This window comes from Malania oleifera, chromosome 5 (genome assembly GCF_029873635.1).
Source record: "Malania oleifera isolate guangnan ecotype guangnan chromosome 5, ASM2987363v1, whole genome shotgun sequence".
In the NCBI taxonomy this organism is placed as follows: domain Eukaryota; kingdom Viridiplantae; phylum Streptophyta; class Magnoliopsida; order Santalales; family Ximeniaceae; genus Malania; species Malania oleifera.
The window spans coordinates 61,550,832-61,695,010 of NC_080421.1; the positions used below are offsets into that span (position 1 = coordinate 61,550,832).

The 144,179-nt window shown below is 36.0% G+C and overlaps 1 protein-coding gene and 3 non-coding genes across 9 annotated transcripts; 3 read left to right on the plus strand and 1 right to left on the minus strand.

The window, feature by feature from the left end:
- Positions 1–25,750: 25,750 nt before the first annotated feature.
- Positions 25,751–83,322, plus strand: LOC131155805 (serine/threonine-protein kinase MHK). Of its 6 annotated transcripts, XM_058109228.1 has the most exons (19): positions 25,787–25,989; positions 26,603–26,995; positions 27,096–27,174; positions 32,196–32,264; positions 32,396–32,485; positions 51,865–52,003; positions 52,099–52,201; positions 52,350–52,402; positions 52,629–52,695; positions 56,546–56,654; positions 56,757–56,822; positions 56,956–57,024; positions 57,101–57,161; positions 57,277–57,381; positions 60,859–60,893; positions 61,021–61,066; positions 68,495–68,570; positions 79,238–79,313; positions 82,855–83,322. In XM_058109228.1, exons 2-18 carry the CDS (start codon positions 26,985–26,987, stop codon positions 79,296–79,298), a joined length of 1,239 nt encoding a protein of 412 aa, XP_057965211.1. In that variant the 5' UTR covers positions 25,787–25,989; positions 26,603–26,984; the 3' UTR covers positions 79,299–79,313; positions 82,855–83,322. The 6 variants fall into 6 exon arrangements, with proteins under 6 accessions (XP_057965209.1, XP_057965210.1, XP_057965211.1 ...); XM_058109226.1 differs by lacking the exon at positions 79,238–79,313 and having other exon boundaries at positions 25,751–25,989; XM_058109227.1 differs by lacking the exon at positions 68,495–68,570 and having other exon boundaries at positions 25,751–25,989.
- LOC131156871 (small nucleolar RNA R71) lies at positions 46,399–46,505 on the plus strand. The gene has a single exon (XR_009137136.1). It is a non-coding gene; the product is annotated as a small nucleolar RNA R71 (small nucleolar RNA).
- Positions 83,323–101,667: 18,345 nt separating the features above from the next.
- On the plus strand, positions 101,668–101,773 carry LOC131156848 (small nucleolar RNA R71). The gene has a single exon (XR_009137117.1). It is a non-coding gene; the product is annotated as a small nucleolar RNA R71 (small nucleolar RNA).
- Positions 101,774–107,511: 5,738 nt separating this feature from the next.
- Positions 107,512–107,617, minus strand: LOC131156831 (small nucleolar RNA R71). The gene has a single exon (XR_009137101.1). It is a non-coding gene; the product is annotated as a small nucleolar RNA R71 (small nucleolar RNA).
- Positions 107,618–144,179: the final 36,562 nt, after the last annotated feature.

Here is a 144,179-nt window from a genome sequence, read left to right on the forward strand (position 1 = left end):
AAAGTAAAAGAAAGTAAAATCATGCTAGAAATGTTAGAACATGTTGATAACCCAAAAGTCAAAAGTAAATACTTAACAAAATTAAAAGAGCAATTAATGCAAGAAGAAAAACCTCAATTTTCAAAAGAAATGATACAATAACAAGGAAAAAATAGAGAGATATAAAGGAAAGGAGATTTTATCCACAAAATATAATCAACCCACAGTTCAAGATTTACTACACAAAGTCAATAATACAAAAGAAGAAATAAATGACATCAAAAGACAAATGCATAGTTTGCAAATTAAGGTAGATTTATTGTATGACAAAGAAGAAATTCATTCTGAGAGTGAGAAGGAAGAAAACCAAGAAAATGACCAAGAAAGGGAAGCATTTTTTGGATTTTTATCAAAAGTAAATATTCATAAATGGTATACAAATGTAAAATTAGTCATTAATAAAAACTTTGTTCTTGAAACATGTGCTCTTCTGGACACAGGAGCTGATATGAATTGTGTCCAAGAATGTCTAATTCCAACTCAATACTATGAAAAAATAACCATACAATTATGTGGTGCAAACAGTGCAAAACTTCAAATATAATGCAAGATATCTAATGTACATATTTTTAATCAAGATATTTGTCTAAAAACTACCTTTATATTAGTCAAAAATATGCAACAAAAAATTATTTTAGGAACACCATTTTTTACTCTTATATACCCCTTCCAAGTTGATGAAAACGGAATTCACACTTAAATTGCATGACAAGAAATTTCATTTAAATTCATTGATAAAATTAAAGAAAGGGAGGTCAATACGTTAAAAGATTTAGCCAAAAAAAGAATAACTCTAATAAGACATAAGAGAAAACACATAAAACATCTATCAAAAGAAATTCATCATAAAAAATAAAATAAAAATGCAAGAAAGTATACAATCTCCAGAAATCAAAATAAAAATTGAACAATTCAGACAAAAATTAGAAAAGGAAGTTTGTTCAAATTTACATAACGCATTCTAGTCTCGAAAAAGCATTTAGTAAAATTACCTTACACAAAAGAATTTTCTGAAGATAAAATTCGTACAAAAGCAAGACCAATTCAAATGAATCAAGAATTATTAGAATATTGCAAAAGAAATTAAAAAATTATTAGACAAAAAATTAATAAGAAAAAGTAAATCTCCATGGAGTTGTTCTACTTTTTACATTAGAAATCGAGCCAAAATTTAAAGAGGAGCTCCAAGACTTGTTATTAATTTAAATAAAGCCCTTCAGTGGATTTCAAAAAAAAGTATGAGTCATGCTAATAAGTACATTTATTAATATTATTCTCATAAAATTTAAATTAAAAATTTATGTTAAATTTTAAAATATTTATAATTTTATTCATGGACAAGTTTCAAAATTTAATAAAATTATTAAATTATTAATTTATTAGTTAATAAAATTATTTTAAATAATTCTAAGTAAATAATCCAACATTTAGGAGTTGTTTGGTTTATGATATCAATAATATTACTATGCAATAACATTTATGAGAATCTCATTCTTGAGAATAGAATGTCTGATTCATGAGAATATTTTTGTTTGGTTTACTTTGTAATACTTCCAATAATGTATATAGGACTCAATGTTAATGTTTGATTTAACATAGGAATCATAATATTTTAATAAAATGATTACTAAACCTTTGACACGTGTGTAACTATATGAATAATAATTATATTATTCAACCAAAAATCCTACTAAAAATACATACTTAATTCAATATATACTCTAAAATATTTAACAATTGTGAATTTAAAACATTTAACACTTAATAATTGATTAATCAAAATAATTGAGGTTAATATCATATCAAAATATTAACTATTATATTAAATTTTATAAGACAATAATAATATTATTTTTATTTAATAAATTACTAATGTCAATTAAAATATTAACTATTATTAGTATTTAAACTTTTGATCAACATTTAAATAATTTATTTCTTAATTAAAATTTCTCATATATATTTTAAAATTAAAAATACTTAATATTTATACTAATTTGAAATATTTACTCTTATTTTATTAATAATTTATTATTTTATTAATGGAATGTGCTTATATTATATTGTAGGGACATTATTGTTCAAAAGCCAAAATAGTGATGATAATTTGGTGAAGAAAAAAAAAAAGTAAGATTCTCATGGGAAGAGATTCCCACTAAACTCACAAATAGTGGGAGATGAGAATAAGATGTTTATATTTTATGTGAATTCAATTTATTCCCACTAATGTGAATAGATCTATCGTATCAAATTCTTATGTTTGAACGAATGTGAGAATAAGTGCAAAGGTGTTGGTCCACAACCACATAGATCCCATATATACACACATACACACATTAGAATAAGAATGATTAGAAACCACCACTTCTGCACCTAATGTAGGGGTGGCAAAACGGGTCAAAACCTGATGGGTGATCTGTGACCCACCTGTTTAAAATGGGTTCGGGTTTTATACAAGTCACTCCATTTATAAATGGGTTAAATCGAAACCGACCCATTTATAAACGAGTCAACCCGGGTTCGGGTCAGGTCACTCGTCGGGTGACCCTTTTATCTATATATATATATAACTTAAAGCAAACCCTACAGCTACCCTTCTCCCTCTCCCTTTCCCTCTCCCTCGGTCAGCACCTGTAGCGTCCCAAACCCGAAACTTGGGTCCAGAGTGTTATTTGAAATATAACTCTAATATCACCTTGTGAGGCCCCTGAACCCGCCAAGTGGGGCCTGGGTACCATGTGTTCTATTACCTGTACCTGGCTCTTTATCAGTTACGCAGTGGAAATAATTACAATTCTTCCATAATATAACAGAGTTTCTACCTATATAATCCCAAAAGTATATACCAATATCCAATATTCACAAATATTCACAACTCTGAAAACATAAATATATTACAACCCCAAAAATTATAACCAAAGTTTATACCCTCTCTTTCTTTCAAAAATGTTATACCAGCCCCGAGCTCACTAAGCTCGATCACGCGAAGGTCTTGAAAAAGATAAAATTCTACTATCGGGTGAGACACGTCTTAGTAAGGATGGAATACAATAAATCAGTGTGTGACAATCATGAGGTTTAAGTACAACATATATATATATATATATATATATATTCATTATTTTCAAATGAAACCACAATTATGAAATCATTCTCTATTCCTACTCAAACACTTGTAAGGTATTTTAGCAATGAGAGTTCCCAAGGATAGGGGTGATTACCCGCCCATACAAGTAGCACCCCTCTGCTCTGATACCTTAAGCAACCTACGGTCACAACTGAAGCATATCAAGACACTTACCTTACTTTGTAAGCCCTCAGGTGGTTAGTTTATCTCGTACTCACACATTCACGCAAAGGTTTACTAGTAGAAGTTCCCGAGAATAGGGAGGATTGCCCGCTCATACAAGTAGTTTCCCTCTGCCCTAATACGTTATGCAGCCTAATATAGCTACATCTAATATCTATCAAGGCACTCGTCTTTTTCAGTAAGCCCTCAGGCAGAGTGTGTACTTCGCCTCAAATAGTATATATGATACATTTCTTTCTTTACTCTATATCTATTATCTCTGTAATATTCACTTCATATTTCACTTTTCACATCACATTCATATTCTACATTTCTCTTTCATATATTCATGTCTGTTTTCACATATTCTGTTTTCATATCATTCTCGTCTGCTATTTTTATATCCGTTCTTCTCACATCTGCTATTCCCATAACTGTTATTCTCATATTATTAATGGTTAAAATTACAATTATGTGTTTAGAACTCTCTATACCAGTGAAAAATCATAGTCATGCTTTCGCCCCATGACGGGTTGTGTGGCCTGAAGGTTGGACTTAACCCTGGTTGGCCCTCCAGAGTTAAATCAACTGCATTCTACAGTATTTAGGTCCTACTGATTGTTCCCATACAGGTCTAGACTCCAGGAGGACCCTACCCTTCCTAACACAATCGACCATCCCATCTCCACACTCTACCTAAGACGTGTGGGTGCACTAGCGCTACCATACATATCCCCAACAGTACTATGCCCTTTTCTAGTCCACTAAAGTTCTCAAACCATACATTGTAATTTAAAATTTTCAAACATATGCAAAATAAATCAAATCACATTTAAAATCTCAATGCCTTTCTAGTATTTCCTGCATCTCATACATATATCATAGTTTAACACAAAAACTTCATTTTACTCATGTCACACAATTTAACAACATATTTCATGCGTATACTGTAAAATAAGTCAACCCATATTCATCATTCATATATTGAAAATATACATTTAATTTCTTACACAATTATCTAGAAAAATTGTTGTTTTTAACTTTCCATTTTCATAAATAATATCTAGTAGCATAGTCCTAGGCTCAAAAATTTACAATTCAAATGGTCGGCTTTTCAGAACCCATAAGAAAATCATATACATGGATAGATAAAATTTTCATTTTTCACTAGTTATTTCCTCAAAAATCCTAGTTTAATATATATTCCCCTTACTTGATTTCTTAAACTACGCCGACAAAGACCCCAAAATGATGCCTGTGGCGCTCACCCGAACCCTGAATCAAAAACCCTAGTTTAATCAAATAAACCCCAAATAACCTACTATTTCAACATTTTCTCAACCTAAAAATTTCAAATAACCATTTAAACCCCCAAACTAAGAATCCTAACCCTTACTTCAACTTTGGAGCGATGTCTGGAAAGCCCAGTTTAGAAATCTACTCTGCTAGATGTGTAGAGAATCTCCCCTAAAACACTGTAACGGTTCTCGTTTGTTGATTCAAGCTGAATCCGGGCTGAAATCTTAGAGAGAAGGCTGAGAGAAACATTTTAGAAAGAGAAAAACAAATAGAAATGAATTTCTTCGTAGAGAAGCAACCTTAAATCTTCTTAAACATGATTTTGCCACGTGACTTCGTCGGCGAGAAGACAAGGTTCATTGACAAACCACAGAAGGGAATTCGTCGATGAGAAGATGCATTCGTTGAGGAAACCTAAAATCTGAAATTCACTCACTCGGGATCTCTTCATCAACGAGGGACTGAACTTCATCAACGATCTCTAGAAGGACACTCATCGACGAAGACAGAAGATTTGTCGATGAGGTCTGCTGTCTTTTTCTTGTAAATCTTCCCTTTTCCCTTATTATTTATTTATCTATTCTACTTATTATTTTTTCCTAATTATTTTAATAGTTATAATTTTTCGGGTCTCTACAGCACCGTCGCACGTTCCTCCCAGAGTCGCAAGTCATAGGCCCACAACACTCCCTTTCCCTTGCAGCCCGCAGCACTCGCTTTCGCTCAATCCCTCCAACCTCTACGACCAGCACCTCACCCTTACGAGTCACGACCTTACCACATGATCCTCTCTTTGCCCTCTCCCTCAAACCTCAGTCGGCACTCAGCAGGCGACAATCTTTGACCACGACTAGTGAACCTAGTTGTTAGCCTCCAGAGTCCAGAAGAGGGAAGCCCAGCGAATCTGCGAATGAGGAAGCTCCATCTATTGGGGTGCTGATTTTTTATTTTTATTTTTAAATTTTTTGAAACTAAAAAATAGGGGTTCAATGATTTGGGAGTTACACAGAGAGAGGGAGAGGGTGAAAGAGGCAGAGAGAGGAGAGACTCAATCGAGAGAGACAAAGAGAGATCAAAGATCTATTTTGTAATTTTTTGGGCTTTAAAATTTTAAAGTAAATAATTTTTTTAAATAGGTAACCTGTAACCCGCCAATGTAATAAATGGGTGGGTTAGGGTTTACATGATTGTGACCCGTTTAACTTTGACTTGTTTACGACCCACCTGGACCCAACCTATGAGCTTGTTTTTGCCACCCCTAAGTCCTAATGTAGTGATTCATGATCAACAAAAAGTTTCTTGCATAACAAAAAATTGTTGCTGCCAAAAATCGAATGACTTTTGTAAATCATCCTTTGACTGTGACCACTTGAAAGGAATCAAATAATAATCGTTTGGAGGACCCGGAGTGTACTTTGGGGGATCAGTCTAATGCCTAAGTTAGGAACTATGGGAGGCTCTAGGTTGCAATAGTAATAGAAAAGTGAGAAAGAATAATATGCTAATTACCTCCTCCTGGGATCTCCCTTTTATAGTGGTGAAGGTAGGCTCTCCTTTAGCTGGGATTTATGAACGTGCCATTATGTCTTGGGGGGTTATAGGTAACTCAAGGGTGATTATGCGAGACATTAATAATAACTCTTGTAATGCATCAGGGGTTATGGATAACCTAAAGATGGTTATGCGAGACACCAAATGCTATTAAATGTTGGTCTTACAACTGTTTGGCTCTATGAGCACACTTATCAACTTTGGGCGTACCAATTTTGGGTGTTTTAGTTGCCCCCCACAAATACTCTCTAATATTTGAAGTAAATTTCGTTTATTCTAGAGAAGTAATTTGAACCAGTCCTCAAGCATTCTAGCTCAATTTGAGCCAACCACGGGATTTCCTAGCCTTCCCCGATTACAAAACCTATTAGTTTGACCCGAGGCAATTATTGGGTATCTTGACTTAAGCCGATCTTAGAAAAGTTTAGCTAATTCGAGCCGAAAACCTGTCGATTTGGATTTACCTGAGTCGTTGGTTTAACTACTCAGCTCAATTCAAGCCAGATGCTATGCTATTTGGCTCAATCCAAGTCGATTTCTAGATCATTTAGTTCAATCCAAGTCGATGACTATCTCTAAGCCGGATGCTTCACAATCTAGCTCGATCTAGGTTGGTTAATACATTATTCGACTTGATTTGAGTCGATGCCTTCATTACTCGGCTCAATCCGAGCCGATGACTTCACCATTTGACCCAATCCAAGCCGATATCTTCCTTGCTTGGCCCAAATGAGCTGATGTCTTCTTTACTTAGCTCAATCTAAGCCAATGTATTTGGTGCCTCATGAGCGGTGCTCATCAGATGGACCATGTAACAACCCAAAAAAAAATGTGTAGAATAATAATAATGGTCACTTAATTAGTATCAAAATGAAAGTATTTCTATGTTAGGATCCTTGATTCCATGTTTGATGCCTAAGAAAGACCGTGTCTAAGCGAGTGCTCAGAAACCATTGCAGCTATGTCGCTCCCTAAAGGTCGGCCTGGTCAAAATGGAATTTCATAGGATAAACAGGGTAGACAGTGTTTGTATACGTAAATAACTACATAAAATAATGTTTTGACTGACATAATTTGTAGAAATATATGATAAAATAATAATAATATAGGTATCCTATGCGGAGCCCACAAGACCATATGGGGCCCACATGAGTTTTCGAAATTCGAATTAAAAATAATGACAATGATAATAATAATTATTTTTAAAAAAAATAAAAATTTAATTAAATTAATAATTAATTAATTGAGTAAATTAATTAAATGGGAGTGTCGGCAAACTCTCCCATTTCCTCCACATGATCCTCATTCCCATCTCATAATTAACCCATACCTAACCCATCCCATGCCTATTCTTTAATTTAAAAAAAATTATAATTTCACCCATCTCCCCACACTTTTACAAATTCCATTTTCTTCCCCAAAATTTTCCTATAAATAGGAAGCTCTCAACCTTCATTTTTCACAAAAAAATTTCAAAGGAAGAGAAGGATTAGTGAGTGAAAGAATTAGTGGTAGAGGGAGAATTTTTGTTATAATTAAATTCTCACTCACCCACTCTTTCTGATCTCATTTTTTAGAGATATTGGTTGTGTTCGTAGCACAAGGTAAAGAAAGAGATAAGTAAATTTGATTATGTTAGATTTTAATTTAAAATTTATACCCGAATTTATTTGTAAGTAAATTTTGATTATGTTAGTTAGTTTCATAAAATTTCTTTGAGTTTATTTTTACGCATATTTAATTATACTATTTTTATCTTTAATATACTTACATTTATTTTTGGGGTTAAAAAATGTTATAATCCACTCAGGTAATTTTTAGCATTTCTTTCTATTCAAAAAATATTAAAAAAAAAATTTTAACACAAAAATTGTGTGGCATGAGTTTATTTCTATGATACATGTTTTCATGAAAATATGAGTAAAGTTGAGATTTTCATAATATTATTTTAAATTGCATAAATTATGATAAGATGATTTTTAAACCCCTTATGGCAAAGGAAGTTCAAAGTTACAGATGTTCAGTACCGCAGCTTAAAGTTTAAGAGAATCAAAGTGCACCCACACTGTTTATAGAGTGGTTATATATGGTAGTGGATTTCTCCTGAGTGCACACTTGGTTCCGGATCAGGACTTAATAAGGAAAATCTCACTTAATGATTATGTACGTTGATTTAGTTGGTCGGCCAGCTAGCTAAGTCTAGTCTTCGGACTGCACAACCCAGTCATGAGGGTAAACATGACTTACAGCTAACATGCCTAAGGGTGATTTTTACAATATATGTTTATACATATTTAATTATGTGTATAGAGTTATTGATGATTTGAAGGAAAAGTATATGTTTATATGAAAATGACCATTCTTGTGCCTAAATGACGATCTAAATCACTACAAAAAGTAAGATTATTAGTGACGGTTTTCAATTACTCGCTATACCTGCCGTTACTAATACTTATTAGTGACGAATTTTTCAAACCGTCACTAATAATAGAGTATTAGTGATGGATTAAAACCGTCACTAAAAACCTAAGCCCGTCACTATAGATTCTACACCGGATCGACCAAAAATCGTCACTAAAGTCATAGTATTAGTGACGGTTTTAAAATCGTCACTATTGCTCTATTATTAGTGACGGTTTTAAAATCATCACTATTGCTCTATTATTAGTGACGGTTGTAAAACCGTCACTATTGCTCTATTATTAGTGACGGTTGTAAAACCGTCACTAATGCTCTATTATTAGTGACGGCTTTAAAATCGTCACTATTACTCTATTATTAGTGATGATTTTAGAATCGTCACTATTGCTCTGCAGAACCGTTATTAAAGCCATAGTATTAGTGACGATTTAAGAACCTTCACTAAAACTTTTTAAAAAGGCTATTAGTGACGATTTTGAAACCATTACTAAAACTTAAATTGGACAATTAGTAGTGAAATTAATTTTTTTTCCAATTATTAATTCCTGTAAAAATCTGTAATTAAATTACATGTTCTTATACATAACATTAAACCATAATTGTAATAAAATTCATAAATTATTCAAAATTATAATTCAAATTTAAATACAAATATATTATTCAAATTCAAATAAAAATAAAAATATATTATACAAATTCAAATTTAAATACAAATACATCATACAAATTCAAATTCAAATACATTTCATCTGTTCAGATAACAAAAAAAGTGAAAAGCTGCATCCGTAGTGCATGACGTCGTCCTAACGTTGTCACAGTTGCAAACCCTACAAATTAAGAAAGTTTAAAAAATTAGTATATGCTTTTTGAAAAATTTTGGCAGCATTTCTCCTATAAATATGACATTTTCCATAGAGATATGCTCCAAACCTAGGTGTTTACAATAAACAGTTTATAATAATCCAACTAGTAATGAATTTTGCGAGTGCACAAGAGCTTCATATAATAAGCATTAAATAATGTAACGTGTTCATGCATCCCATAAAACACATATATCAGAATATAGTGGATTATCTCCATAAACAACATATTTCATAGAGTAGACATAGTTGGTATGAGATTCACTATAAAATGAAAATCCCAAGAGAGAGAGCTCCTCTCCAAAGAAAAGAAAGATATGATACGTGCATTGTGAAGAGTGGAAATCTTAAGAAGATAAAGCATCATCTACTCCAACGACTATAACCAGGCCAAGCATCCTCCCAAAATCAAACCCTATTGCCATCATCTACTCCAACGACTGGATGCAATAACCGCAAGAAGGGCATCAAGATTTAAGAGAAATAAAATTAATATTTAAATCATGCCTTAACTATAAGAAACAACCACTCGGATGAAAGGCTAAAATTCATTTTGTCTACATAGACAGGCTTATCGCATTTCAAATCAATTTTTGAAAAGAAACTCCGGGTAAACTAGATAAACCCCTCCATTCATTGTATATACACTACAAATGATATGCCCACTATCAAAAATAGAAGTGATCAAAAGTAGACCTAAAATTATATAACAAACCCTTCTCAATGACGGCAAAATCTAAGGAAAAAAACTACATAATTATAAATGCAATGTAAAAAATAAATATACTTTTTAAACTATTTTTTAGTCATTCAAAATACTAACTTAAATTCATTAAGTAAATCAAGCCAAGAGAAAGTTATAAAATTGCAAAGTTCATATTACTTTCAAGATTTATGATACAACTCCCAATTATTCCTATATTGTTTCCAAATCTCATCCAACAATAAACCTCCACCTCAGTTAAAACTCAAATCATCACTTTCTGATCCAATATATCTCCCCATTTCTCAACCTCCTTTTTTTTCCTTTCCACATTGATGCACCCAACCTCCTTCTTAATAGGAGAATCTCATCCAACAACAACCTCCCACCACAGTCAAATCTGCCAAAATTTAGACACAAGAAATCATCAATCTCCCCCATAGTTGCTCCTGGGTTTTTGCATCTTACCTCCCCATTTTTCAAACACTTCTAGCTCCAAACTATTAATATTCTAGACATGTACCAGAGTTCAATCAGCATGATTTGAAGTTTGGAGTACTGGACTCTGAACGTGAAGTCTAATCTCTTCCTTAGTAATACTATTTCTTTTGCACAAAGTGTTTTTTGTGGGAGAGAGGCAAATTTATGTTATTTTTAATAGACATTGAAGTGGTAGGGTGTTCGTCATACAAAGAAAAAGGGCATTGTGTTCAAATTAGATTTTATGATTTTGAGAAGGTGTGTGATTGAGCTAGTTGGGAGTTCTTGGATAGAGTGCCTTTGAGGAAGGGGTCAGGTGTTACGTGGAGGAATTGGATAGGGGGCTGTTTATCTAATGCCTTTGTGAACCACCAATATGGATTGGAATCTCTAAAATCAAGTAAAACTAATATATAAAACAACCTACCCTAAACACATGTGAACCACCAATATGGATAATCTTTAAAATCAATAAAAACTAGTATAGAAAAAAACTCAACTATCCAATCCTTAAAAGAAGGTCCACTTGTGTCCCAAATCATAATTTGATTGTTTGACGCACTCGAAAAGGGTTCCTAGATTCCCATATGCTTCTAATAACAAACTAAATGTAATTAATAAAGCATATATCACCAAAAAAATCAAGGGGGGGGGGGGGGCTCATTATACACACACACACACACACACAAACACAAACACAAACATATGTATATCACTACCTAAAACAATAGCAATGTCAATCATTTTGCAATAATTTCACGTGCTTATATCATAAAATTTATATCCATTCAGTTAGTAACTTTGCTTTTTATATCATAATATTTTATTGAATGTATCAATAGTTTTACTTTGCATCCTAAAATTGCAACATTGACATATCAACACAAACCCATCAAGAAACAACAATATTATCTCATTGTATCCCAAAAACATGGCTCCACCTTTGGTCCTCTACGTCCGTGGATCAACCAAAATGATTTCAATATATGATAGTCCCTTGAGTAGTCATATAGGAACCAAAATGTCAAACTAAATAGAAATGCATGCCAGGGCCATATGCCAATTTGGTGCAGGGCTATGTTGCCTTAGTTATAGTACACCTAGTTAACTAGCTAGCTTAAAGTATATTATGATTTCACCACATGCATGAATAAATTCCTAGTCATCGAATACAAAGTTAAATGTAAGCAATAAATGAGCATGTATTTAAAGATGAGTCACATTGTAAATTGTAAAAAAAAAAACGTAATTCATTATTCACACTTTTGTAGGCAAGGTGTGCATAACGAGAGAAGCAAATAAACTAAACACGTTAACTGATTAACTGATTATCAAATTTCAATATATGATATTCCTTAAAAAACTAATTGACTTGTCATTACATCATAATCTTATAACTGATTAAGCAACAGAATATCTTACACCTGCATTAAATATTTTAATTTTACAGTTAATCAGTTATTGAACAAATTAACTAATTGACAAGAGAATAAGATTATGATATAATGACAAGTCAATTATGAGCATTCTATAAATTTTATATATATATATGGTTTTCTAACAAGTTAAAAGTCTGTTCTTTATAGATATTTTATTGATATAATGGCTGTAAAATGAAATATTAAAATAAATTGAAATTTTATAAAATACTAAAACAATTATTAGTGTAGAAAGTTAATTAACTATCTCTTTGGGGGGAAAAGACTCAACTTTTTTAAATTTAAATTTAGGAAAAATGCAATCAAATACTCTATCGTAGTTGTAAAATTTTAAAGACATAGTTTAGTGGTATTTAATTGTGAAAAATAAATTTTATTTTAAAAATTATTTTCTATTTTTTTAAAATTTATATGAAAATATTGAAAATTAAACAAAAGTGGCTTTTTCAATTTTTGATCCAAGTGTTATAAGAACTAGAAAACACTACAATTTTACTTGCTCGAACATGGCAAATGTTTTTACTCATCCTTTCAAAAATATTTTAACATTAAACGACTAAGCCTATCTTTTCTTTTTGTTTGGGAAAATTTTAACGCAATTTCGGTAGCATGTTGTCTGTAAATTGGACGTTTTCCCATAAAACCTGCACCTGATAGGTTCAAATAGAGCATTTATAAGAAGTTGAAGGCACACGAGAACCTATATCCACTACCAGCATGCAATACACATCAACTGTATCCTCCATGCAGGAGGCATTCTAGACTAGCATGCAATCATGTAGCATATTCACAACAGTAATACATGTAACCATATCTTAAATTCAGAATATAAATAGCAGAGAAGATGCTTAAGTTTCCATTTGTAGACGAGGAGAAGATAAGGCAGTGTAATCAATGGGGAAGGAGAGAATGAAGTGGAATTGGACTTGTGGGTTAATGGGTATGTTTGAAAATGTGACATGATTGAACTCAGCTCTTGTAAAAACGTCTGTTTTTGTCAACTCATGATATGCTATGCTCATTTGGCAGCCACTCAGGTGGGACAATTCATGAAGTTTGAAGAAGCATTCGAAACATCTTCTCACTCCCAGATTGAAGCCACTAGTGGAAGTGTCTTTTGGAAGGAACTTTGGTCTAGGTGCCTGCTTGCATGTTGTTTGATGGCCAAGTTGCATTGCAAATGCATTACTACTACTACTAGTAAAGTTGTACATTGTGGATATATATGAATATTTGTTATTCAAATAAATAAGAGTTCCGATGTAAGATATAAATAAATCACTAGTTGTTTAATAGAGGCAAAACAAAAAGTAAATTTGTTCTGTTAAATACAATCACACCTAAGTTGGAAATGCCGAGAAATTAAACACAAAATATAATAATCACATCAAACGCAAAAATGTGTCAATTTATACTATGAATTAGAAAATGTCAGCATCATGTTCATGAAACTAATACATAAGGTTATGAAAAATCTTGTACTTTGTAATTTGTTGTTAGCTCGAAAAGCTGTATATAACGGAGGGGCATATTAGGGGAATGCTTCTCCTATTCCAATCTGTGCAATATTGACACTTTGTATGGAACAATTTATTTACCATAAAACACATGAATTGGATTCACTTTGGTATGAGCTTCTTCTTAAGGAATGATTTGAGAAGAATATTCTTGACGGTGAAGAAGCAGAACCTCATGTAGTCTTGCTCCATTTATTGTTACAAGTGTCAACCCTGGGTGCTACACCCCCAACCCATTTCATATAAAGAATAAGAAATTGTGTTAAGACCGACCATATCATTGTCAGTGCCTTGCAACATGTCGTGAAATTACATTTAAAAATGTAAAGATCGGAGTACCAATGGAGTATCAAGTTGTAGTAAGACAAACCATAGCCTCAGTACGTGCCTTCCTAAACCATGATGAGATGCAATATAGATAATAGATGATAGTTTAATTATTTGCGAAACTGATTTTGAAAATTCCCATGCCCAAGAAGTTCTTGAGAACCTCAAGAGATTGATAGGGCTCCAAATTGACTTCTAAAAATCTGCCTGCCAATTTAGCCAAAATACCCCACATATATTAAAGAAGTTGATGGGAAGAAGGATTAACATCCATAAGATTTGTGATTTGAGAAAACGTGGGCACATTTATTAACTTTAGAAAAGGAAGTTGATATTTTCAAGAATCTGGATAAAGGCTAGAAAAACATTAAAGGATGGAGATTGAGAATGTTGTCTTAGGGGGACATTATGGGGTACCTCCTAATATATATAATATTTCTATATGTAATCTACATACAAATCTATATAATAATCTATCTCTATGAAAGTCCTCAAATCAATACCTCATGCATGCATGATTCATTCCAACATATCTTTGTTTATATGCATGCATACATACGTACATACAAATATAATTCCATTAACTAATTAATTTGGTTTTTCTATTTATAATCTATTTTTTCCATTGTCCTAGATAAAACATTATACTTTTGTATAATATTATTTTTCCATTTCTACATGTGCTTTATTTGATAAATTATCAAGAATGCATTAATAGGCAAACGACAATCCTTTCATCCCCAAATTGACTACTGCCTAAGTAGGTTTGAAGGGCTTATTTGGAGTTTCGATTCATATATATATATATACATACACACACACACACACACACACACACACACACACACACTTCAGTATAATTAGGGAAAAACTCTCAAACATGATTGTCTTTTAGTAATTAATTTGTTTATATTAATATGTGTGTAGCATTTACCAATTCTTATATGTTAGAAATTGAAGTAATATATGTGAGCATGTCATTGTGTTGGAATCAAACATTGAAATAATAACAAAATACATTCAAATTTTTTTAAAATATTCAGTATATTCTTACAATGTAAATATATGCTTGAAAGTAAAAAGATAAAGGGAAAGAAGAACCTGGGCTTCCGGCCGAGAGCAGGGGGAGATTGAGAGAGAGTATCGATCGCCGGAGCAGGATGAGGGGAAGAGGAGGAGCTGGAGCGGACTTATGGCCGATCGAGAGCAGGGGGAGACTAGGAGAGATGATCGCCGGAGCAGGAGGGTAAGAGGAGGAGCTGGCGCGGTGGCTGGCGGTGGAGAGCAGTGAGAGATCGACTGGGAGCTGCTCACCGGAGTAGGCGGCGGAGAAGGGAAAGAAGCTAGGAGATCGACTAGGAGCTGTTTGCGGGAGCAGGCGGCAGGGAAGGGGAAAAAGCTAGGAGAAGGAGGAAAAATATCCCGCGGACAGCAATAATAGGGTTTTTGGGCATTAGTAACGGTTTCAAAACCGTCACTACTACTCTCCGTTTATTTTTTTTATAAATAACAAAACATTAGTGATGGTCCAAATTCGTCACTAATATAGAAATTCATCACTAATAAGAAACCAATAATGACGAATTTATAAATTCATCACTAATATTCTCGACATTAGTAACGGTTTCAAAACCGTCATTACTACTCTCTGTTTATTTTTTTTATAAATAACACAACAGTAGTAACAGTCTAAATTCGTCACTAATATAGAAATTCGTCACTAGTAAGACACCAATGGTGACGAATTTATAAATTCGTCACTAATATTCAGAACTTAAATTTTCTTATATTTTTTTTAAATAAGGAAGTATTAGTGACGAATCTAAAAATTCATCACTATTAGTCTCTTATTCGTGATGAATCTCTTATTCGTGATGAATATACAACATCGTCACTAATAATGGGCCAATAGTGATAATTTTAAAAATTCGTCACTAATACTCTAAAGTAAAATTTTTTATTTTTTTTAAAAATGGAAGTATTAGTGACGGTTGTTAAATCCGTCACTAATAATGAGGCAATAGTGACGAATTTAAAAATTCGTCACTTATACTGTGAAGTACAATTTTTTTATTTGTTTTTAAATGGAAGTATTAGTGACAATTCTCAAATCTGTCACTAATAATAGGTCAATAGTGACGAATTTAGAAATTCGTCACTAATACCATGAAGTAAAATTTTATTTTATTTTATTTTAAATGAAAGTATTAGTGACGGTTCTTAAATCCGTCACTAATAATGCCACAATAGTGACGAATTTTTAAATTCATCACTAATACTGTAAAGTAAAATTTTTTTACTAGAAGTATTAGTGACAGTTCTCAAATCCGTCACTAATAATGGGTTAATAGTGACGAATTTAAAAATTCATCACTAATATTCTGAAGTAAAAAAAAAATTTTTAAATAATAATAGTGACGGTTATTTAATCGTCCCTAATGTCTACCTTTTAGTGACGGATTTAATTCGTCACTAATACCACAGAAATTGTTACTAATATTTTCCCGGGATAAATTCTGCACGAAAAATATTTTCATGTGATTTTTTCTAATTTTTAGTGACGAAACTATTAGTGACAGATTCAAATTCGTCACTAATAGTAAGGAATTAGCGACGGTTACTAATACGGCACTATTAGTGACGAAATTGAATCCGTCACTAATAGTTTCATCACTAAAAACCAGTTTTTTTGTAAAAAAATGTATAAGGAAAAGTATATATATGTATATAATTATATATTTTTACAGTTTTAAAGTTAAAACTTTAATTTAACAGTCACAATATATGGTTATTAAATTTTACTGTTATAGTTTATGGTAAAAATTTTATGCAGAAATTTTTGAATTTACATTTATTTTAGAAGCAGTTTTGAAGTTATAGTATTAAATATTGTTTTACGAAATTTTAAAAACTCATTTTGTCCACACACTAATAATAATCTTATTTACTTACTGAGTGTCGTCTCACTCCAATCATATTTTACATTTTAGATAACTCTGAAAGGCATATCGGAAATCAGCCATAACAAGCATGCAAGTGGGGATAGAAAAATAAATATTTATTAGAAATATTAGTATGATGCCAGATGATTATGCATTGTGTAATTTTTCTTCTTTTGAAAATAAATGATTGTAATACGATTAACAAACGCTCTAGTTTAATAATAGTTAAGTTTATTTACTTTCGCTATAAATTAATGGTAAAAAGTAAATATCCCAGATCCTTCGGGGTTGGGGTATTACATTTGGTATTAGAGTAATAGGTTATAAGTTCTGTAGACTTTAAAAAATAATTTTACCAGAGCATAAGCATAAACCATGATGTGGGTAAGATTGGGTAAACTAGGATGTTTTTCTTTTGCCTATAACTTTGATTAAACTTTAAAGATAAGGTTATGATTTTAAAATAACTCTAGTCCTTGCCCTTAGAATGGACCCGAAGAACAATAACGTGAGTGTTGAAGGAAATGAGAATAATATGGGAACTTGTAATGGAGAAGACATCAATGTTACTATGGTGTTGCGTGATATGGCACAAGTCATGGCGGAATTTTTGCGGAACTCCAAGGAACAGAATGGTCCACCAACCCATGAAGGTTGTACAGTAGAATAGTTCAATCGAATGCACCCTCCTAATTTTGAGGGAAAAGCTAATCCAATTGCTGCTAAAGATTAGATGTAAGCAATAGAAGAAATTCTACGAGTCCTTCATTGCACGGACGAACAAAGGGTGCTTTATTCAGCCTATAAAATGACTGGTGAGGCCAAATGCTGGTGAAACTCGAAAAAGCTACTCCTAGAGGAAGGACTAAATCCAACAATCCTTACATGGGAGCGTTTTAACGAAGTCTTCTTTGAACTATTTTTCCCCAAACCACCAGAAATGCTAAGGCCAGGGAGTTTTTGGAGTTAAAACAAGGAAATATGAACGTACAACAATATGCAGCAAAATTCATTGAATTGTCCCGGTTTGCATCATATTTGGTTCCTAATGAATCAAAGAAAGCACAAAAATTTGAAGAAGGCTTGAATTCAAGGATTTATGAAATGGTAACAGTATTCGAGCTCAAAGACTTCTCCAAATTGGTAAACAAAACAACGAAGGCAGAAGAAAGTCTACAAAGGAGTGCGGAAATATCCGACCAGAGAAAGAGGCCCATTCCACAAGGGTTTCACTCTGGTAGAAATCAAGGACCTTGGAAAAGGAGCAACAACAACAACAAGAAGAAGAATAATAATATGGGGCAAACGCAAGCAGCGAGAAATCCAAATAATGCACAAAGCACCCCTTGTCCAAAATGCAACAAAATACATGGGAGTGAGTATCGGGCTGAATTAGGGGTCTGTTATCGGTGCAATAAACCTGGTCACATGCAGCAAGAATGCCCAAAAAACAACTCCTACAACCCAAATCAACAAAGAGGAGGCAACCAGGCACCTCGAAACAATAATCAATAGAACATCACTTAGGCGCGTGTCTATGCCCTTACTCTAGGAGATGCAAAAAATACTAATGAAGTGGTGACAAGTATTATTCCCATATTCTCCAAGAAAGAGTAGTATTATTTGATTCTAGAGCCACACGCTCCTTTATATCCACAAATTATGTTAAAATATGTGGGGTAGAGAATCAGCAATTAGAAACTAAGTTATCTGTGGTTACACCAATGGGAACCTCGATAGTATGTAGAAAAATACTTAAAGGTTACCCAATTTGTGTTGAGGAAAGAATACTACCGACTAACTTGGTAGTATTTAGTATGCATGAGTTTGATGTAATTCTTGGGATGGACTGGCTAGCTTCTAACTATGCAAGTATAAATTGCTATGATAAGGAGGTGGTGTTTAGACCTCTTGGAGAGCAAGAATACAAGTTTAATGGAACTCGTGTATGCCCTTTGCGACAATTATTGTCGGCTATTCAAGCAAAGAGATTACTCTTTAATGGATGTCAAGGGTACCTAGCATGCGTGGTGGAGGCACCAAGGGAAGAATTAAAGCTTGAGGATATCCCAATAGTAAATGAATTCTCATATGTATTCCTTGAGGATTTACCTAGGCTACCTATTGACTGCAAAATTGAGTTTGTTATCGACTTACTACCAGGGACGACACCTATATCCAAAGCTCAATACAGAATGGCACCGGTAGAATTAAAAGAACTGAAGGAACAATTGCAAGAGTTGCTAGACAAAGGATTCATTAGACTAGCGTGTCACCATGGGGAGCACCGGTACTATTCGTTAGAAAGAAAGACGGATCGATGAGAATTTGTATTGATTATTGGGAAATAAATAAAGTAACAATTAAGAACAAGTACCCAATACCTCGCATAGATGACTTGTTTAATCAACTACAAGGAACACAAGTCTCCTCTAAAATTGACCTTCGATCAGGGTACCATCAAGTGAAAATCAAATCATAAGATGTTTCAAAGATTGCATTCCGAATGAGATATGGTCACTATGAATTCTTAGTCATGCCATTTGGACTAACCAATGCTCCTGCTGCTCTTATGGACCTTATGAACAGGGTCTTTCGTGAATATCTAGATCAATTTGTGGTGGTCTTCATTGATGATATTTTGATTTATTCAAAAAGCCCCTAGGAACATGAGAACCATTTGAGGCTAGTACTCAAAGTACTAAGAGAAAAGAAACTCAATGCCAAACTTAAGAAATGTGAGTTCTAACTAGAAAAAGTTGCATTCTCAGGGCATGTGATATCTAAGGATGGTATTTATATGGACCCAAGTAAAATAGAGGCAGTAGTGAATTGGGCGAGACTGGAGAATATTCATGAGATCAAGAGTTTCTAGGTCTGGCAGGATATTATCATCGATTTGTGGAGGGGTTTTCTAAAATACCTGGACCTTTGACGAGATTTACAAGAAAGAATGTGAAGTATGAGTGGACTAATGAATGTGAGCAAAGCTTTCAAGAATTAAAGCAACGACTCATCACTGCCCCAGTGTTGACAATTTCATCAGGAGAAGATGGTTTTGTGAATTACAGTGATGCATCTCGAAAAGGGCTCGGGTGTGTATTAATGCAACAGGGGAAGGTTATTGCATATGTTTCTTGACAACTCAAGGAGTACGAGAAGAATTATCCAACACACGATTTGGAACTGACAGCTGTGGTATTCGCACTAAAGATCTGGAGACACTATTTGTATAGTGAAAGGTGTGAGATTTTCACAGACCATAAAAGTCTCATATACTTGCATTTATTTTTGGGGTTAAGAAATGTTCTAATCCACTCGGGTAATTTTCAGCATTTCTTTCTATTAAAAAAAAATAAAAAAAAATTTAACACAAAAATTGTGTGGTGTGAGTTTATTTCTACGATACATGTTTCATGAAAATATTAGTAAAGATGAGATTTTCATGATATTATTTTAAATTGTATAAATTATGATAAGATGATTTTAAAACCCCTTATGGCAAATGAAGTTCAAAGTTACAGATACTCGGTACCGCAACTTAAAGTTTAAACGAATCAGAGTGCACCTACATTGTTTACAGAGTGGTTATATATGGTAGTGGATTTCTCCTCAGTACACACCTGGTTTCGGACCATAACTTAATAAGGAAAATCTTACTTAATGATTATGTACATTGATTTAGTTTGGTCGGTTAGCCAACTAAGTATAGTCTTCGGACCGCACAACCCAGTTATGGGGGTAAACATGACTTACAACTAACAGACCTAGGGGTGATTTTTACAATATATGTTTATACATATTTAATTACGTGTACAGAGTTATTGATGATTTGGAGGAAAAAGATATGTTTATATGAAAAGGGTCATTCTTGTGCCTAAATGACTATCTAAAGGAAACGTATAAGGGAAAAAAAATATATATATATATATATATATATGTATATAATTAAATATTTTTACGGTTTTAAAGTTAAAAATTTAATTCAACAGTCACGCTATATGGTTATTAAATTTTACTGTTATAGTTAATGGTAAAAGTTTTAAGTAAAAAATTTTAAATTTACATTTATTTTAGAAGCAGTTTTGAAGTTATAGTATTAAATATTGTTTTACGAAATTTTAAAAGCTCATTTTGGCCACACGCTAATAATAATCTTATTTACTTACTAAGTGTCGTCTCACCCCAATCATATTTTACATTTTATATAACTCTGAAGGGCATATCGGAAATCAGGTATAGCAAACATGTGGATGGGGATAGAAAAATAAATATTTAATAGAAATATTAGTATGATGTCAGATGATTATGCATTGTGTAATTTTTCTTCTTTTGAAAATAAATGATTGTAATAAGATTAATTAGTGCTCTGGTTTAATAATAGTTGAGTTTATTTAATTCCACTGTAAATCAATGGTAAAAAGTAAATATCCCAGATCCTTCGGGGTTGGGGTATTATAGACCATTACTGGTGAGCAGTGCTCACTCCTTTGTTGCCTCGTAAGCTATGCTTATTAGATGGGCAATTATGGGTGAGTCGTGCTCACTCCTTTGTGCCTTATGAGTCGTGCTTATCAAATGGGCATGTTTTTAGGGACTCATAAGTTGTGGTCATCAGATGGGCCATTACGGGTGAGCTATGCTCACTTATTTGTGCCTCACAAGATGTGCTCATCAAGTGTGTAATGACCCCGACCCGCCCACGTGGGCCCAAAGTGTTACTTTAGAGACGTCAGTGTACCTGATACCTTATTCATTAAATATAAAACACATATACGCAGCGGAAATAAAATATAAAATCCTCAAATTACATTACTAGAGTTCTAACTATCTTTATACACAAATATATCCATTTATACATAATTACAACCTATAAAATTACTCAAAAATAAACTCTCTGTCCATACACACTACCTACATAAATTTACCTTGCTAGCCCGGCTCCTCTAGCCTACTAGACCCAATCTCTGAGATTTCCTGAAAAGATAGTTTGTAAAGTATGGGTGAGGCACAACTCAGTAAGGGAAAGACTAAGTTAATGTTAGTGTGTGGCCAACATGCGTTTAGTGTACAGAAAAATACCAGTTCACTAAGTAAATAAACACATTTATGAAATCATTCTTATTTTACACTCACGCACACAATTAGCCAAGGATAAGGAAGATTACCCGCCCATACAAGTAGCTTCCCTCTGCTCTAATACCATTACTGCTATTAGGGCACTCACCTTTCTTAGCAAGCCCTCAGAATTATCTTGTTAATTATCCATTTTCACATAAATTAACAGATATGCATATAAGAAACTCCCTATGATAAACACACCATTTACTTCCCCATGACACGGGTTGTGTGACCCAAAGGCTGGACTAATGTCCTGGAGGATCCACCCAGACAATAGTCATCTGTACTCTTCGCTAACATACTTCGTAGGTCTATGTAGCTCCAACTGCTGGTCTGATTGCCCTCACCCAGGGGGGTGCATTCACCTCACATAGGCAAATCGGACAAGGCCACCCTACACCTCTCAGCACAAGTGTGGGCGCACACGACCGCATAACAAATCTCTAACAATGGTACCATGCTCACAATACACTGTCCCCAGGGTTCCTAAAGCATATCATGCAATTTAGATAATAGAAATCACCATTTAAAATATTAATTCACATATATTCCCTATTATTCCAAAACCTGGCCCCTGACCACAAAATACAACCCGACGTATAGCCGTCAATTAAAACTCAGCCCTCGACCGTCAAATAATAATCCTAGCCTTTGGCCAATCAAACAATACTCGGCCACTGGCCGTTATTTCAAACTTCTACATTTCATAAACAATTCCAGTATTTTCGCAAGCATTTCAGTATTTCACAAACAACTCAGTATTTCAAAAACAACTCAGTATTTCAAAATCCCAAATCCAAATATATAATAATCCATACCAATTAAATCATCTGCTACTCGATTTTCCACATTTTAATATATCCATATAAACAAACAAGTTTTCCACCGTTCATTTTATTCAAAAATACCATATCATATATCCTGAGTTTGTTAAATCCTTTTCGAACGGTTGGTTTTCAAACTAACCTTTAAATTCCCAAATAAATAAATAAATAAATTTATATAAATATAACAATTAAATTGATTCAAATTTCATAAAATTATTGACTTAACTTAATCCCCTTACCCAATTCCTGAAAAAACCCGCTAACACCCCGGCCTACGCCCCATGGCTTTTAAAATCCCTAAAACCCTGAAATTCAAATTTTACTACATTACTCATCACAATCCCTAGAGTAACTTTCCCTAAAATTCCCCTAGGCTCAGAATACCCTAAATAGCCTAATAAAGCCTAAATTATTAAATGTACCCCCGATTTAGAATTGGTACCTCGGAGCTCCAATTCGAAAACTCGCTCCAGTTAGATTGTAGAGAATCTCTTGACAATTTCTGTTCGTTAATTAGACTTATAATTTAAGAGAAATTGAGGTAAGTTTGAGAATTAACCTTACTCCAGGAGATATGCCTACGCCGCTCCCACGACAGATTCGCTCCAATAGAAATGTCAGTGGTGGTGAACAGAGCCCAATGGTATTTCCGAATTTCCGATCGGGCGAATATCAGAGACGAGATTAAGGAGAGTGGGAGAGACGAGACGGAGGAGAACGAACCTATGTCACTGCTCCTTTTTTTCTTCCTGAAGGATCTCAGGATCCTTCAGGCTTATATATATATATATATATATATATATATATATATATATATATAAAATATTATATCATTATAATATTATATTATTTAATTAATAATAATTAATTAATTATTATTTTTTTAAAAAAATTTAAAATTTAAATTTAATTAATATTTTATTTATTTATTTTTAGGATCACTACAAAGTGGGTAGGTCTTTAAGGCCTTATGAGCTACGCACATCATATGGGTCATTACAGGCAAACCGTGCTCACTCCTTTGTGCCTCATAAGCTATGCTTATCAAGGGGGTAGATCTTTACTGCCTCATGAGCGGTGTTCTTCGGATGACCCACTATTGGTGAGCCATGCTCACTCATTTGTTACCTTATGAGCTGTGCTCATCAAATGGGCAGGTGTTTAGGGCCTCATGAGGGGTGCTCATTAGATGGGTCATTGTTGGTCTAGGCATGTTGATCCACGCTATTGGGATTCGCACCATTGGGATTTGCGCCATTAAGGTTCACGCCATTGGGGTTCGCACACCATGAGTCTATATGTTGCTTCCTTCCCTTCCTTGGCTGCTTATCTAGGTCCCTCAAAATTTTCCTTTTTCAGATTGGTCCAACTCCTTCTTGTGGTCTTGGTTAAGGATAGAAAACCTCCTAATAGTTCCCATAGATGGCGCCAACTGCTGCTGCAAAAAATTGAACAACTTTTGTGGACCGTCCTTCAACCGTGACCATATGAAAGGAATCAAATAATAATGGCTTGGAGGACCTGGGGTGTATTCCAAGGGATTACTCCAATGCCCAAGTTAGGAACTGTGGAAGGCTTAGGTTGTAATTGTAATAGAAAAGTGAGAGAGAATAAGATGGTTACCTCCTCCTATGATCCCCTTTTTATAGTGGTGAAGGTAGGCTCTCCTTCAGCTTGGGATTTATGAGCGTGCCATTATGTCTTGGGGGGTTACAGGTAACTCAAGGGTGGTTATGCAGGACATCAGTAGCAACTATTGTAACCGCATTAAAGGTTATAGATAACCTAAAGATTAATAGCAACTCTTGTAACCGCATGGGGGGTTACGGATAACCTAAAGAAGGCTATGCAAGACACCAAATGCTATTAAATGCTGGCCTTACAAGTACTCGCCTCTATGAGCACACCTATCAACTTTGGGCGTACCAAATTTGGGTGTATAAAAAATAAACACCAAAGGAAAGCATATCACAAAATGTGTTATGTGTGCACGTGTCTATGATCCATTTTTTATGTGCAAATGATGTTAAATTTCAAGGTAAGTAATTACATTTTAATAAGTGTCAAATAAAAAACAAAAGTTATTTATTTATTTTGGATAACATAGGGACTCTAGCTCCCAATGAGCCATTTGGACCGCCTAGTGCTGCACCAAACCTACCGATCAACGTCCTTCACCCCCAAGTCTCGCTGATCCCAATTTTAGAGTAGAAGATACATACACACAGAGAGAAAAATTATGAGTGTAGACAACAATGAAAATTATTCTATTTCTTACTTTTATCTTAAATACCTTTTTATATAATTGTGATATTTTGACTTAAACACCCCTATTAATTTGGGGGTTGTGATATTTTATGTGGAGATTAGAATTTTTTTGTTACTAGTTTTAACTATTACATATTATATTCTTAGATAATCCAATGATTTTTTAATTGAACAACCTTTGACCTCTTTGTATGATGATAGGGTGTATTTTTGTTCCACCATGAGTTAATCTTTAATAAAAGTAATTTAAAAATATGGATGCATAAGTAATTTGACAAATTTGTTTCACTGAGAGTATAAATTTCAGGTCATCGATTTGAATTTGAATAAAATTTAATATATTTTTGCATGACATTTTATTCAAATACACAATAATTTAAATCAAAAACCTCTCCCAAACATAGGGTTATAGGGTTAGAGACATTCATTTTGTCGCGAATATTTGAGGTGTTGCCAAAAAAAATTTGATAAATTAATTTAATATTTGAAGTTGATAAATTAATTTAAATTCAAGTTGATAAATTAATAAATTAATTTAAATTTTGAAGTTGACAAATTAATTAAAATTTAAAATTTCGAACATATCCCTATTACTTAAACAAGAAAATTTTGAAAATCGTGGATCTCGCAATGCTTATATACTACACGCGCTCGGCGAGCGTGTGTCAATTGCCACACCATTAAAAAAAAAAAAATTCTTCTTTTCTCTTTGGTTTCCTCTCCGTTGCTTCTTCTGCGGTTTTCTACCAAATAATTTATTTCTCCTTCTCTCTAAAGCTCTCCAAGACTTCTCTCTTGATTTTTTTCTTGTTTTCAACGATATTGCTCTTGCATTGCTGATCCGAGCATCATTCTCCAGCCATTCTCTCTTCCTTATCTTACTGACTTTTTTTTTTTGTCTCAATGGTGAGTTGGTTCTCGCTTGACCCATCTAATTTTATTTATATATATTTGTTTTCGATTCAATTTCCTGAATCTTGATTTCTAGAGTTTGCTTGATTGTATTTTCGGCAGTAATTTATCCGCAAATTGAAATACATTTTGTGTTTTGAACCTTGTTCATTTGACTCTGCACTTTTTCGTGCACAAAAAATGTTTAACAATGTTTTTTAGATTGTGCGTGGAAAGTTGATTACAAGCTAGTATGTAACAGCCTCGTTTGGACGATTTGAATTTGAAATCTCCTTTAACTTATGTCTGGTTAGTGAGAATGTAGAGGAAACAAAAGGAAAGGGAAACATGGAATCTGATGTTTTCTGCAGTTTTTGGTTAAATATCAACTCAAATAAGACATATTTTTATGAAGGTTTTTCCTAGTGAAATTATCCGCTTTCCTGGATTTTGAATAAGATAAAAATCTAATACCAAATTGAAATCAAATCAGAGACACACACACACACACAAATTTATATATCCTATTTAAATTTATGAGCACTTAGCTTTTAAGTTTGCGTTTAACATTGAAGGTTTGGGTTTCTGTTTGTTAGGGTATAAGTAATCCCTTATTGCTTTCCTGCAGGGCAGCTTTCCTAGTTTTTGACAAATGGGCATTATATGAAGCAAATGGGAATGAGAAGTATCACCTTTCATTGGTTATTTACACTATGTACCTCTGTGTCTCTGATTCTGGGACACTTTTTGTGGATTCCACTGGTTATTTTTAGATGAGATTAGCTGCAGCAGCTTGTTTTTAAGCATGTTGTTAATTCTTTGGTTGATGTTTAATCACTCCGACAATGAAAAGTGGGTTTTTGACAATATCTTACATTTCATGCTACACTTTAGCACTAATTTGCATCGGCAGGCATGTGACAGACACTGTGTTACCAGTGTGAAAACCTCTGTTCAGGAGGTTGCTGCAAATCCATTGATAAAGTGATTGACCATTTGGTACAAATCTAATGATGGAAAGGTGAGTAATTTGATAGTATGTATAGTCATAAGTCATCAGGGATTATCAGATGTTTCTTTTTGTGAGCCTTATGCATTGTTTTCATACATGGCATTTTTAGGTATAAAATTTTGAAAGAGCTTGGGGATGGAACTTGTGGTCGCGTATATAAGGCAGTTAATATGGAGACGTATGAGATTGTAAGTGACTTTACTGTGCAGCTTATCATCTTCTATTGTCTTTCACAATTGGAATTAAAATGGCTGCCCAATTTTTTTTCCTTCTAATTTTATTAACTTTGGGTTATACTTTTTCTTTTTCTGAAGTTAATACATGTAACGAGAGTGAAATATTCCCGGTCCAGATTACCGAATTCTTTGTAACACTGCAATGCATGATTGTGTGAATGTGCAAAGTATAAAAGTGTTTTTTTTTTAATAACTCTTTGCAAGTGCAATAGATAAATTGTCTTTCTCCTTGAGACATGTTCATTAACGTGATCAAATAGTTAAACTTTGTAAGCTTATGGTCTTTTTTTGTGTACTTTTGTGAGCTGTGACTTCTTGGCTGTTCTTCAATCACAGCTTGTGTGCCTAAATTCCCATCTCAGTTTTATTACGTTTATGTATTTATGCACGTGTTTATTTGTAAAAAATGAAAATTTTGGATCACAATATAGATTTTAGTTTATGTTCTTATGTTAAACACATATTTTGAAAATAACTTTTATCATTATTTTTGTAAGAATGAAGGGAAAATATATCTTCTATTTTGAATTTTTGTCATTTCTCTGATAAAGGAGGGTGTTTGAATGTTATTTCTTTGTTATAGATGAACATTCACATGCATGGAACTTTTTCATCTAAATCATTTGTTTATTATTAGAATATGCGCATGGATTGGACGTGTCTATAGGTAATCCTATTCATGTAGGGCATATAGCAAATATGACTACATGAGTGCTTTGATATCTACTGTCTTGCATGGTAAAACTGTCTCTAAAGGCATCTTTTATGAACTTCACATGATGGAGAAAAACATAGATGTTTCACTAAATGGCTGAATGCTAAAATAAACAACAACAACAACAACAACAACAAAACCAAGCCTGAACTCCCAGTAGGTGGGATTAGCTACATGAATCTTTTTTCGCCAATTTATGCGATCATGAACAATTTCTTTCGGCAAATTTAGGGCTGTTAAATCCTTACTCACTATCTCATTTCAAGTTATTTTAGGTCTACCCTTCCCCTTCACTATGTGACCTGTGTTGCAAGTACCCAAACCACCCGTGTCATCCCTCCCTTATCTTATCTTCTACAAGAGCTATGGCTAACTGCAAATATGTTCATTTCTTAATTTATTTTTCAATGTTATACCACTCATCCATCTAAGCATTCTCATCTTGACAACTTTTACTTTTTGGACATGTTGTTTCTTAGTTGCCCAACATTATGATCCAATATAGCATAGCTGGTCTTATAGCCGTCATATAAAACTTCCCTTTTAATTTTAAGGGTATTCTACGATTGCAAAACACACTTGAAGCACTTATTTATTTTTACCCAACATGCTTTAACTCTATGCATTACATCCTCTTCAATTTTTTCTTCAACTTGCGTAATAGATCCAAGGTATCGAAATCTACTAGTGCTATTTATTTCTTCATCTTCATGTTTAACTTTGTGTCTAATATTCATTCTACTATTACTGAAATTACATTTCATATATTCTGTCTTATTTCTACTTATCCTAAAGTCTCTAGATTCTAAAGCTTCTCTCCATAATTCTAACTTAGCCTCTACTTTACCCTTAGTTTCATCAATCAATATAATATCATCTGCAAACAACAAACACCATGGAACCTCATTCTGGATCCTCCTAGTCAGTTGATCCATCACTAAAGTAAAAAGATAAGGGCTCAAAGCAGATCCTTGATATACACCTATTGTGATTGGAAATTTTCTAGTCTTTCAATCTATAGTCCTTACAATAGTCATTACTCCATTGTATATATCCTTAATGACATTAGTATGCCTATTACATACACCATTTTTTTCTTAAACCCACCATAGAATTTCCCTAGGTTTCCCTAAGTACCCTATCATACGCTTTCTTCAAGTCAATAAATAACCTTATGCAAATCCCTCTTCTTTTCCCTAAAATTTTCCTTTTATCTTCTTAAAAGATATATTGCTTCTATAGTAAATCTCCTACGCAACCAAATTTATTTCTGAGACCGTTGTTTCTAGCCTTTATCTTTGTTCGACTACTATTTTCCGCAGATTCATCGTATGATTCATAAGTTTAGTTCCATGATAGTTATTACAATTTTGAATATTTTCTTTATTTTTGTATATATGTATTAAAGTTCTTTTCTTCCATTCATCCGACATTTTCTTAATTTTTATAATTGTGTTAAATAAATTAGTTAAACCATATAATTTCATTATCACCCAAGCATTTCCAAACTTCAATTGGGATGATATCCGGTTATATAGTTTTTCTATTTTTCATCTTTTTTAGTGCAAACTTAATTTTATTAACTCTAATCTTGCGAATAAACCTTAATTCTTAGTCATTTTCTCATTTGTCAACTAAGTTTAAGCATTCTATTTGGTTTTCATTAAATAGCTTATTGAAACTTCGCCATCTCTTTTTTATGTCTCCTTCCTTAACCAAAACAATATCATCCTCACTTTTTATATATTTTATATTACCTAAGTCCTTACTTTTTCTTTCTCCAGCTCTAGCAAGTTTAAATATATCTCTTTCCCCTTCTTTTGTATCTAATTTATCATAAAAATTATTAAATGATCTATATTTAGCTTCACTAACGGCCTTTTTGCATCTTTTCTCGTCTCTTTATACTTTTCAAAGTTATCCATGTTTCTACATTTTTGCCATGTTTTATACCAATTTTTTTTTTGTCTTTACGGCTTTTTGGACATCTTGTTCCCACCACCAACTTTCTTGAGAATCTTCCTCTTAATTCACCTTAACTCTCTTTTGTTGTCTTTTTAATAGAACTTGTTATCTTACTCCAAAAAACGTTTGTGTCTACACCATCCTCTATAGTCCAATCACCATCTTTGATCATTTTATCTTTAAATTTTATTATATTTTCTTCCGTTAGGTTCCACCATCTAGTTTTTTGACATTGGTTTATTTTATCCTTTCTCTTCCATTTTTTAATACATATATCTAACACTAAAACTCTATGTTGTATGGTTAAGCTTTCACCTGGGATAACTTTACAATCCTTACATGATAAACGATCTACCCTCGTAGTTAAGAAAAAAATTATTTGACTTTTATTTTGTCGACTTTTGAAACAAGTATTCATTGTAATAAAATCATATGACATAGCAAAGTCTAAAATCATCTTCCCAGGCTAATTTTTGTATCCATATCCATATCCTCCATAGATCCTCTCATAACCTTTATTATCCTTTCCAACGTGTCCATTCAGATCTACTCCTATGAATATTTTCTTAGTCCTTGATATGCCTTATATCTATCCATATCTTCCCAAAATTGCCTCTTATGATTTTTTGCTAAGCCCACTTGAGGAGCATAAACACTGATGATATTTATTATTTCTTGGCCTATGACCATCTTGATTGTTATAATTCTATCCCCTACTCTATTTACATCTACAATGCTATTTTTTAAGTTTTTGTCTACAATAATACCTGCTCCATTCTTATATTTTTCTTTTGTAATGTACTAAAGTTTAAATCTTGATTTTTCAATTTCTTTAGATTTCTCTCCCACCTACTTAGTTTCTTGAAGGCAAATTATATTAATTTTTCTTCTAATCATTGTGTCCACAATTTCCATGCTTTTACTCGTAAGTGACCCTATATTCCATGTTGCTAATCTAATCCTTGTCTTTTGAACTAACTTCTTTACCCGCCTACGTTTAGAATGATGCGGGAACTCACGCATATTTGACATCGTACCTGGGTGCCGACACGGCGTGTCGCTTCGGGGTGACAACTTAGCCTACCCTCGCCCACTTTTCGCTGCACCCGGGTGGTATAAGTGCAACGTGTCGCTCGTAGGGGACGTCCCAACGAATATTTGGCAAGGATTCATATCATAGTGATCTGACAAATTTTACGCTAAATGTTAGCTATCTAATGCAACCCTCCTTTACCTGGGCTTCGGATTGACTGTTGTGAAAGATTAGGACATTAAGGCTTTATAATTCATCGAACAAGAAGAACAAAGCTGTTGATAATGGATAAGTTAGTGTGAGAACCGAAAACTAAAATAAGTCATATGAAGAAAGGAAATGGTATCTACAGAATTTACTGCTACTTTTGGCTGCATTGAATTCAACGGTTGAGCCATGCCCTGTTTTTTAAGTCATTGAGACCGAACTCTTGATTTGCCCTTTCCCTTATATACTTCATAAGAAAATCATGGTTCTTCTGGATTATGAGGTTGAATGTATTTTTCAACCTTAAGTAAAATGTTGTTCAAAGATTATGTTTGTGCAATGTTTGGGTGCAATGTTTGGACGGGCATGTGCTTGTGTGTGACTGAGTGCATTTATGCACTGCACGTAATGTAAGTTTAATGAAAAGAATAAAATCTATTAGTTACCCTAGCTAATTTAGTTGCGTGTATTATACTTTGCTTTTAGGTTGATTGTAGATTCATTTCTCACATCTCTCTTAAATAAATTCAAGTATGCATGACATTTGAAGGTTGAAGGGGAGCTTAAGCGCAACGATAAAGTTGTCGCTGTGTGACCTAGAGGTCACGGGTTCGAGGCATGGAAACAGCCTCTTGCAAAAATGCAAGGTAAGGCTGCGTACTATAGACCCATTGTGGTTTGTCCCTTCCCCGGACCCTGCATAATGCCATACGCGGGAGCTTTGTGCACCGGGCTGCCTTTTTTTTTTTTAATGACATTTGAAGGTTACTTTTTCATCCTTTTAATTCGAAATATATCAATTTTATTTTATTTTTCTTTTAACTGTTTGCAATTCATTATTTTTGAACTAATATTATTTTTGTTACATTGGTATATCATCGTCATTCGAATTCGTCCCTCCGCCTTGCCCCTCCACACACACCCTCCCACACCCCAACCCCAAAAGGGAAAAAAAATCTTGTTTTGGAACTTGTGTGCATTTAAGAATAAAATGTACTATTTCTTGTTATTTGTTTCAAGAAAGTATTTGAAGATTGATCTTATGTATTCTAGGTTGCCGTCAAGAAAATGAAAAGAAAGTTTTATTTTTGGGAAGATTGTATGAGTCTACGAGAACTTAAGGTATATGAACACGCTGTTCTCTAAATGGAGTGATATTGTATATTTCATAATTGTTTCAGTGATGAAGCAGGGGAAAACAGGCTTATCATGATTGATGCAATTTAATGTTTTTTTTTCCCTTTTGAATGCAGGCCCTCCGTAAGTTGAAACATCCAAATATCATAATGTTAAAGGAGGTTGTCAGGGAAAACAATGAGCTGTTCTTTATATTTGAATACATGGTGGGATTGAGTTTGTCACTTTTCAACCATTATGATGTGTGTTTTATGGTGTTTGTTTTGTGCAGAATGTGTTGGACTATTTGCTTTGCTTACTTGAGCAATGATGTGAGAGCATATAATTTATTTATCATAAGATTTTATTCATGTCTAGCACACAATAATTGATTTATTAATTCAGTCCCATCAACGATCAGATTCTTATAAGATCATAATCATTGATTTTAAGGTCAGTAATATTGCCGCTATTGTTGGTCAGATCGACTAGTAGACTAGTGCATTTTGGTTTGATCATGACAACAAGGTAAAAAGTTCCAAAATTCTTTAATAGGTAGCGTAGAATATTAGAATTGGTGAACTTGTTGACCGATATTTTGGTTAAAAATTCCAATTTCCAATGTAATCATTATATCTAATTTTGGTTTTAGGATTTCCTTTTTCTTCTTCTCTTGGAATTTTCTTTAACAAACTTTTATATTGTGAAAGAATGTGTTTAGGTGCCTTCCTGTGGTTGCTACGATTTTATCGCTCTATAGACTTGATGGAAATTTTTTATTGAGTTCATGAATAGTTATAACTTAATGGAGATTAGTTACAAATTTATAATGTTTATTATATTTTGTTAATATAATATTTATTATGAGTTATTATGGGAGGATATGTTTCTTCGTTAATATAAGAAGTTTAAAAATTTTAGTTTAAAAATTTTAAGAGTATGTGCTAAGCATCTCAATTGGCGAAGAGACAATATAGATTGGTATTGAAGAATCAAATCCCAAGTTCTATGTAAATTTGAGTTTTGAGACCTTGATATCTGTCAAGAAACACCACTAAAAACTTGGGATAGGTTCCAATTCCCTCTTTTATGGTTTCCTTTTTTTTTTTTTGATAACAAAAGAAGATATCATTAATAGAAAGAGAATTTACAAGAGTACAACAACAGCAACAAGCCTTTAGTCCCACTAGGTGAAGTCAGCTACATGAATCCTTTTTTGTCAATTCTTTTAATCAAGAGCGTTCTCCTCTATTAGATTAAGGGCTATTAAATCCTTCCTCACTAATTCTAAGTTATTTTAGGCCTGCCCCTATCCCTTTTATGCTAGGAACAATAACTAACTCATTGCTCCTCACAAGTGCTCTACTAGACCTGCGTTTCAAACGCCCAAACCATCTAAGCCTCCCCTCTCTTATCTTCTCTTTAATCGGTGCTATGCCTAAATTATTGTGTATATGACCATTTTTCACTTTATCTTTTAATGTTATACCACTCATCTATCTTAACATTCACATTTCAGCAACTTTTACTTTTTGTATATGTTGAGTAATTGGGTAAAATAGAAGACCTCAACTCAATGATAGGTCTCTCCCTCTATTTATAATATACGTAAGTACAACAGGAATGACAATAATACCCTTACTAACTCACACTTATTACTAACAATATATCATATGCTCCTAGCTTGTTACAAGTGAATTTCACATGAGCACCTCCCAAGGCTTTAGTGAACAAATCAGCAAGTTGAAACTCAGACTTCACATGAGTGATCTACTGCGCACCGATGAAGGTCAAACTCAAGTACTGCAACACTAAAACGGCCAAACCATGCTCTTGGAGATTGTTTTAACCCATACAATGACTTCTTGAGCCAACATACTATGCCCGACTCCCCTTGAGCAACAAACCCAGGGGGTTGCTCCATATATACCTTCTCATGAAGATCATCATGTAGGAAAGAATTCTTCACATCTAACTGATATAGAGGCCAATGACAAGTGGTGGCTAAAGAAATGAACAAACTTATTGAGGCAAGTTTAGCGACCAAGGAGAATGTGTCTGAATAATCCAAACCATACACCTGAGTATACCCATTAGCAGCAAGGGTGGCCTTCAAACGAGCCACATAACCATTAGGATTGACTTTCACATTGTACACCCAATAACAACCAACCATTGATTTATCAGAAGGAAGAGGTACCAAATTCCAAGTATCACTATCATGTAGTGCATGTGTCTCTTCAGCCATTGCTGTCCTCGACCCAAAATGGTATACGGTTTCATAATCAGTTCCTGGGATAGCAACATTAGACAGAGTACTAGCAAAACAATAATAAGAGGGTGACAAGAAATTATAACAAACAAAATTAGAGATTGGATGTTGGGTGCAAGGTGCGTTTACCTTTTCGAATAGTTATTGGAGGATCAACATCACGAGAAATAAGATCATTTGATGATGGAACTAGAGGCACAGTAGTAGATGCTGGAGAAGGCACTTTCTCCTTGAGTCACTGTGTGTATACCTGCAAATTGGGATGATTCAAGCCACGAGAAGGACTCAAACTGGATGAAGATGTAGGAGGAACGGGCACAGATACTATGTATCTAGAAGGCAAGGCAGAGGAAGGGACTCATCAAGGTAAAAAAAACTCAAGGAATCAGAGTAGTATGGTGTAGACTCAGAAAAGGTGACATCAGCAGAGACAAAGAATCGATGTAAAGTAGGACTATAACATTGATATCCCTTTGGAGTATAGGAATAGCCCAGAAAAATACATTTGATAGCACGAGGATTCAACTTATCCATTCCTGAATATAACTGATGGACAAAGGACGCACAACCAAATATACGAGGAGGAAGAGAGAACAAAGGAGCCTTAGGAAAGAAAAGTGAATATGGAATTTTACTACCAAGGACAGATAATGGCATTTTATTGATGAGGGAGCAAGCTGTGAGCACAACATCACTCCAAAATACTTTGGGGACATTCATTTGATACAATATGGTACGAGTGACTTCAAGAATATGTTTGTTTTTCCACTTAGCAACACCATTTTGTTATGGAGTGCGGGCACAAGAGGACTGATGGATCATACCAGAGTTGGTCATATAAGTATTGAATTGGTATTGAAGCACTCCTTAGCATTATCACTACGAAGTATTCTGATTGGCATGTCAAATCGAGTCTTTATTTGGGAAAAGAAAGCACAAAAGATATCAAACAAGCCGGAACGATCTTTCATGAAATATAACCAAGTCATCCTAGAGTAGTCATCAATAAATGTAACAAAGTACCGAAATCCTAACTTTGATATCACACGAATAGGACCCCAAATATTATAATGGACAAGCATGAAAGGACTAACCACCCGTTTGTTGATTAGGGGAGCAAAGGGAACACAATGATGCTTGCCTAATTGACAGGACTCACACTCAAGATTAGACACAGAACTCAATGTAGGAACTAGTTGTTTCAACTTGTCCAAGGATGGATGACCAAGACAACAATGGATTTGAAGTGGTGTAGCTGCGATAGTGCAGGCAATGGGTGGAGAAGGCGACTCAAAGTAGTAAAGTCCACGAGCCTCACATCTTGTGCCAATTTTCTTTCCCATATTTAGATCCTAAATAACCATAGAATCAGGAAAGAATGTGATAGAACAATTTAGTAACTTTGTAAGCTTACTAACTGACATAAGATTGAAAGGAGATTTAGGAATGTATAAAGCAAAATAAAGAGAGATAGGAGTAGGATTTATTGTTCCTATCCCCTTAACAGCAATAGTGGACTCATCAGTAAGGGTAACTTGAGGGAGATTTTTAGGATATTGGAGATTAGAAAAGGAGTTGGTTGCACCTGTTATATGGTCAGGGGCAGCAGAATCGATAATCCAAGGACTAGTAGGAAGGATACCAGATGACATGTGGACTGTAGGATTACCTTTATGGGAAAAAGAAGTAATGTGATAAGATGCTTGTTGAGACAATTGATACTATAGAAACTTGGAATACTCTTCCTCTGATATAGTCACAGTATGCGGTACTCAAACAAGTGACTAACGAAGGAATCATACTTTTGGGATTTGCAAACATCATCCCAACATTCACAAACTCAGATCAATGATCATAAGATTAATTGCTGGAACAATTGGAACAACCACGAACAAGGTGACCCACTGTGAACAAGCCACAGATAAATCAGTACAAGTCTGCCATAGCACCAAGAAACTCACATGCAGCCCCAAGAAAGCAACACTCAGCACTGGATAATCGGAGAGGTGAACCACCGAAACTACCATGAACAAATCACCAACCACCTCAGATGCAGCCCCAAGAAAGCAACACTGCCACAGCCTCACACAAATAAAAAAGAAGAAGATTATGAGCACTGCCACTGCCCCAAGAAGGTCATCAATGACCGTTACGAACACCGAACAACAACTAAAGAATTACCATGAGTGCTTTGTCACGACAAAGATTGGATCTTGGAGCGAAAACACATGCCCAACAGCTTGATATTATGGCTTATGGAAGGAATTAGAATAGTGAATAAAAAAACACAGAAAATCTCACTGTTTCAGTCCCAATAAACTCATTAACAATTGATAAACAGATTCATGAAGCATCAAACAACCATTCCTTGGGTGCCGCACTGCCACGGACGAGGTGAACAACTCACCGATGGATATAGCACTGCCACAGCCTCACAACTGAACATATGAATGCTGCCATGGCTCCAAAAAACTCACAAAGAAGCCTTCACAAGCCTTGAACAAACATTAACGGAATGCCACGAGTGCATAGTAAAAAAAGGTTGAATTTTTGAGCAAAAACCTGACCTATCAGCTTGATAATATAGTCTAGAGAAGGGATCAGAGCATGGCAGAGGAAAAAAAAAAGAAAAAGGCGGCTGGAAATTCACTCACATGCCGGAGCGTGGGGGCTACTCTGGCAATGGGGTTTTGTGGGGTGATTCATCGGGGGGGGGGGGGGGGGGGTTCTATTTATGGTTGGTTTTGTGAAAAAAATATGGGATGGAGGTGAATCTAGGAAGGTCAGCCGTGGGATTGGTGTTTTCTGGTAATGGTTGAGGAGAGTAGGGTTTAGTTTGGATCACACTCTGATATCATGTTGAGTAATTGGGTAAAATGGAAGACCTAAACTCAATGATAGGTCTCTCCCCCTATTTATAATATATGTAAGTACAATGGGAATGACCATAATACCCTAACTAATTCACACTTATTACTAACAAAACTCTTAACACATAATAATAATAATGCTAAAAGACTAAATAACCATTAAAAGTACATATTGTTTCTTAGTTGGCCAACATTCTAAACCATAAAGTGTAGTCGGCCTTGTAGTTGTCTTATAAAACTTTCTTTTGATTTTAAGGGTATTCTACGATCACACAACATACTTGACGCATTCCTCTATTTTACCGAACGTGTTTTAATTCTATGTATTACATCTTCTTCAATTTCCCCTTCCGCTCGCATAATAGATCCAAGATATCTAAATCTATTAATGTAGTTAATCTCTTGATTATCAAGTTTAATCTTCTCTCCGCTACTACTCCTTACGTTACTGAAATTACATTTCATATATTCCATCTTATTCCTACTTATCCTAAACCCTTTAGACTCTAATGTGGCTCTCCTAAGTTCTAGCTTATATTCCACTTCGCTTCTACTATCATCAATCAACATGATATCATCTGCAAACAACATACACCAAGGGATCTCATTTTGAATATTCCAAGTAAGTTCATCAATCACTGAAGTGAAAATATAAGGACTCAAAGTAGAACCTTGATGTACACATATTTTGATTGGAAAATATCTAGATTCCTTTCCTACAGTCTTAATGCCAGTCACTACTTTATTATTCATATCCTTAATGACCTCAATATATCTATTGCAATCCCCCTTCTTTTCTAAGATCCACCAAAGAACTTCCCTAGGTACTTTATAATAAGCTTTCTCTAGGTCAATAAAAACCATATGCAAGTCCCTTTTTTTTCTTGAAACTTTTCCATTAAGCTTCTTAAAAGATATATAGCTTCAGTTGTTGATTTCTGAGGCATAAAACTAAATTGATTTTCTAAAATTCTCATTTCTAGTCTTATTCTATACTCATTTACCCTTTCCCATATGACTCATAATTTTAATTCCACGATAGTTATTATGGTGTTGAATATTACCTTTGTTTTTGTATAAAGGTTCTAATATACTTTTCGTCCATTTTTCTAACATTTTCTTGGTTTTTTATAATAATGTTGAATAGATTAGTTAATCAAATATTTCCTTTATCCCCTAAACATTTCCAAACTTTAATTGGTATTTTATCTGGTCCTATAGATTTCCCGCTTTTCATATTTTTTAATGCCATACTAACTTCAAGAACTCTAATTTTGCTAATAAATCTCCTATTTTTAGTCTTCTTCTCATGTGTCACATCCAAGTTCAATCTTTCATTTTGGTTTTTATTAAACAACTTATTGAAGTATCTTCGCCACGATCCCACCATCAACTTTCTTTACTATCCAAGCATCTTCCTTTGGATTCATTTTAAACCTCTTTTGCTATCCTTATGATAGAATCAGCCATTTTATTCAGAATAGTATACCTTTTCCCCTGCAGTCCAATCACACTCTTTAATCATTTTCTTTGAATTTTACTAAATTATCTCCCTTCAAGCTACACCATCTAATCCTTTTGTGTTGATTTATGTTACTCTTTTTCTTCCATTTTTTAATATGTATATCTAATACTAGGAATCTATGTTGTGTAGCCAAACTTTCATGTGGGATAACTTTACAATCCTTACAGGAAATACGATCTCCATTCCTAGTTAAGAAGTAGATCTATTTGGCTTTTATTATGCCCACTCTTGAAAGTTATTAAGTGTTCTTCTCTTTTCATAAAGAAAGTATTCAATATAACCAAATCATAAGACATGGAAAAATCTATGCTTGTACCACCGGCCTCATTTTTATCTCTATATCTATGTTCTCCATGTATCTTCACATAGCCTATATTATTCTTTTTATACAGAGAATTTAAAAGAGTGAGAATGAGAGATCCTGAGACAAACTAAGACATTCCAAGACCTCTTTTATGTTATCCTAGAGGATGGTAGACATAAATTTTTTTGTGTAATAGGTCCTCTGGATCCTCATGCCCTTGGCTCCCACTATTATCTCTTATCTATTTTGTGAATTAATTATATTAATGTATAAATAGCTACATTTTGTGAATTTATGTTCATTTTTATTCATTATTTTTTTGAGATTTAATTACATGAATGTATAATTAGCCACATTTGAAAATATATCCATTTTTTATTCAGACATTAAGATATTGGTTCTCTTATATACTTTGTAGTTTTATCTTTTCTTATACGAGTTAATTTAATTTGTGATTGTTTATGTTTGGGTGATCTCATCACTCAGAGTTGGTGGTGATACCATGCTGGGTGATTTGTTTATTTATATGCTATTTCTAATTTTTTTTGGTGAAGTAGAAGAGCAATGTGCTTATGTTGTGACAAAGGCTATTAAACATAAATTAGGTTGTTATTGTCTTTAACAAAATGAACCATAAAAAGATATATGTAATTCAAACCTAATTCATAAGTGCTGAGTCTTCTTTAACCCCGGGGAGAATGAAGTTGGAATATCGAGCTAGGGAACTAGCTCATGGAAAATCCAGTGAAAGATCAAGCATGGCTATACTTAAAAAAAGTTTGTATGGGTGTTGTACATAGCTTTCGAATTCAACAGTGTGTCGAACTTTTGGTGCAAGTGTGGAATTACTGTTGTAAATTATGAGAAATTTCATTGATATCAGGTTTTATAGAAGCCAGAGCTGCACCTAGAAATTTGTAGTGAGAACTTCCACTAAAGTTGCTTAAAGCTTTATTTTTTTGATAGTAAAAAGAAAATTTTATTCATAGTAAGAGAATTTACACAAGGGAGAACGAGACATCTCCCCAAAAAAGGCCTAGAATTATCCAGTAAAACCAGCTAAAAATACAAAAAAAAAATAAAAAAAAATAAATCAGCATTCCAAAATGTTCCTCCAATCTCTATGTAACTCATGGAAACTTTTTCCTCTGAAAAAACCCAAATCAGTGCACCGCAATGAGGCTAAATATGAATTTTTTCCCAAACTCACACTATTTTATTTCTTCCCTTTGAATATCCTTGCATTATGCTCCAACCATAATCCCCATAAACTGCAAATATTCCACACTTCCATAGGACTGCCTTGTCTTTTCTCCTATCGAAGCCTTTGAATGAAATAGCTAACAAGTCACCAACTGAAGAAGGGCAAATTGAGCTCTCTCTTCAGATACTTCAAGAATATTCACAGTGCAATATTCACAGTGCTAAAGAAGATGAGAAGCTGCCTCTTGATTTTTGTAACAGAGCACACATGCATTGAGAGAGAGAGAGCCTTCAGAGGTCTCCTAATTTGCAGCAAGTTATTAGTATTGATTTTATTGAGCACAACCAACCAAGTGAAAGCCTTTATTTTTGGAGGAGCCTTAGCCTTCCAGATGAAACGAGAATGGGAAAGAAGAATTGGAGTGAGTCTAAGAATTCAAAAAAATATTTACACGAAAACACTCCTGATTGATCCAAAGACCAGGACTGAACATCCCTCCCCGATGAAAGATTACTCCCATTCAATAAAGAATAACAACGAAGACAGCGCTATCATCTCCCTAACATTAAGAAGTCTCCTAAACAATGGAGATTACAGGAAACCAATGAACTACTCAAATCCCCAACAAAGAAAGATATAGATCTATTTTTCTCGGAGCTTAATCAATGAAGACGAGGGAATGAATTGGATAAGGATGCATTACCCAGCCGAGGGTCTTTCCAAAAACAGATCCGAGAGCCCCTCCCAACCTCAAAGTTTAGTGTGAGGGATGAAAGAAAGATAAATTTGAGAAATGGACCTCCATGGACTACCCCAAGAGCATCTTAAACTGACATTGGTATCCCATCCATTCTAATCCAACCCAAACTTACTTTCTAGTTACCCTATCCAAAAGGGACGATTCTTCTAGAGGGAAATGTTGTGAAAATTCGCAAGTGCATGAAATCGTAACAAGTAATATAGTGATAAAGAAGGATGTCAAACCCACGAGGACTATTTACCTATTAACTATTGAAAATCAAGAAAAGTGGTGGATTTTGAATCTGAAAAATTAAAATAAAAATAAAAAAAATAAAATTAAATCAACTAAATACTTACCCAAGAAGAAAACACTAAGGCATCCGACTTACTAACCAATTCAATCCCAAATCCTAATCATGCAATCAATCAATTATGATCCTATGTGACGACAAAATATTCTAACTTATCTAAGATCCTCTCTTGAGTAGAATTAGAATTACCCAACATATGATAACTCGCGATATGTCTATGCGAATTTAAAAGCATTTGAGTATATTAAGATTAATAATATTTCACACAAAAGCCGCACAAATCACCTTGGCACATTCCTATCTTTCGTTCAATTCATGGCATACATCATACGAAGCTAAACTACACGCATCATCTCTTGAATTAACATGCACAACAAATCACTCAACTATTGGCTAGATAATTGAAAGCATTAAAATCAATGATGTATACTCAAAAGGAATGATAAAATTATGATCACATAGAAATAAGATTCGAAATTGTCATGAAGAGGTTACATTGTAGCCTTAGCAATGGCAATTAGCTCATAATAGAATTAAAAAAAACCATAATAATTCTAGAATTCATAATGAAAATTGTACAAAGAGAAGATGAAAGAAATAAGAAGGAAACTGTATGTAGATCAAGAATCTCAATTGTCAACAACTCCAATTCGGCCTCTCTCTTCTTTTTTCCAAGCTTCGAATTTTTCTCTAATGGTGAAGAAAATCCTCTTTTTTTTCAGCTTCGAATCCTCTTCTTTTATAAAGCTCTGGTCATCCTCCCTTCTTATCTCCCCAAAACAAGATTCTCCAAATCCCCTCCTTTTCTACCGCCGCCTTGATGTTCGATTTTCTCTATTGAGAACTTCCCATCTTCGAAAATCTTCAACACGAAAGTTGTGGGATTATTTCTTAGCTTTTCCGTAGATACCCAGATCGCCCTTTTTGGAGTTCTCTAGCAAATGTTATGCTCCAAATACTGAAGGGTGTTTCAGGAAATTCGAGAGTGGATTTTGAGTTTGAAAATGAAAAGGACTCTTGATGAGGGGAATTTGAATTTGAAAAGGAAGGTTTCCTCCTTATTTCCCATGACTCCTTTAATTTAATTATTCCCAAACAAAAAATAAACAAAATAAATAAAAAAGAAAATTTAACACAAACTAGCATATAAATAAGAGTGAAAGTATGACAAAACTTGTATAGAAATTAAACACATCAAAATACCCCCAAACTTATGATTTGCTAGTCAAGCAAAAAGAAAAAGAGAAAAGAAAAATTAAACAAATAGAATAGGTTGATTTCTCACAATGATTGCTTCATGGATTGCATAAAGAAATTGATTCAAGGAAAAGTCTAAACATTTAACAAGTTTTTATATTAATTCAAGAGCATGCTTAGGTTTACGTAGAAACTTTTGAGTGTGTGTGTAAGTAACCAATCTCAACTTGCTAGTCTATTAACTAAGATCAATTTATGCAAACTTGATTGAATTATGATTGATCTCTATGAGAATGAGCTTCTCGCACTTCATATGCCTATTTTTCAAATCAACTCTCCACTAATGTAGTACAAACACACCACAAAAGATCAAAAGGTCTTAATAAAAACTTGTAATGTTCGGCTTAAGGTAATGGCAAAAGAAAAGAAAATGGTATTGGAATTCCAAGCAAGAAAATTCAACACAAGCTTCATCAATGAAGAGAAAAAAGAATTTACATTTACTTCTTAGAGGAAATTATGAGCAATTTATTCATCTATATATATTTTTTTCTTCTTCTCTTTTTTTTTTTTTCTCTTTTTTTGTTTTGTTTTTGTTTTTGTTTTCAATTTGATAACCCCCAAACTTAATATTTTTTTTGTCATTCGGGTTGTATTATTTGTATTATTATTTTTTATAATAGAATAACAAAACTTGCTCTTGCTCTCTTAACTCTTTAAACAAACTTTTTCTCTTCTCCTATGACTAAGCAAATAACGAATTTTCTTGAAAAGGTAGGATGAGTGTTTATAGGTTAAAAGGTGTGGTTAACAAGGGTTAATGAAAGAAAAATGGCCAATGTATTAAAGGCTCAAAGGGGTGACTAGAGATAGATAATTAGGGTAGGCTAGTAAAGCTCAAACGTTCCAAAGATGGCCTAGATCATTTCTCAAGTGGTGTGCTGCCTAGGATTTCGCCTCGAGAGATTATCAAATAGGTTCTAGAGTTCAGTGAGATCTTATAAAATATCTAGTTTACATAAATATACTACTCTAAGCCAACAAAGCAACTTATTGATCCTGGTATTGTGCAAAAGTGTTCAAAGGAATTCTAATAAATCAAGCAAACACAAGAATTAAGCACAACACAAGACAAATTTAGCATTTTCCACAAATCCAATTCAATTTCAATCAAGTAATATCATAGGCTTGTGATCATCAACCCAAAACCAAAACAAAACAATATATATATATTTTTTTTGTGATTTTCAAAATTTATATATATGTATATACATTTTTTTTAATAAATAAAATAAATAGGTACTCCAAAATAAATGACCTCTACCCCCAAACTTAAAGAACACATTGTCCCCATTGTGAAGAATCAAAAAAGATGAAAAAAATGAAAGGATAAAAGTAACTTCATTGAAAATGTTGCATTAGTGCAATGGTCGTGGGGCATCGTTGAGCTTGCGGTAGTCAATGCACATTACCTGTGACCATTCTTGTTGGAATGAGTTCATTATTTTCATTCTCTACCACCGTCACTCCTCCCTTCTTAGGCACTACTTGCACCGGACTTACCCATGAGCTATCGGAATTAAGGTAAATAATTCCGGCATTCAACAATTTGAGAACTTCTTTTTTTACAACTTCTTGGAAGTTTGGATTAAGCCTCCTTTGTGGCTGCACCGTAGGCTTATAATTCTCCTCCATTAAAATCTTGTGCATGCAAAGTGAAGGGCTTATTCCCTTAATGTCAGCTATAGTCCATCCCAAAGCTTGCTTGTGAGCTCTCAAAACTCGAAGTAACTTCTCTTCTTCAAGACCTGTCAAAGATGAAGAAATTATTACGGGCAAAAAAGAATCATGTAAATACGCATATTTAAGATGAGAAGGAAGAGGTTTGAGTTCTAAAGATGGGGCCTCAATAATGTATGGATTTGTAGAGTAGTGCTTTGGCCCTATGTTATGTTTTCCGGCTTCCCTTTAGGCAAGTAAGGCAGAGATGCTTCCAAGTAGCGTGCACAATTGCTTATCTTGGAATTAATGGAATCGGTGGTGTCGGATTGAACAAGACATGCCTCAAGTGTTCCTTAGGATAACTCTCTTCAAAAGTGTCTACCACAAGTTCATCAATCACTTCTGTGTTGAAGCATGCATCCGTTGTTGATGGATATTTCCTTGCTTCAAACACATTAAATGTAACTTGTTCATCTTGCACCCGTAGTATTAGTTTCCCTTGTTGCACATCTATGAGAGTTTTTCCCATGACTAAGAATGGTCTACCAAGAATAAGTGGGATTTCTCGATCTTCCTCCATATCTAAAACAATAAAATCTGCAGGGAAAATAAACTTGTCAATTTTAACAAGAACATACTCTACTATGCCTCTTGGTCGTTTAATGGATCAGTCCGCCAATTGAAGTGAAACGGTAGTTGCCTTGACCTCTCCTAGCCTCAATTGCCTGAAAATAGAAAAAGGCATCAGATTTATGCTAACACCTAAATCACACAATGCTTTTTCAAAATAAGAGTTTCCAATGGTGCAAGGAATAGTAAAGCTCCCTGGATCTTTAAGCTTTGGTGGCAACTTATTTTGCAAAATGGCGGTGCACTCTTTGGGCAACATCACGGTCTCATACTCTCTTACTTTCCTATTGTTTGATAGAATCTCCTTCATGAACTTCACATATCTAAGCATTTGTTCCAAGGCATCTGCAAAAGGAATGTTAATATGTAACTTTTTAAAAACATCCAGGAACTTAGAAAATTGTTTATCTAGCTTGTTTTTTTGAAGTCTTTGAGGAAAAGGTATAGGAGGAACATAAGGAGAAGTATGAGAAGAGGAAACGGGAGGATTTCACGAGCTTTCCACCATTTGGCTCGGGATAGGTGGGTGTTGCAGCCTTGGATGTGGGTGTTGCGGATCTCATAGCGTGCTCCTCTTTTCTAGAATTTTGCTCTTTCTCTTGTAAATTAAGCTCTCTTCCACTTCTTAAAGTAATGGCCTTCACTTGCTCTTTTGGGTTGTTTTCCGTAGTGCTTGGAAGTGATCCTTGAGGTCTTTCGGACATTAATTTTGCCAATTGACCAACCGTCCTTTCAATGCTCCGCATAATGTTCTCGATGTTCTTTAGAGCAATGTCATGATCTTGAAATCTAGCATCCACCTTGGCCATAATTTGTGTCATTACCTCCTCCATATTCGATTTCTTCTCTTGTTGTTGATTTTGGAAACCCGGTGGAGGCTTGGAAACATTTTGAGAGTTGCTCCATAAGAAATTTGAGTGGTTTGCCATCCTAGATTGTAAGTGTTGGAATAAGGATCGTTTTGTCGTTGGTAATTTGACACAAAGTTTGCTTGCTACGAACTATTGTTGGCGAATGGATTTCCCACTTGACAATCTACCCCCATATGATTCTCTGCACAAAATTCACAAATTTTATTAGTGGATTGAATGGCACTCACATTGATATTGTCTAATTTCTTAGATAAAGTTGCAACTTGAGCTGCTAAAGCAGAAAAAGAATCAATTTCGTGAACTCCGTGGTTTTTTTTAGATGTCACTCCTTTTTGCTGGCCATTGGTAATTGTTGGTTGCCATCTCCTCCACCAACTCATATGCTTCTGCTGGTGATTTCCTCATCAAAGTCCCTCTAGCTGCCGCATCAATCATTGTACGTGTTGTAGGCTGCAACCCATTATAGAAGGTTTGCACTTGAATCCAAACAGGAAGTCCATGATGTGGGCACTTTCTAAGCAATTCTTTGTACCTCTCCCAAGCTTCATAAAGCGACTCCATATCAAATTGTACAAACGTGGTGATATTGTTTCGCATCTTCACGGTTTTGGCTGGGGGAAAGAACTTTGCTAGAAAATTTATAGCCAAATCGTCCCATGCAGTTATAGTTAACGGTGGAAGTGAGTTTAACCATGCCTTTGCCTTGTCTCGGAGGGAGAATGGAAAGAGTCTCAATCTAATAGCATCATCGGAAACTCTGTTATGTTTAAAAGTATCACATAACTCCAAAAAATTAGCTATGTGAGCATTTGGATCATCATGTGGCATGCCATTGAATTGCACCGTTGAGGCCACCATTTGAAGAATAACTGGCTTTATCTCAAAGCTATTGGCTTGAATGGCAGACCGTCTAATGCTAGAGGTTGCTCTGGTGACCAAGGGAATAACATAATCTTCCAAAGTCATGTTTCCAAGTTGATCTTCCATTGCTTCGTTCTCAGTTGTGGAATCCTTCTTCTTCTCCTTGTTTTGACGTTGAAAGGTGCGTTCAATTTCAGGGTCAAAAGGTACTAAATCCAAACTTCAAGTATGTCTCATGCACAACTTGGGAAGCTTGAAAATAAAAGAAAAATAAAAACAAAACTAGAAATTAAGACTAAGATAAAGAAAAATCAAATTAACTTAGAACTAGTTGGTATCAAAAGTAATAGAAAATAAATAGTCCTCGACAGCAGTGCCAAAAACTTGTTGTGAAAATTCGTAAGTGCACGAAATCGTAATAAGTAATATAGTGATAAAGAAGGATGTCGAACCCATGAGGACTATTTACCTATTAACTATTGAAATTTTTCTTGCAAACATCGTCCACCACCTCATTGGCCACAAGTATAGGGTTCACTATTTGCCTCCCCCACCCCCCACGAACGCACTCTGGGCAGAAGAAATGGTATCAACGAGCACCTCACTCACTCTATCAGCTAAAAATTTAGTGACAATATTATAGACACTAGAAACAAGGCTAATAGGTATAAAATCCTCAACCTTAATAGATTTGGACTTTTTAGGCACCAAGGAAATAAAAGAGGAGTTGATGCTTTTGCTCAAGATCACATTCCCAAATAATTCAGTAAAAACTTTCAACAAATCGCCTTTAACAACCTCCCAACAATCTTGAAAAAAAAGTATGTTAAACCCATTCAGGTGGGGCCTTCAAAGGGTCTTCTTACCTAACTCTTCTGATCAATGGAAATAGGATTCCAGTCCAACCCCTTTAACATTGGTCTACAACAATCTTCCTCCAAACATAAGTTCTAAAAGAAGTCGGTAAAAGTGGATGCAATCTGACCTTGATCACTAGTGACCATCCCTTCCCCACTCCCCCCCCAAAAAAAAAAATCTTACTCCCTTACCAAATTTTTACCCCTCTTGCCATTAGTTAACCTGTGAAAGAAAGAAGAATTACAATCGTCTTCTTTAACCCATTTGAATTTAGTCTTTTGCCTCCAACTCCTAAATTCCTGAAAGATCACCTCTTCCAACTCGTTTTTCAAAGAAACTCTTCCAATTTGCTCGCTGTTTGAGAGAATTGACTCCTCCGCCTTCCTATCCAGGAGGGCCAACTCTCCCAAGAGTCTAGATTTTCTAATTGTAACATCCACAAAGACTTCTTTCTTATAAACTTTTAGCTTCTCCTTCAAACGTTTCAATTGTTCATGAATCTAAAACCTTCCCAACCCCTTTCCATATCCTTCCCCAAGACTCTCTGACCAAAGGCTTAAAAGTCACATGACCCAGCCATATGTTCTCGAACCTAAAGGGAGTGGGACCCCATGCCACCATGCTGGATTCCAACAAAGATAGGAGAGTGATCGGATGTGGTCCTAGGGAGAATACAATGAGTGAGAATTTGAAACTTGTTCTCCCATTCCATGCAATAAACAAATCTATTCAATCTACTAGCAACAGCTCTAGCCCCTCCTATAGACCAGGTAAAATAAGTGTTGCCCGGTGGGAGGTCTCTCAGACCACAGCCCCTAATTGATGAGTCAAATTTCTGCATACTTGCGGATACCCTCCCTCTCCCCCTTCCCCCTTTTCTCCTCTATGAGAAATCTTACCACATTAAAATCCCATCCCACTATCTGCCTATGAGTGCAGAAACCATAAACAGAGTAGATTTCATCCCAAAAAACATCCCTAAGATTTGGTCTAGAAGGCCCATACATTGAGGAAACCCTCCACTGATATTTCCCTCACTTCAAACAGCACCGAGAGGGCAAAAAACCCCTCCAATGTGTCCAGTCTAGATATATTATGACAATCCCACGTGACAAAGATACCGACTAGGCCCCAAGCAAGGGTAAGTATTCCCAACTTGCAGTGACCCCCTCAGATACTCCTCATTACCCCCCGGTCTATGGTTTCCAATCTGGTTTCCTGGAGGACAACAGTGTCTGGGGAGTACTTGTCCAACACTTCCTTAGTCAAAATCCTTTTTCTAGTCCCCCCCCCTCCCCTAGCCCTCTAAGGTTCCAGCTGACAATCTTCATAACATAACGTGCTTTCCCCCCTTCCCCAGCCCTTTACCTCTCTTATAGTTAATCAAAGAAACACGGTCTTGCAGCTCTTTCTGAACTTTGTTTTTCCTTCTCTGGCAAGTCCTAGGGATTAAACCCAGCCTCACCAAATTTCCAGCATGGTCTAAAAATTCCAGACCTAAGTCCCCAAGGAGTTTATGTGGGTCAAGGTTGTCTCACCCACCACTCTCAAAGCAAACCCCACAGCCCTCCCTTCTATTAGATACCTCCCTATCCCTTTGGCATAAAGTGTCCAAAGAAAGAGAAAGTTGATGAGGAAGAGGGTGAATATTTTTACCGGTTCTTGATGGACCAGGGTCCTCCATGGAATGATCACCCTTCATAGACAAATCCATCCAACACCACTGGAAGGAATAACGGACTTAGACATAGTAGAAAAATTGGGCCAAGGCTGGGGTCAGAAGATGAAGGCCCCTCATTGTTTAAAGCTAGCAAATGATCAGAATAATGATTAATAAAATTTATACCTGCTTGTGCATTCTTGGGATCCAGCTGAAGACAATCTCTCTCCGAAACCTTTGGGATCTTAACTAAACTTTTGCTGTTATAGATCTCCTCCCCTTGGAATCTCTGTTGTTTTCAGAAAAAATCTGAATTAATCCCTCCTCTTCTGCGTGTTCTAGATCTGCTCTCATCTGATCTATCAAAAGTTCCTTCCCAGACTTAGCTAGTCTGCCCATCTCTTCCTCTGAGTCAAAGTACAGCTCTTTTACTTCGTTATGCTCTCTTGTATCTAATAACAAATTTGAAAACTGATTGCTACCACTTGCTCCTGCTGATCATGGGGTTTGCCGTAATTGATCTCTGTGCCTTCCCCTTCATTATAGATTGCTGCATTATGCAGTCCCGACGGACCTGCACAATCTATTCAAGGTTGCTGTGCCTCTTGGACTAAACTGTTCCTGCCATCCCTTGTTGGTACAATAGTTTTTTCTTTGATGACCCACACTGGCTTAGATGTCTTATTTCCATACATTTTGAGCCTTAAAGTGTCGAATCCAACCTTGTCATATCCTTTCTTCCTCCTGAAAGGCCACCCAGTAAATTTGGTAGCCTCCCCTGTGACCTGTCCAGTTTCTCGTATGGTGCTGGGATTCCTATTAGGATATATCCCCCCTATCCCTTTGGCTGTGAATGAGAGCCATATCTGGATCAGACCTTGTTGCCGAAGTTCCAGAGATATTGGTGAAGGAAAGTCTCTGGAACACATTGTTGCTCTCCTCCTCTGGCCTAATTTTCGAAGAGCCATAGTCCAAGCATTTCCAGTTGCCTTTGTTGGCTTTGGAGGCCTCGCTGTGGGCGATGAGAGTTCCAACAGGGCAGTAGGTAAAGCCCTCCATCCAGTTTCTAATCACCCTTGGGAATATGAAGGTCAAGGAGGCATTTTCTACTATTCTTCTCTATGCAAACAAACCTGCCTCTGCAATTTTCAAAAACCTTCAGCCTTACCCTGTTTCCCTCTTCCGTGAATCTGGCACCACGGTGATTAGCAGCAGTCCCATCATTGGCCTCACAGAGCACACCTAGAATCTTTAAGACCCACACGAGTTCCTTGGATGATGTAAGATTTGTGTCTTTCTTCATATTTCATGATACGATAGGTCACTGAGTCCAATCGTATAACTGAGATAACTTTTCTCTCAGTTTTGAATGTAGCAAACTCCCCATTCCTGTGCCATGTTCGAACTAGATGGAGGTGATGGTCCATAAAGTAGAAAGAACACTGGATTAAGGGATAAATACAGACGCCGCAGCTGTAGGAGTTCGCAATCTCTCTGGTTCAAAGAGATGGGAATCGAGTTTGAGAAATGGTGGCAAGACTGAAAAAAATTGAGGGTCGGATTGGTTCTTGCGAGCGAAGACAGTAGCCGAAACCTCTGTGTGGTTTCAGGTTTCCCAATGGTCATGCAGGAGAACTCATAGGGAGAATATTGTTGGAGTAGAATCGACTTTGATTCAGTCGACTGGGTTTCAGCTTCGCAAGAGATCTCGAAAAGGAAAAAAGTCAGTGAAGAGTAAACTGTGATACAGTCAACTGGGTACCGGCTTCGATAAAAGAAGTCTGGGAGGACAATGAATGGCGATGAAGCACAGTCTTCAAGGAGTTAACAGTCAGCTAAGGAACGTCTTTGAGAGCAAGAGCTGCGCCTCTCCGATGATACTAGAGTTGAAGAGAACTAGGAAGATGAAGGGACAGAGTGTCAGAGAGATGTTTGCCATGTATTGCCTCAAGGAGAGCATCACAACCTAAAATTTTTAAAGGTTCTTAAAGATAAGGATATAATTAAAAAAAATCTTCTGTTTGATGCCTAGTGAAGCTTGGTTTGCAGAATCAGTTTTGGGGCTACTTTTCATGGTGAACGCATACAAACACAATTCATGAAAAATTTGAGGTCTGGTATCTGTCATGAATAATTCACATCTAACACTTTCGTTAGAATGGTTTAGTACGAATGTGTCTTCATTCCTACACTTTTCTTGTTATCATCAGCCTTTTTTCCATGTTATGTTGATTATGGATTATTAAATTTTCCTTGAAGGCAATGGAAACTAAGCTTGTTCTATGGGGTTACTTCATTTCTTGATAAATTTTGAAGAGAATTTTCTTTAGAAACATCTGGTGAAAGCAGTTTTGTGCTTTGTATGACTTGTTTGAAGAGAAGCACTTGTGTACTGTGGTATACTGCACTGTATTTCTCCTCCCACCCCCTCCCCCTCCACCCCACCCCTAAGTGCACCTGCTTGCCTTGCTTGTCCTGAAGTTTTTTCCCAGTGCATTGATGTCTTGTCTGAAATTTTAGGTTGATAAAAGTAGCCATTACTTCTAAAGCCCAATTTACTTATACCTGGTGATCTCCAGGAATATAATTTGTACCAAATAATGAAAGAACGACGGAGACATTTTTCAGAGGAAGAGATACGGAGATTTATGTCTCAGGTGCTGCAAGGACTTGCACACATGCATAAAAATGGCTATTTTCATCGAGACTTGAAACCTGGTATAAAGTTGCATTCCCCAGCTTAAAATTTTATTGTACTTGTTACATTACCCATATTTTTCTGTAAGTTGAAATTGAAAATTATTTTGCCTCAGAGAACTTGTTGGTGACAAATGATGTTATCAAAATTGCTGACTTTGGACTGGCTAGGGAAGTATCATTAACGCCTCCTTACACTGATTATGTTTCTACACGGTGGTGAGTCATATTCATTGACATAGTCAGACGTCTCTATGTGCATGCATGATGCATGTGGGCACTTGTGTTCTTTCTGTTTAATCAGTGAATTAACTTTTTTCATCTAGTGATTATGTTACCTTTGGGATTTTTTCTATGTGAATGTAAGGTATCGGGCACCGGAAGTTCTGCTGCAATCCTCGATGTACACTCCTGCAATTGGTATGCTGTATTTTTCATTGTCTGTATATTGCAAAGCTTCTCTACTCCTTGCTGAATGCTGAGTAAAATCTGCTTGGCTTACTGGGCTTGGCCTATTAGTTCGGTGCCATTGTTGGTGTGATGTTCCCCAGTTAGTTTAGTTGCTGCAATCATCCTAAGATTCATTAATTATAGGAAAGATTGGTCCAGCCTGGTTTTATTGACTAACAAGTGAAACTACTTACAGACATGTGGGCAGTTGGAGCAATATTGGCTGAGCTTTTCACCTTATTCCCTATTTTCCCTGGTGAAAGGTAATTTTACAGTCTTACTCTGTTTAATGGCCATAGATCTTAATGGGGAAAGATGTAAATGGGAATGTTGTTGTGGTGTATTGTGTTATTTGTGGAATGTTCCTGTGGTGTATCTTGAGCTATTTTATTGCACATATACAATTACAAAATTCTTTACATGCACACTTGTACTCTTTGTAGTATTGACACAATGAAGTTACTGCAGTTGATAGATGATTAAAAATGACTAGTTTCTTATGATAGCTAATGTACGGTCCCGAGACTTGCTCTTTTAAGCATGTTGAGCCAAGATTAATGAACTGGCTTTGGAATAAATGTGCACGTTGTCTGATTATATATGGTGAGCATTCGGTATCAAATTTATCATTCAATTTATTACTCTGCTTTTCAGTATTTTTTTCTTATTTTTTCGACTTTTTATTGACTGCTAAATGGTAAACATAAGATTACATCGAAGATTTGGGAACATTGGAGCCTCTAAAGGTACAATATCTTAAGGAATGCAATTTTGTTTTAACAATTCCAGCTAATGCATCTGAATCATTACTTCAAGACATCTCAATCATTTTGGATTTCTAAATCTTCATGCTATCGTGTTCGCCTAACTGTTGGTGAACCACGCTGTTGCAATTGCAATTGACAACTTGACATTCCAACACCCACTTGTAGTTGCTTTAGCGTAAGTTACTCTTAAAAAAATAAAAATTTAGTTTCTTCAATCAAGGAGTCCTTGGCAAGAGTTTTTGACAGACTAGTGCATACTTCGATGTCCAGTTCATGATATTTGTATGTAATATGTCCTAAACATAAAAATTGAAAAGGGATTACTATGATTTCATACCCAAATGAAAGTTTGCAGGCAGAATTATAAAACAAATTTTTATGTGTACATTATGATCCGTATTTGTTGTTATTGGAATGAAATCACACTATACAACATTTTGTCATGGTAGTAGATTCATAACTTTGCCCCTCGGATATAGGAATAATTAGGATTCAGGAGTTAAGAGGGGAATGTATCAGAAGATTCAGAACTAAAAAAAAAAATGAAATGAGTAAGGCATGTTAATTTTTTTTTTTTTTGGGGGGGTTGGGGGGGGGGGGGGGTGGGTAAGGTGTCTAGTTGTTTTACATTTATTCTTAATAGTTAAAAAAATTGGAATTTTTTTAATATAGCACTAACACACTATTTTGATATTTGAAATCTATAGTAAATTATTGAATAAAAGTATAATTTTATCATCCACCCCCCCTCTTATGGCATAGTCTATGGATTCAGAACTCAGGAGTTCGAGGAATAATTCAACATTTGGTTATGATTCGGTTGTTCTAGCCTTGACTCAACTCAATTTAAAGACATGTTTAAGTGATGAATAGTGAAAGGTAAAAATATGGTCATAGAGGTGTTTGGTACCTCATATTTTACATATTTATTTATTTTATTAGTTTTTTAATATAAAATTTCCTTCATGTTTTGGATCACAAATCAATTTCTGGGTCTTTGCTAAAATTTTTTAAATGACCAATGTTTCTATTAGGTTTTTATTAAAATGGTTACAAGTTCCAAAAAATTTAACTTGCAAATCATTTAAATGCTCCTACACTTGGAAAAATGATTATGTTCAATGAAAAATATTATATTTTTTTGAATATTATTTCATTTTTGTCCAATAATTCTTGTAAATTTTCAAATGAGCAGTCATTGGCAATTCCCAGTTATAGAAGGGGGCATTTTAGAATTTCTACCATCTCTCAAAATTAGGCGCCTTCAGGAATTATGGTTTTTGGTGTTTTGTTTAAATGAATGATCAATTCTTCTAATGCCTGGGAAATCATTCATTTTCATAATGAATTTCCTGAAAACAATGTTTAAAAGGCAAAGGTGTAAGGTGAGATGTTTTAACCCTTAAGAGGTAAGGCATTTTAACCATTAAGAGGTGAGGCGCAGGCCTTTTGAGAATTTTATTTTTAGATAGAAATTGTAAATAAATTACATATATTTTAAAAACAAAGAAAAAATTAAGAAAATCACAACTAAATATTTTTTTAAAAATCAAATATAATTCGCAAAATACTCATCTGCCATTTAAAAATTGCTAACCTGAATTCATTACGTAAATCATGACAAGAGGCAGCAATAACATTACAAAGTTCAAATTGTTTTCAAGATCTAAGATACAACTCTTGTTTATTTGGGAAAGATTGAGGTTTGAGAAGTTTAGAAATCAACTCTTAGACATTCCTTTTCATAAATGTGGAGTTAAAATTTTCTAACTGAATCTAACTTGAGATTCACACACCCAAAATGCATAAGCCTCAACTAAAAAGACGCAAAAGGGTCAATTTTTGAACAAGTGTTTAAGCTTTAGCGTGTAATGTGTTAGCGTTTTTGGGATTTGGTATTTTACATCGAGCCTCAGGGTGTTTTAGGCATGCCTTGCCTTGAGGCAAGCCTCAAGGTGAGCCCCGATTGTGCCTTTTAAAACATTATCTGAAAATGAAGGTATGCATACACCTTGATCACCAAACATAATGTGTCATATATTAATGTACTGTAAAAATTGATTGACTGATTGATTTATTTTAACAGATGAAGTGTGCCTCAGTTTCCCAGAAGCATTCTAATGATATCAGTGCTTAGTGGTAGGAATTTATACCAGGGATGGGACTGGTTTTTGAAAATTTCCTTTGATTGGATGCCCTGATGCTCTCACCTGCATGATTCCAGTGTCCTTACCCAATTGAAAAGCCGAAAATGTTTCTGTACTAGGCATTGGAGCAATTAAAAAACAAAATCTCTGGCTTGCACTTATAATTTTGTTCTATTCTGGCTGTTGATGTTTTGACTAACGTGCCAAGCCAGTGAATATGACATCACTAATTGTCCATTAGGTAGTTACTAACACATGACTGAGCAGTCAGCCTCACTCCTACTAGTATTGGTATTCCAGTTGCAGCCTCTGCAATCTTGGATTGCTTGATAGTTGTTCTAGGCTCTCTTTTCAATGGAGCTTCTCCTTTTCAAAAGTGCAAGTTCAGTTCAAAGTGTTTGCTAACTTAATTTTTGAGCTTTTAAAAGTTTGATTTTAGCCTTTACAGGAAGCTTTTAGAAGGCAGGACTTTGAAGCTTTCAAAAGCCTGAGGCTAGTTTTTTCAATGTATTTTCGATTACCATGCTTACCTTTTGCTTTTGACAAATATTACGATGTTGCCTATTCAGATGGTTATACAAGTATATTGAACTGCCCATTTTAGTTATTTAAAACACAGGTTATATAAACATTTGGAGACAACTTCTTTTTAACAGCCCATTTTGAAAGAAGAGTGCCAAACAATTTTTGCAACCTCCTAACATAAATCAACTCGTTTTCAACGGTTCCTTTTTTCACCTGCCAACCCACCCCAAGGGGGGAGGGGGGGGGGGGACATAACTAATCCTAAAACTGAAATCAGTTTACTACGTACAATTTTAAATATAGATGCCTGTTATTTGATTAATTGTATATCACAGTAAGCCACATACATGTAGAAATTAAGATGTCCCTAAATAATATTCAGTTATTTTAATGATTTGTTTCCTTCCATGAGGTCATTAAGAACTCATTTGTGCATTTAACAGATTTCTGTGAATTGTTTGTATATGAAAGTTCGATAAATATATTTACTCCAATTTTGTTCCACTTTATCATGACATTTATTGCACATTTAATCTGTGATTTGCTTCGAATGCTGGTTGAAATTAAAAATTTTTAGTAGTGTGCTATGTTTCACTTGATACTTCTGGATCAGGAGAATTTTAGCAGCATATTTTAATTTTACAGCTCGTAAAACTGGTTTCTTCTTTGGGCAGTGAAATAGATCAGTTTTACAAGATTTGCTGTGTTCGTGGTACTCCAGATTGGAGGGCATTTCCACAAGCGATGAATGTTTCACAGTTAGTCAATATTACTTATTCAGAGGTGAGGTTTTGTTTCTACAGTTATTCTATAAGCATTTTCCTATTCGGTGAACCCCTCTCTCTCTCTCTCTCTCTCTCATTGTACAATCTTTTCTGTGGACAGATTTTGCCTGCTAACCTTTCAGATATCATTCCCAATGCCAGCTTAGAAGCAATTGACTTGATCATGGTGGGTGCTGATGTTTATGTAAAATCTGCATACACTCCTAGTTTGTTTTCTCAATCATGATTAATTTGTAATTGGCTCAGTTTTTTTTTTTTTTTTGGTGCATTTTATGTTTTACTCTCTTTTTTGACACTAGAAATTGTGTTCGTGGGACCCACTAAGAAGGCCAACTGCAGAACAGTCTTTACAGCATCCATTTTTCCATGTAACATATGTTTGTAGGCTTGTTATGACATTCTTATTGTTGTCTATCTACTTAACTAACATGTGGTGATTGATAGGTGGGCACTTGGGTTCCTTATCCACTCCGAGATCCACTCCAGCTGAAGCCAAATGCTACAAGTGAGTTAATTCAGAGTACGCTGCTTGATTTTGTAGTTTTATTTGACATGCATGAACTTTTTTAGTTGTTGTTGTTGTTTACTGCATCATTTTTCCTTCACACTACTTTTTGCAGGAGTAGAGCCAAATCTTGAGCTGAATCTATGGAATTTTGACCCAAAAACGGACGACTGTTTTCTTGGCTTGACTCTGGCCGTGAAGCCTAGTATTTCCAACTTGGGTAATAGAGATGCTTTGCTGCTTTTGCATGATTGCATTTGTCCTTGATGTTGTAATTTTGCATTCTATTCCTTGAACTTGCAAAGTTGCAATCAAGGACTAAAATATCAAATTTGATGGAAAAATTGAGTTTCTCGATTTTCCAAAATTTTGGTTTTGATAGAAAGTTCAATTTCGATTTAAAAAAATATCAGAAACTCATAATAAATGGAAATTATGAATGAAACATTGGGAAATGTTCAGAAAATTTATTTTTGAATTACTTAGAAACAAAATAAAAAACATCAAAATTTGCACCTTTTTAATTGTTTTTTAAATACCAAAATTTCATATGGTATTCCTAAAATTTTGGCTGAAATCCCCAAAATTCCCAAAATTTTCAGCTGAAATTTTGAAAGAAAAGAAATTGAAAAATAATTTCATTTTCGACCAAAATGTCATCAAAAGTACCAAAATTTTTAGGAACCTACAGGAATTGTTCATGATATTATAAAAAAGGTGGAGGTTTTTAAGGACCTTTGCCTTAATATAAATTCAATTTATGAAATACAAAAAAAAGAGGGTAGGGTGACTCGTATATAGCTTTGTATTACCTTTTTTTTTTTCTACTCTTCACCCTTCTTTCTCTTGTCATATTTTTTATTTTATTGTTTCTATAGAATCCAATGTTCTGTAATAACCATGGTCTTAAATTTCCACGAAATTGTCGAAATTTCCGGTTTCCATCACCCTCGAAATCGAAATCGTATTCAATTTCCGTCTTGCATAATTTCCATCGAAATCTCAATGAATCATCTCGAAATTTATCGAAATCTCGAAATTCCAGCGAAACTTGTCAAAATTTTAACTATACAATGAAATTTCCTTGGAATTCAAATAAGAGATTTAGGAGTGAAGTGAAATTTCTCCCTTAATTTATTTTATTTATTTTTATCGAAACAAAAAATATTATGAAAAATGCTTTTGAAATTATATGAAAAAATAACTTACAGCAGCTTTTTATTTAACCATTTATGTCTAAATCATCATTATTTGTACAATATATAATATTTAAATGATTTATGAATTTCATTTGTATGCGCTGAATATGTTTACTATACATTATCTTACAAATATGTTTGACACACATACTATATTGCAACTTTTCAACCTCATACACAACATAGTGTGTTTAACTTGTAATATATTTGTCCTAAAACTTACATTATTATGTTTGTTAACCATTTCTAAAGTTTCACAAAGAATTACATGCTTTACTACTGATTTCCGTTATTTTTTCAAATCGTAATCGAAATTGACATCGAAATCGAAATTTCTGTCGAAATTTCCGTACTTTTGGAGTTTCGAAATTTTAGTCGAAATTGAAATTTAAGACCTTGGTAATAACATGACATCAAAATAGGCTAAAAGACGTCTGCCAACCTGATAAACTTGTAACCAAGATCATGTAAATTAAAAATTTTCCCTAAGCTGCGAAAATGAAGTTTAGGAAAAGGGAAGAATGGAAGATGCATTTTAATCTAGGCGGTTTTTGAATAGGTTTCTCCTGATATTGCCTTCTTGCAGGAAACTAAATTTGATTGTTTGAATGGAGGTGTAGTTAGGAGTTTTATGGAAGGTAGGTGCCAGGATTGGAAATTTCTACTTCTTAGGGTGCAATTGGGGGTGTACTAATTGTGTGGGATGCCCATTTTATTTCCAAATTATCTAGTAAGCTTCTTTTCTCTTTTTGTTTTTAACAAGTTAGAGCAGAGGGGCCAATGTTGGTTCACCTCGATATCTGGTGCTACTTGGTCCACTCATTGTTCTTATATTTGGGCTGAGTTATATGACTAGTTTTTGTTATCCTAGGTGGATTGGATGGGGTGATTTTAATGTAGTTAGATTTCCTGGGGAAAAAGGACAACTTAGGCTCACTGTGGTTGTGCATCATTTTTATAGGTTTTGTGGTCCTCCCTTCCCTAGAACCACATTTGTGGGAGCTTTGTGCACTGGGCTGCCCTTTTAGCGGACCCACCTAGTTGACTTAAGGCGTAGTTTATTGTTGTTGTTGTTGTTGTGAGTGAGTGTGGGTTGAGGGATTGTCCTTAATTTTTCGTTCTTTAGATTTGATCATTTCCCTATCATGCTCTAGCCTAGTGACGTATGTAGGGACCTGGGGTTCTTAGCTCATTTCATATTTAGAAATATAGGTTAATAATATGTGGAGTAAGTGTTCCATAAGGTGGTCGCAGGTTTTTAGGTTTATGCACTGGGCTGCCCTTTATGCATTATTATTGTGATTTTTCTTGTCCTTCTTTTTGATTACTATTTCATATTAGTATAGTTTCTTATTGTCTTCTGTGTATATTCTCGTATTTCCTATCATGAATTCTTTCTTTTTATAAATAAGCGTAACTTCAAGGGCCATTTGGTTCATGGAATTTGTTGAGGATTTCCATGAGTTGGGATGTGGGCCTCAAAATGTTAGATGCCCATGACTCGTTTGCCTTGTGAATCCTACATGGCAGGATTAAAATAAATAAAAATAATAATAGAGTAATGATTATAATATCTGATATTTGAATAATAGAGTGATGATAATAATAGAGTAATGATAAAAATAATAAATGATTGAATAATAAATATTGCTCATAGCCAAAAAATATCTGACAAATAATAAGATATTAACCATTTCAATTTACATACTAATAATATATAATTAAAATGTAATAAGAACGTAAAATAAATAAAAATAATAATAGAGCAATGATAATAATACCTGATATGAAGCAGGTGATATTTCCTCTCTTCATAATTCTCTTTGATGTATTTAAAGTATTTGTTCATGCTTCAGGGGCGTTACGGTAATCTTGACAAAATAACTACAAGATTCCAACTACATGAATAATATATTCCTGCATATTTTGGCAATTCTCAGATGAGCAATAACAGGTGGGCACATAGAATTATTTTAATAAAACACCTAAAAGATTTAATAGAGTGAATGAGCGGTTCTTGTTGAAGGTAGCATAAGGGAAAAGCAGTTACTTGCAACAGAAGGGGGTGATTTGATTGAGGTAGAGGGTGTTTCTTGGAACATCGGATATGAGGGCAACCAAAAGATTAACTCTTTTTAGGCCATTCTAATAAGATTTAATTTAATTGAAGGGATAGCCTAAAATTGAATTGAATGGAGAAAAAAAAATCCATGTTGCTGAGTCTAAATAGATGGGGTAAAGACTTGGTTGCTGTAGTGGGACATAATTACCCATAACTGTGCCATCTCTTCTCCGAAACATTAATTTGACATTGGTATATTCTAGCAATATGCTTGTGTGTTGGATAATAACTATCAAGATTTTGAGGGTCATAGATAGCTTTCCTTGGAACATTAGGATTCATTTTTCATTATTCCTTCTCTCTTTTATACATATTTGTCACACTGATCCTTTTTTGGAACTTTGCATTTATATAATTATGAAAATTAATTTTGCAGAAATGGTTCGCAAGGTATCTGAAGGTACAAGAGAGGTGAGTTTGTAGGACTGCTTTCAGAAATTCTAAATTCTGCTGGAACCATGCAGTTTACATTTTACACTGCTGCTATAAGAAAGAGGCTTTACCATTTTTTGAAGGATTGCAAACTTCATAAATGCAGGATATGCTGTTTTGCTCTGGTTTTCAGGGGCATTTGGGACAGTCAGGTAATTTTACTGTTCTATTCCTGTTATGCCTTAAATTATAAATGGGTCCAGGTCTTGCTTGAGGGAAAAGAACGGCAGAATTATCTCCAGCAGATTAACTGCCCTTTGGGATTAATCTTTTTATCTTTTGCCTTTAGAATATATAGTAACTAGTATATAGGATTCCCATATCATAGCCCATTCTTAGTCACTTGGATTTGATGATGCGGTCTGAACCTGTGAAGCGTCAGCTAATATTCTCTACATTTCAGTCCACTCTTGCCTTGTTTGTTGCAGTGGTGATAGTTAGCTATTGCTATCTATAGGTGTCATTGTTATGGTCCAATTTTTAGAATTGGTTCAATGTCATCCAAAATACAATGTTGGTTTGTTATGGTCCAATTTTTAGAATTGGTTCAATGTCATCCAAAATACAATGTTGGTTAAGGAGATTCGATGGAATGCTTTGTCTGCATCGTTGTCAGCAGTCAATTTTCTCTAATAACATTTAATAAAAAATTATAAATGAACATGGTTATATAATTTTATATAATTAAAAACTCAACACGGACATCTCCCTCCGCCTCGCCCTCCTCTGTGCCACCTCCCACAACCACTCCGCACCCCCACCACCCTCACTTTCAGTCATCTGCAAGCCCATGGACAGTCAATAGAACAGTCACTGCTCAATGCAGAGCCGACCTCCAAAACCTCTGACAGTGTCTTTGAGGTGATCAAACAACATGTCTCCCTCTGATTAATCCCTGTAATCTCCAACTAACCTGGGCTGCAAATCGTGCAATCAGAATTGCTCCCGGAGCTGCTGAATGATCGGGAGCGGCTGCCGAGCAATGTGGAATATCCTCTGGAGCAATTGTGTGGCATAGAGACAGGGTTGGGTGAGCTGAGCTGGTGGTGGATGGCGAAGTAGAGGTCAAGCGCCGGCAGATGGTTCAGATGGTTTGGGGAGATTAGAAACTGGTGCAAGAGATGGCTTTGAAGGTTGAGGAGAAGAGATTGTTGTCAGAGATGGTTGGAGCGGTGCGGTAATCAACAGAACCATATCGCATGCATTAATAGACAGTATGAAAGCACAAACAACCAGGTAGCCAATTCATATTTTTTGATGTTTAATTTTAAATTTAAGCTAGCGATCCAGTACTGTTGTTGAAAGATATAAGAATACTGAAGAAGATCAAGGATCTTTGAGATTTATTCATTTCACATGGAAGAATATGGATAGACATGGGATATGGGAATTGATGCATGCATGAGGTGTGATCCAGAATAAATCAATCCATATCAAACCTATCGAAAATGAATGCACAATTAGAACCTTCAAGTTCATTCCATCGTTCCCAGAAAGCTTGTAAAAAATATTCATCCCCACAAAAATGGCTGCACCATCACCGTTACTAGTGCCAGCCTCAACCCATCCAAGAGGCTCCCTGTAACCTCCAACTCTGCATTACATGAACCAGATTGGCTCGGAGCCTTGGGTGGGGCTGAAACCAGCATTGGAAATGGTTTCAGCTTTGGCGAAGGTACCGGAGTTGCTGGAGTCTGGGGGAATGGAGATGGTTTCAGTTTCATTGTCGGTTTGGGTGTGGTGTTGGTTCGGGCACCGATGGTGGTGCATTGGAGAAGGGTGGCTAGGGCTGCCTCCACACTCGGCCTTGTTGCAATACACTGATCTACTCACCACCGGTAAGCATGTATTCGTCGATTTCTTGGGGAAATCCAGAAAGCAGTTTCCGGCGTCACCCAGCTTTTGGGATTGACTCCAGCATGCAGGCTCTAGCCTCTCTGCCCTGAAATAAATCCATAGAACCTGTTTGAGTTGATGTGGAAGAGGGCGAGGTTGGCCAAGAGCCCGAGCTTGACCGGGAGATGCCTGGTGATGTAGGCGTGGTTGAGGTCGACACTAGCAACCATGCTCATTTTGGTATCGTTGAGCACTGGGGCACAGAGGACACCATTGTAATTGCACATAATGGTCGTTGTTCTCAGGACATGCATAATCATATTCATTTATGTCTGGAGTGGGTTGAGGGTGGAGAGGGGCAGTGGGTGGTTGTGAAGACGGTGAGGCAGAGGGAAATGTCTGTGTTGGGTATTTAATTATGTAAAATTCTGCAATCATATTCATTTAGAGAGGATTGACTACTGACTGGGATTCCAACGCATCATTGGTCCAATGTATTTTGGTTGACATTGTACCAATTTCAGAAATTGAATGACCAAAATTGCAGGAATTAAAGTACAGTGACCCAATTTGATTTAACTGAAAAGTTCAGTTACCATGCTTGTCTTTAACCCCTAGAGAAGTCGAAACTGCTATAGTGAAGAATAGTCAATTTCCTAGGCACATTTTAGGTGCAAGCTGTCATGTACTTGTATTTATGTTAGTCCAGGTGATGAAGCAGTTCAAAATTCTCTCTTTATTTTTTCTTAACAATTCTGAGACCATTCTGATCTCAGAATTTTTTTGAGATCTTGAAGGGTGGTGTTGTGCAAACACGCTAACAATCAACCGGGTGTGATACCGATTGTTGTTCTCAACAATCAGCCCTCAGAAACCAATTGTCGGCGCCAAGTGCGTGCAGCGAAAGATCTCCTACGAACTCTCACGAACAATCAACGGAACAAGCAAGCAAGCACTCGATGATGAACTATACGAACCTAGCAATCACTCAACAATGAGAATCAATGAAAGCAATAATCAAAACACAAGAATTTACGTGGTTCGACAATTTGCCTACGTGCACGGGAGCAACATCTGTTTTCACTATGAACAATGAAGCTTACAAGCCTAATCCCATCTTGGGTTACATAATAATCATTATATAACAATCTAAAGCATACAGAAGACCTATAATTGATCCAAAACACTTCTATAGCAATCTCTTGGAGGAAACCCCTCTGATTAGCCCAATATATTGATCTCGGATTTGAAAATCCGTAACGTCCGTGAGTGAAACCGTCGACGGTTTGAAGCCAAGAAGAACATCTTGCAACACTGCCTGAAATCGTCGATGGTTACACCCCAAACTGTCGATGGTTTGCCTTCAAGGCTGCATCCTGCATCTCTCTCTTGGTCCCTCGCCTCACGGTGCTTTCCTTGGTACATGTGTTCCACTCAGAATATGAGTCACATCCCCAACAATCTCCACCTTGGCGAATATTCAACTCTTAGGAGAAACCTGAAAGCATAATTCCCCATTGCTCCATCTGAGCTAGTAGAACACCTGGAGACGTATACCAAGTCCAAGCCACACTTGAACTTGACCGTGGTAATAGGAACTCCACCTAGTTGAACGCAGCTCCTTGAATGATCCCTTGAATCACAATGCTACCTTAGCAGCCTTAGCCACTGCCAAGAACTCCGATCCAGTTGTAACCAGCGCACCCCGAGGCTGTACCTCGGACTTCCAACAATTAGGCCTTCCCACATCGCACTCCATTGTAACCCTCCTGTCATCCAAGCCCTTTGTGTAGTCTCCATCTGCGAACCTCACAATTGATGGAACCCTCTCTTGCCCACTAAAGTACCCAACTGCACTGGCGTAGGAAACCTTTGACATGACCCGAACATCACCGTCTGTCCTTGAGTACTGAGTGGTAGACTGTTTACTTAGATTTGCCAACGGTGTACCGTTGACCAATTTAACATTAACCATGCTAAACCTTTCCAACACCTCATCCCCAAAACCACCTGAAGATAACCACAATCTCCATGTAGTTTTGTCCACATAGCCACCCTGAGATAACACCAATCTCCCCGCTGCTATGACTATAAAGTCACCCTGATATAATCTCAATCTTCCTGTAACTTTATTCTTGCGAATCTCCAACCCAAGAACAGTCTTGGCAGCACCCAAAATCTTCATGTCAACTTCCTTTCTCAGCAGAGTCCCCGACTGATTTACCTCAGTTGAAACCTTCCCAGCAATTGGCATGTCACACATAAAAAAACAGATTACTTGCCCACTTGCAGCCAATCTCCCTCTCCCCCTCTGGGAGCACCACTAACCCCCACGTTTGACTCTTATACAGTATCTCCATCTCCTCCACCATGACACTTATCCACCTACCCTTCTCCTGGCTGCGCACTGCCTCTTGAAAGGTAGTAGTATCCTTCTTGGTAGTAATGGTTGCATTAGACATCAGATCATACCTGGGCGGTGGCCTGATAGTGCCTCTAAGCCCATTGTGATTCTGCTAGTCTCCCGAGCTTGAACTCCTTGCATCATGACCAATGTCATCTCTGCCCTGAGTCTGAAATTCCACCTGCATCACAATCTCCTTTCTGCTCAAGTTTATCCCGTGACATTGCAAGTCTCCTGAGTTAGAACTTCCTGCATTTCTGCCTAGAGTCTCCAACTCCACCTGTACAATATGCTCATTGCTGCTATTGCAACTTTTTGGCACCCGTTTCTCTTCATTTACCTAAGTACGCTGTCCCATGGTTTTAACACCTAAAACCATGTCTCCACCAATCGCCACCCTGTTTGTCATTGGTACACCCAACTCTAACCCATCTTTCTTGTATACCAGAAAGATGCACTGTCTAGGTATCACACCAAGCCTAGATCCCACCTTACTAGAAACGTGCATAGTTGGATCTCCAAAGTCTACTGCATATCTAGTCCAAGCCTCTCCTGCAACTCTCCCATCTAGTGATACCTCTGGTGATCGATTAACCGAGAAACACACCATACTCGTTGACTTCACCAAGAAGTCCCTTGCAAGCCCTGCATACACCATGCCCTGCTCACAAAACTCTTTGAACACCAGCGTACTCAGCATCAATATCTGACTTGAGGAACTCTCTCCCGGTCTGATATTCCACCTCAGCCACAAGTTACACCTGGAAAACATCTCCAACTCGTACTGCATGAGATACGCCCAGACCTTTCGTGATAACTTCACGAAGTACCCATATCCAACTCGTGATGCTGCCCTCACCATTTCCCAAACATCTACAACAATGTAGTTAAGAATACCCACCATTTTGTGTGTGGTTGTATTACACAAAACGATATTACCTGACTCAGAACTCTCAGCTGCAGCTCCACCTACAACTGTATTACCCTGCAGTGTATAGAGATTTTCTGCTATCCTCTGTCCTTTCATCACCATTAATATGCCATCACACACCGTCATCGTCCCGCCTTTGGACTTATAATTATACCTGTTACAATCCAAAGCACTCAATGATATCACGTTCTTCCGTAGATCGGGTACATACCTTACCCCACACAACGTTCTTACCACACCATCATACATTTTGATCCTGATATCTCCCATTCCGATAACTTTGCAAATTGCACTGTTTCCCATTAGAATAGAACGAGGACTCACTAATCTGTAAATGGTGAACCAAGATTTGTTGGGCGTCATGTGAAAAGAACATCTCGAGTCTAGGATCCAAGAACTCGTGAGGCGTTCTGAACCTGATGAAACAGAAAGCATCTCACAATCACTGCTCTTTGAGTCCCCTTCTTCCACTACATTCATAGATCTTGATGAACCCTCTTGAGTTTTTGCCTTTCCCTTCTCTCACTCCGGACGTTCGAGTTTTATGTGCCCTAGTTTCTCGCACTTAAAATAGAGAACGCCCTTCCTCCTCCTGGATTGAGTTTTATTACCATTTGATCCATTCCAGGACTTGCTTCTCCCACGATCCTGATTACCCTTCGCCACGAGCCCTTCACCATGTGAACCCTCATCGTAGGCTTTCTTCCTTTGATGGAACCCCAACAATGCACTCGTGATGTCCTCCAACTCCAAGGTTTCTTTCCCCCAAGTCAGCATCGTAATCAGATTCTCGTATGTAGGCGACGTAGGTAGGGAATTCAACAGCATCAACGTTTTTTCCTCCTCGAACTTCACATCAACTCGCCCAAGATCACTAATGATCTGATTAAATGTGTTGATGTGCTGAGTCAAGTCCTAACCCTTCGCCATCTTAAGCCAATAAAACTTTTGTTTAAGATATATAGCTTGTTCTTCAATGACTTGGACATGTACCGTTGCTCCAGTTTCAGCCAAATTGTTGTCGGCGAGTCCTCATCCATGACGTGATATAACACATCATCGGTCAGACATAACCTAATAGTGGACATAGTTTTCGCTTCTAGCTCCTTCCAACTTGTGTCGTCCATGCTTTCCAGCTTCTTTCCGTATAGACCCTTCACCATTTCTTGCTGCACCAGCAAGTCCTTCGCCCTCCTCTACTATAGCCCGAAGTTCCCCGTTCCGTCGAACTTACCAACCTCGAACCTTGCAGAATAAATCCCCGCCATTGAGAACCAGTAGCTCTGATGCCAATCGTTGTGCAAACACGCCAACAATCACCCGGGTCTGATACTGATTGTTGTTCTCAACAATCAGCCCTCAAAAACCAATTGTCGGCGCCGAGTGCACGCAGCGGAAGATCTCACACGAACTCTCACGAACAATCAACAGAACAAGCAAGCAAACACTCGATGATGAACTATACGAACCTAGCAATCACTCAACAATGTGAATCAATGAAAGCAACAATCAAAACACAAAAATTTATGTGGTTCAGCAATTTGCCTACGTTCACGGGAGCAGCAACTGTTTTCACTATGAACAATGAAGCTTACATGCTTAATCCCATCTAAGGTTACATAATCATTATATAACAATCTAATGGGTATAGAAGACCTATAGTTGATCTAAAACACTTTTGTAGCAATCCCCTGAAGGAAATTCCTTCGATTAGCCCAATCTACTGATCTTGGATTTGAAAATCTGTAACGTCCGCGAGTGAAACCGTCTACGGTTTGAAGCTGAGAAGAACACCTTGCAACACTGCCTGAAATCGTCAACGGTTACACCTCAAACTGTTGACGGTTTTCCCTAAAGGCTGCACCTTGCATCTCTCTCTTGGTCCCTTGCGTCACGGTGCTTTCCTTGGGACATGCACTCCACTCAGAATATGAGCCACATCCTCAACAGGTGGTTTGAGGATTCACCTAGTGGCACCTCCATTGCCTCAACCGCGCTGTGTTTCTGAGTGAATAGGATCTCTCTTTGCCACTGAATATCCTTCTGGTTAATCATGATAAGTCATATTTCTAATTTGATGGATCCTACAGTCTATTTCCACCATGTGTGCTGCGGCATTTGCAAACACCTAGTTGAATGTGGAACTATTTATCCTGAATTCAGAAAGAGTAATGGATAAGTCCTTTGTCTCTCTTATGTATTAAAATAGATTTCCCTTTTTTTTTGGGGGTTCAAAGGTGATGTGCAACACAAAGAAAAGTCACTTTTCCCCAATAAGGCATGGCTGGAGCCTGGATCCATTGTGTCTGCCCTCCTTACCTAGCCAGCTATATGGCACCTTCAAAAACATTTATTTAATTATTTGGATGTTTGCTGTTGATGACTTGTTTTTCGTTTTCTGTCTTTCAGCTTTTTGGTCACTTCTTTCTCCTGATAGAAATGAAACTGACATGCCACTCAGGCTTGCCTTGTCATTACCATTTAGGTTAGTTCATGTATACATGTATTTCTTTCTGCTCATGGTTGAAACAGTTAAGGATATGATTATTTCAACAGTATTTTAAGATTTTCTTATTGGGCATATTTTTCTTTGAATGATGTTATAGCATTGTAGGAGTTATGCACATTTGATAAACCATTGTTTAGGCCCTTTCGTCTGATATGTAATAAGTGACCTCTGTTGTAAGAACAGAGTTTCTGCATTCAGATTTCAGGCCAAGATAATAATGTTCTTCTGGACTACTGCCCTGCCATTATTGGCTCATAACGTGAGGTCCCATCACCTTTATTGGAACTCTGACTGTTTAGGCCTCCTATTTGTGGCACATATTTTAGGCGTAGATTAGAAAAAAGTAGGATACATGCATTGAATTCAACAATTTGTTTGTTTCGTATTGTTTTTCATTGTCTAGGAGTTAATGAGCAATTATGTATCTGTATCGTATATGCATAGTAGGTATTTATGTTGTTGAATGAATTGGCTAATTTTGAATCTACTCGGAACTTCCTTTGTGTAACTCTTATCTCTCCCCTATGTAAAGTACTGCCTTCCTTTCTCTTTTTCCTCCTCCACCCCCTTCTCTTTTTTATTTCTCTATTTTATGTCCCTTTCCATCACACTTCAAACTCAGAAAAAACTGATCCAACATTGTCTTTCGCTAATACTATAAATGGGGGATTCCCCCTTTGGGGTCATCTTTCTTAATTCCAAATTTATCTTTCTTTAATTTTTTTTTCTTTAGAAGATTTAATTTGTATGGATATAAATGTAAATTAATTTGCAAAAACATGGCATTTAACTGCTGGGTTTCAACTGCTCCTTAACTGCTCTCTCAATTCAAATTCAAATATCAAAACTCATTATTTCTCTCCATTCTAAAAATTCAAGCAGAATTCACAGGTAATAAAGATAAGATCAAGAACGAAAAATAGAGAGGGGGGGGGGGGGGAAGAAATCGATGAAACTGGAATTGAATTCTCTGTCTGCAATCCTCTGCAATCCCTTGGGCATGATGCACCCACACCTCTTCTCTCCTTCAAACATCTCTAAAGCCATTCTCAGATGCTCGTCTTCATCCCTCTCACTCCCTCTCTCCATCAACTGGACGAAGTCTTCAAACTCCAACAAGTTGTTGCTGTTCATGTCAAAATCGCAGGTCACCTTATGTGCCTTTTGCTTCTGCTTCTGCTCCAAAAGGGAATCCCCAATGGAGGCAGTGGCAGAGGCCGCCACCATGCTGGGGAGGAGGACTGCTTTGATTGAAATTTAACTTATGGAAAAAATAAATCTGTGAAAAATAAAGATTCTGCAGAAGGAAATTGGAAGCAAGTCGAGAGGAAAAGTTGGGAAAGTTGAGAAGAGGAGTGGGTGGCCTTAGTATATTGTTGGCTTCTCCTTTGTTGGTTTCTTAAATTCTCTCTCTATCATGTTTGTTCTCTCTTTCATGTTGTTTGTTGGGGTAATTGTTTTACTTTTGGAGAATGAAAAAAATTATTTTTATGCATATATCTTTTGGGAGGTTGTTTTATTTAGGAGAATGGGCATTATATATTTAATTATATTATTCGAATTTAAGATGAATGGAGGAAAAACACTTTAATACCTATATACAAAAATAAAGGAGATATTCAAAATTGTAATAACTATCGTGGAATTGAACTTATGAGTCATACAATGAAACTATGGGAAAGGGTAGTTGAACAAAGATTAAGGTTAGAAATGAAGGTCTCAGAAAATCAATTTGGTTTTATGCTTGGGAGATCTATCACAGAAGCTATATATCTTTTAAGAGATTAATGGAAAATTTTAGGGAAAAGAAGAGGGACTTGCAAAGTTCTATGGTGGGTTTTAGAAAAAAAGGGTGTATGTAGTAGGTATACTGATGTCATTAAAGATATGTATGATGGAGTGATGACTAGTGTAAGGACTATAGATGGAGAAACTAGAGAATTTCCAATCACTATAGGTGTACATCAAGGATCTGCTTTGAGTCCTTATCTTTTTTGCTTTAGTGACATGGACCAATTGACTAAGAGTATTCAAAAGGAGGTTCCATGATGTATGTTGTTTGTAGATGATATTGTATTAATTGATGAAACTAGGGATGGAGTAGAGGTTGAGTTAGAATTATGGAGAGAAGCTTTGGAATCTAGAGGCTTTAGGTTAAGTAGAAATAAGACAGAATATATGAAATGTAATTTTAGTAATGATAGGAGGAATATTGAAGACAAAGTTAAACTTGATGATGAAGAAATAAATAACACTTGTAGATTTCGATTCCTTGGATCTATTATGCAAGTTAAAGGAGAAATTGAAGATGATGTAATGCATAGAGTTAAAGCAGGTTGGGTAAAATGGAGAAGTGCTTCAAGTGTGCTCTGTGATCATAGAATACCCTTAAAATTAAAAGGGAAGTTTTATAGGATAGCTATAAGACCAGCTATGCTTTATGGATCGGAATGTGGGGCGATGAAGAAACATAATATTCAAAAAGTAAAAGTTACCGAGATGAGAATGCTTAGATGGATGAGTGGTATAACATTGAAAGATAAATTAAGGAATGGACATATTAGCAGTAAATTAGGTGTAACTCCTATAGAGGATAAGATAAGGGAGGGACGACTTAGATGGTATGGACACTTGCAACGTAGGCCACATAGTGCATCAGTGAGGAAGAGAGAGTTAGTTACTATGGGGGACAGTAGAAAGGGTAGGGGTAGACCTAAAATAACTTGAGAGGAGATAGTGAGTAAGGATTTAATATCCCTAAATTTGTCAAAAGAAATGGTCAATGAAAGTGGCGAAAAAGGATTCATATAGCCGACCACACCTCGTGGAACTTAAGGCTTGGTTTTGTTGTTGTTGTTGTATATTATTGACATTTACTAATTATTTATTTCTTAATAGTATTTGATTGCAATTTTGATTTCTTATGAAACACTTGTCTGTTGTAAGTTTTTTTTTTTTTTTTTTTCAATCATTAAAGAGAAATTTATAATAGTAAGGCGTCAAGGGGATGCCAACCCATGGTACAAAACATCAACCACTCTATAGAGTGTTGCAAAGATCAATGATTGCATTATCATCTTTAACAATTTGCTCACTAAGCCAGCTGGAGACAGCAACAATCCACTGGTCTTTGCTAATCTGAAGCAGAGTAGTTGTATCTTTGAAGAATCTCTTATTTCTTTCTTTCCAAGCACACCAAAAGATGGTGAGAGGGATGAGGTCCAAAGTTTTTTGCTTCTCCTTGGTTGGCGTTGATGCCTTTCCAAGCCCAAATCTCCATTCAATTAAATTTTATGTAACCCATTGCTGTAGAGGATAGAACCAAATTCCACAAGTTCCTTGTCCAGGGGTAGAGGAGAAGAATGTGATTGACTGTTTCTGCATCAACCATACAAAGAAAACACCTATTTGTGACTGCAAGCCCCCTTTTCTGCAGATTGTCAAGGGTTAAAATATTTCCATGTGTGGACTCCCAAACAAAAAAGGCAACCTTTGAAGGGGCTGCTGTCCTCCAAATGTTAACCAAGGGGAGTTGTTGCAATTTGTTCCCATCGATGAGAGCTTCTTTTATAAAGATTTAACAGTGAAAACACCATTTTTGTCCAAAGCTCATTTTGTTTCGTTGGGGATGTTCTGTTAATGGAATTTATAGAGTATTCTATAGGAGTCAAAGAGTGCATGAAGTTCGCAATCTGCCACATTCCTAGTAAAGGGGATATTCCAAAAATTTCCTTGATTAGTGATTTGGAGATGATGACTGATAAGGGCATTTTTGTGACTAGCCAAGTTGTAGATGGAAAGAAAGATAGCTCTAAGATTATTGTTCTCAAGCCACTCTGTTAGGGATTTATACTGAAAAACATGCTTTATGTAATCAGTTTTAGTATTTATTAATAACTTTAGTTATTCCATTTTAGTGAGAATCTTTGTGAGCAATGTTTGCCTGACATTATTTATTTAATGATTATACATGTGTGTCTTTTATTCTATATAGTAGGTGATCTAATGTGTAGAGTACGACTTATACATAGAAGATTAGATCATCAGTTCTTATAGAATATAAGTTTATTGTTCACAGTCTTAAATGAAATTGGACACACCATTGGTAGGACTATAGCACAAGGTTTTAATATGTCTGTCTTGACTATTGGGAATGGTACATTTCCAACTCCTTGTGCTAGTACACTTTGTGTGTATTGAACAGGACCGTCTTGAGGTAAATTGTTTTTATACTGACTATATAAAAAAATTAATACCTCATGGTTATTATGAGTGCTTATGCTCTTATGATATGATTATTGGATACGTGCATATAGTGTTTTTATTACTTTGATTTATAGAAGAGTGAGATTCTTTATGGGTCAAAATACTCAGTGAGTTGGGTGATGACATTATGTGTATGGTGAACATTAATTATTGATGGAATCCACGTTTCAGTATCGGGATTATTGATACCCCCTTGAGGAAGCTTATAAGTTTTGATTGTGTCAAACCCTGTAGGTGGATTTTGAATCCGGCACATCAAAAAAGTTAAGTGGAAGGTCTCAGGGAATTAATATGTCAATTAATTAAATTGTCAGTAATTTAATTTAATAGACGGGTATCTGTAATCTTTACGTGGGGAGATAAATAAGCATTTAATAATAGGAGCTCAAAATTTAATTTCGAATATGACAGGGAGTGCAATTATAATTCTTTAGTGGTATGAATTATAATTAACGTAATTAAGGATGAATTCAGGTTGGATTAGGAATTCTCAATTACGTGGGAAGCCCTAATCATATTTGCCTAGAGGTCCCTGCTGGAGCCTATGTACACGTGCTTCATTCAGCAGCTAGGAGAAATGAGAAAACTCTCACAGAGGCAGACGTTTTCGTGAGAGAAGAAAACTCTTGCAGCTGCTTATGAGCCCACTCTCTTAGGAATAAAGCGTGTTCAAGGAATACAGTAGAAGATTCATGGTTATCTTCAAGAGTTCGTTTTCGTACTTGTAGATTTAGGATCAAACCAGACAGATCTCGCAGGTATAATCCTAATCACGTAATTAGGGATTGCATGATCTGATAATTTTTTTTGTTATCCGTATACACTACAACCGGGTCTTAGGGCTATTCCGCAAGTCCCTTCAATTGGCATTAGAGCCTCGGTTGATATTGTATACGGATAATAATATCGTGTTCTTCGAAAATTGAATCAATGCATGCATGGGGTAGAACGTGTGTATGCACTAACACCTATTTTGCAGCGCTCTGTCTGTAAATTATGGTCACATGAATGTATGTTTTGTGATTGCGATTGTTTATTATAAGATTCGTAGCATGTGAACTCCGGTTATGGAGGCATAAGACTTTGTAATCTAATGCAGCTTCATCACACGAATGTATGTTTTGTGATTACATTTGTTCATTATAAGATTCGTAGCATGTGAACTCCGGTTATGGAGGCATAATATTTTGTAATCTGATGCAGCTTCATCCAAGAAGGAGGCACAGTTGCGGTGTGTGCATAGCAGTGGGGAAAAATAGGAAAAATCTTAAAACAATGATGTTGTTTTTCGTTCCTTTTTTGAATTTGAATTTGAATTTGAATTTAAATTTGTTTTTGAATTTGAATTTAAATTTGAATTTGAATTTGAATTTAAATTAACTTGGACCCCTGCGACTTGACCGGGTAGGTTGAACCCCGCCGAGGGCTTTGCCCCGGGGCCCTGCCGAACCCCAGCACTGCGTAATGGCAAACAAGGATTCACGGTGTGGCCATTAGGTTCATTAGAAGTGGAGGCGCTACCAGTCTATGAATCTTGCTTAGAAGGTAAGATGACCAAGCGGCCATTTTCAGCCAAGGGCTATAGAGCAAAAGAGGCATTAGAATTAGTTTCACTCTGATTTGTGTGGCCCCATGAATATCTAGGCTAGAGGTGACTTTGAGTATTTCGTTACTTTCATTGATGATTACTCAAGGTATGAGTATATTTATTTGATGTGCCAAATTAAAGGTATTTAAGGCAGAAATGGAGAAGCGTCAGGGTAAATGTATCAAGACACTACAATCTGACCGTGGTGGCGAGTACCTTAGGAAAATTTGTGAATTACTTATTAGAGGAGGGAATTGAATCCCAGTTGTCTGCACCTGGTATGCCACAACAGAATGGTGTAGCAGAAAGAAGGAATAGGAATCTTATGGACATGGTTAGATCTATGATGAGTTATTCAGATTTGCCTAATTCGTTTTGGGGGCACGCACTAGAAACAACAACATATATTTTGAACTTGGTCCCATCTAAGTTAGTACCTACTACACCCACAAAATTGTGGACTGGGCGCGAACCTAGTCTGTGGCATGTTCGGATATGGGGTAGTCCAGCACACATGCTAAAAGGGAAAACAGATAAGTTGGAATCAAGGACAGATGTTTGTTTATTTGTTGGCTACCCTAGAGGAACGAAAGGTGGTTTATTTTATTGTCCTAAGGATCAGAAGGTCATTGTTATTACCAATGCTTGATTATTAGAAGAGGACTATGTAATGAACTACAAACCCAGAAGTAGGATTGTTCTAGAAGAGTTGAGGGGAGATATACCAGCTATACCAATAGAGCAAGAAGAACCACCACAAGACAGAGTTATTGAGATCCCATTGCCTCGTCGTAGTGGGAGGAATGTTGTAGCTCGAGCTAAGTCTCACCTATCACATGCAGCTACCATCAATATGCCGGCTGTACAACCAGGGCAGAATGATGGTGCACAAGGATCAAGATCAACACAACAAAACGTGCCTTGTCGTAATGGGAGGGTTGTACACCAGCCTAATCGATATAAGTTATTGGGAGAGTCTTATGATAGGATCCTTGATGAATCGGATACCGAACCCAGGAACTATTGTGAAACACTTCAAGATAAAGATGCAGAACTCTGGCAGAAGGCTATGAAATCAGAGATAGAGTTTATGTACTCTAATCAAGTCTGGGATCTTGTAAAGCCACCCGAAGGGATAAAACCCATCAGATGCAAGTGGATCTATAAGAAGAAGAAAGGAGCAGACGGGAGGGTGGAAACCTTCAAGGCTAGGCTTGTTGCGAAAGGGTTTACTCAGAAAGAGGGAATAGACTATGAGGAAACTTTCTCGCTGGTAGCCATGCTAAAGTCTATTCGGATTCTCTTATCCATTGCAGCTCATTTTGATTATGAAATTTGGCAAATGGATGTCAAGACAGCTTTCCTTAATGGAAGTCTTGATGAGTGCATCTATATGGTGCAACCAGATGGTTTTGTAGCAGTAGGTCAACACATGTTGTGCAAGTTTAAGAAGTCCATTTATGGACTTAAGCAGGCATCTAGGTCTTGGAACATCCGTTTTGATCAAGCTATTAAATCTTATGGTTTTGATCAATACCCTGATGAGTCATGTGTATACAAAAAGCATGACAAAAACGTGGTGGTATTCTTGGTGCTATATGTGGATGATATCTTACTCATCGGAAATGATGTGAGGGTATTATTTTCGGTTAAGGTATGGTTATTCGGACAGTTCGACATGAAGGACTTGGGAGAACCCGGTCACATCCTTGGGATCAAGCTTTTGCGAGATCGCAAGTAAATGATGTTGGGCTTATCACAAGCAACTTATGTTATTATGATTCATGCCCATTTTAGCATGCAGGATTCCAAGAAAGGGTTACTCTCTTTCAGACATGGAATCTATCCATCCAAGGATTAGTGTCCTAAAACATCGATTGAGGTAGAGAACATGAAGGCAGTTCCTTATGCATCAGCAGTAGGAAGCCTCATGTATGCTATGCTTTGCACTAGACCTAACATCTGTTTTGCTGTAGGCATGGTTAGTAGATATCAGTTTAACCCAGGGCAGGAATACTGGACTGCGGTAAAACATATAATCAAGTACCTGAAAAGGATTCAGGATTATATATTGGTTTATCAGGCAGATAGTCTAGTACCCATTGGGTACACAGACTCAGATTTTCAGTCAGATAAAGATTTCAGAAAATCAACCTCAGGAAATGTGTTTACACTAGCAGGTGGAGCCATTAGTTGGAGGAGTATCCTGCAATCATGTGGAGGCCGAATATGTGGCGGTCTCTGAGGCAACCAAGGAGTCCGTTTGGCTTAGGAACTTTCTATTGGATCTAGGAGTTGGGCCTTCGGTACAATCGCCTATTACACTTTACTGTGATAATAGCGGGGCAGTTACTAACTCAAAGGAACCCAGGAGCCACAAGAGGGTAAAACACATCGAGCGCAAGTATCACCTGATATGAGATATCGTGCAGAGTGGTGGTGTAATGGTGATCAAGATTGCATCGGCAAGCAACCTAGCAGACCCGTTTACAAAGAGCTTACTAGCTAGGACTTTTCATAGTCATGTAGAGGGAATGAGAGTGAGATGTATGGCAGCATGGCTTTGAGTCTAAGTGGGAGATTTTAGAGCCACCTCTAGTCTGGATATTCATTGGGCCACACAAATCAAAGTGAACCAGTTCTAATGCCTCTTTTGCTCTATAGCCCTTGGCCGAAAGGGGCCGCTTGGTCATCATACCTTCTAAGCAGGATTCACAGATTGGTAGCACCTCCACTTCTAATGAACCTAATGGTCCATTCTGAACCAGCCTTGAAATCCGTCTCAGATAAATGACCTACGCGTAGGTGCCAAAGATAAGTTTGTTCAATTCAGAAGGTTTCTTTCTTTTACATGATAGTTTATCAGTGTTATTCAATTCATTTAGTTGCACTGTGGGAGAAACTTGATTAATAATATAAAGACCATCCACCAATGTACCAGAAAAAATAAAACGTTTATTTAACTTAATAATAACTGAGTTATTAAAATAAATGGAATATCCGTAATCAACCAACTTAGAAACTAAGATCAAATTCCTTCTAATGGAAGGTACATAAAGAGAGTCTTTTAATATTAAAATCCTATCTCTACCAAAAGAAATGAGAATATCTCCTACTGCAACTATTGACACTCTCGCCCCATCTCTCAGAAATATGTAAATCTCCCCATCACTTAGTTGGCGGGTTTGCTGGAACCCCTTCAGAGAATTACAGATATGTTTATTGGCCCCCGTGTCTACACACCAGGTACTGATAGATATCACCGCTAAACACGTTTCAACTACTAGTGAATGAGATATACCTTTGTTGTTTTGTTTGGCGAGATAAACTGGACATTGTGATTTTCAGTGCCCTGACTGCTTGTTGTGAAAACACTTGCCCTTAGGTTTTTTCACTCCATCCTGCGGCCCATGCACTACTAGAGGAGCTCCCTGTGGTTTCTGAACTTTTTTCTGCTTCTTTCGGCCTAGAAGAAGAACCTTTCTCAATCACAAGAGTAATAGTTGGCTTCTTGATGAGGCCTTCAGCTACTTGAAGCTCTTTAAGTAGTTCTGCCAATGAGTAAGAGAGCTTATTCATGTTGTAGTTCATGCAAAACTGCTTGAAAGAGTCGGGCAGCGACTGGAGAGCGATATTGACCTAGGATTCCCCATCGATTTCAACTCCAAGGATCTCTAGCTCATTGAGAAGACCAATCATCTTCAGAACATGATCCGTTACTTGGGTCCCTTCTGCCATAGTAGTATTCATAAGTTCCTTCATAGCAGTCTGCCTAGCAGCACGATTTTGATTGAGGTTCTGCTTTATATCATAGGCATAAGACATAGACTGATGCTGATGTTGCAGAACATTTGACATGGATGCCAAAATGTAACACCGCGCCATCTCATCAGCCTTAATCCACTTTCGGTAAGCCTGGGTTTCCTCATCGATTGCCCCTTCACCGGGTTTCTGTGGACATACCTCTACGATCACACACTTGTACTCCTCTGCAGTCAGTACAATATTCAAGTTCCTTTTCCAGTCAATATAATTAGGTCCAACCAATTTTTTTTCTTTGAGAATAACAGCTAGGGGATTGAAAGTCATTTTAATCCTGAGAATCACATATTATAACAAAATATGATGTGCAATAATAAACTTTTAATTCAATTAAAAGAATATGGTTCCCTCTACCAATAAACAATAGCAATGACTCGGATGGTGAGGATACTATTATTCATAGCTAAGTGTATACCATCACATAATACTAGGCCTATTGTCTCGTAGTGAATCCCCAGATGGAGAGGTGACCCAATACTAACAATTACTAGAGTTTATACTTGGTGAGTCTGTAATTAATTCCATCCACTGGGGAGGAAGATACTAATATCATTATTTCACCTATAAATTAGTGATGGAGACCATGGGATTTATATGTAATAAATTCCCTCGCCCACTTAGTTATTTAATTCATGAGGGATACAAACACATGTTTAATATTCAAATAAATTTAATATTCCAATATTGGTAACTAAATTACACGCAACAAATAAAATTCCAATTTCCTTTAATATTTTTTTTATGAAAAAAATTGTATTATAACTTGGGAATTAATTTTATTCTCTAATTGCACATGCATAAACCAACATTGAAATTTTAAATTTTACATGCTAATGACATAACACAAGAATAACAAACACGCTAAGCAAACATATATAAACAAGAAATATGATATAATAAATAGTCAACAATTATGGTCGAGCAACTTGCATCATAATACCGTGAATCCTTGTTTTTCATTATGCAGTGATGGGGTTTGGCGGGGCCTCGGGGCAGTGCCCCCGACGGGGTTCGACCTACCCGGTTAGGTCTCAGGGGTCCAGGTAAATTTAAATTTAAATTTAAATTCAAATTCAAACTCAAATTCAAATTCAAAAAAGGAACGAAAAACTGCATCACTGTTCTAGGGTTTTTCTTATTTTTCGCCACTGCTATGCACACGCCGCAATTGTGCCTCCTTCTCGAATGAAGCTGCATCAGATTACAAAATTTTATGCCGCCATAACCGGAGTTCACATACTACGAATCTTTTAATGAACAATTGTAATCACAAAACATACATTCGTGTGATGAAGTTTGCATCAGATTACAAAATCCTATGCCTCCATAACCGGAGTTCACATGCTACGAATCTTGTAATAAACAATCGCAATCACAAAACATACATTCATGTGACCATAATTGCCGGATAGAATGCTGCAAAACAGGTGTTAGTGCATACACACGTTCTACCCCAAGCATGCATTGATTTGATTTTTGAAGAACACGGTATTATTATCCTTGTACAATATCAACTGAGGCTGTGATACCAATTGAAGGGACTTGTGGAATAGTCCTAAGATCCGATTGTAGTGCATACGGATTAAAAAAAAAAATTATCAGATCATGCAATTCCTTATTACGTGATCAGGATTATACCTGTGAAATCTGTCTAGTTTGATCCTGAATCTGCAAGTACGAAAACGAGCTCTTGAAGACGTTCAGGAATCTTCTACTATATTCCTTGAACATGCCTTGCTCTTGAGAGAGAGGGCTCGTAAGCGGCTACTAGAGTTTTCTTCTCTCACGAAAACATCTGCCTCTGTGAGAGTTTTCTCATATCTCCTAGCTGCTGAATGGAGCGCGTGTATATAGGCTACAGTAGGGACCTCTGGGCAAATATGACTAGGACTTCCCACATAATTAAAAATTCCCAATCCGACCCGAATTCATCCTTAATTACATTAATTATAATTCATACCACTAAAGAATTATAATTGCACTTTCTGTCATATTCGAAATTAAATTTGGAGCTCCTATTATTAATTGCTTATTTATCTCCCCACGTAAAGATTACAGATACCCGTCTATTAAATTAAAATTTTCATCATGCCAAAAGTGAACATTAGCCCCATTTCCCACTTGAAATGTCACAAATTGGAAAAAAATCATTCCATCCTTTCCTGATGAATTTCCAAACTAACACTCCATAGGGTCCCCTTCTATTGTGTGTTGTCCAACCATTATGATCAAGCCCATATTTAGAAACAATAATATCCCACCAAAAGTGGTCTTTCTTCTTCATTAACTTCCATAATTACTTCCAAAGGAGGGCTTTATTGAAAGTGTTGAGGGATTTCAAACCCAAGCTCTCGAAAAAATGGGTTGTTTAGCCACTCCTCATCTAACAAGGTGATATTTGAACTCCTACCATAAGCTTCCCCAAAGAAATCTTCTTTAAATTTCATCCAATCTCCTAGCGATTGAGGCCAGTAAGGGAACAAAGGACATGAAATAGACTGGAAGATTCGTCAAAGTGCTCTTGATGAGGGTGAGTTTGCCTCCTTTTGATAAGAAATTTATTTTACTCCTTTCAAACTTTCAATAATATGGTCCTAGACTCCTTTGTCTTTGAATTTGGCTCTGAAGGGGGAGACCAAGGTAATTAATAGGAAAGGATCCCATCCTGCAGCCCGGAAGACCAGCAAGGAAGGTCCAGGTGTTCTCTCCAATTGGAAGGAGCTCACTTTTACAAAGGTTTACTTTCAAGCTTGAGACAACTTCAAAACTAGCCAAAGTAGGGGCGTCATTTGTTTTGTTGGCTTTATCCGTTTGGGAGCACTTAAAGTGCTTGTAGCACTTACCATTTAAAATAAGCATTTCTGCAAAGAAGTGGTGTTTGGCTTGAAGATCAGAGCATTCAAATTTGAGTTCAGTCATTTGTAGGAGTCAAAAAAAGGATGGACTTGAATTTATCAAATGACACTTCAATATGGACCAAAAAAAAAAAATACACTATTGCTCTTTTTAGACACCACTATGCCAAAATGTTTTGGTCACACTGGCACCAACATTAGAAACAGAGGTTCTCAACCTGTTGAACCTCAATTTTTTGTGGCTGTCTGACACTTGAGAAGCCCTCGTGCAACGGAGAAATGATTTTCCTATGGCTGATCCTTCATGATCTTTCCCTTGATGAAATTTTATCATAGTGATATCCACCATCGGAGTTACCACCCTGTGATCTTCTATCAGATGGAAGACCATCACTGGAAAGTCACTGGTGGCCCCTCGCATGCCAGAAATTCCATTTGATTCACCTGGCATCTCTTCTACTTCTAGAATCGCAAGGAGTTCACCCAGCTGTGGTATTTGGATTTTATTTTTCATGAGATTTTGATGCCGCCCAGGACAAATTTGACTGCCAGTGTTTGGTACACATTTTGGAAGACAAATTAATCCTGTCAGCATCAAGATTTGGATTTAGTTGTAATATTTTGTGGGTCATCTGTGTGACATTGTTGGATTTTTTCTTTTGTTGGATTTTTTCTAGATATTAAAAACTACTCCATAAAACAAAAAAATGTCAGTGAGAAAAGTTTACTTTCCACATGGGGTGATTTTTCTCCTCTACTGAGTATCCTTGCCATCTATCCCTAATCTGTTAGATTTCTAATATGGCATATCCTACAGGCTATATCCACCAATCATGCCGCATCACTTCCCTTTCTCAGCCACAAGTTACGGCTGAGACTATTTTGAATGATGAGTTTGTTTATTCTTCTTATTGTAGTTTTGGCAATAACTGATATAGTGGAGAGGTCGTCCCCCAACTTCAGATGCTACATGTTGCCTCTACCATTTTGGTATTCAGACATATTTTTAGGTGGTACATTTGTAGAATTTGGATGCACGTATTGAATATAGCACTTTTTGATTTTGTATTGCTTCATTGTTCAGAATTAATGTGTAATTATGTATTTTTTAGTTTAAGTATATTTGGGAGTTGTGTCGTGGAATCTAATCAGACGTTCCCTCTTTGTCACTTTGTCTCTTACTGACATTACCCCTCCTTTTTTCAATCTTTTTCTTCTTTCTTCTTCCCTTCCTTTTCCTTCTTTCTCTCGTCTTCCAACTCCTTATCCTACTTAAGGTACAAGTAATGATATTCATGAACAGCAGATAATAGATAAATGTAATCTAAATGCAGATTTTGTGTTACACTTTTTACTTTAACCATTAGGGCTCCTTTGGATCAAGGATTTTATGTGGGAAAAGAAAAAGAAAATAAGGAGTAAACTGATTTTCCCTTATATTTTTCTTCTCTATTAAATACTATAAAAAATAAAAGCTTGTTTTAATGTGATTAAAAATAAAATAAAATAAAATATTAATGATGTGTAAAATTAATTTTTTTTTATTATAAATTTGGTATATTTTTTTATTTTCTTTCTCATTTTTCTTGATAATCAAACATGAAAATGAGGATTCCTTTATATTTCAATTCCTTTTCCTAATATTTTCTGAATTCCAAACAGGCCTTATTATTCAGAACAAGCATGGAACAATATGATGCCTGATTTTTTTTTTTTTTTTTTTTGACAGTTCAATTCAGCATCCCTCTGTTGGAGTCCCACAGTCAGCAGGGTTCACCGTGACATCTTTGCAGCCTAATATGTTGGACCATTCATATTAGGCGTGTCCCCTCCTGACATGGTCATTGCTGAGAATGAATTGTTGATTGGTGGTGTGATCTGGCCTAGTTTTGAAGGTTGTCGAGTCGAGATGTAATTATTTTATTTTTTTTGTGTATTAGTTTTTCTACTGTCCAACAGTTGTGCTTCTATAGCAGCCATAAAACAACACGTGGAATTACCAAATAAATAATTCTGGAATATCCATCTCTTTCTGCATTTGGTTGGTCCCAGACTGATAGTAGAAATGCATTCTTCCGCTGAAAAGAAGCCATTCTTGTAGAGAATATCTTGCTTTACCAAATCATATTCCTACTGCCGCTGTGACATTGTAACTCTTCTTATTATTACTTGCACAGGGAATACATTGCTTTTACCATTCCTACTGGAGCTGTGACATCATAACTCTAATATTACTTGCAACTGTTGTTTTGGTCGCATTGCCTTCTATTTTAAGGCATTCCCTGATTAAGCCAGATTGGGCTAGGTGGTCAGCAATGTTGTAGTTAATGAATAGTTTGTCAGTCCTTTGGGTATATATAGCAAGTAGGATTTTCTAAGCTTTGGCTGCAATCTTAAGAGGGAAGAATCCTAGCAGGTAACGACCTAAAAGACGAAGGGGTGATTCGGCTGGGCTAATATTTCCTTAGCTTGTATTTGTAAGCATGTGTTTCTGAGTGTTAGATTTAGGTTTGTGTAGATTTTAATGAAATTTTGTATTATCTTTAAATTGCATTTTATCCTACATCTATATTGAATTCTAGGTGTCCAGCATCAGATAATAATGCTGTTTAATATCATCTTTGGATGAATTTTGAGGAAGAGTATGTAGAACACGATGAACCAGAATTTGAGCTCAATGGCTAGCTTGATGGTAAGGCCAAATTTGAAAAGTTAATTTTATTTCAACTAGTATAAAACCACATAACAGGATACATTCTTTTGAGTATAATTATTTCTGTATTGTGTTCAGGAGTATGAAGTTTGGATATTGAATTTGAATTAATTATATCATCTATTACAAATTCCCTGTTAAACTTCTAGAAAAGATACATGCTCCAAAAATTATCTGTGGCTATTAGAAGTCCATTCCATTAACAAATAATAGTTAAATTTAGCGAATTATTATAATGTATATGCTATATGAATGGTTAATAATTTTTTAAGATAAAATTACCCTTTATAAGGCTTAGGAATATTATCATTAATAAAATTTACTATATGAGCCTAAGAAAAATGCCCATCAAGGAGTTGTGGGGCAGGTCCATTCTTGATTTATCAGAGGGAGTTGTGGGTATAGTCACGTCCTCCCCTGATTTGGTGCTAGTTGGGTATTCGAAGGGCTCGTATAGATTAGTATTTTCATAAGAAACCAAAAAAAATATGTATGGCAAAAAAAAGACAAGAAATTATTTGAGCTTTGAGGACAAAAAACAAAAGAGCCCACATATAAAAATATAGAAAAATTAATTGAGTTATAAGATTAAAGGAAGAACATAGAAATTTCGGAAATTAAATAATTAAAATAAAAATATACTTTAAAAGAATTACATGACAATATAACAGCGTATGCTATGTAATAATTTTTACTTATTCACTTTACGCATCTTTTATGAAATTATGTTGCACCAATAAAAATGACTTAGTAAAAGAAATAATTTAAACTTGATAAAAAATGACTTTTTTACTTATTTGTAAAATTAAATGTGTCTTATACATAGTGAAAATTAAATGATATTTGAAACTTCAAAACAGTTTTTATAGTCTTGCTGTTTAATTTTTGTCGTTGAAAATTGCTATCAAATTGGATGGAGTGAAATTAAAATAAAAGGATGTTAAAGTAATTTAATTATTTTAATTAATAGATGTTAACTTCATTACCCCTTCATAGTTTAGAAGAGGTGCAAGTGTCGTTTTTAAAAAGTTTAAGGAGATATTTATAGTGGATGGTATAATTTAGGGTGTCGGAAGTGTATTTTTTTCTTTAAATTTTTATGAATTCATAATTAGGCCCAAAATTTACTGTTTTAGATTAAATAATAAAAAAATAAACATAAATATTATTTGTATGAACTATTTAATATATTTTGTTTCTAAAAATATTTGTCCCCACAAATAAATGTAATCTTAACTTGTAAATTATTATTATATCAACGTCTCCGGAATGTGACCACCTTATAGTTATAAGACACCATGGTACCCGTTTATCACTATTGTAGGAGAGTGGCTGGGGAAATATGATTCTTACCTCGTTTGGGAACCTTTGTTGGCTATATTAATCTTGAGTGGTTTGGAGGTGATTTCCTATGAACTCCTCTATCTCTCCCATTGTATCAACACTTCCTTTATGAGTTGGCTCTACATTGGCAAGAGTCTATTATGTTCTGAAGGATTTTTCAGAAGCTCCAACACTATTGGACCTAGAGCTAATTACCCTTGTCTTCTAAACCACATGCAACCATTTTTTAGCACATCCAAGTGAGGGGGGTTCAACTATGATCAACATAACTTCTTCTACCTTCTTCTAAGGCAATGTTTATAGAAGGATCATCATGGTGAGGCAAAGGATTTCCTAGTATTGTTGGTTCCTTGTAATCTTCTAGGTCTACTCATTTGGCTTCACTCAGTGTTTGAACATTGTTTTCCAAAACAATGCCCATCAATTCTATGGAGTGACTAGGTCATTAAGGATATGAATAGAATGCTCAAACTTGCTTACTTTTACTTTAATTTTTGTACCAACTTTATTAGTACTTTGATGCTGATGTAACTTTGCTGCTAACTTAGAGAATCACATCAATGGGCACATACCCTCTCCTTTATTTTATTTTATTTTTTTATTTTTAAATCTGCTTCATTTGGCAATAAACGTAACTCCTCCACTACATCATCACTCAAAGATACCTCCTTGCTTTGTATTCCATGACTTATTTTGATCTTTCTATCTTGAGTTATAACAAGTGTTTCATTAAGTATTCTGATCGATATTCCAATCTTAGGGTGGACTTTAAGACACAGACAAAATGTAGGCTAAGGATTTAGGTTTCAACATGAACATGAAAACTAAGACTCAAAAATCCCTTCCCCAAATGATATTTTCTGCCCCAGTTATTGCAAAGTATTGACCGTACTTGTCTTTTGGACAAGCTGCCTACGAACCATTTTAGAATTAGGTTATTACGTAGTTCTCATTCAACATCAAGTCTGACAATTTATGTGAGACAACAATATGTATCAATCTGGTCAGGATTTTCATTTGAACTGTAATGTAAGTTGGGGTATATATTAAAGAAGAAAATGGCTTAATAAGGCTCAAAATTGTCAATTTTATTTCAACTCTCTTAAAAATGAAAGGTGAAAGTCATGGTAAATCCGTAAGAGGAAAATAAAACTCCAAAATTTTTTTGGGAGTTAAAAGAAATAGTTTTTACAAAGAGAATTTTAAATCCTCTTGTAAATCTCATGATTATGCCTCAACTTGCAAAAATAATGCAAATGAGTCAAAATCTGTGCACACAAATAAAATTTGTCTATATTGTGAAAGAAGGGGTCACATAAGATATTTTTGCCCCTATAGAGGAGCTAGAGGCAAAGAAAGGAAGATGAAATGGGTAGTGAAAAAAAATCCCTTGACACCCAAGGAAGAGTGGGTACCAAAAGGAAACACATGATTTTTTGAATTTTACTTCATTGGAACCTAGGATTAGAAAATAGGATTTAGGAAAACTTCACAACATCTACGTAAAAATAAAAAGGGGATTTTTGAGATAAAGCCAACTTTGATGTTTAAACCAATATGATGTTTTAAATTGTATATAAACTTATTGATTGGTTTATTTTTTGTTGAAAGTATTGACTATTATTCATGGGGTGAAAGAGCATGAAAAGTTTGCTACTTAGGAAGAACTTTTTTGAGTGGCAAAATCTATGTTTTGATGATATATGCTTTGTGTGGATATATAGCATGAACATCTAAATCATAACAAAATTTATCCCATACATGAATATGAATTTTGCACATACTTACCTCACCACCATGGAAACTAATCTTAAGGGGAAGAAATTTTAGTCATATGAATTGTACCTCTTTTTTTGATGATGATTAAAGGGGGGGATGCTTTATGGTGTTGGGAAGAAATGTATGTGGGGTAGAATGCATATGGTAATATGAAATATGAAATGAAATATGAAAGTTCAATTTACTTATTGTCTTATCTTAAATGAACTTTCGATCTTATGGTGTGCATGTTTAAAGCACTTATAGATATAAAAAATATAGTTAAATATTTTTATACCTTATATGCATAAAGTAAGGAGGAGCAAATTGTAGATATGCATAATTTGAGGGGAAGCTTTAAAATATACCCTATAGTGAACACCAATGGTTTGCCATCATAAAAAAGGGGGAGAGTGTTAGCCTTGGTGACTACATAAGCTTAATTGTCTTGTTTTGATGATAACAACCCATTAGTGGTTCTAGGTAAGCTTATCTTTTCATAATAAGTTATGGCAAGTATAAATACAAATGCAAAGATTAAGTAGGTTTTTAATAGGTTAGATATCATCAAAAAGGGGGAGAATGTTAGCTTTGGTGGCTACACTATCATGATTTAATGTGTTTTGATGATATTAACCTATTTGTCATTCCTAGTGTTCTTCTATCTTTGTAGATCATGTTTAGTACAAGTACACGTACATGAAGTACTAGAGCAAAGGCAAATATTGGACCGAGTTGACGTTCCAATAGGGAGATCAAATGGACATGTACTTGGAAGGACTCAAGCACAACTGAATGATGCTTTATGTTAAATTATATGTAATATGGGTTGTGTGAGGTAGGAACTTGTTGTAACTCTTGCGGTGTTGTTTCTTACATGATTTTTGAGTAAGAGTTGAGCAAATGCGCATGCATGTTGGGACACATGAGTTTATAGGATTTTACCTAAAGTCAACAAACTCAACATCATGGTTTTCAAAGTTATCTTAAAGAGTTTGTCAAAAGAATCCTAAACTCAAAGTTGGTTTTCAAAGGGACAAGTTTTCAAACATCTTGGTATTTTGAACATCTTCATTATTAGTCTCGGTTTTATCAAAATGAGTCTTACGTCCTAAAGCTTCAAAGAAAGTCAAGCATATTTTCAATAAAGGACATACAAGTATACAAGATATCAAAATGGGTTTTCAAATGTGTTTTTATTAACAAAATATCTTATACTCAAGGGAAGACTCACTTGGACAAGTATTAATCTTCATTAGACTTAATATAATTCATATACTTTTGTCCAAGAATATTTTAAGTCATTAAAAGACTTTTTGACAAGGAAAAACAGAGCAGTCGTTGACTAACATAGTGTGCCTCAAGTCCCGAACACCCTTTGGTATTTAGAGCATAACTTTTGTTTAAAAAGTCCAAAAAAGACAATCTTGGTGTTTATGGAAAGCTAAGAAAAAATCCCACAACTTTTATGTTGATAACTTTTTCTGATTTAGTGCACTAGTTGACCAGACAAGGGGATTGGTTGACCAAACCATTCTAGTAGCTAAAATACATCTTTCTGCTAGTGACTAGTCGACCAGTGGGGGTGATTGGTCAACCAGAAGCCTTGAGCCAAATGCTCCAACAACTAGAACTCGAGCCAATCGAATGGGATTTGCTCCCAACGACTAGATAACATTCATATTTGCTCTTTGGCTATAAATACATGCTATTAGGTTTGTTTGGACTTGTTTTTGAATGGTTTGGAAGCCTTTTGATCATTGTGTTTGATTCAATTCTTGAGGGAGTAGTGTAAGGATTGTGTTGTAATTGATATTAGCTCATTGTGAGGAGCATTGTTTGTATTTCTATCTTCTTGCAAGGTTCTTTGTGAACCGTTGTTGGTGAAGGTTCTTTGTGAACCGAAGGCTCTTTGTGAGTAGGTAGGGATTTCTTCCCAAGTGTACGTTTTGGTACCCGAGTTATAAGGCTTGCTCCGCTGGTGAAGGAGTATTAATAGTGGATTGTGGAATCCTTGGCTTGGTGCTAAGGTGTAGATGTAGGCTTGGTATCGAACCACGTAAAATTACTGGTGTTGATCTTCTCTCCTTTCATTCTTTATTTTATCTTGTGCATGATTTATTTTGTGTATATTGGGATAATTGCTTGTATTTTGCCAAGAGTATTTTATTTTGTAGATAAATACGTATTTCGCGAAAAGAGTCCATTCATCCCCTCTGGACTATATACTCTTGGATTAGGACGTTTAACATTCTCAATCTTCATTGATTGACAATTCCTATCCTTCTGGGACCTATACACCTTGGCAGCTTCCTTAATGAACTTCAAGGCATCTGACGAAAATCCTAACTCTAGTATTAGCAATTGTTGAGTTCAAGCTATTCCATAGCCTTTAAACTTTTGGATACAGGATCTAGGCCACCTTCCCTGCCTATTTTGACAAAAAGTGTTGTGAACTCAACCACTCCCATATGGCATGATGGACCTCCGCTATATAGGAAACTCTAATTCTAGCTTCCCACAAGAAGGCTTGGTGTGATGCTAACTATTTGTTCTGTTGCTATATCCTAAGGTCCAACACATTGATGTATTTATCTTGCTCGTGGACCTGATTCCTCCAATATATGGTTTCTAGATCTTGCTTCATTAGCTCTTCCCTCAAGATCTAGTACATATTTTCCACGAACCTCGCCCATTCCTCTACTTCTTAGCCTCCTCGTATCCTCTTGGTCAGTTCCTTATTTTCCTTTTCCATCTCCCTTTTCCTTTTCTTCAACCCTTTTTTTTTTTTTTTTTTGCATGTCATTAACCTTTTAGTGAAGCTTTGATTGAGCTTGTGCTTCTTCCTCCACCTACTCTCAAAGAAAATTTTTTTTTGCCTATAGTATCCTATATTTCTCTTTTATTCTTTGCCCTTGCTCTCCTATTCCTTGTAGTACACCCTTTGTTATGCCCAAAACTCTTTATAGTAATCTTTTATATCATCAAGCCTCAGTACAGGTTCTTTTGGGCCATATGCTCGAAGGACTTTATAATCATTTCCCATGCTCTTGTTCCATATAGGATACCTAGTGGTTGTCAACTATGATCCATTTCCTTTTTCTAAGGACTTCTTATGGTGCCATGCAACTTTGGCTTCTCCAAACTCTCCTAGGTTAGACTGGTCTCCATAGAGAGAATCGAATTAGGCAAGCTCTACAGTGAGGGGAATAAACTGATGTTGCCCTATCTATCGTAGTGCAAAAGATAGGGCATAATTAATGCAATACCCGACTCCAAATAATAGGACCCATGGAAACAGCCCACATCAAACTAGTAGTGACTTTGGGTATCCAAACTGCTACCCACAAAATTGATCCTCTACTTAATCATTCCATGACATATTCCCATCTCTCCCATTGGTGATTCCACTAGGCATAAAATACAAACTCCTACAATGGGTTCCATTCTCTTTGGCATACCTCCTTGAAAATCCTCAACTGAAACAAGACATGGTTGACCAACCATACAAACAATAGTTGGGTGCAACACTTAAGTACCACACTACATTTAGTTTGGTAGAAGTTAAGTGTCATCAAGATCTCTAATAGCTAGAATTGGGATGTTGCCTCCCCTTGCAGCCTTAGTGGAAACCACGGTGGCTCCTTAATCAATCATATGGATTACCAAGGTAAAAGCACCAGGTTGTAGATAGCTATTGCCAAGATCATCATCCTCAATTGGGGGTCTTCCTCCTTTAAGCGAGGTCCAAAATCTATCTTTAAGTCACTCCATAACCAACCTCCCATCTTCCCTTTTTTGATGGTGCAACTAGCTATGATTCGGGCCTTACATTCTAATATGTTGGATATCGACCTTAATCTAATCTATTTTAGGTTATGGTTGTACACCTGACTTCAATTGACTAGAGGGTTTCTCAATAACTCATCATATTCCTTAATGAGTGGCACAAGATCAATAATCTCGAAGTTGAAGCATTGGTATGCATAATCCTAGTGGTGGATAAGGGTCTCTAAAGCTTCTCATTGCACTTTAATCTTCAGTACTTCTATGATTCTGCCATACTTTTCCCTAAACAATTTTTGATATGAAGCCAAAAGCTTCTTCCCAAATGCCAACAATTCCTTATCATCATTGTTTTTCTAGTGGAGATTAACTTCATTTTGGAAAGACACTTTGATGGTCTTCGGGTAAAGCATCATCCTTGAGGATCTGACTCCTTTTTGACTTTAGGGCCCTATGGGGTTTTTCAACTCTTGAGACATGGTGAATCTATTAAATATGGAGACTATACCTATACATAAATTACAAACAACAATACAAACAAGGAAAATAAGAAAGAATCAATTGCATATGTAATACGAAAAAGCTCCAGTGTTCTAAACATGATGGCTAGGTTCTCATGTTCATCAGCACCGACTCTATACTAGGATGAAGTGGTGTTCAAGGAACTAGTGTAGGGCTTCATCTCTAGTTCTTGAAAGTCTAAAGGCTCTCAAAAGTTTATAGCTAATGCCATTTTTGATTAGCAAGGTCCCTTGTCCTTAGTAAATAAATACTTTGAGTAGAAGACAAGGTTCAATCTAAGTAAGGGATTTCATGTGATCTATGCAGAGGGAGGTGAGTTGTGGAGGTCTTCACTACTATTCATCTCCTATTTATAGTAGAAGAGAACTAGGATATAGAGCTCGTGTAGTGTCAGTGGACAGTGTGTGTTGGGGCTATCACAATTATAAAAAATAAATAAACAAAATAAATTCATTTCACACCACAATTTATACAACCAAACACATCACAAAGAGACAACAAAGTATAAAGGAATCTTAAACATAAAAACTCAAGAAAATTAAAGCCAACTAATGAAATTAGTAGAAAGAATCCAACACATATAGAGGAAGTGGCTTGACTCTACAACTGTCCCTAGAATAATTGCCAAGTTGTCAACATTAGATTCTGGTCCACGGGCATGTCGATGAATGGAGCATTGCATAACAATTTCCCCAAACAAGAAAGTCAAAAGGATGGAGAAAGAATCTAAGGAGATACAAAAGATTGAAAAACCAAAGTTGCCACCTTTATTATTATTTTTTAAATGGAAAACAAAGGAACAAAACCCTAAGATATCTTTGACACAAAAAACAAGGGTTTGGGAGTATATTTATGTGTAAAGAAAGTAGTAAACCAACCAACCATTATTAGGGAAATCAATCAACCAACACCCCTATTGACACCCGTTCTAAGAACAGTTGCCATTATGTGTGTGTGCACCTTAAACTTGAACAAAATAAAAATAGAAGTTAGGAAGACTTCCTTTTTTTGGTCATTTAGTGAAATATCATTCCCTAAAAGCCCAAACAACAGGATTGAGAACCCTGATATGCTCTTTTTTTGAAAAAAGGGATTAGCCTTAGGTAGCCCTATATTTTTTAAAACAGATGGAAAAGAAAGGGAAATGATGAAAAAAGTTATGATTGATTGCCATGAAGGAGTTTGAAAACTAAGGTGTAGTCCCAAGATAGAGGGGGAGGGGGTGAATTGGGTTTATAAAAATTTCTTGAAGAATCTTTTTATAAATTCTTTCTTAGCTTTTTTGTATTCAACAATCACAAATGTAATGTTTAAGTTTTAATCACTAGACCAACTGAAAATCGAATTCAAATTTTAAGACTCTATGAATGAGTGTATCAACTTAATCTTGCAGCAATTTTAATCAATGCTCAACCAATGAATTCACAATGTAATACTTTTAGCTTTTGAATATTTCAATCCACTCAACAAGAAAGAATTGATTTCAATATGAAAGAATTCAACCAAACATCCAAAACTCAGAAATTAAATAAGTTTGATTAATCAATGAATCAATGAGTCTTTGGGTGTTAATCAATCAACATTCTCCCTTATGGCTTCCGCAATAGATATTGATTAACCAACGTACTTCGTTTTCAGTTTTTGCAAATCCCAAGGGCAAATCAATTTTCAGCAATTTAATTCACACCCATGCAGTTTATAAATTTGAAATAAACAACCACACAGTTATATATGCTGAAATTTAAAGAGAGTAAGGAAGATAGTGAGACTGAGATTTTTATAAAGTTCGGCTATACCTGCTTATGTGCTCGCCTTAGGCACACCACCTAAGGATTCTACTATAACACTCCTTTTACAACACTCCTTCAGTAGGTTGGGGCCCTCCTCTCCAAGCGATACCCTACACTCGGTACGACATTTCAATAGCCCTGAATCATCAAAAAAACAAGAAAACAAGAACTATTTCTTGCATACAAGAATTACTCTCAAACAGAGTAGATCAGTACAAGATATAGTACAACTAATCAATACTTCAATGTAAATATCAATGAAGAATAGATCTGAAGCTCAAAGAGTATATCACCGGGATCTTTCTTTGATTGATTCAAAATTCAAAAGTTTTGCTCAGAGATTGGTGAACAATAACTTAGTAATTCTTAGAAAATCTTAGCAAGTAGATGTGTGCAAGAAGGCTTTGAGAGAGTATGGGCAATATAGGCTTAAAATTAGATTTTCAATTCTTGGTGTTTTACTTGATTTAAGAAATCATGTATTTATGGAGTTAAAAAGTCATATTTTTGTGTTGCCCAAGTTACTTAGAGTGTTTCCCAAGTTTTGACAAAGTTTGGGGCACAAGCAACTCATTTTGGAAACATTTTAACGCTATTTTAAAACTAGCAGTTACGAAGGTCAGTTGAATGAACTCATCAGCTTCAGTCACCTGATCTTTGAATTTCAGCGTATTTTTCAAAGTCAATATGGGGTCAGTCGACTGAGCCTATTCTGTTTCCCAACTTTAATTCAGCAAAAATTTTAGTCGCCTGATCAGTCAAGGGTTAGTTGCCTGAACAGTTAAAACATTGTTTTTAAACCTTGTTTCCAAAAACTCTTGCCAACTTGTTTTGATACTTTTGAAAGATATCTTCAAGGGTTTTCAAAATAAGGTCTTTAAGTCCATAATTAACCCTAATGAGCTTCAAAGCATTCATTTTGATATTTAAATAAAGTACTTACACAAGACTTCCTTAAGACTTTAAAACTTTCTAATTTTGAAGTCTTCATATCTTTGCCTTTAGTCCATCTTGTCTTGAGCTTCAATATCCTTTAAGCTTCCATAAGATTTGTCTGTATTTGACCTTTCAAGCTTCCTTTTGATCACTTGTTGTTGGAGTATGAGCTTTTAATAATCACTTGTAATCTTGGACTCTTAATACTTGAACTTTTGAACTTCATATACTTGATTTCCTGAAACATCATTACTTAAACCACAACATGTTAAATTTACCTTGATTTGTTATCATCAAAATAAGGTTTGAAAGCCATGTTAGGCCAAAAAAGTTCAAAATGTCTATTTGAAAATAGGGATCAAGTAGAGTCAACATAAAAATCCTCAATTAAATCAAGGATTCGATGAGGAGATGCATAGGATCATTGATTGAGTTATGGATTATGAATGGAGTTCCATGTTTGAAATTGAGGATCTAATGATGACGAGGTTGAAAATCTCCTAATTGAAATCATGGTTTTAATGGAGACGAGAATTTAAATCTTTGATTCAAATCAAGGAATCAATGATGAGGGAGTTGAAAAGGTCTTAAATGCAATCGGGTTTTAATGAAATTTAAATTTTAAACCCTTGATTAAAATCAAGGAATTAATAATGATTGAGTTGAAAATTGTCTAATTTGGCAATCAGGGTTTCATGGGGATGGAAATTGAATCTTAGATTGAAATCAATCATTTAATAAGGAATAAACAAAAAAAAAAAAAAAAAAAATCTATTGATTGGCAATCAAGGTTTAATGAAAATTGGAGATCAAATTTTAATTGAAGAAACATTTAATGAGGAAAGAGTTGAAAAATCTCCTCATTGGCAATCAGGGTTTAATGAAAATGGAGATAGCAATTGAGAATAAAGGTGTACTCCCAAGAGGGGGAGGGGGGGGGGGGTGAATTGGGTTTTAAAATTTTCTTAAAAACTTTAGTTTAGTATATCCCTTTTCAATTTAATTTAATACAATCACACAATCACAAATTTTTATCAATCACCTTACTTAAACCAACCAACAATCCAATGTATATACAATATTACAAATTCAATTCTCAGCACTTCAACAGATAAAATTCAAGGTCAGTTTTTCTTTTTAGTAAATATCAAAGACAATATCAATTTCAGAAAATTTATCTTAAATGCCATGCAATTTTATTTCAATGAAATAATCTATTTCACACGATATCCCTTAGTTGTAATATTCAGGAATTCAATATTTAAGCTTAATCTGAATTTTCAATCCAACAAAGACAGTCAATATAGTTCCTTGTTCAAAATCAGTATTCCAAACAAATCCCAATATCTAGCAAGTTCTCAACAATTAAATAAGCATACACACAATTTATATATTTATAAGAATATAAAAAGATTAAGGGAAGATGAGAGGAAGACTAGATTTTTTTCAAGGTTTGGCCAGCGGCCTACGTCCTTGCCTCAAGCAACGTGCTGTGACGATTTCCTTTCCCAACTTTGTTACCAGGTGAAGTAAAGCCTCTCTCCATTCAAGGTAGAGATCCCTCGCTAACGAGAACAACCCTCACGCTAGGCAACAATTCAACAATCTTGAATCGTAAAAAATGAAAACAAGAACAAGGAACAAATATTGTTGGTACATTGAAATACTCTTAAAAGAGAAGATTTGTACAATGTTAGAATTGATTTACTTCAATCAAAATACAATATAGAAGATGAAGCTTAGAGTAATATCACCAGGGTTCTGATTTAAAATTGAGAATTTCAGCAGAGGAGATTAGAAATTCATGAATTAATTTAACAACAACACAACAATATTTTAGAAAGGCTTTTCAGCAAGATAACTATGAATATATGATTCGTACGTGCTTGATGATGTTTATAATTAAAATATCAAGTATATATATAGAGTAATAAAGTATCTTACCATTTTTCCCAAGTTTCCTCTTAGTTTGGGAGCCAAGAAATCAATTTTGGAAACTTTACAAACGCTTTTTTTTTCTTCTAAGTTATAACATAACCTTCAGTCAACTAAGGCCTGAGGGTCAATCTCCTAATATTTTTAAGTTTAGCATATTTTGAAAACTAGTGCCAAGTCAATTGACTGTATTTTCAAGGGTTAGTTGACTACTTTGGTTATGCTTGCTTATAAATAGCCAAAGCAATATATCAGTCGCCTGTCCTCTTGGTAATCCTTTGTTCTTCAAAATTCGGTTTCAAAACTTAGCTTTGATCTTGGAAAAATGTATGAGAGACTTTATGAAAATATTTTCCATGATTTAAAAACAAGTCTCTAAGTAAATGATATTTCCTAAGAGCTTCAAACATTCATATTGAAATTGTAAATTACTTACATAAGACTTTTAAAAAATAAAAATTTCTAAGCAAGTTTTCATGCTTTAGCTTCTATTTTGTGTCCATCTTGAACTCTTTCTTCAATATGCTTTAACTTCATCAGTACTCATGGCTTCAAGCACAAGCTTTATTCAAGCTCTTCAAACACTCAAACTTGATCTTATGATAACATTTGAGCCCTGAAACTTTACTTAAATAAATGTGTTAAGTATTCTTGATTTGTTATCTTCAAAACGAGATTAAGCCTTATTAGGCCAACAATCTCCCACTTTTTGTTATCTTACCCTTATGATTTGGGTGTCGGTTCTCAGGGACTCAGGTGCAATTATTAACCACTTCCAATCTAGTTTACTACAAATTTGTGTAAAAAAGGGAAAAAAAGGTGAGATTTTTCGAATGTTTTTCTAACAACTACCAAAAGCATGTACATCTATATTAACACTACTCCTAGAAAGCAAGTCTTAGATTATGTATCAAGCCTAGATTGTTGTGTGTGCTAACTATGTCCAACCAACTGCCTGTCTTAGGCTAAACAATTAAGTGAACCATTCGATGGCATAGGGTAGTGAAGGTACACCAATCGTCTAGAGCACGATTGGGAACTGAAGTATACTCTATCACAACGATCACGAGATCACCCCGTACATGGACTGTAGCCTGCCTAATCCGTACAAGTGAATGAATCCCTAGCTAGGCTATCCTTTACCCTAGGGTCTCAACACAATCAAAGATGTAAACTTTGCATGAAAATTAAAGTGCGGGTATTTAAATGAAAGCATGTAAAGAAAGCATGTAAACATCCTTCAATTACAACTCAAACGTCTGTCACTAGTCCTCGAGCAAAGTCAAAAACTAAGAAAACTAAGAAAATCCTATCTATCTCCTTTTTCGTGGGAAACATGGTTACATTTACCGTATGCAACAAGGCTTTAAACCCTTAGGTTGATCCTAGTGGACAAGTTCTAGTCTCGTGAGGGTTTCTAGGGTGATACCCACAAACACCAATTCCAATGAACATTAAATGAAAATACATGCATCAAAAATATACTATTTTAAATACAAGAATATGACCTAATTACATATAAGCTCTTTCATCCATAACTTTGTTATATACGCAACTCCAAAGCAAATTACTCATGCAAGTGTCAATATTATACAGCCATCAAGAACAACATATTCACAGAATTATCCAGCAATTACACTTCGGAGTTAATATAATCATATAAATTCGAACATAAATAGGTTAAATCATAAGGCATGTGTAAAGTGCATGACTCGTTACACTGAGGATATCTAGGGACACCTACAGAACGGTTGTCTTGACTTAGGCTCATTGGTATATCCTCAAAAATACTTAAGAAGATGGGTTCACTCGTCATATGTGAGGAGTGTTGTGATCAAACATCCCATATATTTTAAGGAACAAACGCTAAGATATGGTGTGAATTGGTCTGAAGGGAATTTAGCCTATTTTTGAGGTGTTGGGTCCTTTACTCTAGCATCTTCTTACCTACTCGTCATATCCAACCAAGACCACCCTAGATCAACTTATTCATAGACCAAGCATAAATACATCTTAGGTATTAGGCAGTTGAAGAATCTTTATATGTGTAGAACATGTGTCGTGTCCCTAGCTTGACCTTTGTTGTATTCATGGAGCAGGTGTTCTATTTTTTATTTATTTATTTATTATTATCTCTCATTCTTCAACTCATTTTCTTCATTTTACTTATTTCCTTTTCATGGTTAGCTAGGATAATCATTACAACTATTTGCGTCTTCATGCCACCAATGGGAATTAAACTCGAACAGGAGTCCATGAAATAAATCTATCTTTAGGAGTGGCTCAGTCTTCACATCTTGAGTAGGCTACAAGACCTAGGTTTCTATCTCACCACTAGATGTCACCTCTAAGCTAGCAAGTCAAGAATAAAGACTAGTATATAAAGAATAACCAGAAAAAGGAAAGTTGTGTTTCAAAAACTCAGAGTTTGACGTCAATAACTCAAGAAATGAATTAACGGCTCAACAATACCTCAAAAGGTGTCACAGTCGCCACGAGTGTTCTCTTAGTGCTTTCAAGGACCCCTAAGTGCTACAAATCACGCGTAAGTGTGTTTTCAGCCTCATGAGATACCATATGAATACAAGCATTTATACAACTATATTAACACGAATGAATCATTAGTCAACTCACATAGAGTGAGACAACAATACATAGACTATATCATGTGAAACTATACATAAGTAACCCACTACATTGTTAGTGCATAATAAGGTCATATAAATGATAAGCCTATGCATGTAGCATATAGGTGATATAGACGTATGTAAAGGGCCCTATAAATAGTGTTAACATGGCATAAAACAGATACTGCTCACTGGATTTTTTTTTTTTTAGAAGTGTCATTTTTGTGCTTTGAAATGTGCCATGTAGTGGTTTCCTACCCCCTACCCCCAACTTAAAGCTTCAGTGTCCTCACTAAAGTGTGGAAAGGAAAAACCTAGAGAATGGGAGAGGAAACATAGCATGGTGCAGTTAGATCGATCAATGCACCTGCATAAGAAATAACCATAATATCTAGAGATAGCATGCATGCACTAATACACTAAAGCATAAAAGAAAAAGCAAAAGCAAAAGCACCATATAATTCTATTAAACCAAAGGCAGTACAAATTATATATGCCATCAAGAGAATAGGTACAACCCTTCCAAAATCATGGTGATGCGCAAGTCAAAAGAAAATACAAATAAGAGAAAAGAAATGAAATAAAAAGAAAGAAGATAATATATACACAGAGAGCGCATCAAAAGATCCCAAGAACTAGCCCTAGCCTAATCTGAGTCAATAGCACCCCCAACTTACCTATGACTTACTCTAAGGACCCTAAACACTATCTACTCTACAATGTACAACCTATGGACTCAAAGAAGAAAAAAAAAGAAAAGAAATACAATTGGGTTGCCTCCCAAAAGTGCTAAGTTTACTGTCTTCAGCCAGACGCGATGAATGCTCAGTTCGAACTCACCCAGGTTCGAGAGTAGGGACATCTTCCACCATTACCTTCCAAAACCATTGTTCACTTACCCATAATCTTCCCTCTAGGATGGAGACCATGGCATCAACGACAACCATTTTCTCATATGGGTCCTCCAGGCCAAATATGGAGGGGCTCTCCGGTTGAAGTATAACCTCTAGGGGATCCCTCCACAGAATTAAGGGGGGCACTTCCTGAACACGTTCACCGATCATGTCAATGTCCACAACTTGGACATTATTGGGTGGATGTAGGGCCTTATTGGGAGGATGTGCTGGAACGTTGGAGAAAGTAGGAAGATTTTTGAACCTAGCTTTCCAGGGCCTTATTTCTTGGTTAGAGGTAGATTTACAAATAGCAGAGATACGCGCACCCATGTCCTCTAAATCTAAAGTAGAGGACCGATCAAATGGAGGCCTATCCTCAAGGGAATTTTTTAAAGGAGCTGAAGGGGCATCCTTCTTAACACCTTTATCAATAATGTCTACATCGTCACATGGGACGTCTTATGATGGGTGCTAGGGGGCATAGAACACATTCCGCAGGAGCTACATGTTGTCGAAGGATATATCCATAACACCGGTCCTACACTAGATGCATGCATTAGATGTGGCTAAGAATGGGCAACCCAGAAGGACTGAAACCTGTTTCTTGGTCAGGTCGGTAGGCTCCATGTATAAAACAATGAAATCAATTGGCTAAAAGAACCTATCGACCTTTACTAGGACATCGTCGACAACTCTCTGGGGTTTCTTTACAGATCGGTCAGCTAAACTCAAGGTGACTGGGGTGGGTTTCAATTCTCCCAAACAGAATTTTTTGTAAACCGAGTAAGGAAGCAGGTTCACACTCGCTCCCAAATCTAAGAGGGCCCTATCGATTGTGTAATCACCAATTACACATGAGATGGTGGCAATGCCAGGGTCCTTAAGTTTGGGGGGAGTAGAACCTAAAAGAATTGAGCTCAAATTCACGGTCAATTTGACTCTTTTGTTCAAGTGCACCTTGGATTTGCGCTTTTGAGTGCACAAGTCCTTGAGGAACTTAGCATAAGTAGGCACTTTCTTGATGACATCTAAGAGAGGAAGGTTGATCTTTACTTGCCTGAATGTGTCCATGATGGACTCAATATTGGTTTCCTTCTTAGATTTAGAATATACTTGAAGGGCTGCAGGGTATGGCGCTGGAGGGACAAAATGGGGAAATGCTCCATCATTGGAAAGGAAAGGTGTCTCGGTATCAACTATCGGACTAGGAGGAGGAGGGTTACATGGTTCATCTTTGGGTTCTGTCCTCATCTTTCCTCTACCCTTTTTCTTGGTATAACTTCTCCCTGACCCTATTGTTTATCTCCCTACCACTCCAGTGAGTGGTTATGACTTGGGCTTGCGCATTACATAACAAAGTTCTAGCAACCGGCTCGCATTCTACCCTATATTGGCCCTTAAGGTTCATTTGAGGCTGACTCGGTAATTTACCCTCATCTCTTCTACTAAAAGAGGTGGCTAGTTTGCCCAAGGTGGCATCTAACTTAGCAATGGACTAGGAGTGGGAGTGGAGGAGTTGCCGAACTACGCGACGATTAGCCTCAATGCCCTTGAGGGTTTTAAACTCTGTTTCTTGGAAAGAATCATATGTAGGTAGTGGAGGAGATGGTTGTTGAAAAGATGATGGTCTAGGGGGCAGGAACGGGAGGATTTTGAGAGTTTTGATACGAGCGAGGAGGTGTAGCAGTGGGTGATATATGAGGTCATTGTGCTTGAAAACCTGTAGCTTGTGGCCTCAAAGAGAAATTAGGATGCTGATTCCACCTAGAATTGTATGTATCTGATTATGGGTCATTAGATAGCCCATCATACCAATTATGAGAAGCCTTAACTTCCTCCTACACAAAAACAAGCTGGGAAGATGCATGGGGGTAATTGTAGCAAGCATGTGAAGGATCAGAACAGATGGCGCAGACTTCTGCACATGCTGTTGGCTGTGGTTGCTATCCTAAGGACAAGAGCCGGTCTAACTTTTGAACTATTGGGTGCAATGTGGGTGCTAGGTCATGGCCTGCGGCTAGCTCATAGACTTCCTTAGTTTTGGAAGTGGAGGGTTTGGATGGTCTACGGGTAGCAACAGTATGCTGATGAGAATTCTTGGCAAGGTTCTTAAAGAGAGCCTATGCCTCATTCTTGTGTTTGGTGAGAAAAGTACCTCCACAAAAAGCATCTACCATTGACCTATCTTGCTCAGCCAATCCTTTGTAAAAGGTATGAACTAATTGCCACCTAGGGACTTGGTGATGTGGGCATGTATGCAGAAGGTCCCTAAAGCACTCCCAGGTCTCAAAAAATAGTTCCCCATCCAATTGTGAGAAACTAGTGATTGCCCTTCGCAACTGTTTAGTCTTCCCAATTGGGAAGTACTTCTTTATGAACTCATGCTACATGGTGGCCTAATTGGTCATCGAGTTCAGCTCTAAGGACGTCAGCCAATATTTGGCTTTATCCTTAAGAGAGAATGAGAAAAGCCTTAAGCGAAGGGCGTCATCATCAAAATTATGGATGTGGATGGTGGAACATATTTCAAGAAATTCATCTAGATCCATAAGAATTTTCATTTGAATTTCCATAAAAATTGGGAAGCATTGAGATAATAGAAGGTTTGATCTCGAATTGTGCCGCCTCAACATCCGTATATTAGATATAAGACGGTAATGTGTAGGTATTGGGTACAAAGTAGTCCCTAAGAGGTCTAAGTGGTTGCTCCACCACCACAGGTTGGTGGGGAGCTTGGGGTTCCGAATTTTGAGCAGTGGGATCCAGATTGCGTTCGGCCATTACCTTGGGTTGGGATGACTCAGCGGACTCGAGACTAGAGGTGGGTTTCCTAAGAAACCTTCAGGATCTCTCAATCTTGGGGTCTATAGGTACTAGCTCAGGATCTAGAGAATGCAAGCCCAGCATACACAAATAAAGCACATAGAATCAAGACTTCAGTATATAAAACAAAAACAAAATAAAAGAAAAGAAAGAAAAAACAAAGAAATAATATGCTAAACTAGAAATTAGCTAATAATCGTGAACTAGTCCCCGACAACAGCGCCAAAATTTGGTAGGCTCGCCAAGGCTTGGGTCCTTAACTACCAAAAATAAAAATTTATAACCAAATTATCCCAAGTTCAGTAGAACAATGAGTAAGTCGGGTGTCGATTCTTAGAGACTCAGGTGCTGTTATTAACCACTTACAATCTAGTTTACTACAACTTTGTGTAAAAAAGGGAAAAAGTTGAGATTTTTCAAATATTTTTCTAACAACTACTGAAAGCATGTACATATATATTAACACTACTCCAAGAAAGTAGGTATCATATTATGTATCAAGCCTAGATTGTCGTGTGCGCTAACTATGTCCAATCAACTATCCATCTTAGGCTAAACAATCAAGTGAACCATTCGATGGCATAGGGTAGCGAAGGTGTACCAATCGTTTGGAGCACGATTAGGAACTAGGGTATAATCTATCATAATGATCACGAGATCACCCTGTACATGGACTGTAGCCTAATTCGTACAAGTAAATGAATCCCTAGCTAGGCTATCCTTTACCCTAGGGTCTTAACACAATTAAAGATGTAAAATTTGCATGAAAATTAAAGTGCGGGTATTTAAATGAAAGCATGTAAAGAAAGCACGTAAAAATCCTTCAATTGCAACTTGAACGTTTGTCACTAATGACTAGGAATATAGTCAAAAGGACCATTTATCTATGTAGCAGCACAAGGAACTCATAGGTTGTCATCGGCCTTTAAAGAATCCTTGCACAACCAGTATAGCAATTGAAGGGAAAAGTAGTAAATCTAACCTACTTGGCTCTCAATGGCTTTTTAGGCTTGTCACTAACCTAAGAGAGGCCAAAGAGGAACCCTAAGAACATATTTGAAGCTAATATTTATACCCAAAAGGGTTTATAAGGTTTAAATTTTAAAACAGGAAAGTTATGCAAAAAAATCACGCATAGAAGATCGTTAGTTTCGACCTAGTCACACCCTGCTTTTCTCCTAGTCGCGACCTGGTTGAGGCTGCTGGTCGAGATCTAGACCTGGTCACCCTTGTAGATCTTGCTGGTCGAGCTGATGGATGAGATCTAGACTTGGTCACCCCTATACGTTTTGCTGGTCGAGCTGATGGTTGAGATCTAGACCTGGTCGCCCTTGAGGGTCACTTGGTTGATCACTTGGTTGAACTTTGTAGCATTTCTTCTTCAGTCTGAACCTAGGAGTCTAGAACTTGAGACTTGGTTGCCCCTATGGTAGCTAGTCGCAGCACATGGTCAAACAAAGTCCTTTATCCTCTTTCATTACATTGAGGCTTTAGGAGCTTGGCCGAGCAGCTAATTTGAGCTTTAAGTATCCCAAATACTCCCTTGGCTTCTCATAATCCTTAACCCTTTGGTTTTAACTTGTTTTTCCTAAAACACGAACAAACCTTGCATAACTCTGAAATATGTTAACAAAGGGCATATACATAATAAAAGGAGACAAAACAAAGGTAGTTGAGGGCCTAAAATCATACATTTTAGGGACTCATCACTTATAGAAGTGTTCATTGGGGTCCTCAATGGCTTTCCCCCTTCTATGTCAAATTTCTTAAGTAAGTCATTTAGCTTGCTTGATCTGAAGACCAAGGAAATATGTCATCTCTCCCATCATACTCATCTTAAACTCGTCCTGCATGCATTTTGCGAAGTCTTTGCATAATTCCTCATTAGTAGCACCAAAGGTAATGTCATCCACATATATCTGGATAATGAGAATATCTTTGTCTTTAGATTGAATAAACAGAGTGCTATCAATTTTTCCTCTTGAAAAGCCATTTTTCTATAAAAGCCACTTAGTCACTCATACCAAGCTCTAGGAGTTTGCTTTAGTCCGTATAAGGCTTTTTTTAGTCTAAACACATGATTAGGACAATGAAAATTCTCAAATCCTAAAGGTTGTGCAACATATACTTCATTTATAAATCCATTTAAGAATGCACTCTTCTTATCCATTTGATAAATTTAAAATCTTTGTGAGATGCATAAGTTAGTAGCATTCTTATTGCTTCCATTCTAGCTATGGGAGCAAAGGTCTCATTTAATCTATTCCTTCTTCTTAGTTATAACCTTGAGCTACTAGTCTAGCCTTGTTACGCACTATAATGACGTTCTCATCCTTCTTATTCCTAAACACCCATTTGGTGCCAATTACTGAGTGTTCAGTGGGTCTAGGAACTAACTTCCAAACTCTATTTCTTTCGAATCGATTTAACTCTTTTTGCATGGCTGCTATCCATGAGTCATCATTTACTGCTTTGATTATGTTGTTGGGTTCCTCTTGAGATAGGAATGCACAATGACTACACATATTATTTAATAAGGATCTAGTGGATACTCCTCGTGAAGGTTCACCGATGATTTGATCCTTTGGGCGATTCCTTAGAAATTTCCATTCTTGAGGTAATTCAAATTTATCTAGAGGGCTATCATCTAAAGATGAACTTGATTCCTTACTCTTATCTTTTACTTCTTGAATTTCTAAGTCTTCTAGTCTTTGTTTAATTTTAGCTTCAATTCCTCAATATCAGAGGGTTTTGAGAATGGATTTGCCTCATCCAAAGCTACATGGACTGATTCTATGATTGAAAGAGTCCTTCTGTTGCAGACTCTAAAGGCTTTACGTTTCACTGAATATCCTAAGAAGATTCCTGATGAGTCCCTAAAATGCATGATTTTAGGCCCTTATTTACCTTTGTTTTGTCTTTTTTTATTTTGTATATGCCCTTCGTTGTCATATTTCGTAGTTTTGCAAGGTTTGTTCATGTTTTAGGGAAAACAGGTTAAAACCAAGGAGTTAAGCAATACGAGAAGTCAAGGGAGTATTTGGGATACTCAAAGCTCAAATCAGTTGTCTAGCCAAACTCTTAATGCCTCAACACACATAAAAGAGAAAAAAAGACTCTGTTCAATCATGTGGTGCGACCAGCTAACGCAAGGGGCGACCAGGACAAAAGCCATAGACTCCAAGGTTTAGACTGAAGAAGAAATGTTGCAAGTTTTGACCAAGTGTTCAACCATGTGACCCTCAAGGGCGACCAAATCAAGATATTGAAGCTTATTAAGCCTAAGTACTCGACTAGGAAGACCATGAGGGGCGACCAGGTCGAGTTCCTGAGATGAACTAAAGATTGAAATACTGTGAGTCTCGACCAAGTGCTCGACCAACAAGACTTTGAGGGGTGACTAGGTCTAGATCTCAACCAGCATCTCGACCAGTAACACGACCAGCAAGACCTTGAGGGGCGACTAGGTCTGGATCTCGACCAGTAGCTCGACTTGCAAAAATAGGGGTGCGACCTGGTCTCTAGCGACGATCTTCTACACGAGATTTTGTGCTAAACTTTCCTATTTCGAAATTCAAACCTTGTAAATCCTAATGGGTATAAATATTAGCTAAAAATATGTTCTAGGGGTTCCTCTTTGGCTGATTTTAGGTTAGTGATAGACCTAGAACACCATTGAGAGCCAATGTACATTAGTTTGATTAGATTTCAATATCAGTTATGGATTGTGCAAGAGGTGTTCGACGACTTGTGACAACCGGAGGCACTCTCGTATTTTTCGAGTAGATTAGATGGTTATTCCGTTGCAGGGACAATTATTTGTGAGAGACAACTCGAATACAAAGGATGATTTTTACATGCTTTCAATTTACTACTTTGATTTATAAGCTTTCTTTTAATCACTTTCATTTACTTCTTTTGATTTACTGCTTTAATTCTAATGAAAGATTGCAAATAAGGATAATTACTACTACAGTCTCTACTAGATAAAAGTAGTTGGCTATCGAACCGCAGATGTGTTCGTGATTATTGAGATAGGGTATACTCCGGTTGGCTATGGAACCGCGGAGGTGTTTGTGATTATTGAGATAGGGTATACTTCGGTTCCCGATCATGCTCTGGACAGTTGGTGCACCTTTGCTACCTTGTGCCCTCGAACTACCATCTCCCATTTGGCTTGAGATTCTCGGGTTAGTACTTCTATGGATAGCTGGTGGAGTGTAGTCAGAGGCAAGGCATCCAGCATCTAATTCAAGTTAAAGCATCGCTTTGTAGGAGTAGGGTACTTTAGATTTTACATGCTTTCCATTAGGTGTTAGAAACATTACAAAATTTCCCACCTTTACACTTCATTTTATACAAAGCTCTAATAAACTAATCTGGAAAAAAGGTTGATAGGTGCACTCTAATCCCCCTGGATCGATACCCAACTTCCCCACTTTCTACTGAATTTGGGATTAAGTTAGGTTTTATAAATATTATTTTTGGTAGTTAAAGACCCAAGCCTTGGTGAGCCTACCAAATTTTGGCACCATTGCCGGGGATAAAGTCACGGTTATTAGCCAATTTCTACTTTAGCATGTTATAACTTTGTTTTTCTCTTTGCTCTCATTTTCTTTGATCTTTATTAATTTTTGTTTTCTTTGTTTTGATACTTTGAAGTATTGATTCTATGTGCTTCAAGTGTGTATGCTAGGTTTGCGCTCTTTGGATCCTGAGTTAGTTCCGATAGACCCCAAGATTGAGAGATCTCGTAGGTCCCTTAGGAAACCCACTTTGAATCATGAGTTTGCAGAGTCGTTTGAACTTAAAGAATTGGTGAACGTCCACTGGTTCTCGTTGTTCAATTATCGAAACCCCAATCTCCTCGCCAACCTATGGTGGTGGAGCAACCACTTAAGTCTCTTAGGGACTACTTTGTACCTAGTGCATACACCTCATCGTCTTGCATTCAATATCTTGATGTCAAAGCAGCTCAATTTGAGATCAAAACTTCTTTCATCTCGATGCTTCCCACTTTTTATAGGAATTCAAATGAAAATCCTTTTAAGCATCTAGATGGGTTCCTCGAGATTTGTTCTATCATCTGCATCCACAATTTTGGTGATGATGCCCTCCGCCTTAGGCTTTTCCCATTCTCTTTGAAGGATAAGGCCAAATATTTGCTGATGTTCTTAGAGCCGAACTCGGTGACCAACTGAGCCACCATGCAACACAAGTTCTTGAAAAAGTACTTCCCAATTGGGAAGACTAACCAGCTTAGGAGAGCCATCATTAGTTTCTCATAGATGGGTGGGGAACTATTTTTCGAGACTTGGGAGTGCTTTAAGGACCTGCTACGTCAATGCCCACACCATTAGGTCCCTAAGTGGCAATTGGTTCTGACCTTCTATGAAGGGTTAGATGAATGTGATAGGTTGATGGTAGATGCATCGTGTTGAGGTACTCTCCTCGTCAAACATAAGAATAAGGCTTGGGTTCTCTTCGAGAACCTTGCCGAGAATTCTCAGCAGCATATTGGCTCATAGACCCTAAAAACCGTCCACTTCCAAATCTAGAGTAGTTAATGAGTTGGCCACAGATCATGACCTAGCACCCACCCTGCGCACTATAGTTCAAAAGTTAGATTAGGTATTGTCCTTAGGACAACAACCATAACCTGTGGCATGTGCAAAGGTGTGTTCCATCTGCTTAGACCCCTAACATACATGCTACAATTGCCTATATGCGCCTTCCAAACCTGAGCTTGTGCAAGAAGAAGTTAATTCTACCCATAATTGGTACGATAGGCCGCCAAATGACCCCTACTCCAATACACCAATTCTGGGTGGTGGCAACATCCCCACTGATCTTGGAGGTCACAAGATCCGGGTTTCCAAGCCCAAAGACCTCAAATATCACCCAATGCTCCACCCCCTTGCCTATATAAGAACTTTCAAAATCCTCTCGATACTGCCCCGAGACTATCATCTTTTCAGCAACCATCTCCTCCTCAACCTATGTACGATCCCTTCTAGGAGAAGGTGTTGAAAACCGTCAAGGGCATAAAGGCTAATTGCCATGTAAACTGGAAACTACTCAACTCTCATTCCAAATCTATTGCCAAGTTAGAAGCCACTATGTGGCAACTAGTTACTTCTTTGAGTAGGAGATATGAGAATAAGTTACTGAACTAGTCTATCGTGAACCCTAAGAGTCAATATAGGGTAGAATGTGCACCGGACATTGGACCCGCATCGCATCGTGAGTAGACCTAAGCGATGACCACTCTTCAGAGTGGTAGGATGGTACCCAATAGAGCTAAGGAGAAGTTGAGCATGGGTAAGGGTAAGGAGAAAATGAGGGCAAAATCCAATGTTGAACCTTGTATCACCTCCTCCTCTAGATCAGTGAGCAACCCCAATATTTTCTCTCCCACTACTAAAGGAATACTACCCCATTATGTCCCTCCAGTGCTATACCCTACAACCCTTCAAGAGCTATTTAAATCTAAGAAGAAAAACAATACTAAATCCATCATGGACATATTAAGGCAAGTAAAGATCAACCTTCCTCTCTTTGATATCATCAAGTAGGTGCTTGCTTATGCTAAGTTTCTCAAAGACGTGTGCACCCAAAAGCACAAATCTAAGGTGCACTTGAACAAAGGTGCACTTGAAGAAAAAAGTCAGGTTGACCAAGAATGTGAGATCAATCCTTTTAGGTTATACTCTTCCTAAACTTACGGACCGCGGCGCTACCACCATCTTATGTGTAATTGACAATTATACAATCGATAGGGCCCTTTTAGATTTGGGAGCGAGTGTGAACCTGCTTCTTTACTCGGTCTACAAACAATTCAATTTGGGAGAACTGAAACCAACCCTAGTCACCTTGAAATTAGCTGACCGATCTATAAGAAAACCCCGAGGTGTTGTCGAGGATGTCCTAGTAAAGGTCGATAGGTTCTTTTACCCCATTAATTTCATTGTTTTAGACATGGAGCCTACTAACCCAACCAAGAAACATATTTTGGTCCTTCTGGGTTGCTCATTCTTAGCCACAGCTAATGTATGCATCCAATGTAGGACCGATGTTATGGATATATCCTTCAGCAACATGCAACTTCGGTTGAATGTGTTCCATGCCCCCCCGTACCCATCATATGATGCCTCATGTGAAGATGTAGACATTATTGATGAGGGTGTTGGGAAGGATGCCCCTTCGACTCTTTTGAAAAATCCCCTTGAGGATAGGCCTTGGGTTGATCAGTCATCTACTTTAGGTTTAGAGGACCTGAGTGTGCGTGTCACTAATATTGGTGAGTCGGCCCCTAACCTGGAAAAAAGGCCTTGGAAATCTAGGTTCAAAAATCTTCCCACTCTCTCTAGCGTTCCAACATGTCCTCCCATCGAGGCCCCACCATTACTTGAGTTGAAGCTCCTGCCTGCTTCCCTACATCCACCAGATAAGGTCCAATCTGTGAAAGTTGACATGATTGATAAATGTGTCGAGGAAGTGGCTCCCTCAATTCTGTGGCAGGACCCTCTAGAGGATATACTTCATCCTGATAGCCTCTCTATATCTGGCTTGGAGGACTTGTATGAGCAAATATTTGCTATTGATGCCATAGTCTTTAGCTTAAAGGGAAGACTATGGGTAAGAAAACAATGGTTTAAGGAGGTAATAGTGGAAGATACCTTTCCTTTCGAACCTGGGTGAGTTCGACTTGAGCATTAATTGTGTCTGGTTGAAGACAGTAAACTTAGCGCTTCTGGGAGGCAACCCAATTTTATTTCTTATTGTTCTTTCTCCTTTGAGTTTATAGGTTGTACATTGTAGAGTATATAGTGTTTAGGATCCTTAGAGTAGGTCATAAGTAAGTTGGGGTGCTATTGACTCAGATTAGGCCAGTGCTAGTTCTTGGGATTTTCTTTTGATGCGCTCTCTGTGTATATATTGTCTTCTTTCTTTTTATTTCATTTATTTTCTCTAATTTATATTTTATTTTGTCTTGCACATTACCATGCTTTTGGAAGGGATGTACCTGTTCTCTTGATGATCTATATACATTGTACTGCCTATGAATATAGATGAAAATACAGGGTGTTTTTGGTATCTCCATGTCTTTTTTTTTTTTTTTTTTTTGTTTCAGTGTATTATTTCAATGTCTGGATTTTATGTTTCTTACTTATGTAGGTACTCTGGTTGATTTTTATTGCACCATGTCGTGTTTCCTTCCCATGATTCCCCAATTCTTTTTTTCCACACTTCAATGAGGACATTGAAGTTTTAAGTTGGGGTAGGGGGTGGGAAACCACTACATGACACATTTCAAAGCACAAAAATGACAACTTTTTAAAATATTTTCATGAGCACTGGGTATTTTATGCCATGTTAGCATGTATTATACTCTTTACATACTCTTATATTACCTAGATGTTACATGTATAGGCTTATCAGTTATATGACCTTATTAAGCCCACTAATGAAGTAGTGAGTTGTTTGTGCGTAGTTTCACATAACATAGCCTATGTACAAATATAACACTCTATGTGGGTTCACAAGTGATGCATTTGTGTTAATGTGGTTATGTAAACTCTTGTATTCACATGGTACGTCATGAGACTAAAAATGCACTTACACGTGATTTGTAGCACTTAGGGTTTGTTGATAGGATTAAGAGAACAACCGTGGAGACTATGACACCCTGTCAAACACTGTTGAGCCATTCATTCATTTCTTGAGTCTTGATGTCAAACTTTGAGTTTATGGAACTCAACTTTCCCTTTCTTTCTGAATTTTCTTTACCCACTAGTCTTGGTTCTTGCATTTGTTAGCCTAGAGGTGATGTCTAGTGGGACGATATAAACCTAGGTCTTGTAGCCTACTCAAGACATGAAAATTGAGCCACTCCTAGAAACAAACTTAGTTCATGGACCCATTTTTGAGCTTAAAGTCCCATTGGTGATATGAAGACATAAAAAGTTGTGAAAAATGTCCTAGCTGACCATGAAAGAAAAATAATAAAAAGAATGAGTATAAGAAAAAGAAAAAGAAAAAGAAATGAAAAATATGTAGAGTACCTGCTCTCTATATGAAAAAGTCAAGCTAGGGACACAACACATGATTCTATAAGACTCTTCAATTGTTCGATGCATGAGTTGTATTCACGCTTGGTTTATAAATAGGTTAATCTAGGGTGGTATTGATTGGATGTGGAGAGTAGGTGAGAAGATGCTAAGGTGAAGGACCTGACACCTCATGTTTGGTTGGATCCCATTTTGATGAGACTAGTTTACTCCATGCTTAACGTTAGTTCTTCAAAATATGTGGGATGTTTGATCATGACATCTTCCTCACATATAATAGCGAACCTATCTTTATTGAGTGTTTTTTAGGGTATACTAGTGAGATTGAGTCAAGATAACCATTCTGTAAGTGTCTAAGGGTATTTTGAGTGTGGCAGATCATGCACTTTACACATGCCTTGTGATGTAACCTATCTATGCTTGAATTTACATGATAATGTTAGCTCTGAATTGCAATTGCTAGGTGATTCTCTATGAGTGTATTGTTTTTTATGGTTAGGTATTGTAAAAACTTGCATGAGTAAATTGCTATGGAGTGTGTGTATGATGGATTCATGTATGAAAATACCTGTATATAACTAGGTTATATTCTTGTACGTAAAATGGTATGATTGTGTTGCATGCAATATTATCCGATGTTCACTGAGTTGGTGTTTGTGGGTATTGCCCTGGAAACCCTCACGAGACTACAACTCATCCACTAGGATCAACCTAGGGGTTTAAAGCCTTGTTGCATACTGTAAATGCAACCGTGTTTCCCATGAAAGAGGAGGTAGATAGGATTTTCTTAGTTTCCTTAGTTTTTGCTTTGCTCGAGGACTAGCAAAGTATAAGTTGGAGGTTGTGATGAGTCCCTAAAATACATGATTTTAGGCCCTCATTTTCCTTTGTTTTGTCTTCTTTTATTATGTATATGCCATTCGTTATCATATTTCAGAGTTATACAAGGTTTGTTCCTGTTTCAGGAAAAACAGGTTAAGACCAAGGAATTAAGCAATACGATAAGCCAATGGAGTATTTGGGATACTTAAATCTTAAATCAGCTATCTAGTCAAACCCCTAATGCCTTAGCACATATAAAAGAGATAAAAAAGACTCTGTTTGATCAAGTGGAGCGACCAGCTAACGCAAGGGGCAACTAGGGCAAAAGGTGTAGACTCCAAGGTTCAGATTGAAGAAGAAATGCTGCAAGGTTTGACCAAGTGTTTGACTATATGACCCTCAAGGGGGACCAAGTCGAGATACTGAAGCTTATTGAGCCTAGAAATACCTAGAGTTCCGACCAAGTGCTCGACCAGGAAGACCATGAGGGGCGACTAGGTCGAGTTCAGCTCCCGATCTCGTCTTTGGTAACGTAGACTAATTCTACCCTTAATTGGGTAGTAATTAAGTGTTCTAACCACACAAAAAGATTAGTGGTGACTCCATTCCCGTTTTTCCTGAAAATTTAAACCAAAATTTTTATTTTTCCACCTTGAGGCACACACGCTCCGGGATGTCGTGACAACTTGGCGACTGCGCTGGGGATGCTGTATAGAGAGTCGAGCTAGTAATTAATTAGAAATTATCTTGACTCGACTAAGTGCTCGACTAGCAAGACCTTGAGGGGTGACCAGGTCTAGATCTTAACCAGCATCTTGACCAGCAACTTGACTAGCAATACCTTGAAGGGCGACTAGGTCTAGATCTCGACCAGTAGCTCGACCAGCAAAAATAGGGGTGTGACCTGGTCTCCAACGACGATCTTCTACATGAGATTTTGTGCTAAACTTTCCTATTTCAAAATTCAAACCTTATAAACCATAATGGGTCTGAATATTAGCTACAAATATGTTCTAGGGGTTCCTCTTTGGCTGATTTTAGGTTAGTGACAGTCCTAGAACACCATTGAGAGCCAATGTATATTAGTTGGATTAGATTTCAATATCAGTTCTGGATTGTGCAAGAGGTGTTCAACGGCCTGTGACAACTAGTTGTGCTCTCATATTTTTCGAGTAGATTAGATGGTCATTCTGTTGCAAGGACAGTTGTTTGTGAGAGACAACTCAAATACCAAGTGATGATTTTTTCATGCTTTCAATTTACTGCTTTCATTTATATGCTTTCTTTTAATCGCTTTCATTTACTGTTTTCGATTTATTGCTTTGATTCTAATGAAAGATTGCAGAAAAGGATAAGCACTACTTGTAATGCCCCAAACCCACCAAGTTGGGCCCAAAGATTACATGTTTCATTCACCTGTTTCTGATACCATATGCCACAATAATGTTGTGGAAATAAATATACAAACTCAATTTAAATACTAGAGTCTATCTATAAATTCCACATAAAACATCAGCATCCATTTATTTATATTACATCCAATATTTAAAAACATAAACTATTTTTACATTCACCCCAAAATTTACCAAAATTACTATCCTGGCCGAAGCTCTAAGCTCGATCACCTGATGGACCTAAAAATATAATCATTTGCTAGGGTGAGACACATCTTAGTAAGGAAGAATAAATCATAGCAGTTTGTGGCAGAGAGTTTAAATAAATATAGAATATATATTCATTTTTAATTCATTATCAATAGGAGTTGAGAAAAAGCATCATTAATAACAACACTGACATTTGATATCATACACACATACAAAATTATTTTTTTAGTGATAACTCCTGAGAATAGGGAAGATTAACTGCCCATACAAGTAACTTCCCTCTACTCTAACACTAATATCAGGGCACTCACCTTACTCAGTAAGCTCTCGGACTATGTATATAGCCAAAGTATCCAAGAATAGGGAAGATTACCTGCCCATACAAGTAACTTCCCTCTACTTCGGTACCAAACTGAAAATTATTAGGGCACTCACCTTTCTCAGCAAGCTCTTGGCAGAAAGTTTTACTTTGCCATAAATATACATGTAATTAAATTCACATACCATTTATCTTATCATATCACATTCCACATAAATTATCCACACAGGAGAACACCATCCACACAGGACTCACATCTACACTAGATACACGGTACACACAGGACTCACATCTACACAGGATATAACGTGGCCCACACAGGAATCACTATTCACCAGTATCCAATCCCCATGACCTACCCGTAGTACATCTATAGAACAACCTCCTCAGGCCTGCCAATGCTCTACCCCAATATATAATGAGAATATACGAACTCCTCAAGCCTGCCAATGTATATCATGATTGCATTTAGGCAATATAACGAACTCCTTTGGCTTGCCAACGTTATATTGTAATACACATGAATAACCACACAAACACACACCACATTGTTCATCACACAGTAATCACAAGCAGCCAGTATTCACAACCAATCTTTATTCACAAATGAACTATACTCACAACTAGCCAATGTTCACAATCAAACACTATTTCTCATCAATCAGTACTCACAACAGCCCATATTCGTATCCAGTTAAGTTATGAAAGTTGTATTTCTGCCACGCAATTTTATCCCATATATATTATATATCAAAAATCATTATTTTCTAAATGCCAAACTATTAAGATAAATCATACCTAATATATAAATTTGTATAATCGAATTTAACTGGTTTAAAATTAATAAAAACCTACTATAATTAATTCCCCTTACCTGGTTTCTTAAATTACGCCCGCAAAGACCCCAAACGATGTCCGTGACACTGACCCGATCCCTAATTCAAAAATATGAGTTTATCAACTCAAATCCCAATAAAATGTTATTTTATCATTCCCTAGGCCCTATATATTCCATATTAATAATAAAACTTAAAATACCCTACTTACCCTGATTTTAGGATGGTGCCCCAAAATCCAAACTCAACGATCCACTTCGGCCACTTTGCAGAGAACGATCCTACAAACCTCATGGTGGTTCTGGATCATGAAAATGAACCTTAATGTGGTGAGAATCGAAGAAATAAAAGGGAGAAACAGTAGGGTTTTTGGAGAGAAGAAAGAAAATTTGATTTCCTTTGAAAAAAAAAGGACTCTCTATATATCACCACTGTGCAGAAAACCGTCGCCAGTTTTCTTAAGCCTCAAGAAAATCGTCGCTAATTTTCTCTTTAATCGACCCAAATTTTATCGTTTACCCATTATCGCTCCACAGTAATTCCAAAACCATCGCCGATTTTCTGTTCCCTTTAGAAAATCATCGCCAGTTTTCTCCCCTTCCAGCCAAAAACCTCCTTTTCTCATTTATTTTTATTATTTTATTTTCTTGGGTCTCTACACTGCTATAGTCTCTACTAGATAAAAGTAGTTGGCTACGGAATCGCGGAGGTGTTCATGATCATTGAGACAGGGTATACTCCGGTTCTCGATTGTGCTCTGGACGGTTGGTGCACCCTTGTTGTTATAATTTGTGTATTCTCAAGAGGGGGGATGAATTGGAATTTTAAAGTTTTATCTCCTAGGTTAAATGAGATAGCCGTATAATACAACCTAGGGTCTTTCTATGCAGTTCCAAATGCGCCAATAAATATAATATGGGAAAATTTAAATCATGCGCATCATTGACACCATAACATACATGTGCGGTAAATATAAAGTGTAGAAATATAAACAAGGCACACGATATGTTATCGGGGTTCGGCCAACTGTGCCTACGTCCCCGCCTTTAGCTCGCAGTCTAGAGGATTCCACTAATAGTTCACTTAAGGGTGGAGCGGCACCGTTTACAACTAGGTCAAATTAACACAGGGCTGACCTCAACCTTAACCAGGTCAATTAGCGGGGCTAACCTCAACCTACACGCCTTAACAGGACGACACACCTAGCTTTCCTAACCGGATCTAAGCCAATCCGGGACTATTCTAGGGCTAGTCTCCTTCTTCAGGCCTGTGCCTGGAAACACAACAGTATTTGAAATACAATGAAATGGTACAATGAAAATGATTTCAAGTAAAGCAGATATGTACCCAGTTATTCGCAATCACATACACCACAAATGATATAATAAGTAAGCTCAATGTGGTCTTAAGATGTCTACTCTCAAATAGATTTACTATCGATGTGATTCATGCGTAAAAGTGCAAACCTATATGATCTTTGTATCACTAGATATTCAATATTAATGCTCAAGCAAAGATATTAGCCACACTTCATATATTTCAATCAACAAGTTTTCTCAATACATATATGTATATGAAGCTCTAGCAATGTATAAGTTTGATTTGCAAAAAGAGTTTAATCTTTGTATTCAACTATAGATATAAATCAATGAATATTGCAACAAAGATTTTGCTCACAAAAACAAATATCTCTTTAAAGATTTATCAAGACAAAGCACACTAGATATTTGAAAGTATTTTGAGATGGTTTTTGCAATCCACACCAAATACAAACTTCACAAGGTGTTGCAATGAATGTGCAATACTTGGAAGTTTAATATAAGTCTTCTTAGGAGAGACTTATTAACAAAGTCCCCTAAGAATACTTGGGTTAGCTATCAATTAAAATCGTCAAAAACAATTACGACACATGGGAGAGCAACCCTAGAAGGCAACAACACTTAAATCACACTTACAAAAATGTTTGAGTAGAAGATCTGGTAAGAATAAGTGTTGGAGGATGAGTATTATAAGATTTGGTATTTTTAGAGAATTTCTCCTAATCAAAGATTGCTAATCCTCTCTTAATTTTCTCAAATGAACTCATATATATAGGCATGAGAGAAAATACGACCATTGGGGACCTATTGGGTATTCTTGGGAAAGTTTAATGATGTTTAAAGCATTTTAATCCTGTTTAAAATTATTAACCACGTAAAAAATTAGGAGCAACCCGAGAGGTTCGGTGGACCAGAAATGTTTCGGTCGACCAGGACTCAAGTGGTATGGTCGACCAGGGGTATTTTGAACTGAGTGGTTGGTCGATCGGGGGAGGGCGATTTTCTAAATCTCTGAGTTTCAGTCGACCAGGACATTCTGAACTACCTGGTTTGGTCAACCAGACCATTGGGAATTCTCCCGAGGACCCTCCGGTCGACTAGGTAGTTGGAGTACAAAAGTGGTTGGTCGACCGAGGTCAAATGAACTGTAAGGGCTCAATCGACCGGGAGGTCAAAATGTTGACTCCCAGGTGGTTCGGTCGACCGGGGTCAAATGAACTGTAAGGGCTCAGTCGATCAGACCTTGGTCAACATGTTGACCCGGACCGGTTTCGGTTGATCAGGAGAAAATGACCCATGTGGGTCGGTCGACCGAAAGTACAAGACTTGTACATTTTTGTCCTTTTTCAAGCATGCAATCACCCAGGTCAAATATTCAAACATATGTATGCATGAGTGAGTGTCCTAGGATCATTTTGTGTCTAAATCTAAGACACCAAAAAAATCTGGTGTCGGTCAACCGAAAGATACTTCCTAAGGTCATTTCTAGGTCACTATTTGGTTTGAGCTTACAGATTAAACCATTCATGTGTTGTGTGTGCTTATTACAAACCAATCCCTATTTACTATTACAGACCTTTCTGACTTAAATATTACAGATCCGAATATAAATTACAACAAATAAATTATATCTAGGGTCTTCAAAATCTTCATTTTCCTCTGGGTCTCCGAGTGCCATCATAGGATACTACCAAGAAAAACCTGCACATCAACTCGACAGTCATTAAATACCTGAGTATTTGTCATAATCAAAACAGGGTATGACCCATAGGGTCAACACTTGCTACCTTGTGCCCTCGAATTATCCTCTCCCACTTGGCCTGAGATTCTCAGGTTAGTACTTCTATGGATAGCTGGCGGAGTGTAGTCAGAGGCAAGGCATCTAGTGTCTAATTCAAGTCGAAGCATCTCTTTGTAAGAGTAGGGTACTTTAGATTTTACATGCTTTCCATTGGTTGTTAGAAACACCACAAAAATCCCACCTTTACACTTCTTTTTATACAAAGCTTTAATAAACTAATCTAGAAAAAGGTTGATAACTGCACTCTAATCCTCGTGGATCGATACTCGACTTTCACACTTTCTACTTAACTTGGGATTATGTTAGGTTTTATAAATATTATTTTTGGTAGTTAAGGACCCAAGCCTTGGCGAGCCTTCCAATTCCTTCGTCTAATTTCGTATCAAATTTTCCTAAGTCCTCTTTATTATTCAAAATGAAGCACTTGCTTCCAAACACATGAAAGTAAGATATGTTTGGTATTCTTTCTTTCCAAAGTTCATAGGGTCTTTTCTAAGATTGTCCTATGGAGTCTCTATTCATCAATAATTAAATAGGGTTCTTTACTAACTTTTTCAATGTCAATTATTCTGCCTTTAGCATTGTCTTTGAAGGTGACGACTCATTCGAAAAATGAGTAGCTCAGAAGCTATCCTAAGTATAGGAGTTCTATCATGTAATATTTAGCCCAATTGTCAGATTGTCTCCTTAGGGAATGCAGTTTAAACTCAAATTTTACGTAATTCCAATTAGAAAATAAGAAACAAAAGGGCACTGAACATAGTTCAGATTTGAGTTTTCTGGATTGTTTGAGATTTATTTTAATAAATTAAATAAACATGCAATTTAAATCCTAATTCCTAACATGCACTCGATTTAATAACGAGAAATGGAAATCCTACATTAACAATCGAACAAGAATTGAAACATGCATTGAACTTTGGAATAAAAACTAAAGACAATATCTTTCCTACTTAATTTAAGCACAAAATTAACAAATAAACTCATTCAAACACAAATTCGACAATAACCAAATTTCTAACGCATTTAAAAACTCAAACTAAGATCCGAACTTTAACAACTAAATGATAAACTTAAATAGTAAAAAAAATCAGATTTTAATTAAACCGACTTTAAATTAAATAAAACACAACAAAATTTAAATCCTAAAAGAAATAACTCAAATACTAACTCAAGTAACAATATTAGTTAAGAAGTGAAAGAAAAAAAAAACAAATAAACCTTAATAATAACTCCCAAACACAATTTAAAAACTAAAACTTTAATTAAAATTTTACTAGAAAACATACAATTATTCAATTAATTAAAAGAAATAACAAAATAAAAATAAAACTAAAGGAAGAGAGAAGAGAGAAAAGAAAAAGGAAGAGAAAGAAAAAGAAAGAGAGAGGGAGAGAAAAAACAAATCTGGTCGTGAGCTAGGGGCTGGCCATGGTGGCTGAAGGAACAGTAGCAGCAAGCAGGGAGGAGGCTCGTGACAGTAGTTGGAAATAGAGGAGGCTTCTTGGCAAGTTAGGCTTCAGGTTTGAGGTGGTGTTCACAGGTAGCACAACAGGTGTCTCCGGTTGGCTGGACGTGAGCTGAAGTCACAGCAGCAACACTAGCAACTCAGCTGGTGCTCAGGTTGTAGGGGCAGCAAGGATGGTCTTTAGGTTGTGGCTTCCAGCAACAGTGGCAGAGCAAGGAGGATAAGGGAAGTAAGGGTGAGAGAGAGGAAAGGAGAAGGAGAAGGAAGAGTAAGTGAAGTCGAGAGAGAGAGGGAGAGAAGGGGAAGGAGAGAAGGGAAAGGGAAGCTGAGGAGGGTTCGGGTGTTGTAGGGACTTAAGCTTCTCAGTAGCAAGAAGAAAGGGTAGCAAGCCATGAGCGGCTAGTTGCAGTAGTGAGTAGGGGAAGAGAAGATAAAGGAGAAGGGAAAAGGGAGAAGGGGAGAGAAGAGAAAGGAGAAGAGAGGAGAGGAGAAGGAAGAGAGTTAGGGAAGAGAGAAGGAGGGAGAGGGTGCAGGTCATTAAAGAGAAAGAAAGAAAAAAATATATAGGGGAAGGGGGAGGAAGACCTACACACGGTCTAAAGGATCTGGATCCGACTACATGGCCGGGTCACATCAAGGTAAATATTATATTTTTTTCCCTTTTGCTTCTCCTTTTCTTCTTTATTTTGTTTCCCAGATAACGAGGGTAATTTTGACCATCTTAGAGCCCATATCTCTCAAAATGTAAAACACAAAAGTTGTAGATTATATTCTCATCTTTCTCTAGAATTTTGAATCGTCTCGATTGAAGTTTGGGCGAAAAAATTATGCGCAAATTACGAAACAGTTCCGGTTTTAGCTCCTGATAATTGCCATGTGATAAAAAAAATACCAAAAATTCATAAATTATGTAATAAAATCCAAATATTATAAATAGGATACAATGTTAAATTATTGAGAGTAATTAGGTATTTAATTAAAAATATATGCCTCAATGCATGAATTAAAGCACCTAATTACGCAGTTTAAGCGCGTAATCAGGTGACATGTCCACCATCCTTTAGTATTAGTGAGGTAAACTTGGACTTGTCTCCGGTCATGTGTCTTGAACATCCACTATCCAAGTACCATTTATCTTTTGATAGATTGGACTTAAAACATACCTACAAGAAGGTTTTCAAGGTGTTACTTTTGATACCCAAGCCTTGTTAGGTCTTTTTGATTCAGTTTTAGTTTTAGTTTTGATTCTCCATGCTTTCCTGACTTTGACATTTTTTCTTTTTGTTAGCTTTGGTGCAATCCCAAGAGGAGGGGGGGGGGGTGAATTGGGTATTTACAATTTATCGCCTATGTTAAACCAAATAAGTAGTATTACTTAACCTAGGGTCTGTCTATGCAAATGTAAACCTAATCATTCACAATATAACATACATGTGCAGTAAGTAAATTGCAGAAATGTGAAGAACACGCACGATATGTTATTGGGGTTTGGCCAACTGTGCCTACGTCCCCGCCTCTAACTTGCAAGCCAGAGGATTCCACTAATAGCTCACTTAAGGGTGGAGCGGCACCGTTTACAACCAGGTCAAATTAACACAGGGCTGACCTCAACCTTAACCAGGTCAATTAGCGGGGCTGACCTCAACCTACACACCTTAACAGGATGACGCACCTAACTTTCTTAACCGGGTCTAAGCCAATCTAGGACTATTCTAAGGCTAGTCTTCCTCTTCAGGCCCGTGCTTGGAAATACAACAAATGTGTATAAAATTTGTACACGAAAATATGCTTCTAGAAAAGCAGATGTGTGCACCAATACAGCTCAATCAATAAAGCAAGCATGAATGATATGTAGACATGCTCAGTGCTCTAATGTATGCTAAACACTCAATCAAGTATGATAATCAATCAAGATCAAGAGTGTGTATCTAAGCAAGATTTGAAACACAATATTCGAATATCACAAAATCAGCTTAGGGTTTCAAATATGCTAAGCAAGATAGATTAAACAAACTCAATACAATATTTCAATGTCTAAAGCACAATGGAGTTGTTTGAAAGACTAGCTTTTCGCAAAAGGATTTTTGCACACAAAATCTAGATTTAGGTATGAAATTAGGATAGCTTCCCAAGAGAGGGGTGAATTGGGAATTTAAAAACTTTCTTTTTAATTCCTTTTAAGAATACTTAACTTCTTTTATTGTTTATCTAATTCTTTTACTTGTTTGTTTAATTTGTCAAACAATAACTTGGTTTCTTTTATAGAATCAACAACACAAGCACTTAAACAACTAAATCACCAATCAACCTTTCAATTAACCACACTATCCAAACTAACCAAACACAATTTGAAGGCAAACAACCAAACCAAAATTAAGATATACAGTAGTAAGAAATTAGGATGGTTGTTTGTTTATGTATGCCTTATAAATATGAATCAAGCCTTGTAGTTGAATGATATGCTTGTTAAAATAAATTTGCTTCTTTTATATGATTTACAACCACACATCCACACTCTTCCCAAAATTCAGAATTCAAATAAACTCTTAGTTAATTTTCTTTAGGTGTTTTAACCAAGTAACGTACTCCCGTATGGTTTCCGCAAAGTATGGTTTAACCAACGTACTCCCTTTTGGTTTTCGCAACCCAAATCAAAATTAAACTTTAAGTTTGTTTGATTTCCAAATAAACGTAGTGTATATGATTTCAAATTTAAACCATCCACGTAATATAAATATGCTGAAAATAAAGAGTAAGGGAAAAAGAGAGTGAGACACAGGATTTTACGAGGTTCGGCTTCAACACAGCCTACGTCCTCGCCTTTGGCAAAACGACCAAAGGATTCACTAAACCTGTTCCTTTACCGGGTGGAACAATACCTTTATACACTCCTTCAGAAGGCTAGAGCAGCACCTCTCTAAGCAATAATCCCTCGCCTAGCCAACGATCCAGCAAACCTAGAATCGTCACAATCTACAAGAATATAATATAAATTCTGCGTACAAAAAATACTCCCAAAATTTAGAGCAGGTTGTACAAATTGAAATGTAAATTGTACTTCAAAAAACCAAAGCAAAATAGAATATATGAAGCTTTAAAGTTTTTAGAAGTCACCAATGGTTCATTTAAAAGAGAAATGGAATTGCAACCCGGAACCGAACTTTGATTTTTTTAATCTACCAAAGTTGTAGAATTCCTCTCCAGCAAAAAATGAGAGCAAAGAAGAGCTTCAGAAGAATTTCAGCATAAGATGAATTTCAAATTTTGTCTGATTTCTCTCTTTTCTTGTGTTTTCTAGTATTGTGTTTTTTCATTACCCAAAGAGGTATTTATAGGCAATTTAAAAGATCAACTTCCACATCAAATTAGGTAAACTTTGAAAAAACATTTAATTTTGAATTTCAAAAATTTGAAAGATCAACATTCACATCAAATTAGGTAAACTTTGAAAAAACATTAAAATTGTTGACTAAATTTTGAAATTCAAAATTTTAAAAGATGTTGTCCATATCAAATTAAGTAAACTTTGAAAAAACATTAAATTGTTGATTAAATTTTGAAATTCAAAACTTTGAAAGATGTTGTCCATATCAAATTAGGTAAACTTTGAAAAAACATTAAATTGTTGATTAAATTTTGAAATTCAAAAATTTTAAAAGAAGCTTCCCTTTGAGATTTAAAATTTGCTCCACGTGGCAGTGTCTGCCATGACATGGCAGTAATCTGTCATAGTTAAAATTTAAACCCAAAATACTTTTATTAAACCCTTTAACTTGCCAGTCGTCTGTCCATAGACAGACAGTCATCTGTCAGGTGCACTGCTTATCAGAAATTCAATTTTTATTTTGAACACTTTCCTTCCTTTAAGACCTTTGTTACTTTAATTTCAAAAACATGTTTTAAGCTCTTTAAAACAAAGTGTTTCTTAGTTTCTTTTGTTTTTTTTAAAGAGCTTCACATATCTAAATGACATTTGGTTTTGAAGTACTTACAACAGTTCTTCTAATTATGGTCTTCTTAAATCCTTCAGCCTTTTGAGGTTCACTTTTGACTTTGAGTTTGCTTGCCCTTAAGCTTCTTCATTTGTTATTCATTGCCTTCAATATTCTGAGGCGCTTTAACTAGATTAACATTGAGCTTCAATTTATCAACCTTGAGAGTTCTTTTACCTAAAACGCATCACTTAACATTATATGTTAAAGTGCTCTTCATTTTGTTATCATCAAAACAGGATTGAAAAGTCCAGTTAAGTCAACAAGGTATCTTGCAACAACAATGCAAGAACCACAACCCTCAAAGTCTTCCCACACAAGATTTATCAAATGAAATCCGTGGAAGAACTTTAGGCTATACTCTCAAATAAAATCAATCAAATTTTATACCAAAAGAGAGTATGAGCTAGAGAGATTATGCACTATAGCCTTATAGAAATACTCACAATGCTTAGAGAAATCAAGATTGAAGAGTATCTGAGTGTTTACAAGAAGTATTTGGCTAATATAGGATTTTGAGAGTTGAGAGAGTTTTGCCCTAATCAAGTTTTGCTAATCCTTGCTAATAATGATAAATGAATGGGTATATATAGGCAAGGAGGTATTTTTGACCGTTGGGGACGTATTGGGCATTATTAAGAAAGTTTTAAATCATTTTAAAATAATTAACCCTGTTTAAAATATGTTTAACCGCGGTAAAAATCAGGGCAACCCAAGATGCCCGGTCAACTAGAAAGGTTTCGGTCGACCAAGTCACATATGGTTCGGTCGACCAGGGGACTTTTGAACTGAGCACTCGGTCGACCAGGAGAAGGTGATTTCTCAATTTTCCAAGGTTCGATCGACCAGGCCATTTTGAACTGGCTGGTTCGGTCAACCAGACCATTGGGATTTCTCCCGAGGACCCTCCAGTCGACCAGGTAGTTGGAGTACAAAAAGGGTCGGTCGACCAAATGGTCAAATTTTTGACCCAGGGAGGTTTCGGTCGACCAGGGCTTTTTGAACTACCTGATTCAGTCGACCAGATGGTCAAACTTTTAACCCAGGGAGGTTCCGGTCGACCAGGGCTTTTTAAACTACCTGATTAGGTTGACCAGATGGTCAAACTTTTGACCCAGGTAGGTTTCGGTCGACCAGGGCTTTTTGAACTACTTGGTTCGGTCGACCAGATGGTCAAACTTTTGACCTAGGGAGGTTTCGGTCGACCAGGCCAAAATGAACTGACTTGGCTGGTCGATCGAAAGTGCACCATGTGTGCATTTCGGTCCCGTTTCGAAACGTACAAGCCCTATTCAAGTGCATAACAAACATATGTGTAAATATGTGTGTCCTAGGGTCACTTGGGGTCCAATTTGAAGACACCGAAAAAGTTCGGTGTTGGTCGACCGAAGTCTTTCTATGGTCTGTGTAAGTACCTAAAGTCCAACTAAGGTCGATTTGAGCATACCTACCTATCATGCATGATGCAAATTATTACAAGCCATTACGGTGTACAGTCCATAATAAAATTACATCCCAGAATGAAGAAACTGAATAATAAATACAAATGCAGCACAAGATTCTTCATTCATCGGCATGAACACCGCACGCCATCATGATAAGTCTTTTCGTCCTGAAGCGCGCACAAGGTGAGCCTGCATGCGATTCTCACTACAACCATTAAAACCAAGAGTATTTGTCATAATCAAAACTGGGTGTGACTAATCAGGTCAACATTTTTAAATGGACATTGAAACTTTATGTGCCCCTTTTTCTTACATAAGAAACACGTAGTGTGTTCATATGCATTTGTGGAAGACGTACTTGCAAAGTGTTTTGAGGCTTTTACAAAGTACCACATGTAGAGGTTCTTTTTCCTCTTATATTCAACTCCATTGAATCTTATTCCTTCTTTTTCCAAAGACATTCTTTGTGATCCAACCAGTTTATCAAAGTTTTCCTTTCCTCTAGTAAAATTGTAGATGATTTTGGCTTGATCCTCGATTTTACTCTCAAGACTACATATTTCTGAGTCTTTTATATTTTTACCATTTACTTGCAGCTCTACTAGATATTAAGACATCTTGTTGATTTTACTCATGAGTTCATCAATAAAGCGAGTCCTTTTCTTTTTCAACCGATGTTGATGTCTTTAGTTGGTTCATAAGCTTTTCATTATGCTCTTTAAGTGCTATGTTTTGTTTGGATACTTTTATGAATATATTATGTAATGCAAATAGTTCAACTTGCATTTCTCTATATGAAGGCATACTCTCACATGAGTCACTACACGATTCGTCACTAGATTCTTCATGTGAGCTAGAGTAGGAATTCACCTCATTGTCTTTCGCCATGAAGCAAAGGTTTGCCATGTCTTGATCACTTGATTCATTTTCTGATTCACTCAAGCTTAAGTCATCCCACATGGTAGCTTTCATCGCCTTCTTTTTATTTTTCTTGGCATCTCTCTTTAGTTGTGGACAACTAGGTTTTATATGTACAACTTTCTTGCAATTATAGCATGTGGGAGATTCATTCTTTGTTTCTTTCTTTCTAGTTTCACCTTTATCGATTTTTGAGCCTCTGAATTTTCGAGCAAATCTCTTGTTCTTTTTGAAGAATTTTCCTAGTCTTCTAGTGAATAACGTTATATCATCATCATATAATTCATTGTCTTCTTCCTTACTAGAACTTTCTTTTGCAGCTTTTAGAGCTATTGACTTATTTTGTTTGATACCTTTAGTGTTTCTTTTATTTATTGCCATCTCATATATAAGGAGCGATCCTATTAATTCATCTAAGGAGGTATTTTTTAGATTTTTGCCTTCCGTTATAGCAGTGGCCTTAGGTTCCCAAATCGGTGGAAGCCCTCTAAAGAATTTTCAAATCATCTCATAAGTTGAATAGTTTTTCCCTAATGCATTAAGGGAATTTATTATACGGGTGAACCTAGTGTACATACTAATGATAGTCTCTTCAAGGTTCATCCTAAATGCCTTATGCTCATTGGTGAGCATGTTAATTCTACTATCCCTTATGTCAAGTGTTCCTTCATAAGTAACTTCAAGCTTATCCCATATTTCTTTAACTGATTTACATTCCATGATCCTATTGAATTCATTGGCATCTAAGGCACAATATAGTGCATTCATTGCACTTGAGTTTATCTGCAGCATCTTCATATCATTGTTGGTCAATTCTTTTTCTTCCGTAGGTATTTCCTTGTTATCTACATTTTTAGTGGGAATGAGGTCACCATGTGTGACAACTTTTCAGACCTTCCAATCCATGGTTTGCAAAACTATTCTCATTTGCCATTTCTAAAAGGTGTAGTTAACACCGCAGAAGATAGGTGGTCTAGATGAAGATTGGCCTTCGCCAAAAGGGGATGCACCTACGTGTGCCATAGGGATCTTTATGTAGTTTAAGATTACTACAACCTAGGGCTCAGATACCAATTGAGAATAAAGGTGTACTCCCAAGAGGGGAGTGAAATTGGGTTTTAAAATTTTCTTAGAAACTTTAGTTTAGTATAACCCCTTTCAATTTAATTTGAAACAATCACACAATCACAAATTTTTATCAATCACCTTACTTAAACCAACAAACAGTCCAATGCTTATATGATATTACAAATTCAAGGTCAATTTTTCTTTTCAGTGAATATCAAAGACAATATCAATTTCAAAAAATTTGTCTCAAATGCCCGGCCGTTTTCCAACAAGTTGTCAACAATTAAATAAGCATACACACAATTTATATACTTGCAAGAATCTAAAAAGATTAGGGGAAGAAGAGAGGAACACCGGATTTTTCACAAGGTTCGGCTAGCGGCCTACGTCCTTGCCTCAAGCAACGTGCTATAAGGATTTCCTTTCCAAACTTCATTACCAGGTGAAGTAAAGCCTCGATCTATTCAAGGTGGAGATCCCTTTCTAATGAGAACAACCCTCTCGCTAGACAATGATTCAACAATCCTGAATCGTCAAAAACAAAAACAAGAACAAGGAACAAATGTTGTTCATACAATGAAATACTCTTTAAAGAGTAGATTTGTACAATGTTAGTGTTGACCTTATAGGTCACATGGCATTTTGATAATAACAAATATCTTGGTATCTTACACGTGCCTTGAGTTTGTAAATAGGACTATACTTTGCATGCAAGGGTAAGGACACGGTGGAAGCCATGGAGATCTTAATGCTCACACCACAAGATGGCATTTGAAGACGCAAAAGGAAATGAAGACCAATCTTTTATTCTTGTAAATGCAATTTAAATTTGTTGGTTTGTAATAATTTGCATATCATGCATAATAGGTATTTATACTCAAGAGGCCTTAGAATGACCATAGGAACCATCACCCCTTAAACTTGAATGCCATATGCTTATTCACATAGAATTGTTGAAGCACAAAGGTCAACATGAACTTAAAGGCACATTTTTAAGTGGTCTCGGTCAACCGAACCCTTGGCAGTATAAATGCCTCGGTCGACCAAATAGGTTAGATGTCAACATGTCGACCTAGCCTCAGTCGACCGAACATGGTTTGAACATATTGCCCACAGTCGACCGAAGGAGAGATGTGACCTTTCTCAGCCAACCAAACTAATAGTTCAAATTGAACCCAACCGATTGAGTTCAATACTTGGCAGATCGAACCACTCATCAGGTGATCGAAACCACGAAGCCATGAGGAAGTCGCCTGGCTCAGCCGACCGGCCACTGGCCATGGTCGATTGAAATGGAAAATTGTGTAAAGGCCATTATCAGTGTTCGGGCGACTGACCCAAGGCGTCAGGCGACCGAAACTCTTGGGTTGGAGTATTTTTACCGTAGATAAATGAAGTTAATTTTAATTAAAAACCATTAATCTTTATCCAAAAAGACCTTTGTGTCCCCAATGGTTATTTTTTTATGGATGTCTGTATATACTCCCTTATTTGTCTTAATTATAATCCAATTAGAAAAAATCATTAGCAAATACTCTCTAAAATCCTTTGTCCTCCCATTGCTCATATTTCCTCAATCTTTTAAAAATTTTACATATTCTCCTTACCCTCTCATTTGAAAAATCATCCTTGAGGAGAGTTCTTGCTTATACTCCTTGCTTGCAATCTAATTGCAACTTGAAAAGGAGTTTAATCTCTTATTGTTGTTCATATATTTTTACATCATTCTTCATAGCTTTAACTCCCCTATATTTGAATTTGTTGAATATTGATTTTTGAGAGTAGCTTAAAGATTTTCCCATTGTATTTTACTCATAAAGATTGGAGTTGGAAAAACTCTTCCTTGCTTGAGAACTTGCATCCTTATTGCAAGTTTCCTAAGCTTGCTTTGTGTTTTTGATAAAAGTATTTTTTAGCAAGCTTAAACCCTAATATCTATTGTGCTTGACATTTGAAAAATAGTATTGTGGAATTTGCTTAGAGTTGTAGAGATTCTTTGACTATTCATATTGTGAATATATTATTTTGAATCAAAGGTCTCACTTACTCACACATATACATAAAGATACACATATTGTGCTGAGTTGATATACTAATTAAACCTAATCTCACTTGAGCATAAATTACTATTATCTGTGAGTGCATTGATTATGTGTATTGGTACATACTTGCTTATTGGAGAAGCATTGATATTGTACATGAAAATAATTTGATTAGTTGTTGTTTTCCAGACGTGGCTTGAGGGGGTGTTGATCTAGCATGTAATGGTCGGTTGTAAAGGTTGGGGTCAGCCATGCAAATTTTACCTGGGGTCCTCTTCGTCTAGTAAGGAGAGGCTTGTAAGTGGTATTGCTCCACCCACAAGTGAGCTTTAGTGGACTCCTCAAACTTGCGAGCTAGAGGCAAGGACGCAGGCACAATTCCTGAACCTCAATAACACATCTGGTGTCATCTTTACTTTATCCGCTTTACTTTCTTGTGCGTGTTTGATTAATGTTATTTGGAGCATATTATCTGTGATTTCATCAATCTGTTTACTTTATTCAAGCATTAGTTAGGATTTTAGAAATATCCAATTCACTCCCCTCTTGGGGTTACACAAAAGTCAACAATTGGTATTAGAGCCAAGTTGCTTAGACTTAATCGTTTTTCTGAAAAAATATCACAATGGCTCATGTTAGCGTAACCTCTTTTGCTGAAGGACACTCGTCCACACATTCTCGTACTTTTAGTGGTGTGAATTACACTTTCTAGAAATAGAGGATGGGTATTTACCTTCAATACATTGATTGGAAGGTATGGAGAGTGGTATCTAGAGGAAATTATGTTCTTGTTAAAATTGTAGAAGGTACTAGTGTACCTAAAACTGAAGAAGAATATATTGATGATGACATGAAAGTGGTAAATGTTATTTCAACTACTATGAATAACTTATATTGTGCACTTGATGCAAATGAGTTCAATAGGGTTATGACATGCACAACCGCTAAGGAAATATGGGATAAATTAGAGGTTACTTTTGAGGGCACTAGAGATGTTAAGGACAGTAGGATTGACATGTTGACTAGTGAGTACGAGGCATTCAGGATGAACACTAGTGAATCCATGCAGAGCATGTATACTCGTTTCACGCATATCACTAATTTATTGCATGCACTAGGAAAAACATATCCTACATATGAAATGATTAGGAAAATTCTTTGGGGATTGCCACCAGTTCGGGAAGCTAAGGCTACTATCATTGCCGAGGGTAGAGATTTAAAAGCAATGACTCTAGATGAACTGAGTCACTCATCACGTGCGAGATGGCTATCAATGAGAGACTGAATGAGCATAATAAAGTAAAGAAACTAACTGCTTTGAAAACATCTACTGAATGTAGTGAACTAGAGTCAGGAGAAGATATGGCTATGCTTATCCGAAAATTTAGCAGGTTCTTTAGAAAGAATAGTAGACTATCTAGAAGGTTCCGGGTCTTAGCATCTAAAAAGGGAGAGTCAAGAAAAAGAAAAGAAAAATCAAATACTCCCACATGCTACAACTGTAACAAAGTCGGGCATATCAAACCAAGCTGCCCATTGTTGAAAAAGGAATCAAAGAAAAAGAAGAAAGCAATAAAAGCCGACACATCATGGGACAACATAATAGCAGTGATTCAGACATGAACTCTAGTGACATTGAGGTTGCTAACTTGTTCTTGATGGCACACAGTGATCATGAGGTACAATCATCTTGTTCATTATTATCTTATTATTCTGATGATGATTTTGATTCTAACAGTGTGCCTACATTTATTGAACTGCAACATGAGTATATTCGTACTTGTAAATTGCTAAATAAAATGACCAAGGAAAATAGTGTTTTGAAAAAAAAAGTGAAAATTGGTCAAAACTTTTTGAAATTGGGAAAAAGTCCCATGCTGCGTCACTTAAAGAAAAAGATTTAAAAATTGCAGAGTTTGAAAGAAAATTAGAGGATAGCTAAAAAAAAATCTATAAATTTACAGAGTGACAAAACAATTTTGAAAAACTACTCGGGGCCCAAAGAAATTCTCTTGACAAAGAAGGCCTCGATTTTAATGGAATTGAAAACAAGAGGCCGAAGAATCTTTATTTGGGACATTTTGTTTGTGAGTCAAAATTGCACATCCATTCTAAAAACTCATTGTGACATGTAACATGTTTCAAATGTAAAAGAAAATGCCACATCCAATTTGACTATCCATTTAAAAATAGAGATGTGAAAATTAAGAAAGTGTGGAGAGTCAAAGGTGAATCAAGTACTTTACCCTATGGACTCAAGAAAATTTGGTTTCCAAATTTAGCTACCTAAATATTTATTGTAGGTGTGCCTAAGATTATCTTTCTCCAAGGACAAGTGGTACATGGACAGCTGTTGTTCATGACGTATGACTGGAGACAAGGCCAAGTTCGCGTCTGTTGCACCCAAAGAAGGAGGGCTCGTCACCTTCAGGGATGACAAAATGGGCAGAATCATCGGAGTAGGTAAGTTGGTAAGCAACCTTCCCTTGTCATTGATAATGTCTTATTAGTTGATGGTTTAAAACATAACTTGCTAAGCATAAGTCAATTGTGTGATAAAGGTTATAGAGTGTCCTTTGAAAATGACAAATGCATTGTTGAGAATAAATCTAATAACAAAATTCCATTGACTGGTAATCGTCATGAAAATGTTTACACCACTTGCTTTGATAACTTAGCTTCACAACATATAACATGTTTCTCTGCTATAAATGAAACAAGTTGGTTGTGGGACAGAAGACTAGGTCATGCTAGCATGGATTTAATATCAAAACTAATAAAAAAGGATATAGTCAAAGGTTTGCCAAAAACTCAATTTGTAAAAGATAAAATTTGTGATGCATGTCAATTTGGTAAGCAATCTAGATCAAGTTTTAAGAAAAAGAAAACCATTTCTACTACTAGGCCACTTCAAATGTTGCACTTAAATATATTTGGTCATAATCAGGTTTTGAGTCTAGCAGGAAAAGCATATGCATTTGTTATTGTAGATGACTATTCTAGATTCACATGGGTACTATTTCTTGTACACAAAGATAAATCATGTGAACAATTTACTAGACTTTGTAGAAGAATCCAAAATGAAAAGGGGTACAAAATAACACACATTAGAAGTGATAGGGGAATAGAATTAAAAAATGAGGGCATTAAGAACTACTATGATTTAGAGGGTATTTCTCATAATTTCTCTGCACCTAGGACTCCACAGCAAAATAGTGTTGTTGAAAGAAAGAATAGGTCCCTTCAAGAAATGGGTAGAACAATACTTAATGAACATAAATTACCTAAATATTTTTGGGCCGAAGTAGTGAGCACTACTTGCTACATAATGAACAGAGTTTTGATCTAACCCTCTTTAAATAAAACTCCCTATGAATTATGGAATGACTATAAACCAAACATTTCCTATTTTTATGTCTTTGATTGTAAATGCTTTGTGCTTAGGGATAATGAGCAACTAGAAAAGTTTGACTCGAAATTTGATGAAGGAACTTTTCTAGGTTATTCACTTGACAACAGGGCTTACAGGGTATTTAATAAAAGAACATTGACTATTATTAAGTCCATCCATATGGTCTTTGATGAGTCTAATCTTTTTTTCTAAAAGAGCTGATAAAGATAAGCAAGGTATTCTAGTCGATGTCAAACTTTATCATGGCATGATTGGTAGTCTCTTGTATCTTATAGCTAGCAGAGCTTAGTGTTTGTATTTGTGCTAGATTTCAGGCTGCACCTAAGGAGTCTTACTTGTTAGCTATTAAGAGGATACTTAGATACCTTGTTGGGACTTTTGAATTAGGATTGTGGTACCCTAAGCACACTTCATTTGAGATTGTTAGTTACATGGATGCTAATTTTGCCGGTAGTAAAGTAGATCGAAAAAGCACTAGCGACACTTGTCATTACTTAGGACAATCCGTGGCTTCTTGGTTCTCTAGGAAACAGAACTTAGTTGCACTATCCACAACCGAAGATGAATATATTGTGGCTAGAAGTTGTTGTGCTTAAACACTTTATATGAAGCAACAACTTATGGATTTTGGATTGCAGCATGACACGGTTCCAATCAAATGTGATAATACTAGTGCAATCAATATTTCAAAGAACCCCATATCACATTCACGAATCAAACACATTGAAATTAGACATCATTTTATTCATGATCATGTGCAAAAAGGGGATGTGGCACTTGAGTTCATGTGCACTAATGAACAATGGGCTAATATATTCACAAAACCTCTTCAAGAGGATAGATTTATATAGATTAGACATGAATTAGGCCCAATGCACAGTAGAGATGCCACCTAAAAGTATGATTGAGTGCATAAACTGAGGAGGAGCTACTTAACTTAGAAAATTCAACTTTGAAAATTTAAACATTCTCTCATATCAATTATTAATATACTTCATACTTTGTGAGATCACTTTTGTTATCCATTTTGCACTGCATGACTATACTATCTTTTGGATGTTGGAAGTAATGTACTTTTTATATGAACTGCTTTGATCCATACTGGACTGCTTGAGTTGATTGATGTGGAATATTGTAAACTATTTGTTGAAATCAATCAAGTCTTTGATATACATATTTTTTTTTTATGGGAAATGCTCTACTTTCAAATGGCATGTTGCCGAAGTTTCTAAAATCTTTCCAAAACTAAATCTTGTATTTGAATGACTCTTACCCACTGCATACTTGTATGCCTCTATCTAAGGTTTTTTTTTTTTTTCAAAACTTATCTACCTTAGACCTTTTGTTGATGCCAAAAGGGGGTCAAGTATACAAAACTGGGTAAATCAAATAAATTAAATTGGGTTGTCAATTTGGGTTGTGCTATAACTGCCAAAAATTTAAAATTGCATGATTAATTGTTTGGTGTCTTCCTTCCACATATGCTTGAGCTTTTATACACTTCTATTATGCACATTCTTAGGGGGAGCCTTTCAAGGCTATACCCATTTTTGCCTAAAGTATTTGTCATCATCATAAAAAAGGGGGAGAATGTTGACCTTATAGGTCATATCTCATTTTGATAATGACAAATATCTTGGTATCTTGCCTATGCCTTGAGTTTGTAAACAGGACCATACTTTGCACGCAAGGGTAAGGACACGGTGGAAGCCATAGAGATCTTAATGGTCACACCACAAGATGACATTTGAAGAAGCAAAAGGAAATAAAGATCAATCTTTTATTCTTGTAAATGCAATTTAAATTCGTTGGTCTGTAATAATGGTCTGTAATAATTTGCATATCATGCATAATAGGTATTTATGCTCAAGAGGCCTTAGAATGACCATAAGAACCATCACCCCTTAAACTTGAATGCCATATGTTTATTCACATAGAATTGATGAAGCACAGAGGCCAAAATGAACTTAAATGCACATTTTTAAGTGGTCTCGGTCAACCAAACCCTTGGCGGTATAAATGCCTCAATCGAACGAACATTTTAGATGTCAACATGTTGACCTAGCCTCAGCCAACCGAACATGGTTTGAACATATTGCCCACGGTCGACTGAAGGTGAGATGTGACCTTCCTCACCTTCCTTAGCCAACCAAACTAATAGTTCAAATTGAACTCAGCCGGCCAAGTTCAATACTCGGCAGACCGAACCACTCATCAGGCGACCAAAACCATGAAGCCCTGAGACAATTGCCTGGCTCAGCTGACCGCCATTGGCCACGGTCAACTGAAATGGAAAATTGCGTAAAGGCCATTGTAAGTGTTCGGGCGACCTACCATAAGCATTAGGCGATCGAAACTCTCGGGTTGGAGTATTTTTATCGTAGATAAATGAGGTTAATTTTAATTAAACACCCTTAATCTTTTTCAAAAAAGACCTCCATGTCCCCAACGGTTATTTTTTTTATGGATGTCTATATATATTCCCTCATTTGTCTTCATTATAATCCATTTAGAAAAAATCATTAGCAAATACTCTCAAAAATCCTTTGTCCTCCCACAGCTCATATTTCCTCAATCTTTGAAGAATTTTACATATTCTCCTTACCCTCTCATTTGAAAAATCATCCTTGAGGAGAATTCTCGCTTATACTCCTTGCTTGCAATCTAATTGCAACTTGGAAAGGAGTCTAATCTCTTATTATTGTGCATATATTTTTACATTATTCTTCATAGCTTAAACTCTCCCATATTTGAATTTGTTGAATATTGGTTTTTGAGAGTAACTTAAAGTTTTTCCTATTGTATTTTACTCATAAATATTGGAGTGGGAAAAACTCTTCATTGCTTGAGAACTTGCATCCTTATTGCAAGTTTCCTAAGCTTGCTTTGTGTTTTTGATAAAAATATTTTTATGAAGCTTAAACCCTAATATCTATTGTGCATGACATTTAAAAAATAATATTGTGGTATTTTCTTAGGGTTGTAGAGATTCTTTGACTATTCATATTGTGAATATATTATCTGGAATCAAATGTCTCACTTACTCACGCATATACATATAGCTACACATATTGTGCTGAGTTGATATACTGATTAAACCTAATCTCACTTGAGCATAAATTACTATTATCTGTGAGTGCATTGATTGTGCATATTGGTACATACTTGCTTATTGGAGAAGCACTGATATTGTACATGAAAGTCATTTGATTAGCTGTTGTATTCGAGGCGTGGCCTGAAGGGGTGTTGATATAGCCTGTAAGGATTGATTGTAATGGTTGGGGTTAGGCTTGCAAATTTAACCTAGGGTTCTTTTCACCCAGTAAGGAGAGGCTTGTAATTAGTGTCGCTCCACCAACAAGTGAGGTTTAGTGGAATTGTTGAGCTTGCGAGCTAGAGGAGGGGACATAGGCATAGTTGTCGAACCTCAATAACACATCTGGTGTCATCTTTACTTTATCTGCTTTATTGTCTTGTGCATGTTTGATAAATTTTATTTGGAGCATATTATTTGTGATTTCATCAATCTGTTTACTTTATTCAAGTATTAGATTGACCTTAGGGTTGTGAAATACTGCTTGCTGAAACATTTGACCTAGAATTTTAAAAATATCCAATTCACCCCCCTTTTGGGATTACACAAAAGTCAACAGTTAGAATCGATATACTGTAATCAAAATATAATATAAAAGATGAAGCTTAGAGTAATATCACCAATGTTTTGATTTGGAGTTGAGAATTTCAGCAAAGGAGATCAGAAACTTGTGAATTAATTTAACAACAGCACAACAACATTTTAGAAAAGCTTTTCAGCAAGATAACTATGAATATATGATTCATATGTGCTTGATGAAATTTATAATTTGCCAAAATATCAAGTATATATAGAGTAATAAATTATCTTACTATTTTTCCCAAGTTTCCTCTTACTTTGGGAGCCAAAAAATCAATTTTGGAAACTTTACAAATGCTATTTTAAAGTTATAACATAACCTTTAGTCGACTAGGTCCTGAGGGTCAGTCACCTGATCTTTTTAAGTTCAACATATTTTGAAAACCAGTGCTGAGTCAGTAGACTGTATTTTAAAGGGTCAGTCGACTACTTTGGTTCTTTTTGCTTATAAATAGCCAAAGCAATATATCAGTCGCTTGATGCTAAAACATCAGTCGTTTATCCTCTTGCTAATTCTTTGTTGTTCAAAATTTGGTTTCAAAACTTAGCTTTGATCTTGGAAAAACATATGAGAGACTTTATGAAAATATTTTCCATGATTTAAAATAGGTCTCTAAGTCAATGATATTTCCTAAGAGCTTCAAACATCTATATTGAAATTGTGAAGTACTTACATGAGACTTTTATAAAATAAAACTTTCTAATCACTAAGTCTTCATGCTTTAGCTTCTATTTTGTGTCCATCTTGAACTCTTTGTTCAATATGCTTTAACTTCATCATTACTCATGACTTTAAGCACAAGCTTTGTTCAAGCTCTTCAAACACTTGAACTTGATCTTATGATATCATTTGAGCCCTGAAACTTTACTTAAACAAACGTGTTAAGTATTCTTTATTTTTTATCATCAAAGATTAAGCCTTGCTAGGCCAACACTTTGATTTGAAGTTAATCATTAAATAAGGAGAGAGTTGAAAAATCTTATAATTGGCAGTCATGATTTAATGATAAAGGAGATTTAATCTGTGATTGAGATTAAGCATTTATTTATAAGAGAGTTGAAAAATATATTGATTTGAAATCAGAGTTTAATGATGAAAATTGAATCTTTGATCAACGTCAACCATTTAATGAGGAGAGAACTGAAAAATCTCCTAATTTGCAATTATGGTTTAATGATGAAGATTGAATCTTTGATTGAAGTCAACCATTTAATGGGGGGAGAATTGAAAAATCTCCTGATTGGCAATCAGGGTTTAATTATGAAGATTGAATCTTTGATCTAATTCAACCATTTAATAAGGATAGAGTTGAAAAATCTCTTGATTGGCAATTAGGGTTTAATGATGATTGAGTCTTTAGAAGTCGACCATTTAATGAGGAGGAAGTTGAAAAATCTCTTGATTGACAATCAAGGTTTGATGATGATGAAGATTGAATCTTATTAATTAGCAATGAATGATTATGGAGAATATACTTGAAATTTTAAAAATGGAATCCTTTTAAAAGATGATGATTGACAAGACACGAGATATTTTGTGAAAACATTGCTAAACTCATCATTGGCCAAAAAAGAGTAACAAATAAGGATTCTTTTAAAAAAAAGGTAGTGTTTTCAGAAAGAGGAATTCCAAAATTTCCCTTAATGCCTTGGTCTTGTGGTGCAAGCATCAACTCTTATTCACCCATATGGGCATAAGGGAGAGTTCTTGTCCATGTCTAGGGATGCGAAAGAGAAAGACACCATATAGTGAAATTCTCCCTTTCGTCCCATCATAAGACGAGTTGAGGAATTACGAAGTGGACAAATGTGGAGATGACTATCACCTAACCAAGGGAGAATTGGCAAGCATTAATCAACATTTTTTTTTATTACAAGGTAATTAGCCAATAAACCATACTTACTCTCATCTCTAAAAATCAAGCATTAAACATAGATTTATGGCATTAAATTGAACTAATAATATGCATAAAAAGATTGTAAGACAAGAGACCCGCGAAGGGCATACTTATGCATTTGACATCAATCAAGCCAAAACGTGATCATTAAAATAATCCATTAGAAAACTCTCCTTGATTTCGATATGAAATATTTCCACCTATACTTTTTTTTTTCTTACCTTCTCTTCTTTCCCCCATTTTATTATTTTTTTATTATATATATATATATATATTATTTTTCTAGAATAAAATGAAAATAATAGCACATGAAAAGGCAACTGCAACAATGGTATAGGAATAATAGAAAATAGTAAAAAAAAAAAAAAAAAGCAACATGTTGTGTTGACCCTATGGGTCATACCCAATTTGATAATGACAAATACTCTTTGTATTTGATGGCTTTCAAGTTTGTGTATAGGATCATACTAACTAGATTATATTGATGGCATGCGACAAAATGAAGAAGAATGAAGACCTCGACATATTTGTTTATTGTAATTCTTATTATTGAGTCTATAATAGTAACATAGGAAAAATGTCTGTAATAATCCCTGCATTACATGCATGATAAGATAGGTAAACTCCAAAAGACCTAGACTGACCCTAGGACCCTCATGTATGTATTAAAATATGCCCTATTGAATTAAATTCAATCATCATATGAATAAGGATAATTTTATAAAGGGGTTGGGTCCGAAATGCTCGAAAAAGGCATGTTTAGTCGACCGAACTATAATGCATAGAAGCATTCGGTCGACCAAACCTTCACCAAGTCAACATTTTTTACCCTTTGGTCTACCGACCAGAAATGTACTCCAACATCTTGGTTGATCGAACCTCCCTGGGGTCAACAAGTTAACTCTTCGGTTAACCGACTTGAAATAAGTTGCAACGCTCTAGTTGACCGAACCACCTCGGGGGATGTCCCAACGCTCTGGTTGATCGAACCTCCAAGTTCAAAAGAACTTGGTCAACCAAAGTTCATATAGTTCGGTCAACCAAACCCAGTGCGGTAGACCGAACCGCGGAGGTTCAGAATCGCCTTATGAATGGCCGACTGAACACATAGTTCAAATTTTCCCTGGTCGACCACACTTAGCACTTTAGTCGACCGAACTCTCAAGATGGTCGACCGTTCCTCTTGGGTTGTCGAAATTTACCGAGGTTAAAAATGCTGTTAATATTATTAACCTCACTTAAACTTCTGCAAAAATAACATATAGGTCCTGAACGGTCATAATTTCAAGGGAGCCTATATATACCCCTTCATTTGAAAAAATTAGAATGTGATTAGCAATTATAATTAGAAAATATCCTCTAATTTTAAAAAAAATCCAAAATCTCATATTTAAGCCATATACTACTCCTCCTATTCATTTATATTGCAAATACTTCTTTGTAAGAGTTTTCTTGTGTTAATCTCACTAAGCTTAAACTCTCTCTTGCATGTTCTGATTGAGATTCATTTTTTGTAGAGAGTAAGCTTCAAGTTCTTCTAGGGGGCTTTGTAAATAAGTCTTCCATAGGAAAACTTCCTTGAGCTTTTGAGTTTTGCATATTCATTGCAATACTCAAGAGTTCGTACTACGTTTTGTTTATGAAATAATATTTTACGAATTGATTTCAAATATCTACTGTGATTTATTTTAAGAAAAATATTTGTTAAAGATATTTGAAATGTGCTTGAAATCTTTGTTGCTGCATCGTGATTGATTCCATTATTTTGACACAAAGATTCTTACATATACACTCTCATGAACTGATTGCCATTCTTGCATTATTTTGAGAGTAGATATCAAAATTACATTGAGCTTATCATATCTTATCATTCGGTAGTGTGTTGATTATAGTGGTATATATCTTCTTGTGTAAGAAGTATTTGTTTGTACACAAAATTTTATATTTGCTGTATTCCAGGCGTGAGCCTAAAGATGGAGACTAGCCCTGTTGAATAGTCCCGAACTGACTTAGACCCGATTAAGAAAGCTAGGTGCACTATCGTGGTAAGGTGCGGTTGTAGGTTAAGGTCAGCCCCGTGAATTGACCTGGCTGTAAACAGTGCTGTTCCACCCGTTAAGTGAGCATTAGTGGAATCCTTATGCTGGTGAGCCAAGGCGGGGATGTAGACAGTATTGGCCGAGCTCCGATAACATATCTAGTGTTGATTTTATTTTTCGCAATTTACTTTTTGCACCTGTAAGTTTATCTTTATCATTTAAATATTTGATTGGGATTGTGAATACATAGAAGGACCCTAGGTTTGTGAAATACTGCCTGCTGGATTAGTTTAACCTAGGAGATAAATTTTTAAAGCATCAATTCATCCCTCTCTTGGGAATACACCAAAGCTAATAATTAGTATCAGAGTCTCATTGCACTAGGCTTAACAGCTTTTGTAAAAGATCACAATGACTTACATTGGTGTATCCCCATTTAAAGAGGGATAGTCACCTTCTATGCCTCCTGTCTTTTGTGGTGTCAATTACACCACCTAGAAAATTAGAATGAGCATATTTATAAAATCAATGGACTGAAGGGTTTGGCTTGTGACTACTAAAGGAAGATGTGCACAAATAAATGAAAATTATTTTGATATGATTAATTCACATGCCATGGATTTATTTTACTGTACTTTAGATACTGATATTCTTCATGAGATTATGGCATGTAGTAGTGCACAAGAGATCTGGGTTGAGCTGGAAAAGAGATATGGAGAGACCTAGGAAAAGAAGATTGCCACTCTAGAAGCTCCAAGATCAGATGATCTGGTAGTGGCGAATCATAAGCTAGTAATCAACGAGGAGGTATATGATTCACCTCTTATTTCAGTTTGTTATGCAGTTGATGATTCTTATGTTGATTGTTGCAAAATATCATGTGGAGAATCATCTATTGATCCTTGTGAAAATATTGTTGTTGTTGCATGCAATGATTCATGTGAAAATTATTGTGTTAATTCGTTTGATGAATCATCTAATATTCCTTGTGATAATCCTGTTGACAAAGCATGCAATGATTCATGTAATAATTATGATATATCTTATGATGAATCATGTATTTAATATACTGTTGAAAGCATACCTTCCTCCGTAGAACTAAAAAAAGATCTTATTTAAAATGCACAAATTTCTAGTTAGGGTGTATAATCAGAAGACATTTTTGAAAAAGGAAAACAAAAGGTTGGCTAAACAATTAGGAGATTTAAAAGAATATCATGCCATCCTAGAAAAGAGAAAAATTAGGAAAGTCCTAAAAATCACTTGCTTAGAAGGAAAAATGGAAAATGATTTTGAATCAACATCTAAGGTTGCAAGGGAGAAGATAGTTCAATTAAACCCTTAGGAGTCAAAAGAAATAAATCTTTCAAAATTGGTTCATATTAAGTCCCATAGTCATGAGTCGTCAAATAAAAATAAAACAAGTAAGCAAAATCTGTCACATACATATAAATTTCGCTTATCTTGTAAAATGAAAGGGCATATTCGACTTAGAAATGCTAGAAGTATAGACAAAGAAATGATGTGGGTTATCATGAAGGAAAACCCTGCGGGACGTAAGGAAAAATGGATTCCAATTGGAATCACATAATCACTTAATTCATCCTTAGCGTTTAGGTTTTGGGGTGGTGATGACTGTAGGCTCGGGAAGTGGTGCATGCTTAAAATTTCAAATCTTAAATCATAAGATAACCAAGCCAATAGAAAAATTGAATAAAATCCACTTTCAAAATGGGAAAAGCATTTTTGTTTGGTAAACAATTCAAAATGCTTAACTCATACTTAAATGTAAACATCTTAAGTTAAGCATACATTATCCATTGCCCAAGCTTGTGATTTATGGAATCCATATCACACTATTTTAATCCTAAACCCATCCTTGAACTTAAAAGCCTTGAACAAATAGCAGCCATCACTCTAGGTTGAAGCACTATTGATCATAAATGACTAATATATATTGAGTGCTTATCATAAGACATTCCTTCTACTAACTAGCTATATCCTTACTTCACAATTATAATTATATCTAAAGGATACATACCACTGTCCAAGAGCTGTAGTAAAAAATTCATACTTTCATAGACACTATTTGCTTAAGGCTGGACATGATTACCATAACGAAAATATTTTGAAAAATGTCCTGTTTATCCTAAATACTCTTCTGTACCCATTAGTGATTTAAATTTTCAAAGAGTATTTATTTATCTTCACTTCATAAGCTCCCAAATCATTAAGTCATATCCTTTAGAGCTTCATCTTTGTGAACTAAGTTAAATGACTAATATGATGGCCATAGGTTTCAACATATATGAAAATGCAATAACTGAAAAACCTATGCATGAATGTTAAAAAATAAAAGTCATTTGAACTTGTGCCTCTCACACGTATTGAGATTCATAAGAAAAGAGGCAAGATAGGCTTAGCATACAAAAAATGATATTCATTGTGACTTTTTGGTCCGTTAAGCCTAAAATAAAAAAGCCAAGCTAAAATCACTGAAAATATTATAACTCTTGGTTTTGGAACTTGAAAATGAAAAAGGCATTAAATGAGTTGAGTGCATAACTCAGGGGGAGCTTTTATTCTTCATATATAAAAATTTGAATGCTCTCATATTCTTATATCGTTTATGTCTTTATGCCTATATGTGTATAGCATTGCAACACTATCCATGATTCAATAAATGGTTAAAATTTCTTTGATGGATAGTTTATGTATTTTTCTCGCATGAACCACTATGCAGCTATATTAAAATATCTTGAGTTGATTATACTACTGGAACGCATACTTCCTCTAGAATGCCTCCTGCATGGCGGATGCAGTTGATGTGAATTGCATGCTAGTAGTGGATGATAGGTTTTCGCATGTTTGAATTGAATTATATATTGTTTGGTTGGATCTATTAGGTACATGTTTTATGGGAAAATGTCTGATTTACAGACGGCATGCTACCAAATTTTCGTTAGAATTTTCCTGAGTAAAACCTTGTCTAAAGATGATTATAATAAAATTAAAGTTAAAATATTTTTGAACGGAGAGTGAAAATCAATTAAATAATTAAAATTTATCCTGACATAATCATCAAAAATTTAGAGGAGCTCAGCTCCATCCCTATAGAAAAGGCTCAAAGAACTTATATGTATCAATTTGCTTATCAAAATATTGAGGCTCTTCTGATTTTCTTGAACATTATATCCTGCACTTGAACTTCTATGATTTGATATGGAATGTTCTTGGGTCATGAACATTATTGTATGCCTTAATATATACTCTCTAGTGCATCTATGGTCTATAGGGACAACTATACTAATCAAGTGACAAATGTAATTGACAAATACTCAGTATAGTTGATTTTGAAGAGTTGGATTGATGGCTTATACTACTAGGCATAATGAAATAATTCTCTATCTAGTATAAGCAGCTTATTGTATCTAAGCATGAATTCAAATCAATAGGGGGAGCATCCAAAATAAAATCCCATTCTGTTATATTCTCCAATATCTTCAGCTTAGATCTGGCTTGAACTTTTTGTGGCATGCGCTTAATTGTTAGGATTTTATTGAATATTTTAAAATGAAAATACATTGATTTGCCACAAGTTGTTTGTGTTTGCTAGTGATCCTGCATTTAAATTGTCTGAAAATTTTAAGGATCTATATGGTTGTCATATTCTGGTTATCTTATGAAATTATGCCTAAATGTTAAACCAGAACATTGATGCTTGTTTGTGCCTTATTTTAAAGGATCTCTTTTCTGCAAGCAACCCCCAGTACCTTTTTGCAAACATCATAAGGGGGATATATATTTATTATATACATATATATATATATATATATATTTAAAAATTGCATAACTGGTTCGATAACTTCACATGTAAATGCATGCAAACTTGTTAGACTGTGTTTGTGCTTAAACTAACTATTTGCCATCATATGCCATGTGCTTTAAACTCAAATCTTCCACGGGTCTTATGATATGTTTCAATGGCAATGGTTTTGTGTATATTTATGGTCTAACCTTGTTTTCATGTCATTTAAATCATTTAAATGACATGTTATATTGTTTGTGTGCATAATTGCTATATTTCATACTTTGTCATTCATTGTGCATTATATGATTATATTATCTTTCTGGATGCTAAAAAAAATAATAAGTCTTGATCATATTGAAGTGTTTGTGTTGGTAGTTGTGGATATA

What these genes read in the sequence shown, in the direction of transcription:
- LOC131155805 (XM_058109226.1), top strand. An exon ending in GATTATGTTTCTACACGGTG is followed by an intron (nt 52,202 to 52,349) that starts GTGAGTCATATT and finishes TGTGAATGTAAG; the next exon opens with GTATCGGGCACCGGAAGTTC. An exon ending in AAGCAATTGACTTGATCATG is followed by an intron (nt 56,823 to 56,955) that starts GTGGGTGCTGAT and finishes TTTTGACACTAG; the next exon opens with AAATTGTGTTCGTGGGACCC.